A 137,744-nucleotide genomic window follows, 5' to 3' on the forward strand; every position below is an offset into this window, starting at 1 on the left:
TAAATGCATTTCCATCTGATGAGTTTATGTGTAGGCTGCAGAATAGGTGACACTTTCAATATGAAATTAAGCCCATGTGTGATGTTCCACCTACATCTGAATCTCAGCACAACAACACCAAAACATTTCCCTGCAGTCTGTGATAATGATGCGCTCCGACTGGATCTGGAGCTTCAGGCTTTGTTTAAACAAAACTCAGCTGTTGCTTTTACTCCTGTATTTTTATTTATAGATATTCAAACTGCTTGGTTATAATTCTGAGGAAATCACAGCCGACACACAAAAAATCTGAGTCAAACTATCTCGGCAGCGGTCTGTGCAAAGTGTCGTCTGATTGGTCATTGGTTTGTTGCTGTGCCTTATGAGGAAGTGTATGATGGTGTATTAGTGCCGACTTTTAAAACTCCGAAACTTCCAAGATCTTTTCTGAAAATTTCTGAGATAAAACTTAAGATTTCTTAGGGTTTTGGGGGGTTTTTTGGCAATTTTTTTACTTTTGAAGCTCACAAAATTTTGTTTAGTTTCCACAATTAAAAAGCAACTTACAAATAGTGTAGAAAAAATACAGTACAAGCATGAAATCAATTGATCATAAATTTAGGAATACAGTCATGCAGATAAAAATAAAAATAAAAACAAATGAACAACTTAATAAAATAATTAACAAAATCTTACCAAGTATCCTTGGTCTAGTTTCTTGTGCAAATATTTTAGTTCACTTCTAATTAGACAAAACGAGTTTATTTCACAATCTTGTAACTCTGCGCTGTTACCTAGCAACCCCAGCCCAGCCCAGCTTGTTACCTAGCAACCCAGTTCTAGTTCCATTGGCGGATTATTTCACTTGTGACAAGACATTTTTAGAGGTTATAGAACTGAAATAATCTACCAGTTTAACTTGAAATTTTTCACCAATGTTAAATAATTATTTACTCTAAGCAAGCTCTTATATTTTACTCAAAAGTTATTTATAAATTAGTTTTGTCTTAATTCAAGTGAATGACGATATTAGCACAAGAAACTAGTCAAGAAGATTTTGTGCTTTTGCAGTGTAGTATTAAATAATTCCAGGAGGGATTATCAGGGTGGTTAGTCTCAAAATTTCGGGGCTTTTTTGGGCGGAAATTCACTCTTTTTAATTTTTATTTTTATTTTAAAGTGTACTCGGAAACAGCAATGTTGATATTTCACTTCCATTGTGTGGTTGTGAGGAACGTTTATCTGATGCATTTGTTCAGTTCCTTGCTAAATATCTACTATAATAATAAAACTAAAATAGATTTACTAAAGATGGAAATTTGTAATGTCAAAAACCACCAGGAAACCACATCGGCTGTTCGGCTTCGGGTTAAATATGTCCGGGTTTTTATTTTTTAGCATTGCGGTTAATCTCGCTGATTCCTGAAAGATTCTTCTATGAAGAAACGTTTTCAAATCTGAACTTCCCTGCACTCACAGCTGCTTCACACCAAACAAATGTGAGGCTCTTGAGTCAAATCCACTGGGAGGTTTACATGGAAATGCAATCAACGGTGAAGAGGAACAGCTCAGGTTTGTTAATGGGGAGAAACTGTGCAGGACCCCGTTTACTGATAGGCAGAAGCAGATGAACCATAGAGAGAAGTAGCAATCAAGATTTCCAGGAAGTGAAGTTGAAAAGGGGCTTGCATGCTCCCTCGTGTTATGCATTGACTTTAGTTTCATCAACATGTCTCTCAGAAACTAAAAGTGAGAGTTTGTGTCCCTGAGAGTTTGTGTCCCTGTAATTAGGGACACAAACCAGATTACAGAGTTTGTGTCCCTGTAATCTAGTTTTTGAGTTGCTGTTGAGGAAATAGCTTCTTCTTCTCTGGGTGGCTTTTCAGCCCACATCTATATCAGTGTCACTGTGAACTACAGCTATGTTTCCATTTACCTCATTATTGTACAAATGAGATAAAATAAATTCTTGTAAAGCTGCAGTATGTAAACGCTATGAAGAACATGTTATTTTACATATTTGTTAAAATTGTCACCATGCTGTGACAGTTGGCTGTGGGACAGATAATCTGTGAAAAGCTCTTATTTCTGTCTGAAGAAATGCACCAATCAGAGCCAGGAGGAGGGGCTCAGCGCTGTCAAACAAGCTCATGTACTCACTGCAGAGAAACAACTTACCGTTATAGGAAAGCTGTTTGGCTGCCGTCATCAGTGACGATGCTGAGCGTACACTGAGCATTCACAAAATGTGAGGCTACTGCAGTGAAACCACAGGGAGAGGTGATTGACAGCACTAAGACCCGCCTCCCGGCTCTAATTGGTTGTTTCTAGTTTGCATTGGGAGAAGTCTCATGCCATACTGTTACAACACAATGACAGTTTCAAAAAATATGTAAAAACTTTAATTTTATAAAATTAGCTTTAACAGAAATATGGCAATTTTGAAAAAAAAAATTTTTGATAGAGTTTTTGTGATAGAATTAGGTGATTTTTCAGCTGTATCAAAATTTGTGTTAATCACAAAACTGTGATGAAAACACTTTCTTTGTGTCACATGATCAACATCAGGATGGTACTACTGGCAGAAACGACAAAGAAGACGACAGGAAGTAGTTTTATGATGATGGTGCAGGATGTTTTTTTTAACAACTCGTCACATGAATAAACTTATTCAATAATAAACTTATTAATTGTGTCTCCTATTTAATTAAAACACCATAAATGTGAAACTGTGTTTCTTTTTCAATATTAGTAAGTAATCAACAAAGTTTTTGCGCAAATTTATAATGGAAATGCAGCGAATGGCTCCTTCACAAAGTCGTCTGCCAGTTCCTGGTTTTACTTTTTCCAGTCACATAATGTATACAAGACGAACAATGAAATGATAATTACTGGCGTTTACACTACCAGCATTTACACCAGTAATGTAAATGCTGCACAAGATTACTGGAGCTGTAAATAGGATTTACTTATTTAAAGCTTTAAAATGCAGGCAGCATCTATTGGTATCCACTATAATCTCTGAATATATGCTGAGGGTCAGTTATGTGCACACATACTGTAAAAAATCACAGGTTTGTGTTTTAAAAAGAGCGTTGTTCTGAGATAATTGGAAACTTTCGGTCACCGCTGCAGCGTTTTTTCCATACCCACACACCCAGGCTTTAACAGCAGGCTGTCCATAAACTGTGAAACTGGTGATTATGATGATAATACACTTTCCTGGAGACAAGGTCAGAGAGGAAGACGAAGCAAAGGGAGCAGAACAGACATACAGAAGAGACAATCACTGTTTTTAAAAATTAGTATCTGCATTAAAGCTGCAGTAACTTTAACAAAAAATGCTTTTTACTTATTTGTTAAAACTGTCACCATGACATATGAGACAGATAATCTCTCCTCTCTGAGCTACTCTTGCTGTTTGAAGAAATGCACTGAAAACAACCAATCAGAGCCAGGAGGCGGGGCTTAGAGCTGCCAACCACACTCATGTATGTGCAAATGAAGAAAACCAATCATCTGCGGCCATGCTAACTAGACTTAGTATTCATGACAGGCTCTGCTAGCTTCAGTGTAGCAGAGAGCTACGCGGAGGGTGATTGTCAGCGCTAAGACCATCCAAGAACTCAGTCATTAAAAAGTCTACTCAAATACAGAGTAACTGATCAAATTATCAATCATTTAATATTTAAAAAGTACACGATCAGACAGACCAAAACATAAAGGTCAGTGGAAATTTTGGCATTTTAAGGACAAAAATGACAATAATTCATAGAAATAACAAAAATAACAAAATCAGGCAAAAGAAAATGTTTCCAAATCAGTTTCTTTCAATATAAAACTAATAAACTTTTACAAAAACTGTAGCTGTGCATTAGTATCTGGTGAATCTTTGGTTAAAACTTGTTTGTTTTTGATTCAGTAGGTAGAAAATCCAGAAACTCAAATAGGAGTAGAAATACTTTATAATAAAATTACTCAAGTAAAAGTAAAAATTACAGTGCAGTAAAAATACTTTAACAAATATGTAGAAAATTCATTTTAATAAAAGTTACACACTGCAGATTTAAATAATCAACAAATCTCTCCAGGTTTACTGCTAACCCATCTGAGGACGTGGAAAACAAGCCCAGTCTTGAATATGTTGATAACTTTTCTCCATTCACAGCAGAGGCATCAGGATAAATCTTAAAATTATTCTGCATCTATTAGTTTCCCCGCGCCGTTCCTGTCGCTGCGTTTCTGTTTCCCTTCCTCCTCAGATCCTCCTCTTCCTCTGTCTGAGGAAGAACAGGAGATGAATAAAAGTCAGCTCCCTGCTGCAGCTGCCATCTTCACACTTCTAATGAGCGGTGACACACACACACACGCACACACACACACACACACACACACACACACACACACACACACACACACACACTCATTTTGTACTTATCTAAAGTGATTTGTTTTTTCTATGTTTGCTTATTGCAGGTTTCTGCACATGAAAAGTTCAACATGAGTTAATTTTAATATCCAGGAAACAGAATGTTTCATTTTTAACTGAATTAACTGAAAGTCAGTTTTTAAAAACAAATCAGTATAATCAGAAAGGGAAGCTACAATTCAGCTGTAATTGTCTGCAGGGGGGCTCAAAGTGTGGGACGGGGGCCATTTGCGGTCCCTAAGCTAATTGTGTGCGGTCCGAATTCAGTTCAATAACAATACAAATTTGGACTCCAGTTCAAGACTTTTTATCTTTAATTAACATAAACAAGTAAAATATTGTCTTTAACACAACAGATTAACTTTTTACAGAGACTTTTACACCCAAATCTGCTTTTAATTAATTTAAGAAATTTGGCTAAATACACAAGCATGACATAAATCTGGATTTTATTCATCAGAATTGAATAAATTGTGTTCTTTTTTCCCCAATTGATACGTAGAAAATTAGTAACATTATTTTTAATCAGGCAAATCTGCAGAACACTTTTTAAGTTTTGGATCTAGAATAATTTACACATCCTTTTCCAGCAACAACCTTCCTACTTTATTTGTTTAATTAAAGAGTTTTATGTTTGGTTTATTGTTGAGTGGGTAAAATTTTATTTTTTTGGCCCTTGAGTCATTTTGTCTCTATGATTTTGGCCCATCTGACAAAAAGTTTGTACACCCCTGACCTACAGATTAAAGCTCAGGTGGAAAGAGTCGGGAATCAGAAGAAATTGATGCTGCGTGTTTGGATTTGTTCGCGTGTCAGACGAGGGTGCCGTCAAATCGATACAGATGCTTCTTCACTGTCAGCCTGTTGAGACGAAGTGACAAGAGCAAAACACGTTTCACCCCGAGGAATAGAAGAGTTTAATGTAACAAAAAGGATTCAGCCGTACAGTCAAATTAAAGCAAACTCAATAATGTACAATATTCAGCTTTAAATTAAGTTTCAAAGTACACTGTAAAACTTCTGAGTTGGCTCAATAAATCTGAGTATGTTGTAATTACTTAACAACCAAAGCCTTGTTTCTTTTAAACTAGAAACTACTTAAAAAGAAAATATTTGATTGAAACATTTGCTGGCTCCTGGTTTTTATTTGTTTTTTTGCTCAAACTTTGACAGAAAGTTTGTCAAAGTTTGATCCATGTTTTCTGCTTTCCAAAAAAATATGGAAAGCAGTGATAGTTTGTTTACTCTCTTCAGTGAAACATAATTTCATGAAAATGTGTGCAAATGTAAATGCTAAAAACTGGCCAATAATTGCTCTACTGCTCTGAACGTTGCTTCATTCCTGATGAACTGATGTTTTCGCCTTAAGCGTCTTAAAACTAATTATTCGGACGAGTAACTAGTTTTAAGTCGACAACTAAAAAAGCGGTTTAATTAGCTGCTGCTGCTAGAAGCACAATGCATTGTGGGATACCTTGCTGGCCAATCCCTACTGTCGCATGTAAACCAATGTCCTAAACAAAATCAATTATTACAACATATAAAAACAACTGAAGTTACGTTGTGTGATTTAGGTATTGCAAACCTAAAATAACTTGATAACTTTTGTTTGGCTGTCATAAATTAAATAGCTAGCTCAAAATCATGGCTGGTCCGTTGCTGCTTGGAAACCCTGATGGCTTATGGGTAATATTTGGTGTTTTGAAATACAGTAAAGATAACAAGATTGTTTTTTGTTGTGTGGATGAACTTAACAACATAAACTCTTGGTACTTAAACAATTTATCTTCTGAAATATATTTGATATCTTGAACAAATACTTTTGACCTCAATGCTTCACATATTTGTGTAAAGATATTAACTTAAATTTTTATTGTTGATATCACAGAGTCAGTTATGTTAAATTTACTTCACCACAGAATAATTTTTTCATTGTGCACTGAGGGGCAATAAAGGTTATTTCTTTTCTGTTAAATTTTAAAAGTGGTTGAATAGAGATAAAATCGTCTCCTGATGTCTAAATGGTGTTGAAAACTGGCCTGGATTGATGAAACAGGTGAACAAAGCTTGACTTTCTCAACTCCTGTTCAGGATAAAACTGAGCAGCTTGTGTGGAGTAAACAGATCCAATTTTAAATCTGTTTGGTAAATGGGAACGAAGACAGACAGGATGTTTTAAATCTGTCTAAAGCTCCTCATGAAAGCCACTCAGCTGAACTTCAGGGCTCAGTGTTTGATAAGGTAAAGAAAACAAACACCTCTACCCTCTTTGGTCACCTGATACGCTGATGACCTTGTAATTTTAACCAGAACACCATGTAGGCTTACGATGCAGTATTTAATAGGTGCAATTACAAAATTTGCCAGCCAGTCAGACAGGATTGTGTCATGTTTCAATGCTAACTGGGGCAGCTTGATGTGGCGGCTTATTTATATAAAAGAGGATCTGTTGTGGTTTTCCTTCTAGTCCATGACTTTTTTCCATGTCAGAAATAGTTAAATATGTTATTTATCCAACTGACATCCAAAAGAGTGACAATGTTACAACTATAACACCACATTCAATGGATAAAACAATGGGAACCTCAGGAAGAAAAATCTAAAATTAAATATTAGTAAGAGTTCAGGTGATGATTTCCTTTGAAGAAAACGTACACTGTAAAACATCTGAAGGTGGTTTAACTTGAAAAAGAAAGTCCACCTGCGGCCTTGAAAATGCTATTTAAGTCAACAAGGAAATTGTTTTGGTTTTAACTCAGAAATTAAAGTTCATGAAATTGATTTAGCAACAAAAAGTTGTCCAAAATTTTTTTTTTTTAAGTTTATTAATTGAGTTTTAACTTAAATGCTGCAACTTAAACCAAATAATTATTTCACAATATTCAAGAAAATCCACACATTTCTCTATTAATTCCACTCAAAATATCAAGTTAAAATAACTACTTATTTTACTTCTGAATAATTAAAATGTTTGTTCAAATTTCATGAACAAAATTTCTGATCTGATAAATTTTATTAAACATCGCAATGAATTCTGCTCAAAAACATTTAGTGAGATCAGGACATTAAAATGAACGTCTGTCTTAATAAAACACAAGAGTGTGTAGAACAATGTAACACACTCAGGATACAAAACATGTTGCTAAGCATTCTGGGAAATAGTTCCCACTCTTTTCTTTTTCTTCTTTCAGTTTTTTTAAGTGCTAACCTAAAAACTCTTGGAGGTTTGACACATTTAATAAAAAATTAACACCACTTCCTACTGTAAGTTTATCTTTCACACATTTAGGTTCAAAATCTAAAACTTGTTTAATTTATTTGACTTAATGAGTAGAAGACAGTAGACACAACTAAATGCAACTCAAATGTTTTACAGTGCGACTTTTCAGTTTAAGTAACTAATTCCTTAATATTGATGAAAAAGCACTTGTTCCATTGGCAAATAAATTAACTTATAACATGGGAAGATCAACTTGTTATAAGGGAAATAATCTTTTAAATCAGTTTCCTCTTATTTCAAGTTTATTAAAATATTTGCACTGGAAGTTAGAGCAAAAATACTTGGTAAGAGTTTTGTTGTTGGATACATAATAAGTCAAAAAAGATCAAATTTATAATAACCTGACGTACTTTATCCTCACATCACCAGCTCATAAAGTGTCTATACTTATGATTTATGGAAGAAGGATTTCTGCTCACAGTGGAAATCCTGCACAATGTAAAGGTAATCAACGGCTCAGTGAGGTTTTCAAACGCCCTGTGGCTAAGCTCAACGGCAGGTCAATGAATTTTAATAGTTGGAAGAAACTCGGAGTAAAATCACGATCACTGCTGGGGAGCGAGGATAATTTCACGCTGGTACAGCTGCAGGATTTGTGCTCTAAAAATGAAGCACAGGATTGTCAATCTGAAGCCAAAATAAAATAAAAATAAATCACACTACAAGGAGGAGAATAAAGTCAGAAAATTACAAGAATAAAGTAAAATAAAATAAGAATGAAGTTGTGTAATCTCATAATATAAAGAGAATAAAAGAAAAAACGATTAAAATCAAAATATTATGAAAAAAAGTCAAAATACAAGAATAAAGTTGGAATAATATGACAATAAAGTCAAAATTACATGAGAATATTGTTGAAATAATACAAAAATAAAGTAAAAATAAATAAATTTATAATATTAAAAAAATAACGTCAAAAAAGAAGAATAAAATCATAATTATACAAGAATAAAGTCATAATTACATAAGAATAAAGTCAATATTACCAGAATAAAGTTGTAAAATTATTACTTTATACTTGTATTATTTATTCTTGTACGACTTTATTTTCCTGATGACTTTACTCTCCGAATTAATTATTTTTTCTTAGTATGGCCTTAATGCTCCATCATAATCTGGGTCCATCATTTGAAGTTGGAAGGTCTTTCTATCACCACCAGTGTTATTTTACTCTTGGCAATGTGAAAATAACTCAGATTATGTTTTATACACCCTGTAAACCCGTCTGACTCATTCCACCCAATTTATCTCCTCAGTTATAATAAGCTGTTCTGTTCTGATTTACATTCACCACCTGCCTGTGTAACATCCATAAAGTCCTTTTTAAACTGCTGCAGCGTTGATTCGCTGCCAAGACGACTGCATTAACACAAGAGCTGATAATTGGGAGAGTTCAGAAACGCTTCTCTTCACACTCGGGTGTTTTTCCCTTCAACCTGCTAACGCCGGGAGCTTTGACACTTTAAACCGCTGCTCCCTCCCTGACCTGTCAATTAGTCCAGCAGGCTGCTGCGCGGCGTTGTGTTAATCTTTGACCTGCTCTGCTGAACTCGTGGCACCTCTGTTAATCCGAAACCCCCGAAGAAAGACATCAGGGCGCCTTTGTCTGAACGAGCTTATCGCTCTCTGATGAGAGAGCATTAAATGTGTTGTATTATTTCCAGGTGAACCGGAAAAATGCTCTCTAGTTCTTTTTCCTATTTTTAACTATTTTCCTGGAATAAATGTGGCACAAAATATATACACTGCAAAAACATAAAACCTTACCAAGTATTTTTGGTCTAATTTCTATTGTAAATATGGTGTACTTGAAATAAGACAAAACTAACTTACCAGTACATTTCCAGAAAGATAAATTCGTTTATTTTAGGTAAATAATTCCTTAATATTGATCAAAAAGTATTAGTACCGCTGGTGGATTATTTCACAATCGTTACCTAGCAACTCCAGCCAAGCCAGACCGTTACCTAGCAACCGAGTTCTAGTTCTACTGGCAGATTGTTTCACTTAAATCAAAACATTTTTACCATAAAATGAAATAATCTCCTAGTGGAACTTGTACTTTTTCACCAATAATAAGGAATTATTTACTTAAAATGAGCTCCTGAATCTGTCCATGAAGTTACATGTAACTTAGTTCTGTTTTACTTTTGGACTAAAATATTTGTACTAGAAACAAGACCAGGAGTTTCCAAACTTTTTGTTAAATTGGCTAAAATTGCTGAGTCAAAAGGACTCAAAGGTCAAAAATAAAATATTTGTACCAAGTCAATAAGAAGCTAACACACAAATTAAACAAATAAAGTAGATTTATAGGTTATACAAAACATGTTTCTTACAAAGTGATTTGTTGCTGGAAAAAGATCTAAAACTTAAAATGTGTACTGCAGGTTTGCCTTATTAAAATGAGGTTGCTAATTTTCTAGGTATCAATTGAAAGAAAAATAGAACACAATCATCCATCCATCCATCCACCCATCCGTCCATCCATCTTCTTCCGCTTACCCGGAGTCGGGTCGCTGCTACCAGACCCTGGACCACAATCATTCTGATAAATAAAATCAAGATTTAGGTCATTCTTATTTTATTTTGTAAAGTTTATTCAATTTATTATAATCAGATTTGGGTGAAGGAAAGTTTGCTTTCGAGTAAAAATTCTTGAGGAGATTGCAAAAAGCAAATCCTTTGAGCTATAGACAATACTTTACTGTTTTTTCTTAATTTTGTCCTAGTTAAAGATGGAAAGTGTTCATCTGTATTAAATACTTGAACTGGGGGCCAAATTTGTATTTTTCTTGAACTGAAATCAGGGGCCACACTCAATCAGTCGAGGGGCCACAAATGGCCCATGGGCCGCAGTTTGGACACCTCTGAACTAGACCTTAAATACTTGGTAAGATTTTGTGTTTTTGCAGTGTATGCATGTATCTTTTTAATGTATTTGCCTCGAAGCGTCGCCTCTGGTTCATTATATCTATAGTGTTACATTTATTATTTGTCATTCTTTGATATATGAAAGGCTTTGATTCACTCTAATTTATTTTTAAACCTGTGAATAATTGCCCACGCTGTAGATTTTGTTCTCAGGCAGTTTATTGTGACCTGAATGTTGAAGCTGTTTCTCGCTGTGAGCCATTTTCTCACCAAATAAAAGTGAAACTCATTAAACTCCTTTGGCAGTAATTCATCAAAGATGTTTTTAGGCACTTCAGAGACTTTTTTGTGCAACTGGAGCCGTTCGTGATTGGTGGAGATGTTTGTTTCAGATAGTTTCCAGTGTAAATCAAGTGGTTGGTTCCTTAACTTTGGAGCATTTTGTACTTTCTGTGTGTTTTTAAAGTCATGCTTCCCTGACCAGGTTCAGACTATAGATTTTACAAAACATGTTTATTACAAAATCATTCTTAGATAATGAGAATTAAGTCTGCTAAATTCTGCCTATGAGATATTTTTGGGACACTTATCACTTTAAATCGAAATACAAATGCCCTGGAACTCAGCTTTGGTTGCTAGGTAACGGGCTAGGCTCAGCTGGGGTTGCTAAGTAACGGCGCAATCAAGAGGGGCTCACTTTCCAGACCCCAAAAAACACTAACCTTCTATGTTTAAAAAAGGACTTGTGTGTTTTTTAAGCACTTGAGTTGTTTTTGGAAACCATAGAAACCCAAATAAAAATACAAAAAGGTACAAAATGTGAATTTAGCATCTTAGTTCCCCTTTAAGTGATACAATTTAAAAATGATTTGTATCAGATGGATTCATGCACTTTGTTGTATGTTGATTTTGCTTATGTATTAGGTTTATATGGGAAAGTGAGAATAAAACATGACAAAAAGCTTAATTTTTTACAGTCAAGTAGACTGAAAAATAAGATGTTCATATTTTGATGTATTTGCAGAAGTGCACAAACTAAGAAACAAAACAAAGAAACAAGCAAGGCAGCTGAACAGGCATCACTGTAAGAAGCAGAACTTCAATTCATCTGTGTCCTACTTTCAAGGCTCGTCTATTAATCTTCCTGCTGCGAGAGTCTGGCTTTTAAAGAAAAACTGAGAAAGAAACAGAAACAGAGTGACTTGACATCTGTAGCTTGGCTTTTAGAGTAACACAGTATATTTCATAGTTAAAGCCAAGGACATATAAAAGCAAATGACTGTACATGCTGTGCAGTCTGAGGTTATACTTTTTCTTTTGGCTTGGAAGCTGCATGCTGAACATTTGAGTTGAACTGATTTTTTCCTGGAGTTTTTTCCCCAAGTGCCTGCATTGATTTCCTCCCTGCTCCCAAGAACAGGCGCCTCACTTTGAGATGCTAACTGGAACAGTGGAGTGAAAATAAACATGTTTAGGTTCTGAGTTTTCCATTCATTGGTGTGTTCAGTGAACTCTGTATCAGCTGCTAAAGGTTCGATGTGGAAAATGCGTAACCATAACAACCGTGAATCTTTGCACACCACGGTGTGAGGCAGCATATCACTCAATATACTGTTGGGCAACAACTGCATCACTGCAGAGCAGGTAAATAGTTGCTAAACCTAGAGATGTTGTAAGTTTAAAAACGATTTGACTGGAGGAAACCTTAGCACCCATCTAGTTAATTTATCTAAAGGAATAATATTCTGTACACAAATGATGTGATAGAAATGAGTCAGTCTTTCCCTTTCTGTTGTTTGTTTGTGTTTTAAGCCATTGTTTAAATATAGTTTCTAAAAGTCAATCTGAACGGTAAATATTTTCTTTCCATTAAACAATAATTATTCTGCCAAAAATCAAAAGAGTATTTTTGTATATTTCTCACGATTCTGGTTTATTTAGAATTCAAATAAACAACAAACAATAATTAGAAACTAAAAGATGTGGATCCGAACTCATCCAGAACAAAAACCTCAACAGAAGGTCATTCTCTCAGGTTCTTTTTGACTCAACGTTTACATTCGGACCTGAAAATAGATGCAGAGTGATGCACAGTTATATAACAACACATCTTTGAAAAGCAGAAGTGGAGCCTCCTGCACAACTGATACTTGTCTTTCTCCAGCAGCAATTGCACAAAACCAGCTGACCAAACATGCTGGAGCTCAGCTTGGGTTGCTAGGTAATGGGCGAACTCCGCTGGGGTTGCTAGGTAACGCCTGGCGATTTGTGACGTTACATTCCGGAGGTTTTTGAAACGACTCAAAAAACATGAACTTATTGCCAACAAAAATGTCAGAGTGTTTGCTTTTTTTAAGCGCTTGGATTGTTTTTAAAAGTAATTCATATGGAAGTATAAAAACAGGCAAAATATAAATTTTGCAAAATAGGTTCCCGTTAAGTTCACAGAATTTATTTGAACAGCACAAACATGGTGTGTAACCCTCCAGAAAACTGCTTCTAAATCCCCATTACGCCTATTTTCAAAAAGGTTTTAATCGTTCCTACTAACAATCAAGATGCCTTTATCAAAGCCATGCGCTGATAAAGGTTTTACTTCTGTTATTCACTAAAAGGCGTTTGAATCACCCCAAAGTGCACGTTATACTGGGACAGTGCAGTTCTGGTCCCAAATACTCAAGAGATTAAATATGTCCCATCTACAGCGTCCTCATGCACCATTAGCCTGGAGATTGGCTAATGGTGACAAATATATCTCACTGCTTCACCTTGTGCACACTACGGCCCCCGAGGGGAACTGACGTCTGTCAAGTCACATTTTTCTTGCTGCCACAAAGCCGGAGTGGAAGTGGTTGACAAACCTCAGGTGGGTAGGCGGGGGTTTGTTGCAGCTGAAGCGAAGGGGCTTTGAGAAGGAGTTCAGAAAATTGATCGGCCATGTTTCTGTCGGTGCCTCCCTTCAGGCCCATCCGCTAACCTTGCTAATCTCTGACCGTTCACCTGGAGATGTGACAGCACTTTCAAAGCGCTTGTTCACGTTACATGCTGCTCTGCCTCGGAGGCAGCAGGGGGAAAAGTGTATTAGCTTCAACTGCAAAGTCGCACATTGTGTTTTATGTGGAGAAATCTTTTTAAAAAACATCCTGATGGATGAGAGTTGCAAGAAAGCATCCATAATTCATCAGATTAAAAGGTGAGATGCAGGCACACTTAATTCCAACTAACTCATAAAACAAACAAGATTTGTTCTTGAGGGAGATTTTGTGGACAAGAATTTCTTACCATCTAATTACTGTTTGCCTTATCTGACCATTTAAATCACATCCACATTAACATTCATTAAGAAAAAAGCGTCCTTGGACTAAGATTGAACAGATGTGCTTAAGCAGGTCATGTGATGGGAACATATCCTTATGAGGATTAAGAGGGTTAAACATTGAATTAATCAAGATCTACTTGTTCTTTCTTTTTTTTTTGTCCTGTTCTCTCGTTTTGGATTCACTAATGACAGATTAAATCAGAATAAAAGAGCGATTCTGCCCTGCATTTATTCATGCAAACCAGACAGATTCTCCTTGATCTGCTTCTTTTCTGTTTGAACCAAGAGAGCATCAACTTATCAACTATTTAGGGATGAATAACAAGAAGGAAGGTGCTTTCTTCTTTGCTTTTTAATGGCACAAATGTACCTCTGCAGACATTAATTGGCAGCTGTTAATGAGTAAAAATAAAGATATCAGGGAAAGTACATTCTGCTGTGATCTGTGGGTGTTCTGATCATTTTCTGGTCATTTTTGATTGTCTTTGATACACACTAATGTGTAATCACTTTAATTTTATTGTATTGGTTGGTTAAAAAAAAAAGAGTATGTCACTTTGGGATTTGCTTTATTTAAGTTGTAGTTACACCCCCATGCCATGGGGTGGCGCAGTGCTCTGTGAGGCAGTATAGCGAGACGAAAGACCCTCTCTCTCCAATATGGCAAATACATGGAACTTCTCCGGTCGTCTGTCTCATCATTTCCCTGTTTTACAGGTTAGTAATGAATTTAAAAAAAAACACATGACAGGAATTCTAAGTTATAAGAAACGCAGCTAAATGTGGATGTGTAAATAGTTTGGTGAACTCTATACTTTGTCACTTTTCTAACTATGAAAAGACTGAAAATGCTAAAGGACCGCCGCTGGCGCCATTTTGGTTTCGGTTTGTACTTATTTCAAGCTCCTTTTTAGTTAAACTCGGTGTAACTAAAAAGTTAAACGTTTATCCTGATATTGTGTAACAGTGCTAATATGCTGTTGGAAGTGAGAAACACATTTACTGGTTTTAAATGTGTATATTCGAAATGTTAAAAGCCGCAGTTGCACAAACATGAAAGCTAAAAATAACATTGATGGTTATTAGTGCAATGAAGATGTCTGGGACAGACTGTACAAATTAAACATATGTTAGTATTGATGAGCATATTTAAAAGGAAGACATACTTTTAAATCTTCCTTGTTTTAATATAAAAACAAGAATCTTATATTTCAGGTGCATCTGGAAGATAAAGCATAAATAAATATAGGACTTCTTCACTATGGTGGAAAAAAGAACAGGCAGTAACTCAGATGACTCACTATTTCCTCCTGCTTGGAATTGAATGGAAAGTACATCTAAAAAATATGAATATTGAGAAAAAGTTTAATTTCTTTTGTTACCGAAAGTCAATATTATATAGGGTAATTAGCCATAGAGTGAAATATTTCAAGCCTTTGGTTTGTAATTATGGCATACAGATGAAAACCCAAAACTCTGTGTATCAGAAAATGAAGATATTCCGTAATGCCAATGAAAAAAAGTATTTTTTTCATGAAATGTGGTGTGAGGCAGCAGGCAGTAGACCCAGGATGAGATGAATGATGGTAATTTAATGATGAAAAAACACAAGTCACAAGTCCAAAACCAGGCAGCACAGCTGAGGGGAAGGCTAAGGCTCAACACTGGTACCAGAATGGACAGCAAAACCAAAAACCGACAGACTGGAACAAACAATCGACTAGGACCCAACAGAGATGCAGAAACACAGGTGACATTAAATACACAGGAGGTAATCAGGGAACGAGACGCATCTGGGAACAATCAAGGGGAAGACAGGACAACACGGAGACTCATAAGACACAGAAACTCAAAATAAACACAGAAAAACAGAGCACAACAACTTTAATGCATAAATGTTACCTAAAGGGTTACACAAGAAGACTTAGTCCACAATGACATCCTGAAATAAAATGACAAACACTGAAACAAAACACTGAAACAAAATAAACACTGAAACATAATAAACACTGAAACAAAATAAACACTGAAACAAAATAAATACTGAAACAAAATAAATACTGAAACAAAATAAACACTGAAACAAAATAAACACTGAAACAAAATAAACACTGAAACAAAATAAATACTGAAACATTTCCACAAATAGAAGTAAAAACTATTGTGACATTGTGCCTTTAAAAATCTAACAAAAACAAACTGAAAATATAGATTACAACTTTCTTTATTTTAATTGACAGCCATCTTGGTAGGCAGTTGCTATGACAACAGTAAACAAGCCACAACAATACTAGTACAACTATTGCTCATTTACAATTTTTGTGTCTGAAGCCTGATAATAAAACCAAGGCTTAATCAATCCGACCCGACTTTCAATAGTTATAGTTTTTATCTTTTACTTTTTCATGTTGTTGTAAATAAATAACCCCAAAAATCAAAAAATCCCCACATTTTTTCTGAGTTTATCAAAATTTTTCTCAAAATTGTCCAAAAACATTTGGTGACCGCTGTCTCAGCCTTACTTGATGTCAAGTTACAGTGCATGACCGATAGAGAGATTAATAAAAGATCACATTTAACATCATTTATTAGATCAAATATTGTAAAAATTCCTTACAAATATTTCTAAATTAGCACCACAAAATCTGTGATGATTGCAGAAAACCACAAAAACAATCCTGATTAGTGTGAAAAGATGTTCAATATTATGTTATTTTAAGAATTATTAAATGCTGAAACTCCTATTTATTGATATTTTAACAACTGGATTGTTTTTTATCAGTACGATCTGGAGCAACAGGCCCTTTATGAACATTCAGGTTTTTGATCTGGTCTAAATGAAAATGAGTTTGATGCCCTGATATCTGGGATAAAAATCCTGGACTATTTTGAATGTAAACAAGAATAAAGAGTGAGATATTTGGTGGTGGAATGATGTCACACCACCAGCAAAGGAAGACTCTGTGATGTCACTGTCACAGTCTGTGATGTCATCAACTGCAGAATTGTATGCAACACAATTCTGCATACTCTTCATTGCTCGCAATAACACTGACCAGTTCAGACGTTCGCAAAGCTCTTTAGAGAAGTTTATCAATCGACGATTTTAGTGATTGGATTTAGAAGAAAATGTCTCATCATTCACCGACATTCCACAGCGGATCGATGGGATCCCACCGGACAAGGGGAGGCCAGCAAAACCCCCCAGGCAGGTTCCCTCCTGCAGACCCGAATGTCTTACACGGGGAAATCCAGAGACTCAACTACCTCCTGGAAATGGAGAGAGCCGGAAGGTTTGAAGACAACCAGAGACTGGCTCACCTGGAGGCCGAACTGGAAGAGACAAAACTCCAGTTAAAGAAGGAGAAAGATCTCAAAGAAACATTTATCAACCAGGCCAAAGAGGCAAAGAGGGAACTTGAGAGAGCAGAGAAGTTCAGTGACCCAGCAGTCCTTAATGCTGCGGTCACTGCTTCCAAGGTTCACAGTGATGTGAAATATATGAAGACGAAGTCCTTGGAGCAAGACTTTGAGGATTTGAAGGTGGCCAACCTCCTCAGCCAGGAAGCTTTTGTAGCTGAAGTACAGGCTGTGAGAAAGAAAAGTGAGGCGCTCCAAGAACAACTGAACCAACTCCAGACTTCCTTCGAGGAGCTGAAACATGAGAAAGACGCCACCCTAGAAAGAGAGAAGGAGAATCTGCAGCTCATCAACCAGCTGAGAGCTGAGAAGGAGGAGCTCCTCCAAAACATGTCCAGAGAAATCACCATCTGGAAAAAGAGAGAGAAGCAGATGATCCATGATCTGGTTGAGGTTCATGTTTCACACCAGGAGCTAAAACGTAGATGTAAAAGCAAACTTATGGATATTCAGCAACATGTTGAAACATACATGCAGCAGAGAAAGGAGGAGAGAAAAGCTCACCTGCAGAAAACAGAGGAATACAAGGTGATGCTGGACAAACTGAGAGCAGAGAAGGAGGAGCTCCGCCAAAAAATTTCAGGGGAAATTAGAATTCGGCAAAAGATGGAGAAGCAGTTGCTCTATGACATGGATCAGATTCAAATTTACTACAAGGAGCTAAAATGCAGATATAAAACAGACATGATGGATTTACATCAGCAGATTCAAACATACAAGCAGCAGTTAAAAGAGGAGAGAAAAGATCATCTGGAGAAAACAGAGAAGGACAAGGTGCTTCTGGACAAGCTGAGAGCTGAGAATGCCAACCTCCATGGAAACACAACATCAGAGATCAAATCCCTGCAAGACAAGGAAAGGAAAGTCCAGGCTGAGCTGGAGGAGGTTGACTTTTTGTACCTGGAGCTGAACTGTCAGTTTGAAACCAAAGCCACTGCAAGAGATGATTTACTGCAGCCTGACAGTCAGAGAGCAGAGGAAGAAGATTTCCAGAACCAAGTGGACCCGGTTAATGCCTCAAGTCAAGAGGTTTCTTCACAGGAGGGACTCTCAGCAGAACCTTTACCAGGTTGTTCCACAGATCCTGAGACCTCAGAAGAGATCGAGACCAGTAGAGAAACCGTCCTGGAGCATTTGGACCATCCAGACGCTGAAACCATGAAGGACGGTAAAAAGAAGAAATCAAAAATTTCGTTTTGGAAAAAAATACAAAACACTCTGCGATGGAAGAGGCCAAAAAAGAAACATAACAGTGAAGACGATCAAGAACAAGTCTAAAGTTCTTGATTGTGATACTGAGAGAAGGAGAAAGACGTGCAGGAGACGAACCGGGGAATCGAACATGTGGAGGTCATAACCTCTGTGAACGGGGCGCCATGCCGCTCCGTCAAGACCAGATTTAAAAAGGTTTTCCTCGTTGACAAACTAGAACATAGATCCTTCCCAACCCAATTGGAAAAAACGTGGGCAGCACGGTGGTGCAGCGGTTAGCGCTGCGTCTTCACAGAGACCGTCTGTGTGGAGTTTGCATGATCTCCCCGTGTTTGCGTGGGTTTTCTCCGGGTGCTCCGGTTTCCCCCACATCTCCTAAAACATGTCGGTCAGGTCAGTTGGTCGCTGCAAATCGACCCAAAACACTTTAAGAAACTCCAAACCATAAAGTTCAGTTTTATTGTTGAACTGGTCAGATTAACTGGTCAGATTAACTGATCAGATTAACTAGTCAGATTAACTGAATTAGCCGTTCGTTGGCCCTTTTCCCTTCACTGGTTTACAGCAACAACAACACTGGGCTCAATATTTATAGCAACGTATTGATTTAAGAGTTAAAATGTTTTAATTTAATAATAATAATGATTTCTGTTTATTCTCACTGTACTTGTGCTGTTATGGTTTGACCTTTGACCTTTTCTACACACTTTTTATATTAAATTGCACTGAATTGTAGCTCATTAAACTGTTTAAATCTGTATTTTAAAAAGATTATAAAAGGATCATGCAGTGGCTGTTTTAGTGTGACTGTGGCTCAGCGGGTAGAGTGGTCATCTTGTGACCTGAAGGTTGCAAGTTCGATTCCAGCTTCCTCAGCCACATGTTGCGCTGCCCCAGGGCACTTAGTGACAAGTTGCCCCCTGCATGTGTGTGTGAATGTGACTGTAGTGTGAAGCTCTTTGAGTGTCAACATGACCAGCAAGGATCAACACAAGTTCAGTTCATTCTCCTGTTTTTATTTGATAAATCCTGTTTTTGTTTTTATACCAAACATTAAAAAGCTGATTTAACAGGTTTGGATTTCTTCAGGTTCCAGGATGTTAATTGAAGATTAGAGTTTAATCTGTACATAATATTAGATGATGATTGTAATCATAATTTAATAATCTGGACCATAAAGAAGCTCAAACTTGTTTTATCTGGTTTGTTTGTTATAAGAAAAAACAGTTTTATCAAAAATAACAGTTACTGTGTGATTTTTCTGTTAGTCTTTATTTATAAATACAGATTCAAGATAATATAAAAAATTTAACAAAAAAGTGCAATTTAACATGAAAAACTGTAGAAAAGGTAAAAAGAAGAATCAATGAAAGTATGAAAACAGAGAATTTAATCAGAAATCATTTCCATCACAGGAAGAAATGGATTCTTAGATCAATACTTTGTAATAAATATAAAGCTTTTGTGTTGTTGAGTTTATGTGTTGTCTGCTTGTATAAAAGAGAAGGAAAAGGGGCTAAGAAATGTCTAATTCAGTTATTTTTTAACCAGATTTATAGTAAAACTGTAAATGATGTTTTGATTAGGACGTTACTTCTAGGTTTTGTTTGTCAACCTGGTTCAATTCCCAGTCCTGGGGAATCGGCTGCATGTCGTTTCCTTCTCTCTCCTCCCAACTTCCTGTTCAGCCTGTTAAATAACGGCCTAAAAAACTTTATTAGAGCCTAAAAATCTTTTTAAAAAACTGAAAAGATTCATTTCACCTCACAGCTGGACCAAAGGTCAGAATTTATTTCCTCATCTTAAAAAATAACTTTCTTCCTCTCTCTCTCATTTTCTCTCTTTCTTACATAATAAACAGTTTACTTCATATTTACACACACACACACACACACACACACACCCTCCATGGGCTGCCACCTTATCGTGGTGGGGGGGTTTGAGTGTCCCAGTGATCCTAGGAGTCTTGCTGTGGGGGCTTCATGCCTCTGGTTGGGCCCCCCAGTGCAGACGGGTCCAAGGTGAGGAACCAGACCAAGTGCAGCCCAAAGATCCTGATGATGAAAACGACCATTGGAAACAGTGGTTCTGCTGGCCCCTACATGAGGCCCCACCCTGGAGCCAGGCCTGGGGGGGCACGTTGGGGAGCCCCTGGTGGCCGGGCTTTGACCCACAGAGCCAGAAAAGAACCGATGGGTTCTGGCTAGAAAGAGTTGGACTCACTGCAGTGCATGGTTCTGGTTCTGGAGCCAGTCTCCTTGAAAGGGGTTGGATGTTCTCCCACCCTGGAGTTGCCCCTTGTGAGAGGCGCTGGGCAGGAGTGGGCTGACTTGTTGCCCCCCGTCTTGGTGCCTGTATGTTGGGGTGAACAAGAGGAGCCTCTCCCTATACCTATGGGTTTGGGTCGGGTTCTGACTGTTTACCCAGCCTTATTAAGTCCTGGAGGGGGTACTGGAGAATCCCCCTCCTGGGAACTGCCTTGTTATACTGGGGGGGGGGGGGTTTCTCTGCAGGGTCTCTGGGCTCCTTAGAGAAATCCAGGAGTCACTGATGTTGATACATTTATCCAGGGTTTCCCCCAGAGCATTATAACCACCTGACCTCCTACATGGAGGCAGGAGTCCAGATTAAACCTCCTACATGGAGGCAGGAGTCCAGATTAAACCTCCTACATGAAGGCAGGAGTACAGATTAAACCTCCTACATGGAGGCAGGAGTCCAGATTAAACCTCCTACATGGAGGCAGGAGTCCAGATTAAGCCCACCGTGTTGCTCTGCTGTGCAGCTCCATGTGAACTGCAGGTATAACATGTAGTTGTGCTTGAAGAGGAGCGTTGAGTGAGTGTTGAGAAGGATTTCTCTTTGTGAACCAAGAATTATGTGGCATTTCCATCTGAACACGCTGCCCAGTGTGGTTCTGTACTGTAAAACAGGGGTCACCAACACCGGTTGCTTGAGGGGACCTTGTCAGTTGCCCACAGAGCAAGTTCTAAAAATAGCCATTGTCATTAGGGAGCACTGCCAAAGAAATTATTTAATTTAATCTTTTTAACATTGAAGTAACAACATTTGTTTATATTTAGAGTTTGAAAAAAGGAAATGATTAAGACGTTTAAAATAAATAGCTTTTTGTGTAAAACTCTTTCCTACGATTAAAGTTCAGAACTGCGCAGACGCCTGCAGGATTTTATCGGAGGGCAGCAGCGCCTGCAGCACACACTCTGTGAACCTTGAGATCTTCCTTTAAGTAAAAAATTAAAAGAATCATTTCTGGAGTTTTTATTATTTAACCTTCTTTACTATTAACAAAATTGCGGAGAAAAAAAAAATCTTTTGTGCCAAAACATCTTGTAGGTAGCGCACGTCTGAGTCTGTGGGGGTCAAAGGGCACGCCAAAGCTTTAATCTTATTGGTCAGTTTGCTTTTGTTTAGTTGGCGGCTTGGCGCTTTTTCTGATAAAAATGAATGACAGGAGTTTGAACCTCCTGTAGTTCTAAGAGCTATTTGGATCCTGGTGGAGCTTTTTACCGTGTCAGTTCTGGCAGGTCGTCAGTTTACGAGCTTCTTTGATGTTTCCTGAACTGGAGAGCTGATGGGTCACCTGTCGGCTGACATCTGCTGCTCTTCCTCGCGCTAAAACTGCGGGTTAAACAATTTCATCTAGTTGAATTTAATCTAGCCAAAGTAGAGTAGAAATTAATCAAATATTGTTGCTTCACTTTCTGGTCCTCTGGACGTCTGACACCACCTGGACCTGCGATCAGAACTCTCCTCTTTCCATGAACCACACGGGTATTTAGGCTCTTCTTTCATGTCTTTATTATTTAGCATCGGCTGAAAAAATAAAACAATGTCCGCTTTCAGAAGAAGAACCAGACCTTTAATTTTTCAGTCTCCTTGCAGCACAGCGCTGCACTGCTCTGTCATTTGCTGTGACCGGTGATTTATGACAGCAGAGTGAGCTGGGAGCAAACACAAACTGCAAACGTTTAACCTCTGGCTTGTGGTTGCCATGGAAATGCAGGTTGAAAGATGACCTTGAAGTGTTGAGGATTCAACATGATCATCCTGCCCACAAAACCTTTGATTAAATTTAACCACATTATTTTTCGTTTCCTTCCCTCCCATGATGTGGCTAATTAACTGTTAGTTAAGGGTTTTTAAAAAGGAGTTTGTTTTAATTTACTGCATGTGTTGCTCCAGATGTGTTGGAAAGCCCAGTGTTATCTCATGATTTTATTTTCTTTAAAATGTCTGGATAATTCTTACATGAGAACATTTTTAAATAGGGTTTAGCAGGGTTTGGACTTTCAGCCATTATTCATGACAATAATTAACCATAATGTTTATTCTACCACAGTTTCCTTTTAACATTTCTGCTAAAGTATTTAGTACTCATAAAAAATGTTTACACAGTGTAATGAAGTAGACAACATGCAACCATATAGTTTGAGGCTTTTTAGCGACACTAGGCAACTATGGGATGGAAATGCGTAATGCTGGGATTTCTAAGCAATATGATTTACAGATCAGATCTGTACTGTAAATACAGATCAGATCTGTACTGTAAATACAGATCTGTACTGTAGGTATAAAAAAATTGTAAATTCTTTGAACAAAATGATTGCTTAAAATTACAAACTATATGAATAAATATTTACATAAGCAGTACATCCCTATATATTTGTAATAGTGAAATCTTTCTCTGTAAACGTGACCTTTGCTGGTTGTTTATTGATGGAAACCTGATTTTAATTTTACTCACAACATGACTGCAACTTTCATGAAAGACAAATACCAATAAATTGACACAATCAGAGATATTTTGGGATTTAATATAATTCTTTACTCAATACAACTGTGGTGTTTGCATGATTTCCCAGATGAAATGTATCCGAATGTCTCCCTCGTCTTTTTTTTCCTTTTTTCTCTGGGAAAGATTCTCTCTGCTTTTACCCACCTCCTCAGTCAGTCTACTGGGGCATGAAACCCTTAGAAGATCCAAATCAATGCTTGGATGCAATCCATTGTTTTTAGAACTGATGGAATAAATCAAAATAAATTTTATGTAAGGCTTAAAGGGGCCTGTGTTGATTAAAACATTAGATTACTGGCAGCTTACACTTAGTTTAAAATTGTTTTCTTTAAACTGGATTTATGTGGCACATGAACACGAAAGTAAACTATTATGGAGTACAAATTGCTGTTATTTTATATAGATGTAGAGTTCATGAATCCCACAGACTGTGTTGCAGCATGTCAATATGACCACTAGATGGCAGTAGAAGCTAAATATTTTAGCCCCACCATCCAGACAAAACTAATGTTTTAAAACAAAAATACTGTTTCTCACTGTGTTTTTCTCAGCTTTTAACACAGTTTGAAAATATTTATTTCACTTTTTGGTATAAATATTTAACTCAGTCCAGTTTATTTATATAATGTCATTTCACAGCAGATGTCTTGAAACACTTCACTACAAAAAAAAAATAAATTAATTCAATCACACAAACATTCCAATTGATTCTAGTTATCAAACATTGAATGTTTAGTTCAGTTTATTATTTAAATTAGTTGAAAAAGTTTCTGGATGTTAAGTTAATAATAAAACATTTCTTTTCCAGCAGCTATTCTTCATACATTTTTAAAACTAGATGACCAAATGGACTGGAACTCTCCTGGAGTTGCTAGGTAACGGGCAGGACTCCACTTGGTTGCTAGGTAACTGTGCAGTAGTTGTGGAATGTGACTTAACAATCGGGAGATTTTTCAAACTGCTCATTTTCTAGACACCAAACAACATTAATTTATTACCTAAAAACACTTGGGTGTTTTTTTAAAGTGCTTTGACTGTTTTTAGAAGTAGAAGAGACACAAATAGAAATACAAAAAACATGCAAAATGCGTAATAAGTCCTTTTTAAATAAGTCCCCCTTTAGCATTTAGTCCTTAATGTTTATAAATTGATTTATGAATAAATTGATCTTAACTTTGCATTCAGTGGTACAGTTTAATTAATTAATTAAAATTAACTAATTATGATCCAAATTATTGCATGATATTAAACTTTTTACGCTAACATACATAGTGGTGCCACTTCAGGTCAGCTGAAAACTTTCCACACTGCAACAAAGAGCTCTCAATGTCAAACTGCAAATTAGATTTTCATAACAATTTTTTTTAGCTTGCCAAGAAGATTTCAGTCATATGGCGCCCGTGTTGTGACTGCTCCGCTTTCTGAGCTGTTAAACTCTTCTAATAAGGTTTATGTAATTTAGAAAAGCTGACTTGGATTGGATCATTTTGGAGCTTTAATGGATCAGTTAGCATGCAAGGATTTAGCTCCTTAATAATATTCTGCACCAATGCCAACTAAGAGACCTTTTGTAATAAGAAGTCTCATTAGGAAGAGCAATATCTAAGTTTGCTGTTAATTAATTAAAATTTTAAAGGGACGAGGGAAATGCATATGATGTTTGCTTCAACTCTTTGGACGGATAAAGATGATTAAAAGGAAAATTATAGTTTATCTTAAAATCAAGATAAACTAAAGCACACTTAACAACAAACTTTATTTTCTTGTGCTCTTGGATCAGTGCTGGTTTTAGGTTTTATGAGTGATTAACAAACATATTGCATATTCAATTCCAGTAAAGTCAGATTTAGAGCCATGAATATAGATGTTAAACTCCTGCAAATGAGACTATTAGATAAAATAAATGTTTCCAGCAGATGATGGGTTTTAAAGATGACCTACTATTCTTCCTTGAATGAGTTAGGATTTGTCAATGTGCTAAATAAAACATATTTATTAATCATTTTCCACAAAATCATCTAGATAATGACATCTTAGTCTGCTCAGTTCTGCCTATGAGCTTTTTTAGGGTGTCTTGTCTCTTTAAATCCAAATAAGTTACTGCTGGCCACACCCCCAAACTCAATGTTTACACTCACGTGTCAAAATGGCTGCCAACAGATAAACAGTTGTACTACAGTACATCTTTGAAAAGCATTAGCGGCTTTAGCCTTTTGCTCAAGCAACAAGAATGCAGGAAGTGGTCTCTGGATGATAAGTCTGGCTTGGCTGGGGTTGCTAGGTAACAGAGGTGGGCTTGGCTGTGGTTGCTAGGTAACAGTGCAGCGTTTGTCCCTTGTGACTTAACAATCGGGAGGTTTTTGAGCTAAGAAGACAATTATCCTGTTTGCAGAAGGAGTTGGATTATAAAAAATGTGAAAGTATTTAAGTTGATTGGATAATTTAACAATAAAAGTAAAATAAAAGGCAGTTTAGAGGAAAAACTTCACGTCGGACGAGCTCTGTTACGTTAATTCGTTTCATTCAGTTCAGTTTTTCTTTCTACACGTTTGTTCATAATAGTTTTGATAAGAGGAATCGCATGTTTGGATAAGTATTCCCTCTGGCTCTGGATGCTGTGTAGCTTGGAGGATTTCTGCTCTTACAAATTATTTACTTTCAGAGAGGTGTTATGATGTGTAACCATGGCAACATGGTGTCGTTTTACAACCGAGAGCAACTGATTAGCATCCAAAAAAAGCTCAAATATCATCTGAACTATGATTCCAAACCTCAGGGCAGTTGAAAAGGAGCCTTCATGGACGCATTGCCACTTAATTTTTTCCATCTATCATAATCGACTCTCTGCCCGACTTAAATTGGTGCAACAAAAGCAAATGAAGTGGGTTAGCAGTGCTTGTTGTCATCCAGAAGGTGTTATCTAGGCGTTATAATCTCTGCTGCTCGGATATTGAGCTGTTAGCAGGTTTTGACAGTTATGCCACTGGCATACAGCAGGTCTTCAGTCAGAGGCTTTTCATATTTGTTGCGTAACTGACTGCTACAGGAGATCCTTCCTCGGCACAGTATTACTATTTACAGCGACTCTTTGAAGATACTTGGGTTATATGAGTTAATTTTGAGGTTTTATACATTTCTGTAGTAGATTTGTCATCTGGGGTTTTTTTTTTTTTTATTTTTGGCTTGCATATGGAAAAGTAAAAACAAAACAGAGAAATAAATAAACTTAAGCTCGATTGCAACAAAATGTAAAATTCAATGGCTATGAATATTAAAATATGAAATATTTCACTGCTGGGTTTTTACAAGCAGTATTTTATTTTTTTTAACTGGTGTATGGAAAAGTAAAAAAAAAAAGACAGAAAAATAGACAAACTTAAGTTATAAAGTGACACAACAGTGAAGTTCTGGTGCGAATATTAAAATATTTGGCTGCTGGTTGTTTACAGGCCTCTGCAGTTTGTCTTCTGGCTGGTTGTGTGGGGAAATATGAGGTGTTTGGTCACCATTTCTGAGGGGGGCACTAATGATCGACTGGCACGCAAGCCGCTCATTAGCTTCCCAGCGATTTAACAGGTTGCATGCAAGGCCCTGGGATCAGCCCAAAACCACTAAATACTCAAGTCATTTTCATTCTTCCTCTCCCTGCCCTCAGGGAAGTGCGCATGCAGATAATCTCATTAGGGAAACATAATATTTGTAAAAGAGCTTTGGAGCAAAGCCCCACATCTGATTTACCCTCAGATTTTTTAGACGTCTTGCTGATGTGATGTTGGTGTCATAATCTGGTCCCAGTGGAGAAATGTGGACATTTACAGAATTAAACGGGTCCGACACGCACGAATGCGAGGAATGTTTGTGTTCAGATCGGCTTAAATGCCAACAATAAAGAAACAATACGATTAAAAGGGTTACATCTGCAGCTGATAAGCCTGGATTTTGTTAAATTAGTTCATTATGAGAGCAGCAGAGGGCGCTGTTCACCGCTTTCTCACTCTGAGATCGATGTAGCAGCTGCAACGCTTCAGTTCTGCAGAAAATAGAAACAAATTAATCTGAAAACTCATAACAAGCAACCGAATAAACAGCAATTTATTTCTAAATAATGTTCACTTTCTTGACCTTTTTCCTTTTAACATTTATTTGATGACAAGAGTTTCTTTCTTAGTCATTTGTTTGGATTTTATGCAAACACAAATCACTGAGGTTATATTGGCATCATTTATGTTATTTTAAATGGTTCTATTTAAAAAAAAAAAAGATTGCATAATTGGATTCACACACACATATATACATATTTATTTACTTATTTATTATCCTGAAGCAAACTTCTTTTAATTTCAGGCAACATGAAGATTATGAATGTCCTCAAAGGGTTGTGCCAGTTTGTAAAGGTAAATCTATCCATTAACAAACTGTCTAAATATAAATTCCTCTGCATTTGATTTGGCCTTAATATTAAATAATACGTAGTATTTGTTCACATTTATGTAAATTGACCCTATACAAATAGAAACTGATTAGATTTGACAAATTAAATAATAGAAATTGCATCTCTGTGACCCTCCAGAAATGGCAATAGCGGACCAGATTTGGCCTGCGGACCTCCAGTTTGACACGCGTTCCAAAGTTTATATTATTTAATGACTGTATGTCGTGGTTTTATGAAAACAAAGTCAAATTTTTTTGACTTTGGCCCAAAATGTGTTTGACACCCCAAAGAAACTCAAAAACAATTAAACATATTAATAAAATATAGATAAATGTTGTTTTAAAAACATGTTTTGTTTTTTTTGGAGGCTAATATTTTTATCCCGTCTTTAGGAAAGCTACTCTGTGACCTGCAACTCGTGGGAAAAGGAAGTTATATAACATCTGATGAAGGTTTGGATCACTGGAGTAGAAACAATGGCAAGAAAGTAAGGAATTATAATATTATTTTACATGCTGTCTTCTGCAAAAGTATTTAAAATATTGACGTTTTCCCAATTTTTTAAAGGCTACAACTCTATACTAACAGGGTAACACATGACTAAGATTTAGGAATAATAATATCTGAAAGTCTGAAAACTGCAGTGTGATTGCATTTTATATGATTTAATGTTTTTAAATGCATCTTCAGCAGAAGAATTTGTTCAACATAAAATGTTCAACTTCTTATGCTGAAGATTCGGACAGTTTGTGCAAACATACAACAAAGCACCTGTTAGTGAAACATCTGCTCATGGCGTCAGCAAGGAACCAACTAGCGGTACTCAGAATCATCAGACCTTCATATCCTCTGTACCGAATTTATGTCTGAGATTGTTTTCTGTTGTGTTTGGGAGGCTAACTGCAGATTGAGAGTGCAGGTGCAAGTTCAATTCGTACATCAATCCAGTTTCTTTGATACGTGTGTGTGTGTGTGTGTGTGTGTGTGTGTATTAGGGAGAGTTTGTGTGTGGCCTTTGAACTATTTTTCTGGTTTTTAAATGGTTTTATAATTCAAAATGACCCATAGGACAATCCTTTGTACCCTGGTGGTTTTACAGCCCATAAAAACAAAGTTTTACTTTTTCTAATGACGGGGTCAATTTAGGAAAAGTTGGGAAAAGATGTTTAGAGTATTTTTTCTACAGCTAAACATGGTAATGGGTCACTTTTGACCCACAAGACAACACAAGGGTGAAAGTCTACTTTTACAAGCTGGTCTTTTAAAAGAGCCGAACCTTGAATTATAGAGTTAACTGCTGGACTATCTGTATCCTGACTCCTGTTGTGTTAGACACGAACGTAAAACTGTTTGGAAGTGCTGGATATTGATCTGGACACATTCTGGGACTCTGTCCAGGACATTTTTACATGCTGTTAGGGGTTGAGAAGAGACCCAGCCCTTAAAATGGATTGACACTCCAGTAAAAGTAGCTGAAATGTAAACATTAAAACCGTGTTCGTCCCCACAGTGTCGAGTGTAAATCTGATGGATTTCACAGACACATTTGGGTGTTTACTCTGGTGGAAACAATGCAGCTCCTCGGAGGTCACCACATTATGAGAATGAAAACTCCTTTAAGGCCTTTTCTTTTTTCCTCCTCTGTGTTGTTTCACTTTGCTGGCCTGGCCATAATTCAGCTGCGCTAGCCCGATGTGTAAAAGCTCACCCCAAACAAAGCATCAACTAAACGGCCGCCAGCTGCTGCTTCTTTTTTTGGACTGAAGGAACTGAAGGAAGGGAACCATGTTGGAAAATCCCTGCAGATCTGTTTGCATGACTGAACGGTGACAACTTATCAGAAAGGCTCCAGAGCACTCAGCGAGCCCCCTGGGGCTGCAGAGACATGCAGCTTGTGAGGAGGAACCATCGTGTGGTCTCACCTTAAAAGGCATATTCCTGCAGCCAAACACCCACAATGACTGTCCTGCAACCAGAACCTCAGTTTACTGTAAGAAATCCACTTCATAACAACTCCCCCTGCCCCTTTGGGACTCAGTAAAATATTATTATCTCATAAGTGTAACATTGATTTTATTTTGGTGAAGTTTGTCAAAATTGGTTTGTTTATACTTCAAATTCATTTTGCTTAGCCAAAAAGTTTTCTCCTGACGTTCAATGGTCTATAAGTTATGTTATGTGGCTCTTGGCAGTTGGTGGTTACCATAGCAACCAGTAACTGACTTTTTCTGTTGGCATCTGTAACTGCAGCTGCGTCATTTCTCCAGGTATTTACCCAGAATGCCCTGGGCTGTAGTCCACTTCCTGTTTTTGGGACAGTCTCCGCTCTGCTTACCGTTTACAAATATATGCTAACCGCACTAGATATGCTAACGTCAACCGGACTGAGGCGAGTTTTGTAGACGGACCAGAATTTGTTTTTTTGGGCCTCATCAGAGTTCCACTCCTCCCCAAACGAACCGGACTCTCCAGGCAAACGGACTAGAGTTGGACCAAAAGCGGACTAAACGGGACTGGTCTGCCTAAAACCCTCAGTCTTTGCCTTCAACTGAGACCGCTCCAAAATCAAGAAGTGGACCACAGACCAACAGAAAAAGAGGGAGGAGCTGACAGTTACTGGTAGCTATGGTAACCACCAATTTCAGCTGCAGTTACAGACTTTTAATGTGTATTTCTTATAGTATATACGGTTCAGGTCACAGAATCGTTGTGTGTATATGGCCTGCAGGAAAATGTCTTTTATGGTGAGACCACACTGCGTTTACCAACGACAAACAAGAAATCCTACAACTGCTAAAATCTGATGAGGCGACTCCATTTTTGTTTACATCTTGCAAAATGTAAAGAATGGAGGAAGCTGAGCTCCGTATCTCCTTCAGAGGTTTTTGTATTGCTTCCTTCTTGGTGCAGCGCCACCACAGGCGAGGAGGGGAACAGGGTTTTCAAAGGGTTGGGTTTGTGAAAGCAAAACACAACGGCTGAAAATGTAACAAATGTTGCTATTTTTATCACCAATCGAACTGCGTCTACTGGACTATCGCGTGTAAAAACATCCTTAGACTCAGTCCTCCAGATCTCAGTCCATTCACGCTTTGTCAAGTCCATTACACTAAAACATCTGATGCTGACATCTTGGTTCATGCCTTAACAAGTCAGGGCTATTTTGGCTATTTGGTGGTTGTAATATTTTGCCTCGTCAGTGTCTAACTCTTATAGCAACCGATAAAACGGTTGCCAGGAGCTTCCCAGTAAACTCAGTTTACTGTCACAGACCTTAACAGACACCAATAGGAACACTGCTCTGAATGAGCTTTCACAGAGGACTCCAGACTTCAATCTCAAATTGGCGTCGGAGAAGTTGACCCTTCAGGGATGAAGATGGTAAATGATGTCACCAGAATCTATAAGCAGACATCCCCGTCCCATCCCAAGCCCTGACATATACAAGGCATCAAAGGAATTCCCAGGAAGCTGTCAGGAGGAAATAGACCAAAGACCAAAAGTATAAATATCTCCTTTGGATGAACACAACGGACAGTTGCTGGCCTGGCCTGAGCCGGTCAAGGAGCCCAGAAAGACGTTTCTTATTTTGGTCGTTTCATGTGATCGCAGCTTTTGATTTCTGTCCTTTTCAAGCTGCCTTAGAAGGAGAGGTCAGGCGCAGAAGGCATCCTCTGCAAAACGGATTGTTTTTAGCTGAGAGGGATGAAAACTAGACAAATTAAAGACAAATTCATTAATCAGTTCATTAACTAGTTGAATTTATTTCACTTACAAGATATTTTTCCCTTGTTATAAGTGAAAAACTGCCTGCGAAACTTGTTTTTTTATAAATTTTAAGGAATTATTAACTTAAAACAAACTCCTATTTCCATTTTTTTGGTCTAGTTTTTAGTGCAAATATCTTAAAATAAGACAAAATAACTTAAAAGCAACATATAGAGGCTTGTTTTAAGTAAATAGTTCTTTAATATTAACTCTGTTCGAAGATTATTTCTTTTATAGGAAGACATTTTTCCCATGGAGAAATGGCCAATGGAATAAGAACGTTTTCAGCAATATTAAAGAAATATTAACTTAAAACAAGCTAAAAAGTTACTTTTAAGTTAATTGGTTTTATTTCAAGATATTTAAAATACTTGGTAATATTTAGTATTTTTGCAGCGATTACTGTACAAATGGGACATAAATGAAATTATAATCTCATGCATTTACATGTAAATGTTTATTAAAAGCATTGCCTCATTTTTAAAAATAAACTTGAACCTGAGGTTGAAGGCATGGCAGCCGTAGAGCATCAGTTTTAGGTCTGCTGCGGAGACTCTGTTTTATCTTGTCGAGGCGCCGTCGCTCTGTTTAGCTCTCATCCTGCCTCTGGCCTACATTCAGCTCAGACATGAAGCGAGCTCACCATGGTTACCGCCAGGTAAACAGCAGTCAACACAGAGCTGGACCTGCGCTATGCCCTCCGGTCAGACTGAAGGAACTCGCTCATATCTGCTCATTTCATTCAGACCTGAGATTAAAATCTTCCTCCTCTTTCCTGTTGTTGGCGTTTCAACCCTGAAATGCCAGATCAGCGGATTTACAGTTGGTATTTGTTTATTTAAGGATTCTTCCTGGGATCCACACAACAAACATTTCAATTAAATCGCCCTTTTACCGACATTACAAAAAGACATGATACTCCTTAAGATGGAAACAATTTAAATCAACCACTTCAACAGTTATAAATACTGATTTTATTTCCCTTTCAGATCAATAAAGTATTTTAGAATTTGAACATCTTACAAACATTGCAAAAGGATATAACTAAACCAAAGTTGGGTAGTAACTAATTACATTTACTGGAGTGACTTTTTTTGGAAAAAAAAAAACATATTTTTACTACACTGTACTTTTTATTTTTCTTGAGTAATTTTATTATGAAGTATTTCTACTCTTACTTGAGTAAATTTTCTGCATTTTCTACCCACTGAATGAAAAACAAACATGTTTTAACCAAAAATTCACCAGACACAGACACACACCTGCAGGTTTTGTTGATGTTTCTGAAGTTTTTTTATTGAGAGAAACTGATTTGGAAACATTTTCTTTTGCCTGATTTTGTTATTTTTTATTACTTATATAAATTGTTGTCATTTTGGTCCTTAAAATACCAAATTTCCACTTAACTTTATATTTTTGTCTGACGATTAAATGATTGATAATTTGATCAGTTAGTCAGTACTTAAGTAGATTTTTTTTTTTTTTACCAAATACTTTTTATTCTTCTTGAGTAACGTTTTGGATGTCTACTACAGAGCTGTTTTTGTTTGTTGAAAACGTTGGTTCGAAGCAGTGGTAATATAAAAGTGATAATAGAGGTTCATATTAAAAATATGTGTATTGTAGTTGGGTAACAACTGTGAGAAAAGGCTAAGCAGTTTCTGTAAAGTCCAGATTTTGTGAAAAGAAAACATTGACCCAGCGATAATGTTCCCAAGAAACTTCTGCTACTACAGTCCGATTATTATCCTCCAATAAAAGTTGGAACATACGCAGCATACATCAACAAAAATGATATCTTATGAGAAGCTTAAATATTTAAGAATAATATTTACCATACTCCAGATATTTCCCCCTTCAAGGAACCAACTGATTCTGTGTTTTGGGCCAAAATAACGTTTAATTTCCCTTTGGGATCAGTCAATTTGAATGGGGCTGAATTTGCTCCTGGTTCTAGTTCACATGAAAAGAGACAAAACTAAGAGAAGTAACTTTTCAGCAAGATAGGCACTTGTTTTTACTAATTAATTCCTTAATATTGATGAAAAAGTTCTAGTTCCACTGGCAGATTATTTCATTTATTTCCAAATTGTTACCTAGCAACGCCAGCCAAGCCCAATCCGTTGCCTAGCAACCCAGTTCTAGTTCCGCTGGCAGGTTATTTTACTTATGACAAAACATTTTCCCCATGTTCTGCCAATGGAACTAGAACTTTTCCATCAATATTAAGGAATTATTTACTTAAAACAAAAAGAAATCAAGTGTTTTGGGGTAATTTTATTTTTCAGCAGGTGAAGACAAAAGAGCTTCTGTCAAACTCCACATCTCTCTAGTGTCTCCGTCAAGGTTCACCAAGCAGGGAAGCATCTTATTAAAATTTCTCCTGTCGTTCCTCCAAACAAGATGAGTATGGCTGTGAGGAGCTCCTTCATCAGCAGTTTGAAGCACAGACTGAGCATTATGCCGCTCCGCTGGTGGAAAACTTTTCTGGGTCATAGCGGTGTGTTTCTTGGCTCTAGTGGCTTCTGGGCCACCGGTTGTGAATATCTTATAGGAGAACTATTATACAAAATTCACATTTTGGACGTTTCTGTTCTTCCATTTGGGGCTCAACTGAGTTTCTAAAAACAACCCAGGCGCTTAAATAAAACATCCAATCGGCTTTTGGCAACAAGCTAATTTTGTTTTTCCCATTACCTCGCAACCGAAGCTGTGCTCCGGCATGTTTGGTGAGCTGGTTTTACTGCTGTATGCTCTGTACAATGGCTGCTGGAAAAGACAAGAGTTTTGTTGTTGACTTACCGTCCAGAAACCACCTGCTGCATTATTGTTTGTTGTGCAGGAGGCCCAACTTCTGCTCTTCAAAGATGTATTGCTTACCATTACAGCCGTTTTTATGTGTGACTGTAAACGTTGAGTTGTGGGGGCGTGGCCAGGTGCTGCTTCTTTGGATTTAAAGTGACAGAGGCCTTAAACAGCTCATTCTGAAAGGAGCAGAACTGAGCAGACTGAAATCTCATTATCTAAGAATGCAACTGGCCGTCCATGTGTGGCCAAAAGCATAAAATAATCCACCTCTAAACCTGGGTTTTGCTGACTGTGGCAGCACCTTTGAAAACAGATTTTTAAATCGTTTTATTGGATTTTGATCTGTTTATAATTGAACTTCAGCTGAGTGCTGTGCAGTCCTTTAAAAATAAAACAGAACTCACGCTCGTACACATCAATGTTCCAGCGATTTTTATCTCAAGAGATTTTCAACTGAGCTGAGAAACACATTCAAGCTGCACTAACGCAGGATTTGCCAGGAAAACAAGTGGAATATTGTTCTAAACCTGTGGGTGTCACACAATGAGCCGCCTGATTCTCCAGCCCTATTCTGTGTTGTTAACATGGAGGATCAGAGGCAGTCAGAGTCAAGGTTTCTTCAGGTCAAACATCCACTTTGGCCCCCCGTGTAATGAGAAACAGGCCACCGCGACTATTCCTGTCTTCCATCTTTGGTATTTTCTCGCCTCCCCTCTGGCTCCCTGTGAGAGACGAGACAGGAGCGACGCAGCTTAAATGCAGATGACTCGCTATCTCAGTTCTGCAAGAAAAAAGAACAAGCACATCAATCTTACTAATACAAACCTGTCTCACTGCAAAAACACAAAATCTTACCGAGTATTTTTAGTCTCATTTCTAGTGCAAATATTTTAGTTTTGTCTTATAGTGTACAAACTTATGAGTAACTTTCAGCAAACTATAAATTCTTGTTTTAAGTCAACATTGACTCAATATTGATAAAAAAAAGTGTTAGTTCCACTGGCAGATTACTTCACTTATTTGACAATCGTTACCTAGCAACGCCACCCAAGCCCAGCCTTTACCTAGCAACCCAGTTCTAGTTCCACTGGCAGTTTATTTCATTTAGGTCAAGGTTTTTTCTGTTGTTCTAAGTTAAATAATCAATGGAACTAGAACTTTTTAATCAACATTAAGGAATTATTGACTTAAAACAAGACTCTGTATGTTGCTAAAACGTTACTTGTAAGCTAATTTCGTCTTATTTGAAGTGAAGTAAAATGTTTGCACTAGAAACAAGACCAGAAATACTTGGTAAGATTTTGTTTTTGCAGTGCTGCAAAAGGCAGAATGCCAATTGACTGCTCAAACTCTTAACATATGAAAATTATTTGCTTTGGTTTCAGCAGAGCTTTGGTATTTCCTGGTATTTTGGCCTACAAAACCTTTTAATATGTTACGAAACATGCAACGTTGCTGCGGTCCTGCACTTCTTTTTTTAACCAACTAAAATGGGCTTTTGGTTCCACACCTGTCAAAATGGAACGCTGTCATCAAGTCAGTGATGGACCTTTGCAGGTATAAGCATAGTAATTACCCCGCCGGAGAGGGTTCTCATTACCCTCGTTCACAGGCTGTATCCTTCAACTCTTTGGAGTCTTAGCTGGGATTTTCCACTGGTCTGGGATGTCTGCTGTGACACTGTTTCTTGTTTTTTTGTTGTTGCGTGGAGAAACAGTCGTGTCTGATTGAACATCTGGTTTTTGAAGCGCCTTTGAATGCCTCGTCTAGCCCAGTTTGTTTATGAACTTTCTGAGGCCTTCAGAGAGGTTTGCCACACTGTCAGGAGAGAGATTGAAACCAGATAATTATTTGCATGTGAAATTAGCATTTTTATGAAAGCAAATTTGTGTTGTTTTCTCCATAAAGGATGAGACAGTGTCTGTGTTTAAGGGAAGCAAACAACAGGCATAGTAGTTTTGGTTTCATTCATCCTTTAAGCAAAATTTATATTAAATCTTAAACAGTGATGGAAGTTGATTGAAATTTTGAGTCGAGTTAATGGCAGATTTTCTAATTAATTGATTGATTCATCCCATTTTGTTCAAAAACCATACATCTACAAACATTTTGTTGCTAAATTGTTAAATAAACAGACATTTGAGCTCAAGTACAGAGACATTTATTGTTTTTAATCTGTTATTTAGGTTGTTCAACTGTCAGATGCTAACTCCTTTTAGCACAACTTAAACACAGCAATCATCTTTTCAGCGTCCAACTTGATCGTTTCTGAAGCAGAAATTAACTCCCAGTGGACCAAGAGAACCTTTTCTGATTCTGCTTGTGGGTCAGATTTACGGGCCTACCAGAAACACTCAACAAAGGTTCCGGCTCAGTATGTTTTTTTTCAATATATAAACAAACGACTAAAATAATTGCAATTCATATCTGTTAAAAAAACGTATGCATTAAAGTTTATGCAATTAATTAATCAAAATTAACCCGTTGAGGCCCCAGCTCTAATCTTAAACCTTTGCAATCAGGTTTTGGTACCAAAGCTTTTTGGGTTTTGGGGGTTGTGAAAATGAACAAGGTTGCTGGTTCATACAAAAATAAAATAAAATAACTAGAATAAAGTCAAAGTTATGAGAATAAAGTTGAATTAAACAAGATTGAAATAATATTACAAAGAAAACACGTATGACTGTTTTTCTTTGTAATAATCTGTTATTTTATAATGTAACATAACAATATATTATAATATTACAAGAATAAAGGCGAAACAATACGAGAACAGTCGTAGTATTAGGAAAATGAGGTCGAAATAATGAGAAAATGAAGTTAAAATAAAACAAAAACAGTCGTATTATGAGAGTAAAGTCAAATAATATCAGAATAAAGTCATATTTTGACAATGAAGCCATTAGACTTTATTTGGAGAATCAAGTCATAATATTATGAAAATAAAGTGGTAATATTATGACTTTATTCTTGAATACTACAACCTTATTTTCATATTATTTTGACTTTATTCCCGTAATTTTATTTTAGCATGTACTCTAGTAACCCATCGTATTGCAGCAACATACCGCTGAGCTAATGCTTATTTTTTAACCTGCATAAATACAAGCGGAGCTCCGTGGTTCAAACGCGGAGGTTAAACCGCGGTGTGTGTTATGAGTGTTTTATAGCCTCTGTTCTTTACGGCTGATGGATCACGTGTCCCTTCCTCCTCACATGAAACAGCTGATTTATGTCCGGTTCTGGACACTTGTGGCTGGAATCCAAGGAATGTCAGACGCTCCCCTCCACTGTGCGCCTGTCCCACGCTAACACGCGGAGCAGGCGCCTCGCCGGGCCCATGAAGGCCCACGGAGGCTCCCACAGCAGGGCAAGGAGGCAGAATGTCAGGAATGTGAGAGGCAGCACAATAAATACGCTCTGTGGCTCCATCCCGCAGCTTGAGGCTTATTGGTTTCCTGCTGGGATTGTTTGTAAGTTTTGCAGCCTTTCTGCGTCCCTCTATGGTTCTAATGGACCAAAAAGAAAGTTTATGTTTTTTTTTTTATTAAAGCTGCAGCATGTAGCTTTTATAAAAAATTATTTTTTAACATATTTGTTAAAACTGTCACCATGTTGTGACAGTTTAAGACAGATAATCTGTGAAAAGATAAATCTCCTTTCTGAGCCATCTAAAGAAATGCACCAAAAACAACCAATAAGAGCCAGGAGGCGGGGCTTAATGCTGTCAATCAAACTGATGTACTAAATATATTTTAAAAAGAGTAAATTTACACAAAAACCCTGAAATTTTGATAAATCACTTTAGTTTTATAGAAAGATTTTGAAATTTCTGAGTTACAAAATTTAAAAATGTTTGACTCTTCAAATTTTTATATTTTTTCTAGAAAATTTCTGATAATCTCAAGGTTTGCCTTTTCTTCTTGCATATTTTTGACCTTTCAATGTCAGAAATGTTTCTGAGATCTCAATATTTCTCCATCTAACTCGCTGTCATACATTCACTGCAAAATAAAGACACGTAATAGGAAAAATTAATTTATTTGTGTTACAATGTCAAAAACACAAATATGCATAGTGTTATGTGAAATAGTAAATTGGAACCATGTGAAGAACAACAAAAAGTGCATTATTATATAAACTGAAAATGTTCTCCGTTAATCTGGAGATCAAGAGGACATGAAAACGTTCAGCTGAAAATCAAAGGCACGACGGAGGTGAAACACAAAGCACATGCATCCTGAACATGCTGCCGGGATGGAAACAAAACGAACATAAAGACTCCATAGAAGCTAGAATACTTAGAAGTTTTGACAATAAAAACATAAGCAGCTTTGTTTACTGTAGCTGATTTTCATCTCAATGATATATCCAGACACCATTTTGATTACTCAGAAGTCTTAATTTTGAGATTCCCTTCTTCTCCGTCGCGGCGCAGCTTAAGGCCGGCTCTTCGCTGCGGGTTTATCCATGATGTTGAGCACGTCGTCCAGGATGGACGGGCCCAGGTCCAACTCCAGGGAGAGCAGCGACCCCGTGATCTGGCTGAGGGAATCCTGCGAGCCGCTTTTCTCCTTGGAAAGCTCAAACTCAAAATCGCTAATGCGTCCCTCCTCCACGCCGCTGTCCCTGTCCACCCTGTCCTTGCTGCACTTGGACAGCTCCTGCTTGAAGCCCACAGTAATGTCATTGTTAAAGTATCCGTTTCCATTGAAGACGTCGTTGTTCTGGAAGTCCATCTTGTTGTCGAAGCTGTCGTAGCTGTCGCTGCTAGTGTTGCTGTTTAAACTACCATTAACTTTGCGCAAGCTATCGTCGCTGATAAAATACGGCGACGGCTTCTCAAAACTGCCCTCGCTCTTGTTTAACTTGTTAGCCTTAGCAACCGCCTTCAAGGTTGACTTGTTTGCACCTTCCAGCAGGTCCAAGAGGACGTCAGGTTTCGACTGGAGATTGGCAAACGGCGACGAAGGCTCGCTGTCGAAGACGTCCATGGACCTCAGCAGGGCGTCCATCTGGAGCATCTCTAGCTCATCGGGGTTTTTGGCTTTCAGAGGCGGCGACAGACTCATAAAGTCCTCCAGCGGATCTGCTGGCACTGGGAAGACGGTGGAGGAGATCAGCGGGAGGGTGAGCGCTTGGCTGCCCCCGACGGTTGGGAGAGAGATTGCATTCTTGAGGACCGGTGAGGGAGTTTCGGCGAGGGAGGCGTCGCTTGTGCTGTGCGCTCGCAGATACTCACTTTGGTTGCCATAGTGAGCGTGGACGTCCTTTTTCCCAGGCAGAAGCTCATACTTCCCCTGGAGGAAGGACATGTCTCCAAAGGCGTCTCGTTCTCCGCCTTTGCCGATGTGGATGGTGTGGCGGAAGTCGCCAAGCGGAGGGCTGATCATGTCAGGAGACAAAATGTCTCTCAGCCGACATTTTTTACCCTTCTTGCTGCTGATGGGTTTCAGGTAAATGGGAGCTTTGGCTGGCATGGCTGTTTGTTGGGGATTGCGTCGGATGTTTAGGATGAAAATGCTCTGTAGGTTTGAACGTTACGGTTCCCCTGCGGAGGGGCTTCAGTTACATTCTCAGAAACACTCGCCGCATGCAGGAGTCCAGGAATAATGGTGGCATCGATCTGGAAACGGCTCTCCTGTCGGCGGTGGTTTTCAGATAGGGGACACTTTCTGAAATCAGAAAAAGCAGAGACAAAAACGTGAGTTTTTAAAAGTTTACAGGGAAATCTGGGTTAAACTTTCACGACATTGTCATAAAACATGATGTAACACCATGACAGTCTTCATAAAAATAATTATTTTAATGGAACTTTGGATTAAAAGTCCCATTATTCACCAAATAATGACTAATATTGACTTTATTAGCGTCATAATATGTCAACTTTATTGTCAGATTATTCTGACTTTGTTCTCATAATATGAATATTTTTGTAATATTTCAACTTTATTCTCATACAATTTAATTCCTGTAATAAAGTTGTGAATCTGATCAAATATTATAACATTTTATTGTTGTAATATTATGACTTTATTCTCATTAATACAACTTTATTCTTATGATATGATTTTATTTTCAAAATATAACTTTACTGTCAATATTTCCCTTTTATTTTCATACAGTTTTACTGTAATATTATAACCGTTTTCTTAAAATTGTGACTTCCTTATTATTTTTGTTTTTATTCTCATACAACTTTATTCTTGTAATTTTTTTTACTTTATTCTCATAGTTAATTTTTATTTTTATTTTTGTAATACTCTGTTGCTCTTTTCATTCCCCTTTTAAACAATTACATATAAAATGCATTGATCAGATTGGGGATGTTAAAGTATCAGGAAGATGCTGCTGCAGTTTTAGCTACTGTTTTGCCTCAGTATGATGGATTTATTAGTAAGAATCATTACCACACGTCCCAAAAATAAACTTTCAGCATCCTTAAAGAGTGAGGAAAAACTAATCTTGTCTTGCATTTGAGAGCAAAGGAGGATCAGGCCTAAATCTGCAGACTTTGCTGCTGCATTCACACGTCTTCTGGTCTGCGCCAGCTCTGGATGTGCTAATGTGGAACAGCTGGGCTGCAGATTGGGAGCGAGCGGCGGCAGAGAGGGGGATCAGAGCAGGGCAGCCAGTTTCTGGAGCGAGCTACTGCTCCAGCATGATAGAAAGAGCTGCACCAGAGGAGGGCAAAGAGGGGAGGACTGGGGTTTACGGGGCTGTACGGGGATTGTGTGAGAGATAAGACTGAAGAATTACAGAGCAAAGGCATCTTAGGAGGGAACAGGATGCAGAATGTGAACTGGTTTTTCTTTGAGGAGCAAATCTGTTGTAACCATGAGATCAAAAGTAGGTAGAAAACAAGAAAATGTACTCAAGTGAGAGTAACACTACTTCAGCATATTTTTATTCAAGTAAAAGTCAAAGGTATAATGGCGGCATCGATCTGGAAACGGTCTTGGGCAGCTACCGGTGTAGCTGCCCAAGCAAGAGTAAAAGAGTCTACTCAAGTACTTAGTGACTGATCAAATTAATCATTTAATATTTAAAAAATACACTATTTATATGAATTATTATCATTCTGGTCCTTAAAATACCAAAATGTTCACTTAACTTTATATTTTTTCCATCTCCACTGCAAAGACATAAAATTTTACCAAATATTTTTTATCTAGTTTCTAATGCAAATATCTTATCATACTTGAAATAAGACAAAAAAAAACTTGAATGTAACTTCTCAGAAAGAACCAGGAGCTTGTTTTAAGTAAATAATTTCTTATTATTGGTGGAAAAGTATTAGGTTCATTGGCAGATAAACTAACCTATAACATGGGAAAAATGCATTTTTATAAGTGAAATAAACTGCCAGTGGAACTAGAACTGGGTTGCTAGGTAACGCCTGGGCTTGGCTGGCGTTGCTAGGTAACGATTCTGAAGTAAGTTAAATAATCTGCCAGTCAAACTAGTACTTTTTCAACAATTTTAAGGAATAATTTACTTAAAACAAGCCTCCATATATTACTAAAAAGTTTCTTTTAGCTTAATACAGTTGAAATAAGAGAAAACCAAGATATTTTCACTAGAAACTAGGCTAAATATACTTTGTAAGATTTGTGTTTTTGCAGTGCAGATGGACCAAAATATAAAGTTGAGTGAAAATGTTGGTACTTTAAAGATCAACATGACAATAATTAATTTAAGTTACAAAAAATAACAAAACCAGGCAAAGGTAATTGTTTGTAAATCAGTTTCTTTCAATGTAAAATGTATGAAACTTGAACAAAAACTGCAGGTGTGTCTCTGTGTCTGGTGAATTTCTGGTTAAAACATGTTTGTTTTTCACTCAGTGGGTAGAAAATCCAGAAATTTTACTCAAGTAAGAGTAGAAATACTTCATAATAAAATTACTGAAGTAAAAGTAAAAAGTAAAGCATAGTAAAAAATACTCCTACTTAAGTAAATGTATCTATTTACTACCCAGCTGCATAGGATCACCAGCTGGTTACAGAAATAGAGAATTTGGTAAAATTGATTGATTTTCCATTTTAAGTTTAGAAACTAATGGAATAGAAGAACAGTCAGTAAAACAGCTTGTGGCTGAAGGGAGGTGACAGCCTGTGAGTAAGAGGAGCACTTTCCCATTTATAGGCATATTTAATTAGCAGAGAGTGCCTGGCCAGACTGGTCCACACCTTACATTTCACTCAGGAAAACATCCACATTCCTGCAGCAGCCGACCGAACCGCCACTCCGTTCTTATCTGAGTCACTTAACAAGTTTGTGTTTGTTCAGGAGGCCCACTAAGGGACACACACACACACACACACGGGCGTTTGAATCCAAACGGCCTCCGCTCTCGTCACAACTCCTCCGTTATTTGAAAATGAGGTTTACGAGGCGAAATCTCAGTTTATCACTCGATGAGCTCATTGGTGTTAAATATATCTCTGACAGCCAGCAGGTTGTGTGCGAGTGTGTTGGATGGGAACTTAACTTAAGGGTTGGTGAGAGCGTTTGTGAGAGGTGGCGGTGAAAGGTGTGACACATGTGAGGCAGAAAGTGGGATGAGGTAGAAGTTAGTAGAAGGAAATACAGCAAAAACTGTACTTTGTTTTTAAGTTCAACATTTTATTTAGAAACAACATGAAGATGTGAATCATCTATTCATATCTTGTAAAACAATATTTTACAATTCTCTTTCCAGTGGACTGTATGAATCCTGACGTGTACTGAGAAGTGATCTGCGCCATCTTGGTAGGCAAGTGCATGCGGTTTGAGACCTACAAAAAAATATATCTTGACCAATGTGTGAGAGAAAGATACATGAACAAAATGGCTGCTGTCGGGATCGACCCGTATGAGACGGAGAAGGAAAATATGTCAGACGATGGCAGACAATCTGTCTCCGATCTCCTACTATGAAATAGTTAACTACTTAGTGAACAGGAAGTGTACGTACAAAATGGACAACTGTAATGTTTGTAAAGGACGTACAAACTCTTTGTGTGAATAACAAGACTGGGAGAGTAAGTAAATGTAGTAACAAACACATGGGCTACATGTACGTCTTAGCTAGCAGGTAAAAGCTACAACAGTCTGGCTAATTTTGCTAGTTTGGCATTAAGCATTACAGTAAATCGGTCATATTTATCTCAGTATTACACAGAGGTGGGTTAGACTATTCAAAACTTGTAATTGAGTAATTGTTGTAACATATTTGTTTATGTTATAGAAACGAAGCGAGAGCTAGCTCTAAGCTTGTAGCTTGTTCATTGTTGTCATAGCAACTGCCTGCCAAGATGGCTGCCAGTTACAAAGTTCATAGACATGTAACGTCTAATGAGAGCTATGAATACCCTGTCATGTGCTTAGTCAATATCCATTACATTTTATTCTTTTTGTTTTATTTTGTTTTTGCTTAGAACAGTTGAAAGAAAAACAATGAAACAACACTTCAATACAATAAAACAGATAATCTTAACAGAAGAGAGAAGGTAACAGTTTCAGATAACATTCCTCAGATCTGTCCTGTGTCACTCTCAATGCAAATGTCAGTTCTTCCATTCAAAGAACGTTCATGTAGTGCAGGTATTTCATCATTCATTTCCGAGTAATTGCTTTTTTACCGGCAGTTAGCATTGTATTAAAGATTTATATCTTATAAAGCCCATTTACACAGCTTGGTCATTTGCCCTGAAACATAGCTTAAAAGTTTGAGTCAGTATTTATAATTTTGCAACTAGTCTTGTAGTTCAAAGAAAGCGTAATCCAATATGGATGCTCTAAGATTTCCACTTGCCGTCTATGAGAAGGCAGCTGATACAGTGAAAGCCTGAAGGACTGACCTTCGCGTCAGGCTTCACGCTGGAGGGTCAGCTGGGCTTAAACGGCAAGAATGAATGGAATTCAAGGGGACAGCAGAAAAACATGAGAGATATTATAATTAGGTGTCAGTCTTCAATGCCTTAGCTTTAATGAAACCTTAATCTGTTTCATTAAAGCTGGTCTCAAAGTTTCCTATCTCACCACGTGAATTAGGTTGGTTTAAGTGTAAAGCAGTGTTTTAGGTATTTCCTTGCTTCAGTCCAGCTGATTTCAGTTGATGACTGGTTAACAGGCGTTCGTTGAACTGCAGTCAGTTTGTTGAACTGCAGTCAGTTGAATCAGGCACATTAAAGCAGGGAAACCTCTAAAACCTGTAGGACAGTGAGCCTGGAGGACCAGGGTTGGGAAACACTGGTGTAAAGTCATGAAGCGGATTTTATAAGACATTCATTTTGTTATATCTTTATGGTTTGATTATTACTTTATTCTTATATTTAAGAATCATTTGACCATTTGAGGATAAACGAGTCCCCCCACTATTTAGTCAAATTATTGTTTATTGAATTAAACAGAAAATAGGTCATGCTGCAGACAGTTGGAGCCGCTCTAAGCCTTCTTGGTGAACAGATTTTCAGCAGCACACACAGTGCATAGCATATCATGGGAATACATTATGTTGTCATTGTGTCTTTTCTGCAAGATTTAATGAGCATGGCCATCGCCGTCGTAGAAATTTTAATTTCTCCCATTGAAATTTGGGACAAACTCAATGGTTAAATTTCAACCAAACCTTTTTGCTGTTTTAGCATTGCAATCTGCCAGTTTTTATAGTGAACTAACATTAACATTCGCACTGGAGGATGCGATTTCTAGTGAGCTATATAGTGTCATACTAGCGCGTAGCGCATGACGCATGTCACAGCCAAACGTTAGCGATTGGCTAAAACTTCAAACAGCAATACAGTTGAAAAGGGGCTGATTTTTTTTTTACCAAGCTAGTATTCAGTTAGCATTTTTATAAATCACATAGCAATCTTGCCAATACAATATGTTCAAAAATAGTTTGTCAGCCTGGCATAACTGGGGATGAAAATGCATATTCATAACTATCAGATTGATAAAAATGTGACGCTGGAGACTTCTATGCTGAATAACCAACAAAGTTAATTGAGGTTGCTGACTGAGTGATTCCATGAGTCACTGTAAATAGTTGAACAGGTGTATTCTAGCAAAACAAGCCCTAGATTCACACCATGCTTTTGGAACGACTCCAAAACTTAAACCAACTCGGCACGTGCTGCGAAGTACAATCTAAGTGGTGTCGCCACCACAGATTGCAGCCCTGGGTTTCATTTACACCTCCTGGGAAGATGGAAAGCTGATGGCAGCTTCCTCTTAGAAATGCTTCCCCAAGCAGTCATGCAGTCATAACGGGAGTGGTGCAGGAAGAAAACACTGTGTCATTGGGTCAGCAAAGTATCTGTCTGGACATGCAGGGATCTGGAGCCACTCCAGCCTCTTTAAAACTGGAAGGCGAGGCAATGCATGCGAGGTGATGAAGCTTTGAGTGTGGAGGCTGATAAATATAGAGCTGGTATCGGGTAATTAAGCTTATGGCTCGTGATCTGCCCGGGTATTTCTGGACACCTTAAAGGCGCTTGTGATATCAGCGGCTCGGTATTATTCTGAGATGCAGCGTAATCTTACTGTAGTCTTAATAAACACTCCAATTTGCTGATGCTTTACAGTCTGCAAGCAGCTGCTACCTTCTTTTTAAAAATAGATACAGATCACTTCCCAAAATATCCATCGAAGGATGACCAGAGTGACCTTTCACACAAAAAAGAAATCACCATACTTTAATCTACATGTTGCCTTTTTTTGGGACCATTTGGAAGTAAAAAGAGTCCAGCGCCTCCCATTCTCTCTATAAAACAACTTTGATGCTACCAAGTCCTCCTCTTGATGTCAAACTATGACCTTGACTTGGGTCACGCCTTTGCATATCAGAAAGACCCTCTCTTTGGGGTTGTTATAAAAAGCACATGCCACAGAGGGTAATGGCAGCCTTACAAAATACAAAATGCAATGAGCTGTTTCCTCAATTATAGGCAAAGGCCTTGCTTTCAAAGAGTCCAGTGGCTTGAATGAATAGCAGGGTGGAGTATTTGTTCTGTGTTTCTTTCTCACTCCCCTCGTGCCACCCACATGCATGGCCAGCACAGGCCAGAGTTTTGCTTGGCAGATGCAAGCAGGGGAACTGAATCAAAGCGTTTGAAACATGAAGAGAATGTCAACATGTGCCGGCAAAAATCAACACTCTTCTTCTTGTGTATCGCTAAAGGCCTCTTCAAAATCCGCGACTTGGTAGAAATAAAAAAGCAAGAGCAGCCCTGCAGAACAAACAAGCTGTCTTTACAAGCATGAAGCCAGAATATGAATGTCTCCTGGAAAACAGGGATACTAGAAAAATTGCTGTTCCTTGTGAAACAGCCATGAGAATGCTAATCTGCTGAAAGAAGCTGCTGAACTGAGCTGAAAACAGCTGAAGGGAGACAAACTGAGGACAGCTGACTAGACGGACAGAGCTGAAAATATTTTATATGGAGCCCAATGGAGGAAGAGGTGACATGCCTGCACTCCGGAAGTGCTTGAAAGTAGACCATAAAACCTACAGCACTGATTCTTATATTTACTCAAAGCAGAAAGCTGTGGCTACATTTTGATGCATAAATTATTTCTGTAGAGAGAATTATGTACGAACAGCAGCATTCTGTTAGTGAAAAATAATTAAAAGCTGAAAAGCGTAAGTTGCGCTCTGCCAGTTGAAGAATTCCGCCATTGGATTTCAATGTCAAACTGAAAACTGCGAAAAATTTGCATAAAACTTAAATTGTGAGTTTAAAAAAACCGTAAGAGATATCAAAAAGCTGAATAACATAAAGATAGCTTTACATCTTGTGACTCGTTTAAAAGTTGAATGGAGTTTTTAGATTGAAGTTTTCAGAAGTAGGAGAGTGTTAAAGATCAGAAAATTTTAGCTGAATTTTGTGGAATTCTGAATGTTTTATATGGAGCCCAATGGAGCAATGTGTGACATGCCTGAACTCCAGAAGTGCTTGAAAGAAAACCGTAAAATCTACAGCAATGATGCTCATATTTTGTCAAAGCAGATAGCAATGGTTACATTTTGATGTATAAATTATTTCTGTAGAGTCAGATATGTACGAACAGCAGCATTTTGTTTGTGAAACATTAAAAAGCATCAGTGCCCACTGTCAGTCTAAGAATTCTGCCCTTGGGTTACACTGTAAAAAAAAAATAAAAAAACTGCATAAAATATAAACCATGAGTTTAGAAAAACTCAAATCAAAAAGCTGAATAATATAAAAATAGCGTCTTGTGATTGGTTTAAAAGTTGAGTTAAGTTTCTAGACTGAAGTAGGCAGAATTAACAGGCTGATGAAGATAAAGTTTTTGCTGAATTTCAGTGGAGCCAAAATCTGCATAAAAATTTTAATATTATAAAAAGTATGAAAGCTGAAAATACGAAAAGATACAGCAGCATTCTCCTGAAGAAGCTGAATGTTTTGATACATGATTTATTGAATGTGCAGAACTAGTATGAAAGATGTAGTAAAAAAGAAAAACACAATCTGAAGAATCTGATGCGGTTTTACTTTAAGATTACATAAACGAAAGCAAAGCAGAGATTTTTATACATGCTTGGTCATAGTTTTATGGTTCAAACATTTTCTCAGAGGAACCCTCACAGACATGCATGTCAGCAGCAAATCTCCAGCAGCATCTCTCCGATCATGTTAGCATCGCAGCGTGGGGTCAAACATCTCTCCCTTACCTCGGCTGGATCTGAATCCCGGTCCGGTATCCCTCTGATTCTCAGGACGAAGTGTGTATCTGTGTGTGTGTGTGTGCCGCAGTGCTGCTCCTGCGGCGCGCTGACACTGTCCTGCCTTCTGTGTCCACCTCCGGGCGCTGCACTCCGGATGACTGGGACGTCTGCTGGACAGCTGTTTGGGAATTGCTCTCCCACTCCTTTTTCCTTCTGCAGTCTCCTCCTCCACCTCGCTTCACTCCCCCCACTGGCTCCCTCCTCCTCTCCCTTCTTGTCTGTTTCTCTTCCTTCTCGGTCGTCTCTCTCCTGCAGCACCTGTGCACGTCTGTCCACTCTCTTGCAGAGCTTGTTTTTTTAATTATTATTATTTTAGCCGTTCATCAGCTTTGCTTCTGCAAAATAAATATGTGTTATTGGTTGTTCTCTGACTCTGTCCTTGTTTAACTTCTCACATCTGATAAGATCCAATCTGGGACTCACCCTGTCTGTCTTTGGCGCCTGTCCTGATTTTTCTCATCTCTGTAAACACACATACTCATTATTTTCCCAAACTCTAATTTTGCAAACTCACTTCATGATGAGATCTGATTTTTTTTTCTCTCCTAAAAGCTGCAGCACAGCGAGGCGTCATCGACTGAACAGACTAATTGTTGCAGAATACTGCAGCACTGCAGCACGTGTAGGAAGAGCAGATGGCCAGCTACTGCTTGCTCTCACTCTGCCTCCCTGCAACGATTTCTAAATGAGACACAAGGTGGTGAGTGGGAAAGAAAGGCTTCAAAAATAACACAACTAACAACAAGAACACCAAGCAGAGGCAAATCCACTTTTTTTTCATCCTGAAAATTCCCATCACCGTGGCAACCACTCTGCATCAGGGGTGATGGGAAACAATTTTTTTCCTGCTCGAAGGGCAAAAGGAGAGGTGTGAGACTCGGCTTGTTCAGTCTTCTTTACATGCTGGGGGAAGGGTGCCACAAAATCAATCACTCCACATCGTCACCTTACTAAAATAAATTCTTCTTTGACAAAGGTGATTTTGGCAAAAGAAAGTGACAGGCCGTTATTTTAGGAAGGTGACTGTATTTTTCCTGCTGTCAGTCTAAGTTCTGACTGAAGGTGGATTCACACCAACCCTGCCTGGTCCACTTTAATCGAACTCCAGTCTGTTTGCCTAGAAAGTCCAGTTCTTTTGAGGAGGTGTGAATAAGTAATCAAACTCTGATATGGACCAAAAACAGGAAACTTTGGTCTGCCTACAAACCTCGGTCTTGATTCGGTTGAAGTGAACCCTGGTGCATTTTGAATGCATATGCAAAGGGCAAGCGGACCTGAAACTGCTCCAAACAGAGGAAGTGGACAGCAGCACAAAGCATGTTGGGTAAATACAACCAAAACAAATGCTAGCTAGCGCTAGCTGGAGAAATCAAAGACAAAGGAGAAATCCTACAATGGCTAAAATCTGACACCACTCCATTTTTGTTTACATTAAAGAAGAAGTTATGCTCGGTGTCTTCTTTAGAGGGTTTTGTGTCGTTTCCTTCAGTGGTTCTTGGTGTAGCACCCCCCTCAGGCGAAGAGGGGAACAGGTTTTTCAATAGTTTGGTTTGTTTGACACAGTGAAATTGTATTTGAACCGAGTCTGTTAAGTTATAGACAGCATACTGCGCGTGTTTTGGACGTAAGGTAATGGGAGGCCAAGCTAGAACTGTAGTTTTTCATTCTGTTGTGAGAAGAGGATGTTGTTAACTATGTTTATGGCGACCATTAAAGTGTGGATGCTAACATCAGTAGTGATTATTGAGTCAACAGAGTCCAGTAGACTATTCGGTGTGAAAACAGCCTAAAACGTTTCATTCATTGTTCAGAATGATGATATGGAGAAGTTGGCAGGGGGACTTCTTTACTTCATTCATTTCCCGCCTTACTTGAATGGCCTGTTTTCTTGTTTTTCATTTTGGAGATTTTTTTTCCCCTTCACTGAATAAATATACTTAAATAAAAGAATAATATTTTTAATGAAATGATTTATTAAAACATAATTTTTCACATCTTTTAACAGGTAAACCAACATGGGTGGAGGTCATGTTATTTCTGACACGATCAGATCAGAGTAAGTCTTGTGCTGAACTGCATCCTGGCCTGTGTCTGTTTGTCGCGAATGCATACTCTGTTTAACGTACACCAGCGTTATTTACCACCAGTTAAAGAGCAGTTGTGAATGGGCTGCTTTGGTGTTGTCAGATTGCCCCGGGGTGATGTCATCGCGGGACCCATGTCGCCGCCACATGATCATTAGGGAGGACGCGGAGCACTGTCCTTTCATTTACTGTAGGAAGCGCACTAAACCGTGGAAACTCCAGGATGGCGGAGGCTCTAATAAGCAATGTCGCCTGGAAGATTAATCACTGGGAGATTTTGTTCCTTGGTAAGACAGCGACACACTCATCCTTACTTTAGAAAGTTACTACAACTATTTATTTGTTGCTTCTAAACAATTTATGCTTGTCTACTTCCAGGGTTTGCCCTCAGTCTAGCCAATAAAACTAATTTAAAGCCTCAAGTGTTACATGACCTTTTGAACAAAGACAACATGGTTCATAAACATTGTCATTTGTCATTTTTAAAGAACAGCCATTTTGTTTCTATTTTGGGGTCTTAAAATAATCAGAAAACACACATTTTGTAAAAAGAGAATGGAGAACAGTTTGTTCATATTTGTTTACAGGTGATTTATTATGTTCATTATATTATTTTTGCACAAAATTGTTTTAGTCTGCTCAGAGCTGTTTTAGGGTCTCTTGCCATTGGTTGAATTGGCCACGCCCCCAATTCAACAATTACACTCTCACATGAAAACGGCTGCAAACAGACGAGCAATTAGACAACCGTACATCTTTGAAAAGCATTAGTAGAGCAGAAAGTTTTGTCTTTGTGCAATGCATGCAGAGATAAAACCAACTGACCACAGATGCTGGAACTCTGCTTGGATTGCTCAATAATGGGGCTGAGCTTGGCTGGCGTTGCTAGGCAACGGTGCAGCGACTTAGCAATGGGGAAATTTTTAAATGGCTAGTTTTCCAAACACCAAAAAACACTAACTTATTACCAAAACACAGCTGTTTTTAAGTGCTTTAGCTGTTTTTAGAGGCAGTCAAAACCCAAATGGAAGTACAAAAACATGCAAAAAGTGACTTGCATAATATGTCCCTCTTAAAATGATGTAAACACACATGTTGTTTCCAATCTAACAGTAAAAAAAGGAAATAAAAATTACTGCTGGTACTTTTAGTGCCATTATAATGTGGAAATTAAAAACTACTAAAACTGCAAAGCCCTCTGCTAGTTTACCAGAAATGTAGAGTTGGGCTCAATCAGCATAACTGTGGAAATGCAATTATGTTACATAGCAAATTATGCTTTTTTTTTTTTTTACCATAATTTTAAATGTAGAAATTGTGCCACTTCCTGAAAGATGTGGGTGGTCCACAGCAGTTGGATCCTGGACGAATACAGGGATACTTGATGCAAGATGGCAACAGCAACGGAAGCCTAGAAGCAAAAATAATAATTTATAATTAAGTTAAAGTAAATGTGCTTTTCGACTCTTGCTTTGTGGTCTTTAGGTATTTAGAGAAACTCATTTTACTTGGCAGGATACACAGAATCAGAACGTTTGTGCAACTTGCTGCAACATTTCACAACTTGTTCTTCAACAGTTTCCTCCAGAGAATCCAGGATGGAGCAGCAGAATGGAAACTACATTTCTCTTTTATGCTCAACAGGAGGGCCCTTAGTTTTCCTTCAAACCTCCATTTGCATCTTAACTCACCGTTGTACTATGGCTCCTCTGTATTAGTAAGTTGCCAGGATGGATATTTGGTTTACAGCATTCAGGTTCAGTCAGAAGTTTACATACACTGATAATGGATATTAATTTTTGGCCTTGAATGATTTATTCTAATAATTTTGTCAAGTTGGGAATACTGTAGATCGGTGGTGTCAAATTAATTAATCTCCATTTTGGACCGTAAGAAAACAAATGTCTTCATTTGCTAAAATATGAATAAATAGCTTTTCCTGCCTTTGATGACTACTTCTTAAAGTTAAATAATATTAAAGATAATTTCCCTTGCATGTAATTTGGCAATATGTAGATAAAAAGTGCTTTAATTTGATTGATGTATATATTTAAGAAAACAAGTGTTATCCTGAATGTTAGCATATAGCGGGCCGGAGTTTGAAATATTCTGTATAATATAGAACTTTAGCTAAATTTAAAACAAAGATGTGGTGCAGAAGTTTCATATTCTTACATCTTAGACCTGCATAGGTAAAAATAAAGTTAGATACAGATTCTAAAATCTGCATTAACCCCTACTTAAATTTAGCTAAATCATCCTAGCATGACACAATTTCACTTTATACTTTTTCTAACCAACAACAAGCTTCTGGGGTAATTCTGGTGGGATATTAAAACACTTTTCTTGCAGATTTGACTTTATTTTAGTGACCTGGCTTGTAAAGGTTTCCAGAGTTCAGGTATTTGTGTAAATCGGGTAATGTTAACATAATTTATCCAGATCTGGTATTGAACACCCAGTTTTATCCAAGATTCAGTCTTTCACTTGTTGATTTGAGGTGAGACTGAACGTTTGGCATTTCACACGTTTTTCTTGCCATTTGCGGCCGAGCTGCTCCATGTTTGTCTGAGCACAGAACTTTTCCACAGAAGCCATTTTGTTTATTCATGTGGGCAACCAAGCTTGAAGGTGGAGCAATGACGTCTTCCTTGAATGATTCACACTCTGATCATTTTAAAGTGACTTGTTTCCCTGCAGTTTCCAGTTCTGAACATCCTCTATGTTCATCTTCCTTAAGTGGTGAGACATCAGAAAAACTCGGCTGAAACCTGCAGTTGTTTCCAGAGAGCGACAGGAAAATTTCCCAACTTGCTTCAGTCTAATTGTTCTGAGTGTCGGTCAGTCTAATCGGTTTGGAAGATTGCAAAGAAGCAAAAAACATCGACTCAGTTTATTGTTATAGAAAATCAAAAGAAATTCACCAATTCTTATATTACTGCATGTAAATAGTAACCTCTATTTAATTTTGTTTCAAATTAAGAAAATCAACAATAAACGTAACGTTGTGCACATTTAATATGAGGTGCAAATATTGTTCACTGCAAAAACACAAAATCATGGTAAGTATTTCTGTCTAGTTTCTGGTCCAAATGTCTTATTACGGTTGAACTGAGGCAAAACTAACTTACAAGTAACTTTTCAGCAAATTATAGGAGCTCATTTTAAGTCAATAAATCCAGACAGTGGAAATAAGACTAGGTTGCTAGGCGATGGGCTGAGCTTGGCTGGTGTTGCTAGGTAACGGAGTTGGGCCCATTTATAGTGAAATGAGTAAAAAAATCCGCCACTCCAACTAGAACGTTTTATGAATATTAAAGAATAATTGACTTAAAACAAACAAATATATCTTATTGAAAGTGTTTTGTAAGTTATTTCAAGTATATTATATAATATTTGCACTATAAACCAGACAGAAATACTTGGTTTGATGTTGGGTTTTTTCAGTGTAATCTGGAAAAACTAGTCCATTTCTTTTTGCTTTAATTGTAAATAAATACCAAAAGTCATATTTACCCACTCTGGATTATAACTCCTGTATTCGTTGTGCAATTCTTTTTTTACTGTGAGCAGTGGAAGAAGTTAATCATTTTTTAAAATTAAATCCAATATTTTTCAAATAAAAGCTCCCTGTCCTGTTTTAACCTCAGTTTTTCTCTTTTAGGTCCAAACGGTTCCACTGATGTCACCGTTCCCAAACGGAGACGCTATGAACTGGTCGCCTGTCAGGTAAACAAGCCTCTCCTTGTCCGGTGAAGTGAACACATGAAACAGAGACCAGCCTCCAAAAACAAGGCACTTCTTGTCATTTTCTCCACTTTTACTCATGTTTTTACTCACAAGCTTCACGGTGGCTTCCTCATAACTCACAGGTTTAGCTCCAGTTGTGTCGACACAGTGCTTTACCCGTGTTCACACCCATTATTGAGTAAGCTGCATCCTTATCGCTCTGCCTTTGTGAGAACTGGGAAAGCGAGATGAAGAACATGGTTAAAACCAAAAAAACACAAAACAGAAAAACTAAAAGCTCTCTATTCAAAACGTAACATGGACTGCAGATCTTTTATCCATTTTCTTTGCTTTAAAATGAGCAATAGAGCTTCTCTCTCACTGTCTGACGTTAATTCAGACTAAACATTTCCCGCCTTAGGACTTTCAACATTATTTTTATTTTTATTTGGGAAACATTTCACATTTTAGACAAGACTGCTAAGAAACTTTAAGTCGGCTGTAGTTGTCATGCCACGCCACGGGATGGCGCTGTGATTTTGACATATAGTTATAATGTGCATGTTCTTTTGGCCTTACTAGTCTCCTTTTTGTAAATAACCTTGCAGCTGTGCAGTTTGTGTTGTCTATGCTTTTACACCTGTGTAGTACTTCAAACTTCTACTTCAAACTTCTTGAAAAGTTTTAATTGGATTCAAAAAGTGTCGGCATGAGGGGACATTTACACGAAACCGCTGGCTGGAAACTCACGGTATTTCCAGAAGTTGATTAGGGAAAAGTTTCACACTTAGACAAGACGGCCAGCTGTAGTTGTCATGCCGGGCCGCTAGATGGCGCTGATTTTTGTATGTTGCTGAAACACACAGGTGCTTTTGACACTCAGCTTCCACCTCATTTAAAAAACGGTCACTAGCTGCGTTTCCATTGACCATAAAGTTGCACAATTTGACTTGATCTTGGCTCAGACACCACTGCATTCAGTCGGTTTAATTGTCATTTGTTAGCATTTCTTAATCCGTTAAAGCAGTGGTTCCCAAAGTGTGGGGCGCGCCCCCTAGGGGGTCGCAGAGCCATTGCAGCGGGGCGCAGGAAGCAGTATGGGGTGAATGAAAAAGTGTTTCACTGTAAAGATGGTGTGTAGTTTGTTTTGTTGCAACCTGAAGTGTGAAATAAACTTCAGTGGAGTTTGAAAATGAACTTTATGTCTGGTTGAACGATGTGTGTGCCCAGTTGATTTTCTTTTCTTTTTGGGGGGGGATTTTATTGTAATCCATAAGGGAACTTCTTTGGGAACCACTGCTTTAAAGGACGGTGTCATCAGTTAAACATTTTGATCAGTTCTCAGAAAAGTTTTTCTTTCTGAGCTGCCTCTTACTTTTTCCCCTTCTGGCTCCTTAAACTTGTTTAGTTTCATTTTGACAGTAAAGGTTTCACAGCGCTCGCCGTCCGGGGGGCACAGGCCGACCGTCTGCCTGCGGGGGGAAGAGCAGGATGGGATTGTGGGTAGTCTAAACACCGTCTTGCTCTGTGGCTGTATCTCAGAATGCTTTTCTGTGTGAGCGTGGGCGACGGGCCGCCCTGAATTACAGCAGACCACACGCACCATGAGGTAGCGCTGGGCTTCTGTGCCTTATTTAGCAAATGAACAAAGTTTGGTCAAGGTGAAGGCTGGAATTTGGGAGGATGGGATGGCGAGAGGCCAAGAGTCATGATGTTGCCTCCATTGTGCTCCTCTGGCTTTTTATGTCTCATTAACAGAGTTGTGTAGAAACTACTTATAAAAAAAATAGGAATATTTTACTACTTTGTACTCTTAACTTTTACTTAAGTAATGTTATTATACAGTATTTCTACTCTTACTTGAGTAAAAATTCTGGATTTTCTACCTACTGAATGAAAAATAAACATGTTTAACCATAAATTACACACCTGTAGTTTTTGTTAAAGTTTCATCAGTTTTTTTATTGAAAGAAACTGATTTAGAATAAATGTCTTTTGCCTGATTATTTAATTATGAATTGTAATTGTAATTGTAACCAAAATTTCCACTTCATTTTATATTTTGGTCTGTGTGATTATATAATTTTTAAATTTGATCAACTATCAGTACATAAGTAGACTTTTTCCAAACACAGTTTTACTCTTACTTGAGTAATTTCTTGGATGGCTACTTTGTACTTGAGTAAAAATAAGTTGAAGTAGTTCGACTTTAACTTGAGCACAATTTCTGTGTACTCTGCCCACCTCTGATTTTAGCTAATGTTTTCTATTGTCAGAATATTTTACTTCTTTGTGATCATTTTTAAATACCTGTACTGGGGGCCCAGATTTATATCCTTCTTGAGCTGACGTCAGGGGCCACACACAATCTGTCCAGAGGCCACTAAAGGCCCCCAGGGCCACATTTTGGACACCCCTGCCCTAATGCATACCCACTATTTGCACCAGAACAAGATTTTGGTATCATAGGAGTGTAATGTTACCAGTTCCCTGCAAGAACATAAAATCTTACTGAGTAATTTTGGTTTAGTTTCTACTGCGAATATCTTCATACACTTAAAATAAGACTAAACTAATTTACAAGTAACTTTTAATAAATATAGAGGGTTGCTTTAAGTAAATAATTCCTTAATATTGATGGAAAAAGTTCTAGTTCCACTTATTTCACAATCAACCAGCATTATGTCGTTACCTAGCAACCCCTGTCGAGCCCAGCCCTGTTACCTAGCAACCCAGTTCTACTTCCATTGGCAGATTATTTAATTTATAGCAAGACATTTTCTCCATGTTATCAGTTAATTTATCTGCCAATGGAACTAATTCTTTTTCAGCAACATTAAAGATTTGTTTACTCTAAAAAGCCTCTACATCTGGCTGAAACGTTACTTTTAAGTTGGTTTGTCTTATTTCAAGTGTGCTAAGATATTCGGACCAAAATTACTTGGTAAGATTTTGTGTTGTTGCTGTGTATCATCTAATTCAGAGATCACGTCACTGAATGAAAGCAGAGTATCGTTTGTCATGCCGGTGCAGATCTTCAGATCATTTGAGATGTCCTGTTTGCTGCTCTTTGATTTATCTTCTGCCCTCTGGCAGAGTCTGTACTTTGTTACAAAGGGGCTTCAATCTCTAGAAACTCGTTCCAACATGCTGGAATTCAGAGAATGTACACAGCGGCCGTTATGTAATTCTCACTGTAAGGTTTAATGCGAATAAAATGATGTTTGGATGGTGTTATTGAGCAACAGCTGAATATTTACCAGTCACAAGGGAAATGAAGACATTATTCCGCATTTCTGAGATATAAAGTAAATAGCTGCCCTCTTAATGATACATCAGCATTGCATGACAAGTTTGCGAGGAGAGTGACCTTAACTTGTTCTTACCTCCAATCTGATCAAATGACTGCTTCCTGTTGTTCTCCGTGCCGTCCACTGGGAACCAAAGTGTCGCTCCTGTTTGGTTTACAAGAGTCTTCTTATCTGCTTGCTCAGTAAATAACATTCCAGAGAGTCTTTATTTTCGCTGACGCACTGTTTTAAATGCTTTCAGGAGAAAAAGCGTGACGTCTGCATGAGGCCATGAGGTTATGCTTCTGATTTTATTTGCTGTTGCTAATTCTGGCAGTAATAATAATCAATTGTGGTCTCTGAGTGGTATTAGGAGTTTGTGTGTGTTTGTCAATACCAGAACTAAAAAAATGGCAACAAAATTTTTTTATTAAAACTTCTTCCTAGCGAGGGAAGTAGGCCAGTTATTCCTGCTCGACTTTAACAACCTTAACATGTAGATGTGATGAGGAATTTGGTGACAAAATAAATAGGCGACCTAAACTCCAACTGTGACAGATCATCAATAGAGCAGATGTTTAAGTTAGCTAATCAGCCACTGCTGTTAGCTTAGCTAATAGCAGGTAAAAGCAATTTCTTAATGGTCACAAAATAAACACCAAGCCTTAAAACACAAAGTTGTAGCTGACTGAATTTTCTGTTCTTTGTGTGTGAAATGTTTCCGTGTTTTTCAGTGTTGAATCCTGAAATATTTTGTGACGTTGTGGTGAGTTGCTATGGCAACGAGTCTGCGTGTAGTGAAGCGCTGAGAGAGTGAGAAAAAAAGTGGTTTTGACTTATTCTTTAGGTTATTCTGCGTTATTCTTCCGTTTGCTCGGCTCACTAAATTAATAATATCTCCATGTCCAGGTTTCATTTTGTGAACGGGATTGTTCTACCGCGGCAGCGCGGTTTCGGACAGGAAAGGAATCGTCTTTCTGCCCTCCAGCATTGTGCGCATGCGCGAAACTTAGACCGTTGTGGATGTGAACAATAACATGCCAATCAGAGGTAGGAGGCAGGTATTTTCTTGTAATGGTAAGTTGTTTCTCTGCCATTAGCATGTTTATCAGCATGTTCACTAGGATGATTGACAGCGCTAAGCCCCGCCTCCTGGCTCTGATTGGTCGTTTTTGGCGCATTTCTTCATACGGCAGTAGCAGCTCAGGGAGGAAGTGGAGAAGCACTTTTCACAGATTATATGTCTCATAACTCATACTGTTCGCCTTGTGAATGCTAGTTTGGCTGGTTAGCATTCACCTGTCTAGTGAATGCTAGTTCACCAGGCTAGTTGTGAACTAGCACAACAAGTTCATAACTGGCCTGTGAACTTGACTGTGAATTTGTCTTTTGTTGCATTTACAAGGCTAACTAGCTTTGTGATTGCTAGTTAGCCTTCACAAGGCTAGCTGTGAATTCCAATTAGCCTAGCATTCATAAGGCAAGTTAGCATGACCATCATTGATGATGGATTAACAGTGTTCCTGTGACAGTAAGTTGTTTCTCCACCATTAGCACATTTAGCAGCGTGTTCACGAGAATGGTTGACAGCGCTAAGCCCCTCCTCCTGGCTCTGATTGGTTGTTTTTGGTGGGGAACAGTGCATTTCTTCAGATGGCAATAGTAGCTCATAGATTATCTGTTTTATCACGATTAAACTGTCGTAGTTTTAACAAAAAAAAACAATATTTTTATAACATTTTTATTACGTCTTCATAACTTGCTTTAGATTTCAACGTCTGACCTTGGAAGGTCAAATTAAGCAAGGTCCAATACAAATGAAAACATGCCAGGGATTATCAGGATCTGTAGTGAGAAACTATTCTTGTTTCTGTAAGTGTTACATGTCAACTGTTTAAATATTAAATATCAGTTTACAGTATACTCTGCCAACTGTACAAATGTATAAGTTCATGTTTTTATGGGTTTTTAAGTTGCGTTGTAACCAAATATATTCAACCCCTTCATTCCACCTGCTAACGAACCCTGCTAGTCAGTAACGGATCAGCAGAGCCACAGAAAGTCTTCCCTTCTCACAGTAGCTGGGTCACCTAGAAATTGAGGGCCGTCGGAAACCACATCTGGAAATCCTGATTCCCACGCAGAGCAGATCAAAAGAGATCATCAAAGTGATCTACGCCTCTCCCATGTGGTAAGTGCTTGACATGGTTGGGGGTGAGGACATTAGCTCGGGTCTTGTCCCCGCTGTCGTCCTCCCAGACTTGTGGCTAAATCATGCAGACAGGCATATCTGACCTGCTCCATCTGGGCCTGCTTATCCTTTTACCTGGTGGACCGAGACGAGCCGTCAGCCACAGCAGACAGACTAGACTCTGGTATGACGAGGAGGATGGATGGCTGGAAGTGTCATGAAGTGGTGTTGTGGTGACGGTGAGGCAAACGCAGTAGAACCCAGATGAGGTGAGGTGAGGAGTTTAATGGAACCGAAAAAACAGAAAACACAGTCCACAGACCTGGCAGCACTGCTGAGCGGAAGGCAGAAGCTCACTACAGGTAGCAACAGGTTTTACGAGGACTAGACGTACCTAGACATAAACGGACGAAGCAAGACGTACACTGACTGACACTGACGTAGGACCCGACGAAGACAGACACACACAGGTGACACTAAATACACAAGAGGTAATCAGGGAACGAGACACACCTGGGAACTAATCACGGGGAGACAGGACAACACAGAGACTCAGACACACAAGAAAACTAGAAATAAATACACAGGAAAACACAGAACACAACAGTACCCCCCCCTTAACGGGCGGCTCCCAGACGCCCAAAACGGGAAACCCAACGAGGGTGGGCGGAGGGGAGCTGGATGGGGGTCCAGAGTCCATAAACAACAAAAACTAACCCAACCGGGTGGGCGGAGGCACACAAGGCCAAGAGTCCAAAACAAACAAAACAAACCCAACTGGGTGGGGAAGGCGGGAACCACAGAGGAGGTCCGGCGGCCGTCCGCGGCGCAGGAGGCGGGAACCACGGAGGAGATCCGGCGGCCCTCCGCGGCGCCGGAGGCGGGAACCACGGAGGAGGTCTGGCGGCCCTCCGCGGCGCAGGAGGCGGGAACCACGGAGGCTGTCCGGCGGCCGTCCGCGGCGCCGGAGGCGGGAACCACGGAGGCTGTCCGGCGGCCGTCATGGCGAGGAGTCTCTAGGACCGCCGGCGCGGCGGCGAGAGCACAAGGAGTCTCTGGGGCCAGGCGGCGTGACGAGGAGCACAAGGAGTCTCGGGGGAAGCACAAGGAGTCTCGGGGGAAGCACTAGGAGTCTCGGGGGAAGCACTAGGAGTCTCGGGGGAAGCACTAGGAGTCTCGGGGGAAGCACTAGGAGTCTCGGGGGAAGCACTAGGAGTCTCGGGGGAAGCACTAGGAGTCTCGGGGGAAGCACTAGGAGTCTCGGGGGAAGCACTAGGAGTCTCGGGGAAGCACTAGGAGTCTCGGGAAGCACTAGGAGTCTCGGGGAAGCACTAGGAGTCTCGGGAAGCACTAGGAGTCTCGGGAAGCACTAGGAGTCTCGGGAAGCACTAGGAGTCTCGGGAAGCACTAGGAGTCTCGGGAAGCACTAGGAGTCTCGGGGGAAGCACTAGGAGTCTCGGGGGAAGCACTAGGAGTCTCGGGGGAAGCACTAGGAGTCTCGGGGGAAGCACTAGGAGTCTCGGGGGAAGCACTAGGAGTCTCGGGGGAAGCACTAGGAGTCTCGGGGGAAGCACGAGGAGTCTCGGGGGAAGCACTAGGAGTCTCGGGGGAAGCACTAGGAGTCTCGGGAAGCACTAGGAGTCTCGGGGAAGCACTAGGAGTCTCGGGAAGCACTAGGAGTCTCGGGGAAGCACTAGGAGTCTCGGGAAGCACTAGGAGTCTCGGGAAGCACTAGGAGTCTCGGGAAAGCACTAGGAGTCTCGGGGAAAGCACTAGGAGTCTCGGGGAAAGCACTATGAGTCTCGGGGAAAGCACTAGGAGTCTCGGGAAGCACTAGGAGTCTCGGGGAAGCACTAGGAGTCTCGGGGAAGCACTAGGAGTCTCGGGAAGCACTAGGAGTCTCGGGAAGCACTAGGAGTCTCGGGAAGCACTAGGAGTCTCGGGAAAGCACTTCTGTAGCGCCCGGCTGGAGCGGCGGCAGGAAGCAGGCTCGGGTGCGCCGCTGGAGCGCGGCAGGAACGGGAGGCTGGGTGCGCCGGCTGGAGCGGGCGGCAGGAACGGAGCTCAGTGCGCGCCGGCTGGAGCGGGCGGCAGGAACGGAGCAGACTCGGGTGCGCCGGCTGGAGCGGCGGCAGGAACGGGCTCGGGTGCGCCGGCTGGAGCGGCGGCAGGAACGGGCTCGGGTGGCGGAAGTGTTGCTTGCGGCTCCGGCCGCGGAAGCGCTGCTGGCGGCTCCGGCCGCGGAAGCGCTGCTGGCGGCTCCGGCCGCGGAAGCGCTGCTGGCGGCTCCGGCCGCGGAAGCGCTGCTGGCGGCTGCCTGCTGGCGGCTCCGGCCGCGGAAGCGCTGCTGGCGGCTCCGCGGAAGCGCTGCTGGCGGCTCCGGTCCGGCCGCGGAAGCGCTGCTGGCGGCTCCGGTCCGGCCGCGGAAGCGCTGCTGGCGGCTCCGGCTGCGGAGGGTCTGCTGCTGGCTCTTCAGGCGACGGAACGGGGGTGGTGGATCGGGAGGACAGAGTCTTGGGTCTGGGAGGCAGCGGTTCTCCAGCCATGACAGCATACGCTGCCTCACGCTCCCACTCTGCCTCCCTCTGCAATGCCACCAGCTCAGGAAGCGGAAAACGTGGAACCCAGAAGTCCAGCAGCAGACCCAAACGGATGGCGAATCCAAGCCGTCTTGTAGCAGCGTACGGCTTGGACATGGCAGCCTCATACTCGCGTATGGTCTCCGTTAATTCTTTTATTTCCTCTGGGTCCATGATGGTAATTGCGTGCCTCACCGTTCAGCTTGGTCGGATCCTTCTGTCATGAAGCGGTGTTGTGGTGGTGGTGAGGCAAACGCAGTAGAACCCAGATGAGGTGAGGTGAGGAGTTTAATGGAACCGAAAAAACAGAAAACACAGTCCACAGACCTGGCAGCACTGCTGAGCGGAAGGCAGAAGCTCACTACAGGTAGCAACAGGTTTTACGAGGACTAGACGTACCTAGACATAAACGGACGAAGCAAGACGTACACTGACTGACACTGACGGGGACCCGAAAGACAGACACACACAGGTGACACTAAATACACAAGAGGTAATCAGGGAACGAGACACACCTGGGAACTAATCACGGGGAGACAGGACAACACAGAGACTCAGACACACAAGAAAACTAGAAATAAATACACAGGAAAACACAGAACACAACAGGAAGAACTTCCCGTTTTCTAGGAAATGCGTCAGGGTTGACATAATGATCAGTTCAGGTCATGTTGCAGTCTGAAAATTGGTTATTGCTGCTTTACACAGCAATAAAAAGAAATTAAGTAGGGCTGGAACGATTAATCGAATTTACCGTGATTAATTGATTATTTAATTAATCGGCAACTCATTTAATAACCAATTAATTGTTAACTGTGTTATACAGATTTTAAAAAAGGTCACTTGGTGTAAAAAAAGCATATTCAGAGCAGTAATTAAGCCAAAACTGTACAGAAAATATAAACATTTTGCAATTAAGATAAAAACACTTTTGTCAGTTTTAGCCAAAACTATTCAAGTTAAGTTGTCTCCAATAAACCTGCTAACTGAACCTAAAATATTTATGTAAGTAAGCATTCCCTAAAATGGCATAAAAAAATATTTTAGTCAATAAACATTGTCTAAATTTTTAGACGATTCCCTTTATTAATTGCTTATTTAAAAAGGAATTATTTATTTATCTGTATCTTGTATGTATTCCCAATGTATAAAAAAAGAGTAGGGCTGAAATGACTAATCGTGATTAATTGATTATTTGAATAATCGTCGACTAGTTTAACAATTGATTATTTGTTAAGTGGACTATACAGATTCGAAAAGGCCATTTGGTGACACAAAATCATACGCAGAGCAGTAATTAAGCCGAAAATGGACAAAATATACGTATAAATTTCACATTTAACATTAAATTGCTTTTATCTGCAAATATTTTTAGCTAAAATTCCTGAGCATAGTTTTAGCTTCACTTAGTTGAGATTTACTAAAGGAATGCTATGTTATTGCATTTTAGTCAATAACAGTGTCTATTTTCTTATTTTAAAACAAGAATTAAATTATTTGCATCTTTTAATGTATTTTTAATGTATAAAAATGGCTTAGATGTCAAACTGAAACAATTAATTGGATTAATTGATTATTAAAATAATAGTCAACTATTTTTGCAACTGATTAATCATTAAGTATCCAGACTCAAAAAAACTATACATTAACAGCTCTGTATATAAAAAAGGCTTAAGTGGTTCAATTAAAACTCTGTAGAATGTGCCACTTTTATCCGATTAATCATCAGAATAATCGATTAATCGGTTACTAAAATAATCGTTAGTGGCAGTTCCTTCCATCCCGTTGAAGTGAAAATGAAAAGAGAGGATCAGAGAACGGCGACAGCAACCAGTTGAGCTGCAGCAGAGCTCGAGGTCTGATATGGTTTCCAGCAGACATTCCTTCACGGTGAGAGTGTGCGTTTGTGTTTCACCAGGTGCCTGGAATGCTTCTGGACAAACAGACAATAATTCACTCAAACAGCCTTTTGTGTTTCTCGCCGCTGCACATTTAAGTCGGCGAGGAAGACAAACGTTGGACTCTTTGGGCAACAATGGAAATCTCAGTACGGCTGCAGAAACAGTCGGCCATTACATTGTTGGGGATTTATGTTCCCCAGCGGAGCAGCTCACCCGAACGTTCAGATACCAGAGCAAACAGGAATGTTCAGCATTTCGCTCCAATATTCATCAGTCACTGCGTTTGACTTAATCAGTTCAACATAATTCAGTGATCAACAGCAATAATGTGCCAGGAATGTCGGTGTTACCGTTAACTGATGGCGTGACTGACGGCACCGCGGCTTGTGTTTATTCTCATAGCCATAAATAGTCCTTCACTTTCACCTCACTGGATGTAAAAGAAAATAACTGAAGCTACTTTCAGGAATATTTAGATAATTAAAGCTACATTTTTCCACCCTGGGATATTTCACAGCAGTGGAGATAAGCATCGGTACATCCACAGTGTTACATTACAGAATGGGGACTGCAGGGATACAATGTTGGATGAAAACATTTTCAACGACGACATTCAGTTCATGATAAATTAATAAGATAGGTATCAAGACAACAGGCAGAGGGGTTTAAATTGTTTGTTTTTTCATAATCCAGTGTTTGGTCCAGAAGATCTCAATGACAGCAAGCTGCTCAGAATAAACCCACATCACCACTACTACACCACCGTGCCTGACAGGAGGCTGGAGGCATTCGGGCTGGTTTAGCCAATATATGTACAATCATCTGGATGGATGGATGAGGGATGGATGGATGGATGTTTAATTAACAAATAGATGGATATTTCAGGTTTTATACTTAATCCATCATTAAGATAAAAAACTGACAACCTTTCAAAATAAAAGCCTTAGTCTTTAAACGATTGTTGCTTAAACAGGTTCCATGTTGCTGATAAATAAAAAAAAACATTCATGGAAAAAGGGATTCTGTCGACCTTTCAAAATAAAACTCTTCAAAACAAAAAATCCATAATTTTTTAAAGACAGTCAGAAGCTTCTTCAGATTTGCTGCAATACAAACTGCTGCAGGAGATCTTTCCTGCCAACAGCCTTCACGATCTACAGTAACTCTTTGAAGAATTTGAATTAATGAGTTACAACAACATTTAATTTTTCTTTGTGATTAATAAAGCATTTTTGAATCTGAATTTGAAAACCAGCTGATCAAATGTGCTGGAGTTCCGCAGGTGTTGCTAGGTAACGGCTTAGTTCTGCTGGGGTTGCCAGGGCAATGCCTGCTCATTTATGATGTTACGTCTTAAAGGTTTTTGAAACGGCTCATTTTCCAGACACCAAAAAACAATAACTTATCCCCATAACCCAGCTGAGTGTTTGTTTTGTTTTTAAGTTTTTAGAACCAAGTGAGACCCAAATGTAGGTACAAAAACGTGTCAGTTGTTGCTCAAGTTTATACATCTAAGACAGCTGGCTTTGCTTTGTTGCTCCATTATGTTGTGAGATACTTGTCATCTCCCAAAGGCGGCCGTATGAGAAAAAGAAGAGAAGCTAGAATTAGAGAGTGGCTACACAGAGGAGCACAGAAATAGCTGAGGGCGTGTAGGCCCAACTCCGACCACTGGCATGTACGAGGAAGCAGCCTCCATTCCACAGACTAGCAGATGGTTTAGAGACGCTACATCCCACATGCGAGCGCCGGCCGGCCTTCCCCACCCTCGGCTATTCTGGGCCTCTCTGCCACTGTGGTGGCTTTCACTCAGCAACCGCACGAATAAAGCCTGAGCAGGAAAAGCATGAGAACAGGAAGGTCTGGCGTGGAGCGGAGGAGACGTTTGTTCTGCACCGCTTCATCTTTGTTGTTGTTGGTTTTACTTTTAATTGTGACGTGTGAAAACCACTTCAGAGGAGTCATGCTTCGTTCCACTGCAAAAACACAAAACCTTACCAAGTTTATTTGGTCCAGTGCAAATATGTTAGTACACTTGAAATAAAGAAAAGTAACTTTTCAGCTTGTTTTTAGTCAATAATTCCTTAATATTGATGAAAAAATACAGTTTCCACTGGCAGATTATTTCTATTTATAAAAAGAAATTTTGCCACATTAGAAGGGAAATAATCTGCCAACAAAACTATATTTTAAATCGATATTAAGGAATTACTGTCTTAAAACAATATTTTGCTGAAATGTAAGTTAGTTTTATTTTATTTTAAGTGAATATCTTAATATTTGCTCTAGAAACTGGACTAAAAATCCTTGGTAAGATTTTGTGTTTTTGCAGTGTGAAGCAGAAACTGAAGTTTATTTAATGGGTTTCTGTGTTTGAGGAAACTTCAGTTAAAATGTTTAAATGAAGTTATTCAGTTTCCTTTTAATGAGGCCAAATACTCAGTTATATATAAACTCAATTCTTTATGATTATAGTCGCAGTTTACTACAAACCACAATACAGTTCTTTGTGTCAGTCCTAAAACTTTGGTCTGTTTTGATTTCAGACGTTGAGTTAATATTTTATAGCGTATGTAAATATCTGGTTTTTAATATATTTTCTACAACGGCCCAAACTTTAATGTCTCCAGCATTTGAATGTAGAAGAATCCAAAGTTTCATTAGAGTTTAAAATGGGATAAATAGGGAGAAAATTTTGATCAGAACCAAACGGCCCTGCAGCCTTTCAGCCTGTTTCTCTGCACCTGCATCCACTGTTTCATTTAAAAATCTCACCTAAGAAACTTTGCATTTCCATTTGAATACCAAATCCCAAATCCGGGTCGAGACGCAGCTGCGCCCAAATCCAGCTGCTTTCATGTGTTTCCTCATAACGATTCAAATGATGAAAGTTTAGAATACAGTGGATGCTGTGAATTCTTGTTTTCCTGCTTATTATTACATTAAAATGAAAGTAAAATGTACTTTGTGTTGTGTTTTAAACTTTCAAGTTGAAGGAGATTGTAATTTTTCTATAAAAATCTCGGCCTTTTGCATCAGCTGTGGTGGATCAAATTAGTCTTGGATTGTGGTCAGAGTCATTTCAGGAACAAAATGGCCGCCAGGCTGAACTTTGGACCGAGTCATTCTGTTGGTGTTGGACTACAGATTAAAAATACCAAATGCCAAAACGTTTACATCAGAATTCATCCAATGGGAGAACATATTGATTCACTGTCCATTGAAGAAAAAAATGTTTTACTTCATTTAAAAATCTAAAACTTAAAGATAGCAACACAACAAAAAAAGAGTGATTTTTGTTATTTTTTAAGATTTTGTAACATTTGTGGCTTTAAACAAGTTTTGTTTAGCTGGACTAAATGCTAAGAAGTCTAAAAATAGGTTTCAAACCTAAAAATAGTGCATAATTTTCAACATTCTTATTAATTAGATTTATTTTTTTAAAGATCTTGTAACTTTTGTGACTTTACTGGTTTTGTTTAGCTATTTTAAAACCTTAAAATAGTAGATAATACTGGAAAAAATACAGTTTTCAAGGATTTTGTAACCTTTAAATTGGTTGTATTTGCTGGACTAAAAGTGAAAAATCTAAAATAGGTTCAGATTGAGTGACAAGTTTCTACTTTAAGACTAACTAAAATTTCACAAGAAACAAGTTACACGGAACAGCTTTAGATGGACACTTAAAGACTCCTGCTGACGTTAAAATCATGCAGGTGTGTGTTTTTTCAGACATGACTCAGGCTGTTGTTTTATCGCGCTCACAGGTGCATGCTGGGTAATATTGTCTGCATAACGTGCAGACTGTGTTTATCTTAATCTTTTTATTCCAGGCTGAACCGCAGAGATGTTGCGTCTCATTCAGTCCAGACTGCTGATGAAACTCATTTCCACCAAAGTAAAGACTCAGCACCGGAGGAGCAACATGTCTGCCTCTAAAGCGTCATAATCCCAACACTCACGCTGACGGCGCCACCTGCTGGACAACAGCTGCACGACAACAGAAAGGAATCCAGGCGGTTCCGTCTTTTTAATGGCTGTATGTGGAAAACCTTGGAGAATGTAAATGTAAATCGTTTATTGTTTAGACAAAATGTTTTGTTGATAGCTTTAAGGATCTCTAAGAGCGGATGAGTGCAGGAAGTTTTTTTGTTTACTATTGAACTCGGGGTGAAGTACAGAAGGGCAGATCAAGGCCGGGGATCTGTTGATGTTACATCTGAAAGGGTTTTTCCAACAACTAAAGTATCATTTTAGCTGAAAAAAAAATCACATCCGGATGTGGCTCAAGGTTCAGTAAATACACGTTCGTGTGGAACTTTTCTGACTTTGTGATGTTTTAAAGACAGAAGAGGAAGGAAGAGATTAAACCCAGAGCGGTTCTCTGATGCATACAAGTCCTGAACATCAGAGGAGAACCCAAAGGTTTGACTCAAGTAAGAAAAGCACCAATTCCACTTCTTTTTACTCAAGTAAAAGTAAAAAGTAGCTGTCTACTAAAAAGGTAAAAAAGTGACTCAAGTACAGAATGAAACACTAGAAAATTCCTGAAGAAATTTAACTGGGGCCTCCCAAAGTGTGCCCATCGGTTTGGACCCAGCGTTCTGATGCTAAAAATTAGCATCAATGCTAAGCTTAGCTAAATAGTAGTCATTAGCTTGTGGAAAGTCACAAGTGTGTTAAGTAAGCTGGACGTGCACCATTGTTAAAATGAGTCTATAAGCTGAAATTAGCATAAATGCTAATGTAAGCCTAAGTACTTTCAGTAGCATGTGGGGTATCATTAGCATGTTGTCTATACTTGACTTACTCCATTCAGTATACTAAACATGGCTAATAAGTCAGAAAAATAGCTAACAGCTTATGTAAGCTAAAAGGCTAATGCTAATTGCCAATTATTATGTTCATCAGATGGACCAAAATATAAAGTTGTGGTATTTTATAGACAAAAAAAATCTGAACTTTGGGAAAATCCAGATTGCTGCTGCTTGGGTTCTCACTAAAACCAGGGAGCTAGAGCACATCACCCAGTTCTAAAGTCCTTCCACTGAGAGAATAAACTTCATCATACTGCTGTTAGTTTATAAATCACTGAACAGCTTAAAGATCTGCTGTTGAATGAAACTTACAGACCTCTTAGGTTTTCTGGTTCTGGTTCTGCTCTACATCCCCAGAACCAGAACTAAACATGTGGTGCATAGCAGCATTCAGCTACTATCCACCACAATCTTAAACAAAACTTCCAGAAAAGAGCCAAACACCAAGTTCCTTTAAATCTAGTCTAAAAGCCCTTTAGAGTTGCTTTTGCAACACAATAAATGAAACATGGATCAATAATCTGATGGGCAAAATGTAACGTTGATTTAGAATTCTTGTGTTTTTCTGACACTTTGAAATTCCTTGTTGCAAATAAAGTTAATTGATTGATATTCTGCTTGTATCTTATGCAGATTTTAGTTTTCTTCCAGCTGATCTGTGACTGAAATTGATGCTCTGTTTCATGAGGATGTGACGGCTGCTATTGCTATTGTTGCTGTTGCTGCTGCTATTGCTGTTGCTGCTGCTATTGCTGCTGCTATTGCTGTTGCTGCTGCTGTTGCTGCTATTGCTATTGTTGCTGTTGCTGCTGCTGTTGCTGCTGCTGTTGCTGCTGCTATTGCTGAGGGAAGCCTGTCGACAGTATCGGCTCATCTTTGACCCCAGAGGAGCGAGGTCGTGCTGCCTTATCAGCATATCTGCAGGGCCAGCCCCAGCTTTGCCTTTATTTGTGGTGTTTTGTGTGCTGCCATGCCTCTGGGTTTCAGGTGGGCTTTTTGTTCCCGAATGCAGGCTGTGGGCATGAAGAACAATGCTGCGTTCAGAGAGCGAGGCAGAAACCGCACGTAGCAGTCCCAGCATCATTATGTAAGGAAACTCCCGACACCTCCCTGCCTTCATTCTTCTGTCTGCAGCTAAAAATGTAGTTCGTTTACATCTGTCAAAATAAATAAACACAGTTAAAAATACCTGTTTGAAATACGGTAACTGTTGGGTGTTTGAATTTCTCCCACACGTACATACGAGATAAAAATAGCAGAAGGAAAAAAGACAAAACTGTTGAATAAACATGTTGATTTTCATGGCAATAAAGTCAAACAAACTGAGTAAAGAAAGGTTCAACAGCTAACCCATAAAAAACCTGATCTTCATTTATTTAATTAATTCATTTATCTATTTATTTTATTTGTCAATTTTTAATTTAGTTATCTATTTAATTATTTATTTTTCCTTAACATCCTAGGTATTTCTGTTTCCTCTCTTTTTTAGATTTATTGAGTTGTATTTATTAATTACTATATTATTCAGTTATTTGACTTGCCTCCCAGAGTTGCTCTTTATTTAAAACTTTGTTGCACTTTTGGAAACTGCAGCTCAGAGGAGGAGCTTCATCGTCGAAGGCGGGGCTAGGTCCACTCAGGCGTTTTGCACAGCTGATTGGTTGCCATGGAGATTAAAGGATTTCTTAAACATGCATGGAAAGAATCAAAGCAACACTCCAGGTTTGGTTTTGATGTGGGAAATATATTATAACATGATGTGAAGCTCAAAATAGTAAATTTTGTCACATTTTTTTTAATTTTCTTTTTTTTCCCTTTTCCCCCCTAAATCACATCAACTCTCTGAACCTTCCTCCACATCAGATTGGACTTAAATCAGCCGGAGCAAGGTCGGCTCGGTGCTCTGGCTACAGGTCCAAGGTTGCTGCGATAATGAATGTGTAGCAACATTTCAGGCCACAGTGCATATTAAACCAGAACTCAGTGCAGAAACGTGTTCAAAGGAAAGACTTACTGACGAGGTGAGTCACTGTTTCAGCTTCATACTGCAGAGTTAAACTAAACTGGATCATAAAAGCAGATATGTGTATATTTAGACTTAAGTTTAAATCCAAGGGAGAAAGGGAGAGGTTCAAATATAAAGTTAAAGGTTTTTCTCTGTTGATCGACTTCGTGCTGTTGCTGTTGTGATGAACTTTGATCATCTGGTTTCTGATTAAACATGAATGGCTGCAATGTAAGGAAAGATAAAACAAAAAAAACAGGTTTAGTGGTTGATAGAAATCACAGGACAAATAATCTGACATGGGGACAAAAAGTCCAGAAAAGTGGAAGTAAAATAAAACCATCGATTAAAAGGTTCTCCGTTTTTCTCCAGGTGAAAATTAACGTTTCTGGTGCCATTGTAAAAGTTAGACCTGGTTTTTTAAAAGACCTCAAATTTAACCTTGTAGAAATTCAGTTTTTTACATTTAAACTCCTTAGTTTAATTATTCAGCTCCTATAAACCTTTTAATTAATTTAAATTTTACTTTTGGCTATTTATCAGTTTAAAAAAATAATTTTACTTTTGATCTAATTAAATAATTCAGTTTATTATTTTGTTTTCTTATGTTTTATATTATTAGATTATTTTTTAGTTTAACTTGAATTAATTCTTACATTTTTATTTTATTTAGCTAAATGTGTAAGCAAAGTGAAAGAGTTTCTGCAGTTTCTATGTGTTAAAATTCAGGTTTCTTACATAATAGTAATACTTTGGAGGTACCTGTTGTTGTGAAATTCCCGTTTCTCGTGAATAATAATTTATTTAAATATATCATGGGAAAACAAAGCCACATTACCTAAAAAGACTAACATTTAAACGTGTATTTTGCTTATTAATTTTTGTCAAATATGTTTATTTTGTTGGTACTAGACACCAGTTAGTCGATTAATTAGTCTATTGTTTTATTTTATTTCTACTTAAACTAATTTGTTCAATTTTATTTCATTTTTGTAATTAATCCATTCAGTTTTGATTTTTTTATATATTTTTTTTATCTGTATCTTGTGTCTATTGTACCTTAAATTAATTATTTTTCTTTCATTTTTCTTTTATTAATTTATTTTTTTCATATCATTTTACTAAACAAAAATTGTATTTATTCACTCACTTTCTTTAATTTTTTTTATTTCAGTGAAGCATTTTTTTATTAGCTTATTTTATTGTATTATTTATATTTATTCAATTTTAATTATTTAAAATTATTCATTTAATCTTATTATTATTTTAGTTCATTATATTTTTAACTTTAATTAATTGATCATATTATTTTCTTTTATTTAGTGTTCACCTGGAACCTTCTATTGTGACGCATAATTCCACACGGAAGGTTTTGATCGTTGCACCCGCGAGCTGTCAAGTCAACAGAGCTTGACAGCTCCCATCGTACCAGTAAGGTAAGACGTGTCATGATGGAAACTTTCAGTTTTTGTAGTAAAACTCCCAGTTGCTGAGTGAAGACGTTGTTGTTGGCTCTAACTGGAAGGAAACCAGCATAAACTGGTTGTGTTAAGCTAAATGCCGCGTTTCAGTGCTAGCTTTGACTTTGGCATCGCTAATTAACGCACCTAGTTTGTTTTGACGCTGTTAAGACTAGATGGAGTAAACTTGTGAAGCTTAAAGCAAAGTTCAGACGCCGCTTGAAATATTTATTTGAATATTTCGCAGCTCTCGTGTCAACGGAGGATAACACCCACTGGTTCATGATTAACATCTTGATCCAATTATCTCTGCTAACTGGCCAGACACAACAACAACACTCAGCAAACTGGGGACTACAGAGATTATTCAGCATGGTGTCGCGTTATTTTTAGACAAAGATGTCTAAATTCATTAGAATTTAAAGTTTATTGTGAATCTTGAGAATGTGTTCCTGCATTATTATTATGTCATCGCTATTATATTACATGAAAACGGTCTCAAAACAACAGTATTATCATTTATCGCACTTATCATCCAGTTTAATTTCTTTATCATGACAGGTCTAGTTTTAGGTAGGCTTTTGCTAAACCTGGTATAAGTAGAGCTCTCATCATGACCAATGTTGCTGGACAATAAATTGTCCAAGACGTTTTTGTGATATTGTGACATTCCTAGCAGCACCGTTTTGTCTGATTTTCGTAACAAGTTGTGTGTTTCTCTGCAGGATGGCTCAGACAGACAGCAAGGTTCTGGTTTTGGGAGCGCTGGCCGGAGTGGCCGGCATCAGCCTGGCCGTGGTGTGTTACCACGGCTTAAGATCCAAGCGCAGAGTCTCCTGGCCGGGCTTCTACCAGAACCGCACCAACGACCCGGGATCCGGCCTGCTGCTGGTGGACGGCCCTGTTCTGCCCAGGGGTCAGGCCGAGGTGCTGGAGCGCCTGGAGGCCCTGATCCAGTGTGTGTCTGAGCTGAAGGAAGAGATGAAGGCACTGAAGACCGCGCTGCCCGCCCTGCCGGACCAAGTCAGGGAGGAGCTGAAGGGCCACAGCGAGGCGCGGCGAGTCAGCGCCCAGCACAGGACGGCGGTGATGAGGAGGAAAAGAGCAGCGGGCGCCGCCAGCAGCCCAGGCGGACAGAGCTCAGAGGACGCAGAGAGCGAGGGAGGGTGAGTCTGTCAGGGCTAAAATGATCCAAATACTAAAACATCTCTGCATGCAGTCTTCCCCAAAATGTCCTAAAACTAAAGACCTGGAATATCTGAAAATCAACTAAAAGTAAGTCCAGATATAGAAGAAGTAAAAGAAACTATAAATGAGAATAAGTAGCAATATAAGGAGCTTCTACATTGTAAAAACACAAAATATTTTTGTAATTTTTTTGTCTAGTTTGTTGTGCAAATCTCTTATTACACTTGAAATAAGAGAAAACTAACTTACAGGCAACTTTTCAGCAAACTATAGCAGCTTGTTGTTGAGTCAATTAATCCTAAATATTAATTTAAAAAGTTTTAGTTCTACTGGCAGATTGACTTTCAACAGGTCCTGAGCCGTTACCTAACAACACCAGCCAAGACCAGCCCGTCGCCTAGCAACCCAGTTCTAGTTCCACTGGCAGATTATTTCACCTGCAACATTGGGAAACATTTGTTGTTATAAGTGAAATGATCTGCCAGTGAAATCAAAACTTCTCAGTGAAACGCTGGTAAAACGTCGTCAAAGGGTTAAAAGAGGAGCCATGTTGTTATGACTTCCTGAAGGCTTCCAGAGTTTCAGAAAGGACAGGAGTTTTTAAAGAGACAGAAGCCCAATTTCGAGGTGTCAAATTACAAGTGAAATTTCTTTCATGTCATATTTGACAAATACAGCAACTGAAGTTAACATTGTTACTTCATTTCACTATTAAATAGCAACATGTGCCTGGAAAACACTGACTGCTGCTGTTTTAATGTTGCTGAAGAAACGTAACTCATTGAAAAAAATAACTATTTTTATTATACATACTTTGACATAATAACAATAACCTGCACTTTACCATGTTTTAAATTATTCAAATAATACCTTAGATAAACAAAAATCCAAAACCTATCTAACATTGTCCCATTTTTATAAAGTTGGAACAAAACAAAGAAAAAACCAATTACACCTGGTTATTCAGTAGTTTATAGACCCATTTTAAAACCAGTGGTGCTTTTCTGACTTTATCAGTTGCTAACATCTTTGTGTCACTTTTTCTCAACATTATATTGAGGTTTACACACATTTATTGTGGCTTGAGTTTACTGTCAGTGCATTTTATTTATTGTTAGTTTTCTCAGTTCCAAGTTATTTCAGTGACCATTAGCAGTTTTCTCCATGTGTATGAATCTGAATATAACTCCCATCTTAACTTTGTTAAAATAAATTATCAGTACTTTGGTCACTTAATTACAGCAAACTCCAGAACTTAAAACATAAACAATGAGACTAGCTAACTCGTCGTGTCTAATTATAGAGGAAATTACACCTTCTGGTGGTTATTTCCCCTTTTAAATTCAGTTTAGAGGTGAATGGATTTTCTTCCCCACCTGTGGAACCAGTTTGATCGTTTTCTGTTTCAAATTACCCTTTGTCACATTAGCCTGAGGTGCTGGATGGAAATGGCAGAATAATCAAGCAGCTTCTTCAGCCTTGAACCCACGCCGGCCTCCAGGAGGGTAAACAGCAGATGGGTTTCTTTTTTCCCCTTTAAAAGGTTCGACTTGTGAAAACAAACACCAGCAGCAAAATGACAGAGATTAATCCAAGGTCTGGAGGCAGGATTGGACTTTCTCTTGTGCTTGACTTGATTCATTTATCACAAACTGCACGACTGAGAAAATACATCAAAAACACAGTTTTTCTCATAAACGGGGACATCTCTGCTTTGATGAAAACAGAAATTTGTTAATTATCTAAAGGATTTCTTGCAGCCTGACGTCATGCACTGAAGGCAAAGAGCTGCTTTTTATATTAATCCCATAAAATTTTATTTAATCTTCATGGTTTAGATATTTTCCAGCAGCGGGGATTCTGGACGGTTCCTTCTGTCTTTTTCTTGTCAGAAATTTTTCCATTTCTAGTTTAAAGAGAAAAGCAATTTTATAAATTTGACTGGCAACCAACCAGAAAACTGAGAGTGGGAAATAAGGTTTCCACCTCTGTGGAACACAAGTGGCTCCCAGGCCTCACTTTGGACACCCCTAACTTTCATCACTACCTCAGTAAATGTTGCGTAACCCGACTGGGCATCGTCCCCAGCCTGCAGGCTCATTTAGTTTCAGGTCATGCATGTTTGTTGGAGGTGGGATCCAGACGGCTGATTGGTGGATAACAGCTACACGTCACACGGCGGCACGTTTTCCATAACATTTCAGAAACATTTCAGCTTGGCCGGCTTGCTATGTTACAACCAGCCGTGCCATTGGCTGGCAGAGCAGATGCGATGCGGTCCGCTGGTGTTTGCTTACAGCCGGCAGCCACATCAGATGCTCTTAATTACAGCTCAGGTTTAAAAGAAATCACCAAACACACACACCTCTCATAATTAAAGAACCCTCCCTGTAGCTCTGTTGTTTCTACAGGCAGTGTAGGTGTGTGTGTGCGTGCATGGGCGTGTGTGTGTGTGTGTGTGCTTGGGTGTGTGTGTGTGTGTGTGTGTGCGGTGATGAAAGTTCAGCACCCTAGAGAGTGTGTTCTGTTCGCCTGCCAGAGTGAACCAACTTCTCTAATCCTCTGCATGCTCTGGGTCTGCTTACACTGCAAAAACACAAAACATAACCAAGCATTTCTGGTTCTCATGAAAATATCTCAGTTCACTTTAAATAAGACAAAACTAACCTTCAAGTAACTTCTCAGCAACAAATATGAGCTTGTTTTAAGTAAATAATTCCTTAAAGTTGATTTAAAATGTTCTAGTTCCACTGGCAGATTATTTCACGTATAACATGGGAAAATATCTTGAAATAATCTGTGTAACTAGTACTTTTTAATCAATCAATCAATCAATCATTCCTATTTTAGTACACTAAAAAGGGTTCTTATTTTAAGTGTACTAAAATATTTGCACTAGAAACTAGAGTAAAATTGGTTGGTAATGTTTTGTGTTTTTGCAGTGCAGCTGGCTGGGAAGTGAAATATCTCAACACTGTATCTAAAGTTGTCATAATAATAACTTCTGTTGGAAGATAAATTGATCCAGAAGTTATTGTGATAAACGATATTATTGTTGTTTTAAGTACTTTAATGGTAATGGTATAATAATGCAAGAACACATTTTCATGGATCAATAAACTTTGGGTTTGAGTCTGGAAGATATCCAAAATAAATAAACAAAAATAACATGAATTATAAAATATCTGTAAACAAAATTGTCCTTCAAAAAATGTCCTGTTGAGACCAAAGCAGCAGATTGAAGACTTTAATCATCCAGTTTTAGCAGAGAGGAGAGGAGAAAAACAATTAATGATGCAAATATAATTGATTGAACTCATTTTAATTTATCATGTGATTAATTGAGTTATTGCTTATTGACAGTTTTTTAAAATTGTTATCACAACATTATTCCACCCCTACTATGATTTTACTTAATTTCCCTTTAGGATCAATAAAGTATTTCTGAATTTTAATCCAAAGAAAAAAGATATTAACACGTTTTGATTGTTTTTTCAGTGAGTTTATTTCACTTGTAACAAAACACGTTTCCTGTGTTATAAGTGAAAGAATCTGCCATTGGAACTAGACCTGAGTTGCTAGGCGACAGGCGACTGGCTGGCGTTGCTAGGTAACGATTGTGAAATAATTTGCCAGTGGAACTTTTTCATTAATATTAAGGAATCATTTACTTAAAACAAGTTCATATTTCTTGCTGAAAAGTTACTCATAAGTTAGTTTTGTCTTATTTAAAGTGTGCTAAGACGTTTGCGCTAGAAAATAGACAAAAATTATTGTTAAGATATTGTGTTTTTGCAGTGAGGTCATCACTTTTAAAGCACATTATTACCCCCCAGTTAAACCTACCGTTAGAGTCGAAGTTTACAGTGAAGAAAAAAGTTTTTTCATTTGAATTGTTTGGAAATCTTCTCCATCATGGCAGCAGATTGCCAACAGGGGGCGCCAGTGAAATAGAAACAGAAGCATATTGTGTCGTTGCTGAAAATGATGGATGTGTGTGAAAGCATGACTTTATTACACTGGAAGTGATCAATTATGCAAGCCTAATGGTTTTGTTGCCTTTTTTCTTCGTCTCTTTAGACAAATAATAATAACATTTTATTATTATTCCAGTTTGTCCTTCATGTTTGCAGAGGTCGTTCACCTGTGACCAGTGAGACAGTATAAGCCTATCCGCAGGGTCGCGATGCACATCAGTTCTGCAGAAGTAGTAGCTGTTTATGTCACAGAGACTTGCTCTCTGTTCGAAAGGAGATACATCAATCACGCCGCCTGTGAGCCAAGATGTCAGCGCCCTCATCTGAAGACGTCTTGTAGGAACTTGTAATTCGTTAAACAGTTCCCACTGAGTTTATTTGGATCACAACGCCGTAGCTCAAGGACATTACCACCTCTCCTTTTTTTATCTCTTCCAAAAAAATAACATTTCTGACACTGGATAGTTGTTGATTTAAGCAGATGTGAGGCAGAGTTTTGTTTGTGCGCGGGGCAAGCCTGTTCAGAAAGGTTAAGACGGAGCAAAAAGGCGCTCATTGTCTGCTTTGTGATTAAAAGCTTTAGTCGAGCTTCCACATGACGTCATTCAGGCTTTGCTCCACACCTGTCAGTTCGTGAGACGTTCACGTCCGTATCGTCGGATTAATTGGAGGCACTCAGCCAAACAAACACATTTATTCACCTTGGCTTTTCCAGGGGGCTCTGTTTACGTTGTGAACAGAGGAATAACACGTTTGAAGAATCTGACCACCCACGACTGTTTTTAATTGATTACTCAAAGTTCAATTAGGCCTGGACAATATGGCTTTTCATACCAGAGCCAATTTCCAAATGTCATTAATTTTTTTTAAATTTTAGTTTTTTGTAAAAGTGGCCTTTATTCTAGTCATCTCTCTCATCAGTTGTAGGACAAAGTATTCGGGTAAGTCTAAAAGAATTAGACTAGTCATAAAATTATGAGAAAAAATTTTTTTTTGATGAGAAAAGAGCTTCCATAAAGTTATCAAAATATGTCGTGACCAGCTCAGTCTGTGTGGGTCTTTCTTTGAAGCAGATGCAGTTTCAAAGATCATTTCAAAGTCTTTCTACTGACAGTAATAATTTGATGATGTATTAAAAGATAAAAAGGGGATCTATTATGCAAAATTCACCTTTTGCATAATTTTTATGCTTCCCTTTGGTCCTCAACTTAAAAGCAGCCCAAGTGCTTAAAAAACATCCAGACAATTTCTGGCAATAAATGAATGTCTTTTGGTGTCTGGAAAATAAGCTGTTTCAAAAACCTCCTGTTTATTGAGTCACACTGCGCCGTTACCTAGCAACCCCAATGAAGCCCACCCTGTTACCTGGTAACCCAAGCTGAGCTGGATGCATGTATGCACTGTACAATGGCTGCTGGAAAGGACAAGTGTTTTGTTCTTGACTTTCCATCCAGAAACAACTCGCTGCATTAGTGTTGGTTGTGCAGGAGGCTCCACTTCAAACTTTCTATCTAACAAACTTTTTTATTTTTATTAAAAAAAAGGTTTGTTTGAGCCAAAAACAATTTGAAAATTAGATGCCTTTCTTTTAATACAGCAAACGTGCAAAATCCTTTAAACGTTTTGGATCTACAATGAATATAATCCCTTTCCAACAACAAGAAAAATAAATATATGTATTAATATCGAGCGACTTTATCTGCTTCATTTTACTTTGTTTTTTTTTCTTGGCCTGTGAAAACTTGACTCTACAGTTTGGCCCACGTGACAAAAAGTTTAACAGACTCTCATTCTGCAGGTGAACGTCAAGAGAAACTGACACTTTCAGTATATCTTTCATGGAACGTTATTGGCAAAGGTATTTTTTATATGAGATTATGTAAACTGAGTTTCCACTCCGTTTTTCCCCCCTCGGCTATTTCTGGAACAAAGTTTCACCGCATCCACGCAGAGATGCTATTTATAGCCGTATAGTAGTGATGAAACCGGCAGCAATAAAACAAACACTACTTCCTTCATTACCGCCTTGTAATGTCATCTCCTGGTTGTGACAAACAGGTGACAGTTTTCTTTATTCACCTGCTGAGGTGAACAAAACTTTCTGTTTCATACAACATGTCATCAACTCGTTTGTACTCATTAAACGAGTGGCCTGAACTTTTGGATAGAAAATCCTTGATAAATTAATCTTTTCAAGTTGAATCAATGTGAAAAAGTTAAGTATTAGATTGGCCAACAAGTTGTGACACAATGCATTGTTCCACAGCTGATTAAACCATTTTTTTCATATTGTCACAGAAATGTGTTTTGAGATGTTTAAGGTAGACCCCAAAGCTTCATCAAACTTTTTGTCATGTGTCTAAATTGTCGAGTCAAAATTATTTACAGGCTAAAAAGAAAAAAGAACTAAGATCAAGGAAATATTTTCTTTTTATTGGGAAAGGATTTTATTCATCGTAGATCCTAAACATTAAAATGATTTTAAATGTTTTGTGTATTTAAAAATGCATCTAATTGAATAAATTTATGCATTTGTTAAAACGGCTTTAAAACATTTCTTAGATGTTAAGTTTTTAAGAAACTTTGAATAATTAGTTAAGAGTACTGCACTAATTTACTTTTTGTTTGTATGCTTCCTTGTGAAATTAACTGAATTGAAATTAAATTATTTTCAGTTATAGGAACAAGATTTTAGTCACTTTCTTTCTAAATGCTGGCTTCATCTGGCCAAGTTTAATACGTTTTAATAAAAGCTGATTTGAGTGAAGCAAAGTTGGATTTTCAGTAAATTCTCAATATTACGACAACTGGACAACAAGGTCAGGAAAACGTTTTGATTTAAAATAAGCAGTGAGGGAAAGGGCAGTTGGCCAGTTATGCTAGCTTGACTTTGACAAACGTAACATGTAGATGTGCTGTGGAATTTGGTGTTTCGGTTCATTTATAAAAGGCGACCCGCACACCAACTCTAGATGTTTAAATGAGCTAATCAACCGCCGCTGTGTTAGATCAGCTAACAGCAACGATCAACATCAAGCCTAAAAACATAAAACTGTAACGGACTGAATGTTCTGTTCTTCTGTTGGAAAGGTTTGCACGTTTTTTTGGTGGTGAATCCTGACACTCTAGTGGAGCTGTTATCAGCCTGTTGCTATGGCAACCAGTCTGTGCGTAGCGTAGCCAGCACAGAGAGAGGGAGAGAAAAAAGAAAAAGTTTTGAGTTGTTTTTTTTTTACGGTTTTTCTGCGTTGTTTCTCCCTTTGCTGTGGCGAACTGAACTAAATTAACAGGTACATCTAAAGGCGTTATTTTGTTAACAGAGTTGTTCCACCACAGCAGCGCGGCTACGGATGGATGAAAGAATCGGCTTTTACAGCCGTGAAATTTCCAGATGTAAACAATAACATGCAACGTGTCAAGTTTAAAGAATAATTCTTAGGGTGTTTAATTACAACATAGTCAAATTTATTAGCTTATCCTCACAAGTTAATAGTACTCAGTTAACTTATGCTAAAAATTATGAGGCAACAGGTTTGAATATATTTTTTAAGTAAAGACTTTTACAGTCGTTAAGTTTTATGTAATTTTATGTCATTAAAAATGAAATTAAGTTGTGTAAACTTAATAAGTACGGCTTGCACATACTAAAAAATTTTCTAGGCACCAAGTTTGTGTGAGCTTTTTAAGTAAATTCCACTCATTATGTTTTACAGTGTAGGGGTAAACTCTACATTAAAATCCCTGTTAAGCTTTCAGGAAGGGATGGGGGCTAAATAACTGGACTCTCTCCAGTCAGTCAGGCTTTGTTTAAAGGCAGCCTCTCATTGATCCTGTCAACAGACGATAAATAAGTTGGACGGCGTGTTTCCAGGTCCAGAGATGTTGGGATGGTAACTCTTGTTTGTTTTGAACAGGGTAACCACAGAGACTGGCACCGCTAAGCTCTTTTCAGACATCCTTTCTTGGGGTCTTCAAACCGAGTGGCTGATTCCCAGCACCGGTAGAAAATTAAAGTGCAGCTCTTCTAATCCTTGACTTTTTACAAAAGGCGAAGTGTTGCAAGGTGGCATTCAGTCGCGGCATTTTGAATGTCTGTTTGCATCTGAATACGGAGCAACAAAACGGGATGAAAAGAGTTTTAGTCCAGAACTGAAAACCTGAAAAGGGCTTGGCAATAAATCAGTAACAATATATATCGGGATAGATACGTGTTCAATATCAATAGAAAATAATAAAGTCTGAACCGTAAATGATCCGCGCAATCTTTGCTACTCAAATTTGTAGCTGACAGTCATCTTGGTTGGTGTCTGTAAATAAACGTTATGGCAGTTGCTATGGCAACGGTAAACAAGCCACGAGCTCAGAACTAGCTCTCGCCTCATTCCTAACTAACTTATAAACAGTATAACTACATTACAATTATTACAACGAGTACTCTACCCACCTCTGTGTAATACTAAGATGAATATCAGTGACATTTACTGCCGTACCTACTGCCTTAGGAGACAGAAGGATAAGACAAACCTGTGGCCTTGTTGGTTTATGAAAACCTACACTGGAAAAACAAACTATTTTGATGTAGTTTCTAGAGTAAATATCTTCGTTTTGTCTTATTTCGAGTTTAAAAGGAACTTTTTAGTGCGGTATAGAGGCTTGTTTTAAGTAAATAATTAATCCCTTTAGATTATTTAACTTATAGCAAGAAATTTTCCCCATGTTTTAAATGAAATAACTAGTACGTTTTCATCAGTATTTATGAATTATTTACCTAAAACAAGCCTCTATATCTTGCTATAAAGTTATTTTAAATTAGTTTGTCTTATTTCTAGTCTGCAAAGATATTTGCACTTGAAACTAGACCAAAAGTTCTTGGTAAGATTTTGTGTTTTTGCATTTGATGAGGCAACATCATTTCAGATTTTTGTAAAACTGTTGTGAGCAAATTATCTGTAGATATTTGACTACACAGAGGAAAACAGTGTTTTACATGGTGATGATACGCCTGGTCAGCGATAAAATTCCTATTTAGCAATATTTTGACATCTTCTACCAGAGACGGTCACTTCCAAGATCTCTGCAAAGAAAATAACAGCTCCAAAACAAGCTAACGCACATTACATAAACATGGTGATACAAAAACATCCTTAGTGTCTTTTCTCTTTCAACATATGAGATTCATGAGCCGTGCAATGGCGTGACAGGAATGCACTGATCGCTCAGTCCTGTTCTGCGTGTCTCTCCAGCTCCACTAAGTAAATAATTGGAGGGTGGCAAAGCCGACTGCTGAATGAAGAAACGGTACAAAACATGAATGAATCGGGGAATGAATGAGTGAACGACGCAACTCGGAATAAGATCAGCCACATCTGTTGCAGCTCCTTGTGATTTTGTGCGACTAGACTAAAAAGAAAAAAGCGACCACAAGAATGAGGGTAAACACGAAAGCACGCCCATTTAGATGTCTTTTAAGCTGAGGGGTGTTGGCCAACGAATAATTTGAGTTTTGGGTTTTAGGGTTTATTTGGGGAGTTAATACAAAGAGGAAGGCTGTTAAAAGGATTTAACGCTTTATCCTAAAATTATAAAATGAAAACAGACGGAGATTAAAGTTTCTGATGGCGTTAAGTCTGGATGCTCTTCCAGAAATGCAGAAATGCTGCGTGTGAGGGAGGGTAGGCCAGTAATTAGCTGCTGTTTCATCTGCTGAGTCTGAAAAAGAATGTGTGGCCTTTTACAAATATCTAACTTTGAATTAAATGACACAACTTCAGGTCCCTGACACTTCCCACAGCATTTCATCATCTCCCTATAAATAAACAATTATAAGATAAAAGTGACACGTGATCTGTGGCACGTTCACCTGTAAACCTATCTTAACCTGTCTTTACTATCACTGTTACGGATGTATTTTTAAAAAATAAATTAATTTAAAATAAACAAACAAGCGTTTAACCTGGCGGGGGGTCAACTAAGGTCTGGCAGCCCGCCAGGCTTACGATACACTGGGGGAAACCCTGAATGTTAGTAACTTTAGAACCTGCTGAACCAGATTATTTTATTCTGCTCTGATTTGTAAATCCTCCAATTTAAACTGGATGGACTTTCTATTTTATCATTGGATTATTTAGACGTTGAACTCTGAGGCGATTCCGGATGTATTTCCTGCTTGGCATTGTGCTAACACACCTCAGAGCTCCACAACGGCAAACTGCCAAAGTGCCTTCGTTTATGAGGCGGCCCGCTTTTCTCATCGTTAATAAAAGTTTTAATCAGGTATATTTGGCTGTGACTTTCCATCTTTAATCCAATAGAAGCGTTTCCATTGTGGCTCTGTTGTTGTTTAATAAACAAACAGGATTTCTTGATCCCAGAACACAGGCATGTCCCGATTCGTATTGAATAAGATGAATAAAATCTCCGCAGTGCATTACAGTCAGAGTGTGTGTTATTGGGTGGAGTTAGCATGCGGCGTTTGGCATGAAACACCTGTCGGACCTACGTTGTTCCTGTCTGTGACCCGCTCTGACACATCCCCTCTAAACCGTGCCTCACGGCCCCAAATATTCTCTAACCACTATTGACGCACATGCAGCTTCTGCCAACACTTAATAGACGCTTTTCATGGTATCTGCAACTTTGATTCTTGCTTTTAACTTTATTACACCTATATTTCTACCTCTGGCTTTCAAGTGTTAGCTTTGGGTGTTGGTGCAAGCTTGCGCCTCTGATTGAAAAGCCTCCATAAAATGTGTAATGCGAGCGTTGCGTGCCGTACCCTGCTGAACAAGTTCCCCCATGTTCCTGGAAACTTTACAGACGTCAACCACTAAAAATTATAAACAATTAAGTTCCCCCACTTATGTAAACATACCAGGTGCCATTTTTGTGTGCAAACAAGACATGAAGATTGTTCTGGTATAATCACCACCTGGTAGCATGTGGTTGATTAGAAATGTTCGTTATGACAAGATTGTTCTGAATGTTGATTAGTGAGAAGAAAAAGCTCACGAGCAAAAAGGTGGAAACTTTCAGCCTGTTTGTTGCTTTGCCAAATTTAGCATCCTGCTAGTAAAAGCTGTTTGTATTAAATCAGAGTTTCTCAAACGTTTTCACTAACGGATCACATAACGTTAAATTGCCCCACAATAACACAACATCTTAATATACACAACCGAAAATGTAATTAGTCTCTTAACTCATTAATTTTGGCGTTCTTTGTTTGGTAAATGTGAATGGCTACAACAAAACCATTGAGTTATTTACAGATTCCTAAAGTGTGGATTAAGCTTTCCAATGACATTTTAATTGTCATGTGTTTTATAAGTTGTTCTTTACCGTGTGTGTGTGTGTGTGTGTACTTTTGTGTGTGGAAACAAAGGAAACAAAAATCCTCTTCTGCACCATTAAGTACAAAAATTATCCACTCATTTCTATCATTTGTATTTAATTAATTTAATTATTTTTAAATAATCAAAAATAATAGCCGTTGAGGTTGATTACAGAGTTATAAGTGAGCAAAGTCGTAAAAAAACAAACAGTTCTAACCAACTTGAGTTCTACCGGTCAGAAAAATTGAACCGTTCGTGAACGACATGAATGACTCAGCTTCCTCCGATCATATAACTAATCCTGGAGTTGTTTTCTTTACAACGGTATCTTCACCTCTTCTTTTGAGCGACCAGGTTTTAATCCACTTATTCGTTATTATTTTTAAACGGAATCCTTTGGTAAGCTAACTGTAGCGTCGCACTTTTAGCTGACGTCACGGCAAATAAACGGTCGTTTACATGCAGTACCATTCTGACCACTAGGGGCCGACCGGGTACTGTACATCCTGCTTTACTGCTTTTTTTATTCTCAATATAAAAGATTTTGAGTCAATTCTTTGAAGCTTCTCCAGAACATTTTTATTTTTAACATTTCTTTTGTTCATTTCATTGTAAGATATGTAGAACAAAAAGCATGCACTTTGTGTTCACTTAACACCTTCTGACCCAGTTCAGTCCCATTGACTCCCAAAATAACCACATACAGCTTCAAAGTAGAAGACAAACTTGTTTTAGGGGTGATGGCCCTCCTAATATTACCAATTATCAATAAGGAAATGGTTCAATTACCTTTCACAATGCCAAAAATAATAACAATGCATAAAAATCAATGTTATTAATTTTCAGCCTTGGCTAAAACACCCACATAATTTTCATAATAGTTTTATAAAGTGTATAATTTTGGGACATTTAAAGCTTAGAACACATTTATCATCTACAATAGCTACAAATTGCAGCTTTCAGTCAATAAAACCTGTTATTACATTGATTGATTGTGATTACAGGTACATGACTGCGCTGACAGACTCCGAGGATGAAGAGCAAAGCGATGAAGAGCAAACTCAAGACAAGCTCTCCGTCCTCCTCAACAGAATCGACCGCTTGCGTCAGGGCGGCGAGTCGGACAAAAGGGAAAGTCTGAGCGTCCTTCTGGAGCAGAGAGACGAGGTGAGTTTACTTTCTCTGCAGGTGAGGCAGAAAACATGGCGGCGTCTCATAATGCGATTCACTTCTGCAGTTTGGGCAGAAGTCAGAGTTTCTGTGGCGGCTAACCCGAGCGTACTGCGACGTTCACGACATTACCGTCACTCTGGAGGAGAAGAAGACTCATGCAGAAAACGGTAACCTACAAACATCGCTGCACAATTTTACTAAAAGACTCACTTTGAACGTTTAACATATTTAACAGTTATTACATCTAAAATGTTAATCAGCAGTTCAGCAGCTTATCTGAAGGTTTTATAAAGATTAATTTGGACTTTAGCTGAATTTCCAATCCGGTCCTAACCAAACTGAACAGATTCCTGATTCTGAACAGATTCTTTACTTTAAGTATTTCTTTACACTGAACAGATTCTTTAGTCTGAATAGATTCCTGAGTCTGAACAGATTCTTTACTGTAAATTGAATCTTTACTCTGAACATTCTTTGAACAAATGTTTGGTTCTAAAAAGATTCCTGTGTTTAAATAACTTGTTTCTGAACAGATTCCTTTCTGAAAATAGTCTTTACTCTGAGCAGAGTCCTCAATCTGAACAGATTCCGTTTTGAACAGATTCTTTACTCAGTGATCCTTATTGTCATTTAACTTCTATTTTCCACGGCTGAGCTGAAAAGTCTGAAAATATTCTTTTTCAATTCAAGAAAAATTTGGAAATTATTTAAATTAACTTTGGCAAAAAAAATCCAGAATTTCTTCCATTTTCTCAAAAGGAAAAATTTAACAAATCCTGCATGTTATATCTTTGATTTGCCTCATCACAACTTTTATAATTGTAACACTTTACTTTTTGACTGAATGGATACTCATTTATCTATTTTATGGTATTTTTTGAGGCTAGAAACTTAAAACTGAGATTGATTCTCTAAATCTGGTAAAAATGCTGAACAAAGTATTAAAATACTTTTAAATGTGTGTGAAATTAAGAATTTTAAACTGTGCATTGATTACTCTTAGGCTTCACTTTTCCACATTTTGTTCTGCATCATCAGCAAAAACCAGTGTATATGTCTAATTTATGGCATAATTATATATAAGTCGAAGGAAAATGATGCATAGTTTTTATTTTCCATTGGACCATTTTTGCAAATTGAATCTGAGTTTTTTCCAGAGTTCATAACGAAACCAAACATTTTCCAGTGACTTTTCCTTTTCCTACAAACAGCAGCGTTTGTTTTCCTTTTTTCTTTTCAGAGACTATTTTTTACAAGTTTTCTCTGGTCCAACCTGTTCCTCTGAACTTTAATCCTTCCTCCTCACCGCGCCGCTCATCAGTCAGCAGAAACCTGCCGCTATTTTAGGAACATTTTGACGTAATTAGAGCTGATAAGACATTTTCCATGGAGCAGTGACAGATTTAAAACTCCTCCTGGATGTCGTTTCATCATCCAACTTTTGTTTTCATCGCTTTTATCTAAAGCCAAATCTTTTGATTCTTTTGGTCAACAAAGCATTTTATTTCACCAAATATTCTTCATTTTTTTCTATCAAAAAGAGAAATGTATCAAAAAATAAAATAATTTATGCATGTAGGCATATTTATAAACATTTTTACTGATGCATCCACATTGTAACCTTTAGAAATAAATGTTGAATTTGGGTTTAAATGGAAGTTAGTATCTGTTTACTTCTTGGTTTTAGGGAAAGCGGTTGGTGAAGAGGCCATTAAAGTGAATCCCAAATGTGCTGAAAGTCATCAGTGGTAAGTTTTTACATCTTTTTCCCATTTTTCATCTTTTTATTCTGGTGTTGAATCTTTTAGAGTCAAACTCAGCACAAGATGTTCCTCTGAGTTTGTGAAGCAGAAACTTTAAATACGGTTCAGCGAATCCTCATTTTTCCAAAAAGAACCTGTGAAAGGCGAAATCCGCGAAGTAGTAACCTTTATTTTTTTTACAATTATTATACAATAAAATACTCCAAAGTACATTGAAACCAAAGAATGAAACCTTTTTACAGGCCCAAACATTTGTTTAACAAATAAAAGTACTGTAAAATAATAATTTTAATCATCAATACGAACTGAAGGCAGATCCTGACTCTGCTCTGTTGCGTTTTTGTCTTCTAAAGCCTGCGGTTTCTTCGAAAGAAGAACACAGTTATCGGTGGTTGTTGTCGCTCTTTTTTCTTCTGGGCAAAATAATTCTTATAAACCGACATGCCGCCATCGATTATGTTAAATTTGGCAAGCTGTTTTACGTACGTGTACATATTAAACCGCAACGTTATTGACACACAGGTAGAGAAGAAGTGGAGAGACTGTTTAGCCAATCAGAATGCAGAACACGATGCACGACGTGAAGCGCGAAAGAGCGAGGGTTCACTGTACATCACAAAGATATTGTGGTTTACAAAACACAACAAAACAAGAGATTACCCAGTAAACATGAACAGGTAACAAGTTAAAAGCTGTTTGGTCTTCTAGCTTTTCTTTCAACCAACTAGTGAAGAAATAAGTAAATAAAGAAACATGAACGATCCAGTCAAGCATATTTGTGAAATAATGTCAACAAACTTCCCAAACATCAATCTGATGGAATCACATCCAGTTTCAGGAATGTAAACAGAGTCAGGATTAACCCTGCTGACATACTGACAGTTATACTGGAAGAACTGGTGTGATTAATGTCTGATATCACAGTTGTACTTCTTCATTCACCGTTTGCAGCTGCACAGGTGAACTGCTTTGGGACACGAGGGAGAAAATCTCAATTTTATCCAGAAACATTCGTAAATCTGCAGACGTTGCATGTTAGTCAGTTTAACAGTGACTAAATATTTTGCTATGTGCTTGTTGAAAAAAAAAGTCTTCTCTCCTTTTAATTAGGTCTGGAAGGTTAGAATCTGTTTGTGTTTCACATCTCAAAAATCTGCTCATGTCAAAACTTGACTGCTGATGAAGAACCTGCCTGAAATGTGTCCCGTTACATAAACTGAATAAAAACACTGAAGTTAAATCAGACCAAACTTGTTTTAGTGTCTGAGACTTTGTTTTACAATTTAAGCGTTTTTGTTAGAATTACTTGTTTTTTTTCCTTCTGTATCTGATTAGATGTCATTATTATTTATTTTTCCTTTTTTTGTAATTTACTATATATGTATTTCCTGTATTTTTATTGTTTTTTATTTATATATTATTTTATTTTGTACTTTTTTCCATGGAGGTTCCCTCTGTTCCCTTTTATCTTTCCCATGAACTTTATTTTTAGTCAATAATTCATTGATATTGATGAAAAAGAACTAGTTCCATTGTCAGATTATTTTACTTATTACATGGGAAAATGTTCTTTTATGTGTAAAATAATCTGCCAGTGTCACTTCTGACTTCAAACAAAGCTCTATTTATCTTGCAGAAAAATAATTGAAAGTTAGTTTTGTCTTATTTCAAGAACCACTGAATGAGACATTAAAGTTTCTGAAGACCCAGATCATCTTCCTTCTTCACAAAATATAAACAAAAATGGAGTAGAGTCAGATTTTAGATTTGTAGGATTTCTCCCACTAGCGTTAAACTTTCTCTCTCTCTCTCGATTTGGTTCTATTTACCCAGAATGCCCTGCGCTGTTGTTCACTTCCTGTTTTTGGAGCGGTCTCCAGTCCGCTTGGCGTTCACATATTCACTCAAACTGCACCGCAGTTCACTTCATATGAATAGATTCAGAGGTTTGTAGGTGGACCAGGTTTAGCTGTTTTGGGGTTGTATTGCGTATTCACACCTCCAGAAAAACAAACCAGACTTTCTAGACAAATGAACTGGACGTCAATTAAGGTGGACTCAACAGGAATGTGGCATTTCCTTGTTGACGCAGGCCTGAAATGGTTAAAAACTTTCCCGCTCTAGAGAAAACATTCTAAAGCAACGCCTTAAGTCAAAGAGAAAATTACGCCGAGTGTTGCTGCTTCTAAATGCTGTTCCTCAAGCCTTAAAGGCATCAGTGTACTTTGTGTTTCCAACGAATGCTTTGTTACATAGAAGATCCTCCTTTGTACTATTACTGTTCATAATAATAGCAGCACAATTTGCTTGTTTACATAACATGAATTCTTCCTCATTCTGAGTGTCATAAATTCTTGAAACACATTTTCCTTTGCAGGTGAGTTCATGAAGGTTTGTTTGGTTTTTGCAGACGTTTCCTCGTCTGGAAGACTGAAGCCTCGTTCTCTCAGTAGACTAGTTAACGACTGGCCTCGGCTCGCGATGTCAACCGAAACACAAAGCCTCGTTTGTTTAGCTAATAAAGATAAACGGCTTAATTGGTAATCTAATTTTTGCTAATGGGATTAGTGAGATTCTGAAATGAAGCAGTAAAAGAGTCGGACTTGAATGAGCAGGTCAAATTAGGTAGAGCTGCTCTGAGAGCGGAGGAGGGTGGGACTGGTGGAGCGCTGCCAGCTGTTGAAAGGAAGTTTATGTTGCAGGTAACTGTTTACTTAGAGCACAGATGCCGTGAGAAAACTTGTCACTGTTTTTTTCTTTTTCTGTGAATGCTGCTCATCTTGTCACACTTTGGCAGCTGCTGTTTAGATGCAGCGCAGCTCACTTCCTGCTCCACCACTGAAACTATTTACCAAGCTGGTTTTTTTATCCTCTTTGCCCAAAAGCACGATCAGGCATTAATGTTCCCTTGAACAGGAGGACTATGGTCTGTACCAGGGGTCCCCAAAGTGGGTCCTGGAGGGCCGGCATCCTGCAGGTTTTACTTCTCTCCCTGGTGGCACCAACAACCTTTTCAGCATGTCAGTGTTGTTTTTAGACCTCCTAATGAGCCATCATTTGATTCAGGTGCGTTAAACCAGGAAGAGAACTAAAACATGCAGGATGCCGGCCCTCCAGGTTCGACTTTGGAGACCCCTGGTCTATACAAAACATGTTCATCTCATTTATTGAAGAAAATCATTCTTGGATAATCAGATTTTAGTTTGTTCAGTTTCAGAATGAGCAGTTTTAGGTACTCTCTCACTTTAAATCCAAATAATTTGCTGCTGGCCACACACCCCCAACTAGAAATGGCTGCAAACAGATGCGCTATAATACAATCGTACATCTTTGAAAAGCATTAGTATATCCTCCTGCACAACTAAAACAATGCAGCAAGTGGTTTCTGGATGGTAAGTCAACATCTAAGCGCTTGTATTTTCCAGCAGCCATTGTACAGCTGTAAAACCGAATGTGCTAGCTAGAGCTTAGCTTGGGTTGCTAGGTAACAGACTAGGCTTCATTTGGGTTGCTACACTACAAAAACTCAAAACCTTACCTATATTTTTGGTCTAGTTTCTAGTGTAAATATCTCAATACACTTGAAATAAGGCAAAATTGACTTACAGTAACATTTCGGCAAAAGATAGGAGCTTGATTTTGGTTACTTAGTCCTTAATATTGATGAAAATGTACTAGTTCCACTGGCAGATTATTACTACATAGTACTTTTTTAAAATCAATATTAAGGAAGAGTTGACTCCTATAGCTTGTTGAAAAGATACTAGCAAGTTAGTTTTGTTTAATAACAAGTGGACTAAGATATTTTACTAAAACTAAACCAAAAATACTGGGCAAAATTTTGCTTATGCAGTGTAGATAACAGGCCAGGCTTTGCTGAGGTTGCTAGGTTACGGGTGGAACTCTGCTGGGGTTGCTAAGTTACGGCCAGTGCCTGCTGATTTGTGATGTTACATTCCAAAGGTTTTCGAAACTGCTAATTTTCCAGACACCAAAACATTTATTATTAATTTATTTCCAAAAGCAGCTGGTTGTTTGTTGTTGTTTTTTACGTTTTGTTGGGGGTTTTTTCCAAGTGCTCAGGTTGCTTTTAGAAGCAGTAGAAACCCAAAACGGGCAAAACGAGAATTTTTGCATAATGCACGCCCTTTAGACTCTGCATTTCCACGCAGTTAAAATGAAACACCTCTCGACGATTGGGAGGATGTTAATCTGTTCTGTAAAGTCAGTCACAAAAATGACGTTTAGATGTTAATGAATGCACACAGACGGAGTGAGTGACAGCTTAATAGGCTGGGTGAGGAAGGCTAGCTGAACAAACCTGCTTTGATGATCCGGGAGTAGCAGCAGCTATGAAAGGTGCTGCTGTTCTGGCTCTGCACCGCTCCGGCGTCTCATCTTGCCGATGAAGCTCAGATGTTCTTTAAAAAAAACAAAAAAAAACAGAGAGACTTGTGAGCTCTTTTGTTGGTGCTTTAATGGAAGAAACGGGTTTAGCATGATGAGTGGGTCATATCAGGTTTTGCTCTTTATTGGTCTGCACCTCTTCACACTCGCTTTTATTCGCACTGCAAAAACACAAAATACTACCAAGTATTTTTGGTCTAGTTTCTACTGAAGACAAAAGTAACCTACAAGTAACTTTTCTGCAAAATATTGAACCAATAATTCCTAAATTTTGATGAAAATGTTCTAGTTCCACTGGCAGATTATTTCACTTATAGCACTGGAAATGATCTACCACTGGAATTAGAACTTTTTAACAATATTAAGAAATTATTTATGTAAAACAAGCTCTTTAATCTAACTTGAAAGTTAGTTTTGTCTTATTTCAATTATATTAAAGTATTTGCATTGGAAACTAAACCAAAAATAGTAAGACTTTGTGATTTTTCAGTGCGCTAGAAACATTTTAGTGGATGCTTTCCTCATATTTATAGCCAAACTTTGCAGAATTACCTGTTTCTTGCTTGCACAATTGTAGCAAACTAGTAATGTATGCAATAAAATGGATATTTTGCTTCATTTCGCAGTTTTTCATTCATTTTGGTGCAAAAACTTGTAGATTTCGCTCCCAGCGATCCTCTGAGACGGTAGAGAAAACAGTATCACTTTGTTTTTGTCCTGAGCTAAGTGTGTCAGTGAACTGTACACATTGCACCCCGTCTTGAAACATTTGGCAGTTCCTCGCCCTGTTTCTGTACAAGTTTTAGCCTGGAGTCCCATCTGGCAACTCTCTGCGTTTGGCTGTTCGTGTTTGGATCTGAAGGCTGAAATCTATCTGCTGTTTCCGCCAAGCACCTGTCTCTTTGGGCTCTTTGTTTTTGCCCAGTGGACTAGGGGATTTCTTAGTGATCTTACTGGAACATGTGCACCAACTTTACGCAATGAAGCGCTCTTTCCTCGCCTCATCTTCCCCTGTCATTTATTGCGACTTCTCTCCTCCCCTTTTGATACTTTCCTTTTCTTATTAGCCAGGATAATGTTTCAGCTCTCGGTTTAATGGAGCAGGTTAGCTCCAGCAGTTGGGGCCCTGAGGCCAGACACGCCTCTACATCCTATCTCTTCCTCTTCTCTGCTCTGTGCCTCTGAAATAAAGTAGCATTGCATAAGAGCAGTCCTTTTAACAATCAAGTATTCATGTTAAACACGTGGCTCAGCTGCTTCTGCATGCACTGTAAAACATTTGAAGGTGGTTTAACTTGAAAATGAAAGTCCACCTGCTGCCTTAAAAATGCAGTTTAAGTCAACAAGAAAATTGTTTTAACTCAGAAATGAGGACAGAACAAACAACCATGCACACTTAGAGAGACCAATTAACCTGACAGTCATGTTTTTGGACTGTGGGAGGAACCCGGAGAACCCGGAGAGAACCCACCATGCACAGGGAGAACATGCAAACTCCATGCAGAAAGACCCCGGGCCGGGAATCGAACCCAGGACCTTCTTGCTGCAAGGCAACAACTCTACCTCTGAGGGACTTTCAAAGATGGAAAACAGAAAAAGAGTTAAATTAACACATGGATGCGAAGGATAAGCCAACCGCTGTGGCTTTCAGCAGATCTTTAATCAGAGGTGATGGATCTGTTCAAAGCCTTTGCATCCAGCTGCCTGTTTTCATTGGACCTGCTGGTGACAGATAGCATCTCTGCTGAAACCCATCCAGCGCAGCGCCAGCCAGTGGCTGTGTGGGCTCGTCCCCCGCTGCCTTCGCTAAATAAACACAAAGCTCTTTAGTCACAGTAGCCCACAGTTCCTCGTCTGGTGTTTGCCTTTCAGGGTAATTTGCGGCAGTATTTGTCTCATCAGTGTTGATTTTCCATTAATGATTGTTTCTCAGGTGTTTAATTCTTCCATGGTGGTTCCCCCTCACTTCACTTGAACATGTTGTTTTTTAATTTTTATCTGTCTGTTTGGGGTTTAAATTCTTGTGCCATCGTGTTTTCTAGCAGAGCAGGAGAAGCTTTTATGTTTTACTGAAACAAAATGTTTCAGTAAAACATAAAATCTTCAATGTTTGCAACCTTTTGGCTCACAGTATGGAAGAAAGAGTTTAATTAGAGTCTGACGTTTTTAGGCAATGAATTTTTATCCTTGGCATTCTGATTTTACTTTAAGTTCAGTAGCAAAAAATTCACCTTATAAAAATTTACCTTCAGAAATTTGCCTTCAAAAATAAATTTAACACTTTATTTAGCATGAGACGCTGCTTACACAAAAACTGATTTCTGAGTTTTCTTTGGTCTTCACAGGTACGCCATCATGTGTGGAATCATGGCAGAATACGACTCGATACAAAACAAGATAAAGAACGGTTACATCTTTAAGGTGAGCTACACAGATCTAAAACTATTCCAGCATTTTCACATTTGAAAGCAAATTTCTGAAGGTGTTGAGTTTCTCTAGATCTTGCTGGGAAATTAGTCGTTTAATCCTGGAAAGGATATTCTGGTGATAGAAGGCCAACTTTATAACCGCCATTATGTGGCCCTGGAGGTTCAGGTTTCACTCATCCGCTTACATAACCAGAGCATGGAACAACGGCACGTAGCATTTTATCTCCTCTCTGCAGTTTTCCCAAACACTGTGAACCTTCAGAGCTTTGACAGGTGAATGAGAGAGAGGAAAAAAAGAGAGAAAGGGAAAGAGAGAGCTGAAGAGGGCAGAAATGAAAAGAAGGGGAGAGTCTGTGACAGCGGAGGGAGTGTGTGTAAAATACTTGTGGGTTGGTGAAGCAGGACAGATCAGGTTGGGACAGAAGGCGGTGAAAACAGCAGCTGTACCATGAATCAGCGTTAAAATCTCTCTCCTAGTCGTACCATGAATCAGCGTTAAATCCTTTTGTTTCTCTCCTTCTGTCCCAGGATCACCTGGATAAAGCCATCGAGTTGAAGCCGCAAGACCCTCTATCCTACTACCTGCTGGGCCGCTGGTGTTACGCTGTACGTGACCTTTACCTTGTCTCTGACCTCAGAGTGTATGGCAAGCCGTTAGTATCAATAATGAGACGTTCTGAGAGTTTGAACGCAGAAAATGTAAAAATGTTACACAACAAACACAACAAAAAAATACAATTAAAATAAATATCTAAAAAATTTGCACTTCTGTTAAATCCCAATTAAGTAATCAGATCTTAAAACATTAGCTACTTAGTGAGGGTCACATTTAGAGCATAAGTGAACTAGCACAGATGCTAACATTTTAACACAGAGCATAGATTTACAATTTTAACATTTGTTTATGATTGCTGAATGTGAATGCTGCGAATTTGATTTAATGGTTTCAACAGTTATCAATTATAAGATCTTAACTTGCTTAATATTTAAAATGAAGATTTAAAGGAGCTGGCAAGTTTACTTTGTAAACGTTTGAAGCTCTGCTTCATAATTCGATGATTATTACCATGGTTACGATGTGAGGCTAGGAGTTTAGTCTTTGTGTTTGAGCTTGATTTTTTTCATGAATACATCTCGGTAAGTTACAGATTGTACTAAATCTGTAGACACGTTGCATATTATTGTTTATATCTGGAAATTATTAGCTAAATTAAACATCTTCTCTACTGATGATCTGTCAGAGTTGGTGTTTAGATCGCCTCTTTTTATTTTTTAACTGAACCGAAACACTTAATTCCACAGTACATCTGGATGTCAAAGTTGTCATAGTCAAGCTAGCATAGCTAGCCTACTTCCTTCTCATTTGATATTTTTCCTGACCTTGTTATCTAGTTGTTATAGTTTTGATAATTAGTACCAATTCACGGTGTCCCTTTTCCTTTATATATCAGGTGAACATTTAAGATTTTGGCATTATGTTGACAACTTGACAGCTAAACCTAATGCTAGTCATAACTGGAAAGCAGCTTTTTTGGCGTGACATTGTATTGCAGCGTTTCTATACCGAAACGCTGTCAGTAGATACTGAGCTTTTCCATTTTGTGAATGTTGAGTTTATAATAAAAACCAGTTTAGAACAAGCCGTTAATGTAGGTCTAATTATTGATAGTGACGGCTTGCCGTAGTGCAGACAACATGTGGAGTTCTGTGTGTTTTTTTTCTGCCTGTGTGATTCTGGCAGGCCGCTCTCTGGGAGGTTAACAGCAGCCATTGTTAGCTTTAAATCAGATAGCAGCAGAGTCAGAGCTCCATCCTGTTTCTGTTCGGTTCGTGTTCTTTCCGTTCTGGCGTTTGTTTTTGATTCAGATAACGGCTGTTTTTATGGCCGTCGCGCTATGTCTTTACTCACTGAGTCATCGCTGCTATATTTGGACGTTGGATCTGATTAGGGGTTTTATTGGTACATTTTCAGATTTTGTTTTCATGCAATGTGTTAATTTGCTGTTAAAAAATAAAAACAAAAATTTCGAACTAAATTTTAATTGTAATATAAAAAAAAAAATTGGTAGATTTCAATGTTAGAAATGACTTTCATTCCTGGTAAAGGACTGAAAAAATAAATTAACCTTATTCTTGTCGTAAAAACACTGGTGTCATTTGTGAAAAATATAAACATTTTTATAATGCTGGTTTAGAAAAACAGACAAGCACTATCCGTGCTTTTATTTTGAAATCCTAAAAAAAAACTTGATATTCAAACTGCACAGTTTTGTAATAAAGTGAAATCCAACGTTTAATTAAATTTGGAAAACATTATTTACAGTGGAAACCATATATTTTTACACACCTACTAAATTGTTAAATCAGGTTAAAATTGTTTTAGGTGAGTTAGAATATCCCAAATTATTTCTATTTTCATGTTAAAAATTGAATTTATCAGTGCATGGAAGCTTTTAATTATTCATCCAAGACTTCCTGTTTGGGTCTGAATATGATCCGATGCAGACGCTCTTTTCTCTGAGCCACTCTGCAGAACGGGAAAGACAAGAAAACATGATGATTGAGTTTAATCCAACTTTTTGAGGGTTTTTGTAAAATATTCTAACTTTAGCTTTGAAAGCTAAAACGATGACTTGAAAACCAGCCAATCCAGGAACACCGTTCCACTTTCCTGGGCTCTGATTGGCTGAATGGCGCCGATAAGAAATTATGGGAATTTTAGTGATTTTAATGAAATTGTTGCTAAAGGCTATAAATTCCTCTGTATCTTTCTTTTATTGTTGTTATTTTTTGTCTGGTATTTTCCTGTTTTAAGGTCAGTTGTTTGGTTGTTTTCCAGGTTGCTCAGTTGTCGTGGATTGAGAGGAAAGTTGCTGCAACACTATTTGGAGAACCTCCAAGCGCCACAATCGAAGACGCACTGAAGAATTTTCTGAAGGTACGCCGTTTTAAAAACAACCGGGTTTTTATCCATGTTTTTATTTTGACATCCTGGAAAATTTTATTTTGGTGTTTTTAAGGTTTGGAAAGTTCTTTATTTCTGTGAAAAGTCCTTGAAAGTCATTAATAGACAATAAGTAGCAATAAAATCTAACATTTGATTCAAAGCTTAAATGTTGACACCAGATATTTAAAGATTAGAAAAATAATTTTTTTCTCACTGTTTGAAATTAAATCAGATAAAAGTTTTATTGTTTTATATTAGGGAGAATATCTAAAATTATTTCTTTCTTCAAATAAAGTTTATAAAGATTCTACTTTGTGCTCTACATTTAATTTGAGCAGAAAGTTTTTTACTTTAACACAATTTATTTGAATTGTTTGAATTATTATTATAATAACTCTGTGACTTAATGATCTGTGGAAATGAAATAAAAATTAACTAACATTTTATATGCTAAACTTTATTAAAACTGGTGGATTTCTTTACTCTTGAATCCATCAGTGTGCAAGAAAATTGAAATAAAAACGTAAAATTTAGTTCTATTTTAGATTACTTTATCTCAAAACATTATTAATAACCATATTAAATAAAATAATGTAAAAGTGAATTGGAACAGTCTGTTTTAGTTTATTTGTATTGTTTTTATCTCCAAAGTGATGCTGGAAAAGTTTGGAAACTTACCTTGAAAATGTTTAAAAATGCTTGAATTTTATGTGAAAATGTTTACAAACCCAGATGAGAGAAGTTTAACAATAAATAATACAAGAGAGTCTATTTGAGGGTCTAAATACTAATTCACCTTTTGTTGGTGCAAATTCCTTAAAGTAGAGCTAAATATTACATTTGATTTGCAGGGAACTGCTTGAAACCCGTTATTGATATAGGATTGGATATTGATATTGATATCAATATTTTTAACTAAACGACCTTTTGGATTGACCTTTGCTGTCTTGATGTCAAAAGAAAATGTGGGTTAATCATAATTACTTGAAATGATTTAAGAAATACTCTTAAATAACAGAGAAAGTTGAGTTTTTATTTAGTTTTGTTAGTTTTTGCTCTCACAATCAACCAGAATCGAGTTTATTTTGTGGCGCAGAAGAAATTTCCCCTCCAGGTTAGCTCCTGCGCTCCTTTTTTTTATTTTTATTTTTTAATCTGTGTGTTTTCAGAGCAGTCTAATCTGCGTTCCCACATTTCAACTGTTTATACAGCAGAGAAAATACTTTTGCTCCTGGCCAATATTCCTCTGCGTGTCTCTTCTCATTAGCTTGGCTTTAAACGAGTCGTGCTGCGACTCGCCGGCGAAAACCTTGGAGCATGTCTGCTGCCGAGCAGCTGGAGGAAAAAAAACCCAGCGCCAATTCAGACTCCCCCATAAATCAGCCATGTTCATAGAAGGTGGAGTAAAGGTGGAGTGGGTTACCATGGTTACCACAATTGCACCTGAATTATAGTATTCTTTTGACGTAAAAAAAAAAAAACAATAAACACGAATCTTGTTTCTTACCGGTTACCCCTGTTATATCTGTCTGCTGCATCCTAAATGCACAAAGCATCGTTACAGCAGATCCTTCCTCCGAACATCTCTAGTCCATCAACCTTAAAACTGCACAAACTGGAATTAAGAAAATAAATTTGATTAATGGAACCACACCAATTTCGAAAACAATTATTTCTGATTTTTAATAAAAGGTTTGTAAGTTATTGTAAGGAGTCTGTTGTCTTTTTACTGTACAACGTTGAACTTTTTTTTATGATTATTTCATCCCACACTGCAAAAACATAAAATCTGACAAAGTATGTTTGGTCTAATTTCTTGACCAAATATCGTAGTAAACTAGAAATTAGAGAAAATAACTTAAACACAACTTTTTAATAAAATATATGAGCTAGTTTTAAGTCAATATTTCATTAGTATTGATAAAAAAGTACTAGTTCCTTTGGCAGATTATTTCACACTCGTTACCTAGCAACGGCAGCCAAGCCAGCCTGTTACCTAGCAACCAAGCTTTAATTCCACTGGTAGTTTATTTCACTTATAACAAAACATTTTCCCCATATTATTTATTAATTTATCTGCCAGTAGAAGCAGAACTTTTTCATCAACATTAAGGAATTATTTACTTAAAAAAAGCTCTTATATCTTTTCTGAAAAGTTACTTTTAAGTTATTTTTTTAATCACTTTTTGACCTTTTTTGTGCCTCAGTGCTGCTGTTATAGTTTCCACTCTGTGGAGCAATGAGGAATATTTCTTTTCTTCTGAACTCTGTTGGATAATCTGTTTCTTGCTGAGGTAAATCCGGCGTTGCAGCTCAGAAATGAACCAGTTTTCTATTTTTTCTATCAACGCAGGTTGAAGAGATTCATCCTGCGTACTCGAAGCTAAACTATGTGTTCCTTGCGAAGGTCAGTGATGGTTCCTGATGATCCTGTTGGCTGTAAACTGGGATTTATCTTAACTTTACTGCTTTTTGTGGCAGTGTTATAAAGCTTTGGGGCAGAGCGAGAAGGCCAGGAAGATGTGTGAGGCTGCATCTTCCATGAACACCGTCTCCAAAGAGGTTCACTTCACTTTAGTTTCATTCTGAACCAAAAACGTTTCCGTTTTAATTTGATTTTGTGCAATAAAACAATAGAATGTGGTGCAAAGCTGTGAAATACAAAGAACTTCCATCTAGACATGACGTTTTTGCTCACTCCTCAATCACAGACAGATTGAAGGAACTGCATCTGTGAAAATAAATCATTTAGGTCTAGACTTTGACTAGGCCATCCAGGCTTTCCTCCTGGATTATCCTCCATTTATCTTTTCTATAAATTCACCACAGAGCAGTAATTAATCCAAAAATTGCATTTAAGATAAAAAGATTCGTCTGTAAATACGTTTCACCCAGAACTCAAGTTTTAGTTCTGTAAAAAAATCCTTTGCTGTTCAATTATTAATTAGTTTATCCAAAAATATTCAGTATTTATTTCCAATATTGTATAAAACAGAGTTATTTGAGAAGCCAACAGAATGTGCCTATTGTTATCAGATTAATTGATTGTCAGAATAATCGATAGATAAATCAGAACGTAAAATAATTGTTAGTTGCAGCTTTAGTGCGGATTTAGTTTTATAGTTTCGTCTTTATGATTCACTTTTCTTAATCCAATCTAAATTGAGAGTAAATTTTTTTTTTCTGTGTGTGTCTTATTTTGTTTCTTGTTCTATCAAATAACAGCCAAAACTAAATTTGTAGATTTATTTCAGAAAGATTAAAGATTAAAGTGCTCAGGGTTTTTTGGTGACATTTATCCTTCTTACCAGTTGGTGGCGCTAATGGTCTATTATGATGATTGAACACGAAGAAGAAGAGGAACTATTCACTAAGACTAGCTGCATTTCCATTGACCAAAAAGATGCAGAATTTGACATTTTTAAAATAAATTTGCTTAATGAAAATACAGCAATTAAAAAAAAAAAAACTAATTTGTTTGATAAAAAGTTTTGGATCTTGGATGAGGTGGTTTTTTTAGCTGCATGTAATTTGGTTTATTTTACAAAACTGCAATGGAAACACTTTTTTCACATCACAAGAGTCTCATAATCAACAACTGGTTGTTACTACTGCCAGAAACGACAAAAATAGACAACAGGAAGTAGTTGAGGATGATGCTGCTGTTTTTAATGACTTGTCATCTTAGCAAATTTAATCTTTGTGATTTTTATTATGTTTCTTATTTATTGGAAAAAACCACAACAGACATAAGCAGAAAATGTACAAAGTTTTACACACATTTCTACTTTCACTTTACAATAATGCACCACTCCCAATAAAAACCAGAGGAGACAGAATGGAAGAAAGTATAAAGAGACAGTTTGCTTCAGTTAGTGGCTGAAAAGTTCAAAATGAACCAACAATGACGAATGACTTCAAAATATTTTCCTTTATTCAGGATGAAGAAGCACAAAAGGAGCTGGATTTACTCTACCCTTCAGTCAGAGTGTGAAAACGCTAAGGAACCATTCTGAAGTTATTTATATCTATATATCTATATAAAATATATAAAATATTCTGGGGGAAACGGTGGAGGTAAATATCTGTTTGATTCACTCTGTGAGTGTAACAATATATATTTTTAGTTTTCTTATTTTAACGGTTAATTCTCTTTTCTAATCATGAAAAAGTTCTTATCGATCAATTCTTTTCCTACATGTTATAATCTGAGTTTATTCATTTACATGCTGTGATTATGTATGTGATCTATCTTTTATTTTTTGTACGTTCTCCAGACTTTATACACATGGTGATGCATTAGCGCCGTTACACTGCAAAAACAATCTTACCAAGTATTTCTGGTCTAGTTTCTGGTGCAAATATCTTAGTTCACTTTAAATAAGACAAAACAAACTAACAAGTAACTTTTCAGCAAAATGAATAAACTTGTTTTAGCTCCTATATCCATATTTATAACATGGGAAAAATGCTTTATTATAAGTGAAATAATCTGTCAGTGGAACAGAACTGGGTTGCTAGGCGACGGGCTGGGCGTGGCTGCCGTTGCTAGGTAACGATTGTGAAAGAAGTGAAATAATCTGCCAGTGGAACTAGAACTTTTTCATCAATATTGAGGAATTATTGACGGAAAACAAAGTCCTATATCTCACTGAAAGGTTACTTGTTGGTTAGTTTTGTCTCATTTTAAGTGAACTAAGATATTTACACTAAAACTAGACAAAATACCTGGTATTAAATGTTGTGCTTTTGCAGTGCGAGGCTCTGCTGCGAAAGATCATTTCATGAATTCATCTTCATTTCCACCTGCGCTAAGAAACGGGTCATATTTCAAATTAAAACTTTTACCTGGAAACAAAACTGAACCTGAAAGATCCTTCTTCACTGTAAAAAGTCATTCGTAGCAGAATCTCAGCAGTTTTCCCAACAGCTTTCATTTTGTTGCACCAGATGAATCATTCAACTCTGCTTCTCACTTTGGAAAACTCACTGTAGCGTTACCAAACATTTTCTGATGGTTTTATTCAGAAGCAGTGAATGTTCTGCTGGATTGTGTGAGGGATTAGGCAGTGGGATTAGATTATCACACTAAATCAGGTATTCATTTAAAGATCAGAAGATTATTTGAAACAACAGTAGAGATGGTGGAACAGCTGAAATTGACTTTCTTTTAAGAGATGGAAAAGTTTGACAGTGTACATAAAACCACCATTATGGATGGAAATATAGAGATTCAGAAAACTCAAAAAGTGTTGGATTAATTTCAGACATTTTCTAGGAAAAATGTGGAAACTTTTTCCAAAGAAAACAATTTCCAAAAGTCAAAAATTTGCTAGAAAAATATGTGAAATTTTGATATTAATTTGAGATATTTTCAAGAAAAATATTGGACATTTTTCATTTCCAAAAGCTGAAAATTTGCAAGAAAAAAAACTTTAAACTTTTTAGATTTTCTTGAAAAAAACTTGGAAATTTCTAATTTTCAGACACCGAATGTTTTTGGAAAAAAATCTGAAAAACTTTGTGGGTTTCAAAGGTCAAAAATCTGCTCTAAACATCTCAGAAAGTTTAAATTTAGAAATGTCGGATCTCCAGAAGTTGAACATTTTATTGAAAATAAACAGAAATTCTGAGATAAAACTTGGAAGTTTCAAAAGTCTGAAATTTCCAGTTTTATCTCACCTGAAACTTTCGTTCTGAATCCGCACACCTGAGTTCACATGACTAACGTGAACTCTCCCATGTTCTCCAGCCGCTCAGAAACTGAAATGACTTCATGTTTGTGAGGGAGGCGGCGAGCGGCGGGAAAAATCCCCCAGGATCTGTGAGAAAATACATCTGTGAATCATCCGAACCCTCATTTACATATTTTCTCTTGAAGCAAAAGTAGACGTTTACGGAAAGTGATTAGGGAAACTGAAAAAAAGAAAACATTGACTTTATTCTCAGAATTCTGACTTTAATCTTCTGAAATTAAAGTCAGAATTCTAAAAGAATTCTGAGAGAAAAATCTGAATTTTGAGATTTAAACAATTCACAAAATAAAGTCAAAAGTTTGATTTAAAAAAGTAACCAAATTCTATAAATATTCAGAATTCTTAGAAAAAAATAAAAATTTTGAAAAAAAATTTAAAATAATTTTTTCGAGGCCCTAAACCTCTTCTGTGGAAGTCAGACTTTCTTCTTTTTACTGGGTTTTTTTGTAAATGTTTTATGTGAAGATGATTTTCTTTACACTACATTTTATGTATGAAGTTGAAATGATGCTGGTTGAAGGTCAGATAAACTGAAGTTTACAGGTAATGTAAAAAATATGTAACAAAAACATGAATATCAGGGTTTCTTTGTTGTGATAAAGAAAAGTAGTTGTATCTGTTGGTGTTTTGTTGTTTTTATTAATCTGAATGTGTTTGAGAGACCATTACTGTTTGATTGGTCATTCCTGGAAACTTTCTTTAGGTTAAACCTCAGACTGATTTTAATCCTGACATTTTGGCATCCCTCATTCATGACACAGATTATTATTATGAATCCTTTTGGTATTGAATTATGCAACTTCAGTGTAACTTGTGTTTATTTTAAGGCTTTTTATCCAGAGATGCCAGCATGTACGGAGAGCTTTGGGTCAAATGTGGGACACAAATCAGGACCATCGTAGATAAAATACGAAACAAAAAAAGGAAGAGCAAAAAAACTCAAAGTTTTACTTTATTCAGAGTAAAAGTCCAAATTTTGCCAGATGCAAAATCTCAAATTTTGAAATTAAACTCAGACATTTTCTAGAAAAAATATGGAGATTTCAGTTTGATAAGTCAAAAATGTGTCATAAGACTTTTTGAGCTGAGAAATTTCTGTAACTGTTGATGGAAATTTGCTCCTCTTTTTCTCGCTACAATGACCCAAGAGCGCCGTCATTCAAACATTCACATCCTTTTAAAGCTTCTTTTCTTTACATGCATCTTTGTGCTCTTTTTACCAGTTGAATGTACGTGAATGATTTAAATACTTTCTGGCTGAGATGAAGCTCAATGATTACTGGAATGTCATAGTAAATCTATAAATTTCTGATTGGAGGAATCGTTTTCCCACCTTGTTTGTTTTTTTCTGTTTTATTGCTGTTTATTAAAAAACCGTAACAAGTTTTGTAATATCCAGCATATAATTAAAGCGCACAGTAAAAATGTTTCATATTAAACCAAGTTGATCTTCATCCAAAGTCATCATGGAGTAACAAGTATGGTCGTGTCGTGCAGAATTCGCCTCTCTGAACATTGTGTGCCGGGGCAGCGGGGGGTTTGCTGCTGCGTTAGATTTGGGTCGGCCTCCCGCTGGTCTAGTCATGTTTCATCTGTTTTTCTCTAAAGAGGTGCTTCCCAAATCAGTGCAGGTGTTTGTTTAAATGGAAACTTCACCTTTCCTGCTGGTTTTATAAGCCTCCTGTAATCAAGCGCTTCGGTCGAGACAGCTGTGGTGTCTGCACATGCAGGGCCAGATGTTGCAAACGGGTTCAGGAGCTGCACCATTAAACATTTGGGTCTGGTTTTTTTCTCTGCTGCAGCACCAAATTTTCATCCAGCGGCCATAGTTGATTGATTGTTTGAGGTGCGTTTGTCACTCACCTGTTTCTGTCACAATTCACACTGGCTACCTGCAGAAATGCACATTATTATTCTTTTTGTCATATTTTGTGCGAATGCATTGTAACACTGTAAAACAATAAATTTGCTGACTCAACTGGACTCATTTAAAGGTGCAGCGTTATGTAAAATCCACTTTTTTAGCTCCACGATGCTAAAAAGGGAAACCAACATGAAGTATTTGAGTCTTACTAACAAAATTAATACAATTTTGAGAGTAAAGTTATAAAATTACAAGAATAGTTGTAATAATATGACTATACTTTTATTATTTTCAGGGTCTATGGTGCATTTATATATTTGACCCTATTGATTGAGGATGTAAACAATCGATTCACTTAACATTAATAGTTTATGTTAAAATTAGTTCCAATCAATGATTAAAGTCCGTTTAGACCTTGTTTTAGTGTTGCGGTTTGGCCGCCATCCAGCAGAGGGCGCCGCTGGTCATCATGAAGCGAAGAAAAACGAAGATGGCGGTGGCGCCCAAGCAGAACAGTTAAGAGAAATCAAACAGCCCAGTGTGGGGCACAACATGCGCTTTATGCGGTTCTGTTTAGAAACAATAAATCCTCAAAAAGCTCCTTAAGTTTCACCTTTATATCGCTTTATTCAGACGAGCTGCATGACGGAGTAGCGTTAGCATGCTATGGAAAGACGGTCTGCTCTCTTGACAAAAGAGAAAACTCGGACTTTTAAGAAAATGTCCACTTATTAATTGACCGTTAGTCGGTCGATAAGATCAGTCCATTTTTTATTAACTGACATCACTAATTATGTCTAATTATTATGTCCCTATGTGATTCAGAGAAAGTCCACATTGCAGTTTGTATAATCACCCCACCTTGAGAAAATAGTGCAAATAAAATAAAATATGACGGTAATCCTCAGAACGAGTGAATTCACGCTTTGAATTTAAAGTTAACCGCTCTGCTCAGCTTCGGACTATTTCTGGCTACACCTGCTGTTTGTTCAGGACTCACTTCAAATAATCCCAGTATCAGCCATGCTGTGACATTTCTCAGCCTCCATCAGCCGCTGTCTGAATAACTTGAATACCCTCCATCATTTATAAGCTGCACATCCACACATTCATTCCTGAGCTGAGCTCTGCTGAAGTTACACAACTTGCATGTGTTTTATCTCCAGCCAATGCAAGATGCAAGCGTATCAGAGTCTCTTGTTAATCTGGCTAATGCAGACCTGACAGGTTTAAGCTGTGATGACATAGGATGTGTCTAACAACCAATTCATGCAATATGTCAGGTTGCTTTGCAATGTAGCAGAACAAAACAGCTCTTTCATGACTGGTGTCCAAATGCTTTGCACAGTAAAATTTTCTCTGTAATCTTTATTGTGCCTGGTGCAGCTAAAGCCCTCAACCTACTGCTAGCATCAACATGCTAGTGACTCAATATGCTAATGATAGCCCTCATGCTAACAGACTTGCACATAAGATAAGATTTTAGCTCATTTATTGTTATGTTGTTGACACTACACATGCTACTGACAGCATTTAAGCTAACCATAGCATTTTGGCTAATTGTAGCTTATCCACTAATGTTAGCATACAGAATGGAGTGAGTCCATGTTTTCACTATTAAGATTCTGAAAAGTACATTTTTATTCAGCTCTTTTTACTTTGTATTAAACATTACAGTTGATCAATAAATTGAATTTAGTAATAAATCAATACATCACATGATAAATTAAAAATTAAAACGAACTCAATAACTTCGATTTGCATGATTTATGATTTTCCTATTTTCCCTCCTATCAGAAAACTGGATTAAAAAAGTTTTGAGTCTGTTGCTTTGGTGTCAACTAAACCTTTTTTTATTTAGTTTACAGCGACTTCAGAATTAATTTTATTTGATATTTATGTTTTATTTATTTTTGATATTTAAAATGTCTTCCGGTTTCAAGGTTAAATGTTAATTAGAATGTAAAGTTTATTGATCTGTTAGAAAATAGTTACAGTTTCAAGAAAAACAGTTGCAAAACAAAATATTTCTCATTAAAAGTTATACTGCAGCTTTAATAGAAACTCTAAACAGCAGAATTTTGTCAAACTTTTGCGCACATTTGCAATAGAAATTCAGCTCATGACCTTAGAAACACTAAATACAAACAAAGTGCAAGAAAGTCAAAGGTGTGGGAATACTTTAGCATCCAGAGTAAAAAGCTTCCATGTGCAAATGTTTCAGCTCAGCATTTTCTAATTTATTGCAATTTGACTAAAGAAAACGATGTTTTCACTCCCATTCATAAAGGTTATGCTTGGAGCGCTGCCACACATTACTCCAGGGGCTGTTTAGTCCTGGGAATTACTTTTGGATTTGTAAAAATGGGAACAAAGAGAGAGAGAGGGAAAGAGAAAGCTGCTCGGTATCAGCAGCCATCTACTGTCTGATTCTGTCACGCTCTGGTTAGTCGGCAGCTACGTGCCTCACTTTGAACGAGTACAGGATGTTCTAGCAGGCTGAGATAAAAAACAAAACCAAAAAAGGCAGAACAGGCAGAAACATCTTAGAAACGTTTTCCTTTCTGTTCCCGCCTGCAGTTCTTGGAAAGCATCGAACGCGACAGTTTTGTATCTAAATGTAGGTTTTTTCCATGTGGCTTGATGAAAACTCAAATGGAAACAAGCTGAATGGATTTATTTGGATTAAAAGTAGTAGACAGAACTGACCTACACTGCAAAAACACAAATCTTACTAAATATCTTTGTTGAGTTTCTAGAGCAAATATCTTAGTACAATTTAAAAAAGATTAAATTAACTTGCAAGTAACTTTTCAGCAAGAAATGGATGCTTGTTTTAAATAAATAATTCTATAATATTGATGGAAAAAATATTTCTGTTGGCAGATTATTTTACTTATAACACGGGAAAAATGTCTTAGTAAAATAATCATAAAGTCATTTTTCATCAATATTAAAGAATTATTTACTTAAAATAAGCTTCTGAGTCGTTCAGTATAGTTATCTTTCGAGTTACAAGTTGGTAAAATTAAATAACACGTTTCAAAAACCTTCAGAAGGTAAAGTTACAAATCAGGAAGCGCTGAGCCGTTGCCTAGCAACCACAGCAGAGCCCAGCCCATTACCTAGCAACCCAAACTGAGTTCCAGGACATTTGGCCGGCTGGTCTGACTCTTTTTGAATAAAAGCACAATTTCTGTATGGCGACATCTTTAAAAAACTCTAAAATGGTTTTATCTGAGGCTCACAAATGGCAACGTGTTAGCAGAGCTTTAGCTTAGCTTTACTTGTACCTTTGGTTTCTGATGAACTTTAAACAGAAAACATTTAAACTTGTTAACAAGCTAATTGTATCCCCAATATTTTATTTATGTGCAGCATGGGTCCAGAAAAAAGCAGCTTAGCAAACTGGCTGTGGATAAAATCATTTTATTTGGTTTTCTCTACACCTGTAAATATTTACATTTTGCAGTTACATTGAATTTACATGAATTTGACTGGCTTCTGCAGGAACCCGTAGATCTCTGTGTCAGCCTCTAAAGTGTAAATTACACTTTAGAGTAATTTACGCTTAATGTGTAAATTACATAATTTACACATTAAGCAAAACACAGTAAGACAACAGAGAATAAACCTTCATAGAGGCAAATAAGGTGGAGAACAAAGACATTCTTCATGTACGTTTGCACAGAATCAGATTCCTGTGCAAACGTACATGAAATGCCCAAAATGAGCCGAACTTTAGCAGGGAGGTGAAACATTTTCTATCATACAGTTTCTGCAGTTTAATGCCCTCCACGGCAAGAAACCCCAAAATCTCACAAAGTATTTCTGGTCTAGTTTCTAGTGCAAATATTTTAGTTCACTTGAAATAAAGCAAAACTAACTTACAAGTAACTTTTCAGAAAGAAATAAGAGCTTGTTTTGAGTCAATAATTCCTTGATATTGATTTTAAAAAGTACTTGTTTCTGCTGACAGATAATTTCACTTCACAGTCGTTACCTAGCAACACTAGCCAAGCCAAGCTCGTTGCCTAGCAACCCAGTTCTAGTTCCACTGGCAGATTATTACACTTATAATGTTTTGTCAAGTGAAATAGTTAAAGAATTATTGGCTTAAAACATTCTCCTGTAGTTTTGTTTTGTCTGATTTCAAGTTTTTTTACACTAGAAACTAGACCAAAAATACTTGGTAAGACTTTGTGTTTTTGCAGTGTAATAATGAGATCTTGTCTCCATATGCTGCTACACACTGTCAGCCAGCTGGCTGAAAGAAACATACTTCACATTTCACTCTAATCCCTCTCCTGCTTTATAGCAGCAGAAAGATTGATTGTTGTTTTTCTTTTTTAAACAAAATTAATCTCAACATTTCTGCTGTAAAAACCATAAAACATTTAGTATTTGTCGAGGTTGTGAGTAGGTGAGAATTTATAATCCTGCACTGCAAAAACAAAAAATATTACCAAGGGTTTTTTTTTAGCTAGTTTTAGAATAAGAAGTTTTATTTAAATAGCGCTTTTTCAGCAACAAGGCAGTTCCAAGTGCTTTCAAGTGAAAATATTTTAAAAGTAACTTAAAAGTAACTTTTCAGCAAGATCTAAGAGCTTGTCTTAAGTAAATAAATCCTAAATTTTGGTGAAAAACTAAAGGTTCCACATATTTCATAATCAACTCACTCTGTGCCGTTACCTAGCAACGCCAGCCACCTCAGCCGTCGCCTAGCAACCCAGCTCTAGTTCCACTGGCAGTTTATTTCACTTATAACATGGTAAAAATGTTTTGGTATAAGTGAAATAATCTGCCAATAAAATTAGTAATTTTTCTTCAATATTAGGAAATTATTAACTTTAAACAAACTCCTCTAAATCTTGCTAAAAATTTATTTTTAAGTTACTTTTGCCCCCTTTTTTTCAGTGTGCTAATATATTTACATCAGAAACTTACCAAAAACCCTTGGTGGTATCTTCTGTTTTTGCAGTGCGTGTCTGTAACGTCCTTTACATTTTCCTGACTGACTGAGTATCCAGCTAAGTTACACTGCTTTAATATCCGTTTACATGTGAAACTCACCGTCTCTTTACAACAAAATCTGTAAAAGTGAAAGAATATATTAGATTAAATAGTATTTTCGTCTTTCTCTTCCTGAGTAATACACCGGCATATATATTAATTTACACGTTGCTACTGAACATTTAGTGCTAGCAGAGCTGAAGCTAGGAGTTTATGTAGCTGCAGCTTGTTTCTGTCGTCATGAGGATCCGAAACACAGTTTGTTCATCACAGTTATCAAGATACACGATTAGAAACATTTGGATCGTTAATGAAGCAGATAAAGTGTCTTTTTTCCAGGTAGCAAAGCAACAATAAAAGTGTGCAGTTTTTTTCCACCTGGCAGGGATAAATTATGCAGCAGCTTAGTCTTGTTTAGGATCAGAGCTTCACTGTTAGCGTTTTGTTTTTCCAGACTGTTTTCTGGTTCTGATTGCAGATCGCTGCGGCTGACTAATGTTGAGAACAGATGTGCCATCGCTTTCTGTCTGCAGAAACACCCAGAGCGAAATTCAGATGCAGACGCATTTATCAGCACCTCTGGTTGAAGAGTCTTAAAGTAAAACTGTTATTGCAGCCGCTAAAAGATTTAGAAAAATCCCTCCTTTACTTGACTACAGCTCTCCCACATCAACCAAATCAGCTTTTTAATAAAATCAAAACAATCAGTAAATGAAGGTGTTTTTTAAGTTTACGTATTTTTTAGGTGGATTAGTGTTTGTAAAGCCTGGGCTGCAATTAATGATTATTTTAGTAAGTGATTAATCGATTATTCTGATGATTAATCGATTAATTAGATAAAAAAGTATTGGCATATTTTTCATTTAATTTTAGAAAAACATTAATAATGGACATAATCAAATAATTAAATTCAACATTTTATTCCTTTACTATCTGACCAAAGTGAAGCTAAAACAGAAAAATATGTTTTTTTTTTCTAAAATGCCAAATGTAAGCACCATTGTTAAGTGCAGAGGAGGAACTGTCATGCTGTGGGCCTCTTTTCCTTTCAAACACCCTGGACACCTTGTTAAGAGTTCATGCAGGATTTCCACAACGTCAGGGGATTTTAAATAAAAAGAATCGGACGATGATCTGTTGAGAAAAACAGGTAAAAGTCTGGATTTTTCTACACTTTCAAGTCCGATGGTGTTAATATTTCAAATATTTTGAGGCTGTTTACATATATTTACCAGAGGTGTCAATAAATATGTCTGCTTCCATATATCTACTGCTTATTTAGGCACAAACCCAATTTCTGCTCTCACTGATTCTTCATTTTCTGAGTCCTCAGACCAGGAGCTGCAACCGCTCAGAACTGCCAAAAACGAAAAATCATTTAGAGTCGCAAATGAAAAAAACAACAATTAAGAAATTTAGACAAATATCTACTGTAGGAAACTTATCCTCAGTTTAAATAACCACTAATTTATTTATATTTTTATAATTTAAAATGAAGCTGATGGATATACTTTTTTATACGATGGAAAATGCCATTAAATTTTTAAAAACAGACCTAATCTGGAAATTTTAGTGTCGTTCTGTTTGAAATCCAGAAGCTAACATCCATACACTGCAAAAACACACAATGTTACAACGAGTTTTGGTCTAATTTCCAGAACAGATATCTTAAAAGTGAAAAAATCTGCCAGTAATTTTAATTTAAAGCAAACTTTTATATTTTACTGAAAAGTTACTCTGAAGTTGGTTTTGTTTTATTTCAAGCGTACTAAAATATTTGCACTTAAAAGGAGACAAACACTCTTGGTAAGATTTTGTGTTCTTGCAGTGTAGCTTCTAGCTATGGCTACTATAGCTAGCTAAGCTATAGCTAGCTTCAGCTCATTTCTTTTCTCCATTTTTGCAGGAATAAAATGGAAATCTATTAAAAATTCAGCATTTGTTTTTGTATTTATGCTAAAACGATTGTTTTTAATTTTTGGCTAAAGTTTTCAGGTCCGATGACTCATTTGCTGTGGCCTTTAATCTTTAATCTTTTGCCTGTAATTCTGCTGATTGTTCGTTTGCGACTGCCTGAGCGACACCAGCGTCCAGCAGAGTCATGTCTTCCCGCAGAGACACGGCGATGGCGTAGTCGTGCGGTTTCAGAGTCAGGCCGTACTTGTAGTCCAGGGTTAGCGTCTTCGCCGGGTTGGCGGCGATGCGGCACTGGTGCGCCAGCAGCGCCGTGAACAGGAACAGCTGCATCTTGGACAGCTGCTCGCCGATGCACCGCCGCCGGCCCAACGAGAAGATGAGCACGTTGGCGGCCAGGTCTTTGTTCAGCGCCCCCTGGGGGTCCAGGAAGCGCTCGGGGTCAAAGGTCCCCGGGTTGGACCACGTGGCCGGGTCGTGGTTGATGGACCACTGGTTTATGAAGATGACGGTGTTCTTTGGAATGGTGTAGCCCATGATGGAGGTGTCTGTGATGGTCGAGTGGGGGATGGTGAGCGGGATGAAGCTGGTGAAGCGCATCACCTCGTAGAGGAAGGCCATGACGTACGGCAGCTCGGCCTGGTCCTCCATGGACGGCAGACGACTCCGGTCCACAACTCTGTCCACCTCCAGCTGAAGACGCGTTTGGATCTCAGGATACCTGAAGGAGAGACATCAGCATGTAACTTTTACAAAAAAATATATGCTTTTTACATATTTGTTAGCACTGCACCGCTCCAGACTAAAAACAACCAATCAGAGCCAGGAGGCGGGGCTTAGAGCTGTCAATCATCCAATGCTACTTAGCATTCACAAGTTAGCATTCATAAGACTAACAAGCCTTGTGAATGCTAGTTACCATTCACATTGCTAACTACTGTTAGTTAGCCTTGAAATAGTATGAAACAGTATGTTCCAAGGAATGCATCGTTGGAAATGTTGGAGGAATGCACCACTCTTGTCCAAAAACAACCAATCAGAGCCAGGAGGCGGGGCTTGGTGCTGTCAGTCAAACTTATAAATGCGCTGCTAAACCTTCTAATGATGGAGAAACAAATTACCATCATAGGGAAACTGTTTACCTGCTTTCTTTGGCTAATTAGCGTGCTATGACATGAGGAAGAAGCTGTGGTAGCAGTAAAGGAGTGAGGTGATTGACAGCGCTAAGACCCGCCTCCTTTCTCTGATTCGTTGTTTCTAGTTAGAAAACAATTGAAGCTCCTCTGCCTCCTCCCATTTCTCTCATATCAAATATGTGATAAATATTTTTTATAAAAGTTTCATACTGCAGCTTTAACCTGTTTTTCTAAAAACCGATGACATAAAGGGGCCAGCAGTCACTGCAAACAGCTGACTGTTCACTTCCACCAGTGTTCAGTTTCACTCCTTACATAACACATGCAACAACACTTCTTTTAACATGGAGCTGGGAGCAGTGTGAGCTAATCAGCTGCTGTTCCCCTCAAAGTGAAAACAAAAAGACTGAAAAATAAAAAGATGAGGAGAAGTCTCTTAAAATGTGGCTAAAGTTTATAAAATCAGGCCTGACTTGACCTGCACTGACCTTCATCTAAAACACCTGGAATTAAACTTCCTTAGTTTTGCACCAAGTGGCGCAAAAAGTGAGTATGCACTAAATGTGACGCATAGGGGCGCTGCGCTACAGGGGGCGCCAGAAAAAAAAAGGCGATTTGATTCGTGCTGAGGGTAAATATAGAGAGACAGAAAAGAAAAAACAGAGGAGGAAACAGGGAGAGAGATGTCATTGGGATGAAAATAGACAGTAATTAATTTCAGTCTATCAAGAGGAAGCTTGTAAATATTCAGAATAGTTTAAGTTTGACAGGATCGTTATAGTTACAGGTTTATGGTGCTAAAATGTGTCACACACCTCAGAGAAGGAAATAACTCTGAGGTGTTAAATATATGATTAAATCAACAAACAGAGTCGGACTTTTTAGTGTTTTTTAAATTCGGACTAAATATCTTTAAGATGCCGAGTTTAAAACACCTAAAAACTTAAAATCAGGGCTTGACAAAAGGATAAACTTTCAGATTTATTCTTCTTTATTTATTTTTTAAACACCTGTTTCCTAAGTCATGGAAATTGAAGCAGGTTTGTTCTGACATTTAAACAAAACAGAAACTTTTTATCAGATAATCCTTAATGTTCATGTTTCACAAGAATCTAGAAAATCAGATTCTTGAAATAAAAACTGGTTTTAAAGCCAATCTGGACTTCCAGATTTGTTTGTTTCAGCTAAACTATCCAGTATATGAAGGTTTCTTACTTGACCAGTATGAGGATGATCCACTGTAAAGCCGTGGACAGCGTGTCCTGGCTGGCTCCAAAAATGTCCCCTATGGTGGGAGTCACGAAGTCCGTCCCAGCGGAGAGTCCAGCGGACTCCGTGTTTCGTTCCAGGGCCACGATGAAAGCGTCCGTCATGTCCCGGATGGCGCTCGACTCGATGGACTTCCTGTGCTCCATGACTTTATCCCGGATGAACTCCCCAAAGTCCCGGTTGAGGTTCTTGAAGTCCTCGAAGATGGTTTTGATTGGGTTGGGGAAGTACTGGAGCCACGGCATCACGTCCACGATGCTCCCGGCTCCCACGGTCTTGGTGAACTTGTCGTTCCTGCCCACCACCTCCCGGAACTCCGCATCCTCGTAGGTGTACCTCCTCCCGAAGCAGACGGCGCTCATCACGTTGGCCGTGGACACCACCAGGTCGGTGCCGGGCTGGAAGTACCGCTCCGCCCGCGTCTTCTCCACGAACCGCTGCAGAAGCTCCCTGAACTCGGCCAGGACGTGCTGCTCGAAGGTCCGCTTGGTCTGCGGGTTCCCGGTGGAGAACATGCGGACGGTGGACTGCGCCACTTTGCGGTGCGTCTTCCACCAGTCCGTGACGGTACCGAACGCCATGCTCCGGCCGTCGGAGATGAACCGGAAGGAGGCGAAGTCCGGCCTCCCGGCGAAGTCCAAACCCTGCTTGATGAGCGCCGGTCGGATGGCGTCGCCGTTCAGAACCACCACGGTTCGGCTGCCCAGCTGCATCTGGAACACGTTGCCGTACTTCCTCGCCATGCGGGTGCAGTACAGGTGCGGCGTGTTGCCGAGTTGCGCGGCGTTCCCGATAACGGGCCAGGCGAAGGGCCCCGGCAGGCCCGGAGCGGCCCCGCGGCGCCGGAGCCACAGCCTCACGGAGAGCAGCAGAACCAGGCAGGCCGCCAGCAGCGCGCCGGGAGTGAAACAGTTAACTGTGGGGAAACTCTGCAGAGACTCTTCCATCACGACGAAGAATATTATCATTACTATTATTAATAATAATAAGAAGAAGAATAAGAATAAGAAGGAGAAGAATAAGAATAATAATAGATTTTATGGAGGTAATTCAGGTCGTTTTTATCTTTTGGTGAATTACCTTAAAAGCAACAAAAATCTGATGATTCCTCCACATTTCAGCTGCGGAGGTTTTGCTGCCGCAGACTTCCCGCTGCGTGTTTTCTGTCCGCAGAGCGCCGCAGCGGGTCTTTTATCTGCGGGCGGCTGCAGCATCACGGCCCGTCGGCGGCTCCGGTGCAGTGGGCAGGTTTGATGTGAAGGGGGTGGGGGGGCCACCGTCCTCCGCTTCTCCTCCCACCATCACCTCCTCCAGCGAAACCTGTCAGCATCATCATCATCATCATCATCATCATCATCATCATTAATGGTTGTTGTTGATGAATGTTGCATTTATTTCTTATTATAAACCTTTTGCAGAACAGAATCTGACTGAATATTCAAAGCAAAGCAGAAAAATTTAACCACTAAAAAGATTTACAGACTTTAAAACATTTAGTCACAGCATTTAGTGTTTTATTATGTAAAAGTAACACATTTAGATTAATTAAGTCAGTCATAAATGGATTATTTATTTATTTTTTAAAAGTATTTTTATTATTATCAAGTTGGACGAAAAGTTTAGCATCAGTGTTACAAATAATATAAGAGATCAATTTTAATATTGCAGAATTTATTGTTTTTTTTTCTTAGAATAATGCATTTAAATGAATTAAAATAAATCACGACTAGAGCATTATTATTATTATTATTATTGTTATTATTATTATTATTATTATTATTATTATTATTATTATTATTATTATTATTATTATTATTATCCTGATGACGTATTTTCAGCATGATAAATTATAGAACTTGAACAAAATCAGATTTTATTTTTTTATTTTGTCACATGTCATGTTGCTGGTTTTATTTAATTACTAGTTTGTTTAAGAGAAATCATAACCCTGTGACTCTGCAGCCGGAAGGGAAACGTGAAGCCGACATCCTGCAGGTTCAGCAGAGTTCATTCTGTCTCATCTCGGTCCGAACAGAAACATTTTAAATGCTACGTTTTTACTTCTCATTTCAAATTAAAAGCTCTTCAGATGCGCAGCGAGGCATTAAAACATCAACAAACTGAAAATGTTTACGTCCTTGACTCTAAACGTCAGCTTCAGTCTGGATTGTTTCGGTTTTAAAATCCACATTTCGGCAAGGAAACTTTATTTATACAGCACCTTTCAGTGAAAGACAATTCAAAGTGTTTGTACTAGAAAGTTAAAAACAACATACGAGAAGAAGATAGTAATTAAAAAAAACTAAGATTTAAGTCTGGGTGACAAATAAGGAAGCCGTGAGATCCAAAAAGGATTTAGCAGCGTTAGTAAATTTGAGACAGAGCTGGTTCTTAAATCCTTTCATACCTCCGGATTAAATCCCCGCCAGGCTGCGTTTTCCTGCGGAGCCGCAAGGAGGAGGCGAACCCGCAGATTTCCTCATCAACATGCGGTACCGGGCGGGAACGTTACAGTAACCCCGATCCAACTGGAGGATTAATAAACAAAACATGAAATGTGTGTTTTATCCTCAAACATTTGATTCAGATAACAGATCAAATTTACAGCAGTAGATTAAATTAAAACCTGCTGCTAATCACAGAAATCTACTCTGAAAGTGTTTTTATTATTATTATTATTATTATTATTATTATTATTATTATTATTATTATTATTATTATTATTATTATTATTATTATTATTTGACTTCATCTTGATCCTCTGAATGTTTTTCTGCAGGAATGATGTTTATTTCTGCTCTGGTTGGATGTTTTCTGCTTCAGCACCGCGGACAGCGGCTCAGACCGACTCAACATGTTTGACCCTCAGAAAAAACTTTCTTTTTCACCAATCCTAATTTTAAAAAACTCAATGAAACGAGCATAAAGCCGCATTAACATAAAAGAGCATAAATATAGAGATTTATCCCGTCGTTACGGTCGTAATATCTTTTTTTCAAACTATATTCTACTAGGAGATTTTAAAAAATATATTTTTGAATGAACATAAGACAAACTTTTTACTCTTATTAACATTAATCTTTTTAATTTCCCCAATAGGCGAACATTAACTCTATGAAGACAGTCTTGAATTTATTGATCTAATTAAATAAAAATGTTTTTTTTAAAGTTACTATAACATAAATAAGTTTTTTTTTAATCCACGGCGGTGAGTGAAAAGGACGACGGGAGAAATTTGGCCTTTTGTCTATTTTTGTTTTTAGCTAATCAACACTAAGCGACACATTTTAGGCTTTTTATTTTTATTTTTAAAATATATTTAATACAAAATGAACTCACTGCGTAAAGACCCTCAGGCTCGACGTCACTCTGATGACGTCACTCCGACCCATCACAGTTTCCGCTGTTGATCCGTGGCTTGGAGACAAACCCGTGGAAATGGTTCCCGACTCTCCACGCGTGGAAATATTTAACATTTAATCTCCTGCTGGGCGAATCATTGTGGGAGAAAAGTGAGGCGGGGATCGTCATACTTCTGTTTACCGTTTTATTTCTCACCTAATAAACCAGACAAACATTTTCAGGCGTTTCATGTTAAACATAAATATTATTTATTTCAGCAGCTCAAGTCAAAATGTCATAGAATCACGGAGCAGCTTACAGTCATCAGCATGTAGAAAACAGGAAAATAAATGTATTTTTAATGAAGAAATGTTCTGTTAGTTGGCACTCTGCACAAGGAAAGTTTAGTGGAAGGAGAATCTCTGAAGAAAACCAATTGAAAGGTTTGGGAAACAGTAAATGTTTGGTTGAGGTTCAGTTTGATGTTTCCATATTTAGGAAGAATCATAGAAATAAATGTTTGCGTATTTAATCTGTTAAATTAAGGACTTTCCCTTTTTCAATTGGCTGTCATCGTCAAAATATGTTTTTATTATTTTTGATTAAAAAGTTAAATGTTGCCAGCGGGACTCAAAAAGCAATAAAACATTTCATTTCACTTCATATTTCCTGATTTCTTGGAATATATCAAATTTACACTCCATTAAGGACTTCAAATATATGGATTTTAGAAAAAAATAACTTCCTTAACTTTCATCTTTTTCTTTAACTTTTAGGATTGGCGACCCCACGGGGTGGTCAACGGGGGGCCATGGCCCCATCTTGAAAAACAGACAGATAGATAATACTGTATTGATGGCCAAAGGGGAATTTTTTCACACAATAAAAATCAAAATAAAAAAACAATAAAAAGTCATCTTCTTCAATAAAGACATAAATGAGTTAATTAATTTGCAAAAATAAAAATATTTATTTATATATTTATTGGTTTATTTATTTTATTACCTTAAAATAAATGTCCCTTTTATTGCAGTTGCATAATCTTGCAATTATTTCATTCATTTATTTATGCTTTGTTCATGTCTGTGGTGGGAAATTATTTTCACTTCTGACAGTTTCTGCTCATTAAATCAGTTAAACACAATAATATTCAGCCATATTCCAATACATAAAACACATGAAATAGATCAATTCCACACTGACTGGTATTTCGCGTCTGTACATTTATAAAGTTTTCAAAGGGGATTCACCAATAACAATATGTAAGGTAAGGTCATTTAAGCTCATTTCAGCAACAAAGCAATTCAAAGTGCTTTATATGAATTAAAAAGAATTAACATGAAAACAGGAAAAAATCATATAAATAAATAAACCATTGCGCCCCCTTTTGATGGCGCCCATTTTCGGGAGGTCTCAAATCCTGGCATTACCATCAATTAGTTATTGCTGCAGTTCCCCTCCTGCACTAATCGCTACGTAAACTCTGCGTGGCTCTTGAAAAGCGCCCCAAATCCGCTCATTTGCCGGTGTTCGGAGGCAGAGCGGTTCGGTAATCCTGTCCGGGTTCGCAGCGCAGTGACCTCCAGCTGCAGCGGACGCCGTGACCCCGCCGGGCTCCCTCCCTCCCTCTCTCTCTCCCTCCCGCCGTGACTCATCGCGTGTGAGCGATGGAGGAGCGCAGGAAGGCGTGTTGCAACCGACAGCTTGCAGTCACGCTAATAAAAGAAAAAAAGAAAAGAAACAGCGCAGAGTTGGACTGCGGAAATTCCAGCCTGATGTGATTTCATCATTTCTCTCATTCACTGCATATTTTCACTATCAGGAAGTGACATCATCTGCAAACATTAGGCTGATTTATGAATGTTATTAGCGAAATGTTTCACAGGACGACATTATTTTAGTGAAACCTGAGGTAATAATCTGTGGTTGCGAAGCTGTCACGCACACTACTTCCGCTTAAAAACACGCAAAACCCGCTTGAACCATGGCGGTGGTTTCTGAAAGCTTTAACACCAGAGAAAGGTTCAAGTCCAAGTGTTTCCTGGCATTTTCTCACTAAAACCAGAGAACAGCTGATCCAACTTAAACATGTTGTCTTAATTTATCAAAAGGAATCAAATGAAGTTTATCCAAGTTAATTAAATTGTCAAAATAATGTAAGTTGGATCACCTGTTCTCTTCAAGTGTTTTCTCCTTCTTAATGATGAATAATCTTTAAATGAATTAATCTTTTATTGCAGTTGAATAATCCTGTAATTATGTAAGTCCTGTTTATCTCTGCTCCTCTTTAAAATGGCAGCAGCAGGAAGTTATTTACACTTCTGACTGTTTCTGCTCATTAAATCAGTCATAAACAATAATACGCAGCTTAATGTTTTCAAGCCTTTATTTCTGTGAATTATGAGTTTTCTGCTTACAACCAACAAAAACACAACATTTAATACTAAATACTACATGTAATCAATAAAAAGTTACAAAAGTTTAATAATGTGATTATAGTAAGGTATATAAGGTATATAAGGTATACCTTATAAGGTAGTAAGGTATATAATTTTAAAATTACAAAAACTTAAAAAAAACCCAACCAAACAAAAAAAAAACTGTACACTTTTTTTTTAATGAACTACCTTTCTATTATTCAGAGTGTAAAAAACTGATGGTTCTCCTGTACATCAAATCCATTTGATCCTGGGAAGGATTCACCAGAGTGAAAAAACAACACAAATCATCTAATATCTTTAATCTAACTATAACTGTACTGTTATTAGAGTGCTGCTCAAAATGTTATTAGCTTTTGTGGCTAACTGTATTTAGCATGGCAGCAGTTTAGCTAACCTTCAGCTGAAGCAATTAAAATGTCTGTGATACAGGGCTGTCATTAATCGACCATTTAAATAACTCAACTAGTTTGCTGAAATCTAATTATTCATCGCCAGCAGAAATTAATCTGAAACCGTGCAAAACATATAAACATTTTGCATTTAAGAAGAAAGAAATAAGCTTTTCCTGTAAATCTGTTCCACCAAGCAGCTGCAGCCAAGCCCCGTCTCTGCTGGAAAAGGCAAATGTTTTGCTGTTAACTTACCCTGAAATCACTTGCTGTATTCTTGTTGGTTGTGTAGAAGGCTCCACTTCTGCTTTTCAAAGATGTCCAGTTGCATAATCTGTTTGCAGCCATTTTCAGGTGTGAACACTCCTGTGTTTAATGCAGCATGTTACTCCTAATTTTGCTTGTTTGTTGTTTGTTTTAATATTTTTTAAATCTTTTTGTGAACTTAAATCCCAGATTCAACTGTTACGCCAACATTTCCAGGTTGAGGGACAATAAATTATATTTCTATCGATGCTTCTCTCTCTTTGCTGCCATAATCAGGGGAACTTTTGGTTTAAGAGTCGTCTGGTTATTTTTATTTCTTGTTGTGTTCTGTTGGGTTTCTCCCGGCTGCTGTCCGTCAATGCATTGGATCCTCGTTCCTCCCAGCTGCAGCTGCTGGTAATCAGCCACCTGTTCCACATCCCTCCCAGTACAAACTGGGTTTCCATCGTTCATTTCCAGGTTCTTCTGCTCCGCGTCCGACTCCATTTGTTGCATTTCTCCCCTCGACTTACTTTGGCTGCTGCTGTTTCCAACTTTATAAGTTTTGCTTTCATAAATAAATAAGAAAACCTTTTACATTTTCATAAACTGATTTTGTAAAGTTTTCAAGGTACATTTTCAAACTTTTCCAGCACCAAACTGGTCATACAAACAGTACAAGTGAATTAAAGACAGTTTCAACTCACTTTTATATGGTATAATTTTTTACTGTTATAAATAATGACTTGTGATTCTACAGCAGGGATAACATTAGCAAAAATTTATGTCTATAAACATAACTGGTTTGAGAACAAAACAATAGTTTGAGCCAAGAAAAATTGCCCGATTTCTATAAGAGAAAAGATAAAACTTATTGACCTAAAGATCAATAAGTCCTGAGAAATTAGAAATAATAAATATTGATTACACTGAAACAATCCAAACCAATTCATTTAAGGTGAACAACTTTATCAAATTAAATGCTTAAACACAATTTACAAAGAACATTACAAAAAAATTTCCAAAAAATGTTTCAAAGTTTTCTGGAATTCATCAAACATAAATAATTTGGGTAATTCTCACTGACATAAAAAAGAAAAGTTTCACCAAATTTAATTCAGACAGTGAAGAAAAATTGGGTCTGTGTCTTTTTATTAGGGCTGAAATGATTAGTCAGATTTATTGATTATTGAAATAATCAACTAATTTAGTAACTGATTGTTAACTGGAGTAAACAGACTAAAACACTTTTGGTTCAATTCTACGTTTGGGCACCATTTAGTACCCAATTATAAATCGCTCAATTCAAAAATAGTCAACAGATGTATTTCTACTATTACATTGAAAAGGCTTCAATTAAAAATCAGGAGAAAATGCTTAATTTTTTTAATCCAATTAATTATCAGAAGAATTGATAGAATATTTGATAACTAATATAGTTGGAACGCTGCAAAAATACAAAATCTTATCAAGTATTTCTGGTCCAGTTTGTACTGAAAATATCCAAGAACACTTGAAATAAGAAAAACAAACTTACAAGTAGCTTTTCATCAAGAAATAGGAGCAATAATTCCATTGAAAAAATGTTAATTCACAATTAACTGGCCCTACGCCGTTACCTAGCAACGCCAGCCAAGCACAGCCCATTGCCTAGCAACCTAGTTCTAGTTCCACTGGCAGATTATTTTACTTACAAGACATTTTTCCCATGTTAAAACTGAAATAACTAGTGGAACTAGTACTTTGTCATCAATGTTAAGGAATTATTAAACGAGCTCTTATATCTTACCGAAAGGTTATAAGTTAATTTTGTCTTATTTTAAGCATATGAAGATATTTGCACTAGAAACTAGACCAAAGATCCTTGGCGTAAACCCCAATTAGGTTTATAAAAATGTCTGGTTTCAACTGTAAACATTTTCCAAATTTAGGCTTTTTGATCAAACGTTGGATTGAACTTTATTTTAAAACTGTGCAGTTTGAATATTAAGCTCTTTCAAACCTTGAAATTTATGTGTGTGTATTTCAAACACACACAAATCCTGTTAGACGAAGAGACGAGCAGAAACACACACACACACACACACACACACACACACACATGGTCTGTACAGCCCTGTCATGTTGATTACCATCCAGTAGAGATGAATCAACCTGCCGCCGTGTGATTGGCCCAACTACCACCAAACTAAACCGGTTATTGGCGACGAGTCAGAGAGTTGAGCGGCGGGGCAAAACCTTCACTTTGGTCCGACTGCGAGAGCGCCTCATTACGACTGGATGACCCCGGCGACTTCAAATGTCCAACTGTCCCACAACAACCCCCTCCTCCCCAAAAATCGTTCCTTAAATCCCGTTGTTCTGTGAGGTTTTCCATCCAAGTTCATGAGAACGATGCTAATGAGAGCTAATGATCCTCAAACATCGAGGTATCTCCGCGTTTTTTGTTTTTTCCTCGTCTCAATAAGTGTGACGGAGGCGCTTGCCAAAGCGTAGTCAGCAGCCCGTGAAGGCGTCTCCCCTCCGTTCTCACACTAAAAGGGCATTTTGCCCTTAAATCCTGAATCGGCGAGCTTGTCAGAGACCCGCTCCGGGTCGGTCGGGTCCGTCTGAACTGCTGGTGCTGCTTTGAGAAGAATAGGGAGGCTTTTGACGAGTTCTGCTGCATGACTGCGCTTTTCAAATCCAGGCTAACAGAAAACAACCATGAACTCTCCGTTGGCTTTTTTCCTGAGAGGAATCCAATGGGACATATGGCCAGAACACTGTAAAAATATAACAATCCAACCAAGTATTTTTGGTCTGGTGTTCATCACTGACTCAAATAAAAAGTCTCCATCAACTGGATGGATCAAATTTGTGTTATTCATGAATTGCAGTCGGGATGGATCACACAGTCAGACCATGGTACACAAATGGCCCCTGGACCGCACTTTGAACCCCCATTATTATAAGTGAAATAATCTGCCAGGGGAACAGGAACTTTTTCATCAATATTTAGGAATTATTTACTTTAAATCTTGCTGAAAAGTTTATTCTGAGTTAGTTTTGTCTTATTTTAAGTATGCCATATTCGCACTAAAAACTAGATAAAAATACTCTAAAATTTTGTGTTTTTGCAGTGAATAATTTTAAATCAAGGTAGACGGTTTTGTTTCTGAGTACTAAGATGACTTGAAAGTATATTTTCAGTTTGTGACGACACATTACTGCACAGATGGAGGTTTTTACTGTTTTATAAACTGAATTTTTCAGAGAAAGCTGCCACTCCGTCCTCCTGACGAGCCCTAATTTCACCCAGACTCTCCTGTTTCAACCCAAACCGGGTCGCTCTTTTAAAGTCACTGAAGCTTAGAAGTCCCCCCTTCGTGTTTATCTCTTCCCCTCTGAGAGACGTCAAAGGTGAAGAAGCACTCAAAGGCAGGATAAGCCTGTTCTCAGACCCCCTCCTGAGGCCTGTCTGTGCTGTTTGCACAAGAGATTAACGACGACAAACCGTCATGGCCGACTGGCTGAGGCCTGTAGAGTTGGAAGTCACGCAAAGTGCCGCCTTTTGTCCCACGTAAACCTTAGGATGCAATTAGTATGGACAGGAAATTATTAGGATGTCTTTAAAATGGCTTAATTTATTATCTTACCCCAGAATAAAATGTGTTATTTAAGTGTGTTTTCCAGGATGCTTGGAACAGATTATTTAAACACAATGAATAAAAACATCCATCATTTTTTCTCACTGAAGTTAAATCAGACCAAACTTTAAGTTAGATTAGATAAAATTACCCAAATGATTTCTCATTGTTTAAAGAGACAGTAAACATTCAGTGAGAAATTCTGATTTTAAGACTTTAACAAGTTAATAAATAAATGAATAAATAAAATTATTTCTTTATTGTGGCTTTTAGCAAATAGAAATAAATTTGGTAATTCAAACTGACCTAAAACAAGAAGTTTAGTCTAATTTAACTTCAGAACATGAGGAAAAAATATTTCTGTCTTTTTATTATATGTATGGCTGAAATGATTAATCAGATTAATCGATTATTGCAATAATCATCAACTAATTTAGTAATCAATTCATCGTTAACTTTTATACACAAACAAAAAAAATTGTATTGGCTGAACAAAAAACATCCTAGGAGGAAGTAATTAAGCTAAAACCGCACAAAAAATAAACACATTTTTACAATTATGTATCTTTTTATTCAATGCAAGCCTGAAACAATTTATCAGAATTAATCGATTATTGAAATAATCAACTGATTTAGTAATTGATTAATCATTAACTGGAGCACACAGACTCAAAAAAACTATTTGCTGAAATAATATTGTCAGAGATGTAATCAAGTTAAAACTGCACAAAAAATAAACACATTTTTGTATTTATATGTGTTTTTATTCAATGTATGTAATTTTTTGCTTTCCAGGCCCGACTGTGAAACTTTATGGCGTCTCTCTTTCCTCATTTGATTCAAACAGGAGTTCATGTGCGAGTTTGCAGAAACAAGCTAAAAGAAACTAAAAAAGGTTTTCTTCCAACGTGGGAAGTTTTATGTCTGAATCTATCAATATAATTTTCAGGTTGTAGTCACAATATTTTTCTAATTATCTAGCAGCAGGACAGTAAATTGGAGACACAAACGTTTGGCTGGAGTTCTGCAAGTTGTAGGTTTTGTTCTCAATGAAGCCAATTGGAGGCATAAAAATAGAAAATGTTTGGCGTGGTAAAGTAAATCAGGTCCAAGGGCATCGTGTTCCAGCGGGTCTTGGAATAGGAAGTCCCAGGGGCCGTGGACTGTAAGTCTGTGGCTCATTGTTTCATGAGGTTGAGGTATTTCCTCTGGGCGTGTGGCTGCTGCTGATACAGCAGTCACAGTTTGTCACATGGGAAATATGAAGCCAGATTACATCATGTTGTAAAGTACCTTACTTCACTCCAATGGCTTGTAAAAGCATCTCCTGTCATGACCTCTAAATGTTTCCCCATCACAAATGTTAATGTTTTACAGTGTACATTGGTTCTGTTTTTAGTTGAGAAAAAAAGGAAGGATAAAAGTATCTAAAAAGTATACAAACAAATGTTAAAATACACTTTTTGTAGCTTAAAAGAAACAATAGTTGATCTATCACACCACCTTGAACTTTATAACTGACAGCCATCTTAGCAGACGGTTGCTATGGAGTTACTATGACAACAAACAAGTCAAAAGCTCAGAATTAGCTCTCGTCTCATTTTTATCTAACCTATAAATAATATAAATGCCTCACAACTATCACAATGTTTGAGTTCTCAACCTACCTCTGTGTAATACTAACATGAATACCACTGATGTTACTGTAGTGCTTACTGCCGAGCTAGCAGTTAGCTCTGCTAATGTAGCTTTTATCTGCTAGCCAAGACAGACATGTAGCCTACGTGTTACTGCATGCACTGTGCCAGTCACCAGAACCTTGTTATTCACATGAAGAGTTCATAAGTTACAAATCCGTTTAACATTGATTTTATATGTCCGTGGATTTCAAGCCAGATCCTCCATTTTATACGCACTCTGTGTTAGCTAGGTATTTAACTATATCGTAGCAGCGGCAGCTCGTCCACGTCATCTGACATATTTTCCATCCCCGTCTCACATGTGTTGATCCCGATTGCCGTCATTTTGTTCATGTATTTTTCTCCGTGGTCAAGAGTTTCTTGATATTTTGCCTCTGTTGGTCTTGAAGCCGTGGGTCCGCGATGCTTTGCGCATGTTTACCTACTAAGCTGGCGATTTTCACTTCCGGTTCAGACTTGAGGGAACCATGAATAAGAAATGTTTTCCATCCATCCATAGTCCATCAGTGGTGGGCACATGTACGCTAATGCGTTAATAGTGGAGCTAATATTCTGAAACCGTTTAGCACCCTTAGCTTCCCATAAATAAATTTACACAGGAAAAATTCTAAAGCACTAATTTACTTGGCTATTTTATAAACTTTAAGTTGGATAACGGTAAACATTTGTGTCACTGACTGTTAATTCTTCAAGTTGTTAGATGTTTATGATCATGCTCTTATTTTGAAGTGAATGAAGACTAGGGCTGTATAATTTTATTGGTTCTACAATATTTATTGATTTTTTTCTTTAGGGTTAGCATAGCTGATGTTTTTATTAGTGGTGTCCATCACCTCTAATATACGTTTTGTGTAATTTCACAGAACAAATCCAAATCTTCTCCAATATTGACAAATTTGCTCATCATGCTCATATAAATACTCACATGAGATGTAAAGGATATTTTTTAATTGTTTGTAAGCATTTTAATGATTTGATACCAGAAAATGATGTTGGAATTTTGTTGTTGGCATAAATTTTCTTCACTGTGCATTGAGAGCTTTTGTCATATAGAGAAAAGTCCTTTGTTTTCTTAAATCTCTTTAATGTTATTAGGACATGAGTAATTTACAACATGAGAAACAGAAAAGCAAAAGAAAAAAGTGAAGCCATTAAGACTGCGACTGAAATCATATTAAAGTCACCAACCTGTCCTGGAAGGAAAACAAAACTTCTTCCTCTCCACCCACGTCTCCATCCGAAAGAAAAACATAAAACCCCCTGACAGAAATAAAATCCGGTCCCAGAGGATTTGATTTTATAGCGAGGAGGAAAAACCCCGTCAACCTTATTATTGGCACTAAAAACAAAGAACATGCTCTGCTTTTATTCTCCGTTCTGAGCCAAAGTCAACGTCAGTTACATATAACTGAATAAAAACTAAACATTTTTCCATATATATATATATATATATATATGTTCAATAGTTATCTAAGTTGGTCATCAGAGTCTGGATTACAGACCTGCATTTCTGATTCCTTTCCTTAAATAAAAAAAATACAAATCTAGACTTTCATACATCCATCTATTGTCTGTTTATCCAACTGCATCACTGCAGAAATAAAATCTAAGTTGTCAAATTAGTGTTCTTTTATTTTATATTTTTTGGTCCTTTCTTTATTTTTTCTTCTTTTTCCTTATATTTCTTCCCATTCTTATAGCTTAAATTACCGAGGTGTGTTTTTAATTTAGCTTAATCTTAAATGTAGAGTTATAATTTCAGGTGGAATAACAATACACCATCTTTTTAAGTCTCAAAAGTAAAATCTAGAAAGCCATTTTGAATTTTTGTCACTTCCATCAATATTTTCTAATGTGATAATTTAAAATGCACGTAAAAAACAAAAAGAACAGGTCCAAGGAGAGAAACCTGAGGAACGCCTAAACACTAACCTATCACACAGGTTGTTTCTGACAACTATTTTAATCCAAACAAAGTAGCTAACTGTCAAATTTACTATATTTGATGCAACTCTGAATTATTTTACCATGAGGTTTTTGATACAACATTATAACTGTTTGTAAAACAATTATTTTTAACATATAGTATATAAATAGTGAAGTATATTCCTTGTTTTTAATGAAGAACATGAAATTATCTTTCTTTCTGAAGCTTGTGTCCACTCTGTCGGAAAGTATATCCTTTGTAGACAAATTTTTCGAGTAATTTTTGGGGCTCCAGTTCAAGCTGAGGCGGCGACAACAAATCTCTCAACCATAACGTTCTCATGATGTTGCCACAACAGAACCCCTAACCTGCTGCAGATTGATGTCACACACAAACGAGGGGCGGGAGGTTCTGTTGCTCTACAATGTCAGGAACGCTAACTAGAAGTTTTTATTAACAGAAGAAAGAAATGAAGATAGTTTTCGATGATTTCTACCACAGATCTCCTTTTCAGCGTCTAGCGATGATGTTCTATTAATTCCTCACTGATCTGCAGTGCTGAAAGCAGAACATGAGTGGTTTGGCAGCTTGCCTCGTTGCATTGTGTCAGCGAGGTTTTGGCAGTTCTAGTCGTCAACGTTTATGTTTTTACGACAAGGTACACGTGTGAATCTCGCGTACGTTTCAAAAATAAGAAGTGAAAACCCCTAAAGGAGCCTGAGGCGCCGGTCAGACGGTGTGACTGAGGTCAGACGTATGCGGACGCCGCGGATCCAACGGCCGACATGCTCTAATAACTCAGACTGGACTCCAATTAAACTCAATGCTCTCATCTGCACAGACACAACCAGCCTGTTTGCTTTCACACAATGTTTATTTCTCTGAATGGTTTATGGTTCTTAATGATGTGATAAACAGTCAGACTTTAAAATTTGTTGGGCACAAACACCACAGTGTCTTCACAGGTCTGCCAGAGTCCCTCCGTTGGTTCCCTGTAGCTCAGACAACAGACTTTAAACTGGACTTTTTTAGTCCAGTTTAAAAAGTCTGTTTTTAAGTCTTCTAAAAACAGACTTAACACTTAGAAACAGAAACACCCAGACAACTTTTGGCAATAAGTTAATGTTTATGGTGTCTGCCAGTTTTACCGCTGCATTTGCTGTATAGTGGCTGCTAGAAAATACAAGTGTTTGTTGTTGACTTAACATCCAGAAACCACTTGCTGAATTCCTGTTGGTTGTGCAGGAGCCACCACTTTTGCTTTTCAAAGATGTACATCTGTATAATTTTGCCTCTGTTTTAAGCTATTATCACATGTGAGTGTAAACATTGAGTTAGGTCAGCGTAGCCAACAGCAGATTATCTGGATTTAATCTGCTGAAACAGCTCATAGGCCGAACTGATCAGACTAAAATCTCATTATCTAGGAAGAATTTTGTGCAAAAAATGTAACGAACATCTTTTGTAAAGACCATTAAAATACTTGTATTAGTTTATAAATCTCTGAGCGGTTTAGCACTAAAACACATTAAAGCTCTGCTTATTGTACCAATCTTCCAAAACCTCTGGTTCTGCTCTGCATCCCCAGAACCAGAACCAAACATGGAGAAACAACATTCAGCTTCTATGCACCACAAATCTGGAACAAACTTCCGGAAAACTGCAGAACAGCCGAAATAGTTTCTTTAAATCTAGACTAAAACCCCACCCGTTCAGAGTTGTAATCAACATGTCTGATGGATATTTGCAGGATGATTTTTAAATAAATTACATTTTTATTGGTTGTTCCATAATATGTTACTGTATGACGTTTTTATGGTATAAACATCAACACACATAGAAATGTGTGTTAGAGGCACAGAACAGCCTCTTGTCATCAGAGTAAAAGCATCTGACCAAACGTGCTGGACCTCTGCTTTGGTTGCTAAGTGACAGATGGAACTCTGCTGAGGTTGCTAGGCAACGGGCAGGACTTCACTGAGGGAGATTTTTCAAACACCAAAAAACATTAACTTATCTCGCAAAAGAACAGCTGGGTGTTTTTTAGACACTTGGCCTTTTTTTAGAAGCAGTAACAACAAAAATAGAAGAACAATATGTCGCCTTTGAACTGTGTGTTTTTGTACCTGGTGCATGTTAAAGGGTTTGTTGTTGACTTAATGTCTAGAAACCATTTGCTGAATTTCTGTTGGTTGTGCAGGAGCCACCACTTCTGCTTTTCAAAGATGTACATCTGTATAATTGTGCATCTGTTAAAAGTTAAAATGTGTTTGTTTTTCATTTTCATAACTGGTTATTCAGTAAAAAAAACCAGAGTTGGTTACTAGTTACTATCAAGCTTTGAAGAGTACCTTCAGTTTTCCAGTTTGGATTCAGTTGTTCTTTTCATAAATTCAGATCTGATTTATGAATGGTAAGTGAGAACAGTCTCTTTCATTCATGAGGTCGTCTCTTCTTTCTCGGCGTACAAGTCGTCTCTTCATGGTAGTTTACATTCCTGTCTGAAGCCAGGTAATAGTGTTTGTGTCGGGCCGAACAGAAGAACCCAAACAGGATCAACAGGCCTGCAGCGGCTGAAGCACGCAACACTCCAGAGATCATCCTGCAGCTCCAAATGCACTCAAAAAAACAATTTTACACATACACATTCCTGTTTAAATAGTGAATTTAAATTAATTCAGGCTGAATTTCTTTGCTTCTGTGAGGCGTGAAGCTACTTCTGCTCCCAGAAAGGTTTGTGTGAGACAGAGGGAAGCGTTGGGTGGTAAGATGAGCTGTGGAGGATTTATTGTTACAGCGCAACCATCACGTGTCGAGGTTCTGCCCCGACAACTCTGTGCCGCTCCGACTTCTCACGAAAAGATCGAGAGAGGGAGGGGAGGATTTGCAGAGAGGATGTCTCCAAATGAAGAAACCTTCAGGAGCCGCTTCAAAAATCAGATAAGAGAGGATGAGCAGATAAACATTTTGTTATCTAGATACACCCATCATTAGATATGTTTCAGTGAGTTACTCTCAGGCGTGGGAAGAGTATACCCAATAATTGTGCTACAGTAAGAGTACTTCAACACATTGTTACTCAAATAAAGGTAGAAAGTACTTGGTAAAATGGATACTCAGTAATTGAGTAACTATGAATTAAGAGAGAATTTATTTAAAAAATTAAAGGTCATGACAAATATTAAAGTAGCATTATGCGTTTTCTTGCCATTTTATAGCACAATCAAGTAACTATTTTACCTTCAGTTATAAAAATGTAGATATCAAGTAAGAGTTAAAAGAAACTTTCCTTCCTCAATAAACGCCTTAAAATTGGGCCTCTGTTTCTTTAAGAAGCTCCTGCTCTTTCTGAAGCTCTGCCTTCAGGACGTCTTCACAGATACTGAGCTCCACCAGGTGTTTGCCAATTGCTGCTGGCTAGTTTGAAGGAGTCGAGAGGGGGAGGAGCTGCGTCTCAAAGGCGGGGCTACGTCCACCCAGGCGTTTTGCACAGCTGAATGGTTGCTATGGTGATTAAAGGATTTTCCCAAACATGTTTGAAATAATCAAAGCAACACTCCTGGTATGTTTTGATGAGGAGAAAACATTATAATATGATGTAAAGCTGAAAAACGTGTTTTTTTGACTTGTGTATGGAAAAGTTACAAATGGCTGAAAAGATTTTATTATTTTTAATTGACCCAAACATCAACCATTTAATATTTAAAATCTGTGTTTGGGAAACTTTGTTTGAAACAAGATAATTTAGTAAGTTACTCAGTCAACAAAGGATCCAAAGATTTTACTTCAATAAGAGTAGTGACACTTCATAATGAAATTACTCAAGTCAAAATATAAAGGATAAAGGTTTATTTTTCTAAAAAGTTACTAAGATAAATGTAACTAGCTATTACCCAATGCTGTTTGTTTTATTCTGTCATGCAGCATAGTGTGACATAAACACATCTTAAATGTAATCAGCTCCTAATTGTTTATTGTGAGCTTATAACTACATCAAAGATCAGCTGACTAAATTATTATTATTAATACAACTAAAGTGGTGAAAATTATTGTTTTTTCTTCTGTTTTACAGTTATGTGCGCATTTATGATGGTTTATCCCAAAATCATAGTTAAAAAAACCAACATGTGGAAAAGAACATGACGCAGAAATACTTTTTTGAAGCTCAGAGTCTAGACATATAATTAAAACCTCACGTGAAGCTACAGTGAGGTCTGTAATTTTAATGTGAGTAATATATTTATATGTGGTGAGACTGAAAACATGAAGTTAAACCAAAGCATAACTAAGATTTTACCTTCTTTGATATGATGTGCTCCACTGACAGACTTGTTTCAAGACTATATTTATAACTTTCAACCTGATCTGCACCAGCACCCCTGCTGACTCCACTAGGGACGGACGGAACTTTCAACCATTGTTTACTTTCAGCAGAATCTGGAATCGATCATACAATTGCACAATTTGACATTTTGAGAATAAATTCTCTCAATAGAAACAACAATTTGAAAAAACTTCTTAATAAAAAGTTTTAGTGCTGGTATAAGGGATTTTTTTTGGCCACATCAAAATTTATTTATTTCATAAAACTGCAATGGAAACACTATTTTCGCATCACCAAAGTCATATAATGAACAACAGGAAGTTAGTACTAGGAGAAACGACAAAGAAGATGACGACAGGAAGTAGTTAGAGAATAATCGTGTGGAATGTTTTTAAAACACTTATGTGAACAAACTTATTTACATGTGATTTTAATTGTGTTTCTTATTTAATGGAAACACCGGAAAACAAAGTTCCCACTAGTCTGAACTGTAAGTGATCTGCGCCATCTTGGTAGGCAAGTGCAGAGCAATGCACAGCGGATTCATGGCTTCGAGACCAATGAAAATAAAATGTATGGAAACTCTTGACCAATCTACGAGAAAAAGATACATCAACAAAATGGCAGCTGTCTGCATCGACCCGAATGAGACGGAGAAGGAAAATACGTCAGCTGATGCTGCCTCCAATCTCCTACTACGACATGGTTAACTAGCTAGTGAACATGAAGAGTGTGTACAGCATGGATGCATACAATCAATGTTTAAACTGATTTATAAACAACGTATAAACTCTGTGAATAACAAGGTTCTGGTGACTGGCAGAGTAAGTACACGTAATAACAAACACGCAGGCTACATGTCTGTCTTAGCTAGCAGATAACAGCTACATCAGTTAAGCTAAGCTTCATCAACAAGTACTACAGTAAATATCACTGATATTTATCTTACTATTACACAGAGGAGGGTAGAGTACCGTATTTTCCGCACTGTAAGGCGCACCTTCAATGAATGGAATATTTTAAAACTTTTTTCATATATAAGGCGCACCGCACTAGAAGGTGCATAGAATAGACGCTACAGTAGAGGCTGGGGTTACGTTATGCATCCATAAGACGCTAAAGGGAATGTCAACAAAACAGTCAGACAGGTCAAACTTTATTACCGTAATAAATTACAAACCAGCGTTCTGACAACTCGCTGCTGCTTTATTCCCATGTTCTACTGCGTGACTCATCGCCTTGAGTTTAAACTCTGCGTCATAAGCGCGTCTCTTACAAGGAACCATTTTGGGGTCTTTACACAAACACACAAATGTAGATGAAACGGCACACTTCGTGCAGTCATATATCCCAGCATGCACCGCGCACTTCTTCTTCTACAGAGGAAAATTAAGTCGGCGGCTACTTACCATAGTTGTGAGACCAGTTGTGGCTCAATATTGGTCCATATATAAGACACACCGGATTATAAGGCGCACTGTCGGCTTTTGAGAAAATTGAAGGTTCTTAGATGTGCCTTATAGGGCGGAAAATATGGTACTCAAAAATTGTAATCGAGTAAAAATTGTAATGTTATTAGATAAAAACGAGGCAAGAGCTTTGGCCTTTTTATTGTTGCCATAGCAATTCCATAGCAGAAGTTTGGTGCACATCTGTAACGGAAATGCAGCTGCTATTGGCTGCAAGAACCCAGAAGGTTTCTTCAGAAATCCTCTGGCTTCTCTTGAAATTGTCCTTTTCAGATCTGAATGTGAGTAACTACTTTAATTAGGCCGATTTGAACGACCAGTGCCACCGCTGTCCATTGTGCTGGCCGACTCCCTCTGGAACTACCCTGTGCTAAATCTAATACTTTCCACAGAAGTCAGTGACTCACTTCTGTTTGCGAATGTTTTCTGGTTGCTAATTATTTGTACGTATTGTTTCCATTTTGCTTAAAGCCGCAGCTTCCCAGTAGCAATATTTTATAGGTCTGATCCACCCTGGGAAATTTGGCAGCGCAGCTCAAGTGGACCCTGCTGCAAGAATTAAATTATTTGTATCTCTTGGCGTCCCACCCATTTCACAATGATTGTCTACCTGTTTGGTGCTACGTTATTCGACTATAGGTTTATTTTTAACACTGGTGCATGGCTGCCATTGTGTCTGCGCTCTTGGCTCCGTGCCTCTGGTGTTTGGTTAGAGTCGGGGGGAAAAACCAGGTTAGAGGTACATTTCACAACAATGTGGTGCCATTTTGTCTGATGTTTTTTTGTTTTTTAAATCAAACCATTTACCAGTTTCCTGGGTTTTGATTTATCTGTTGATTTGGAAAAACAAAACCGTTTATCAATCTCACATTCCAAGCTATAAAAGTCTGAAGCTTTCTGTGTACATTTGAACCTGAACAGTTTTGACCTAAAACGTCTCGCAAAGACTGAAAACCCAATAGAAAACAGTAGATATGTTGAAAAGAAAACTGTTCTCACTTTTAATGTATTTAGTACAGTTACATCGACATTTTATAGGTAGAAAGGTATAAAAATAACTTTTCATTATTAAATTTATACAATTATTTTCAGTTGTGAATTAACCTATCAGAGGCTTACAAAGCCATGACATGATCATCTTCTGGGCTTTTTCAAGGTTTTCCCAGATAATCCTGTGTAAATATTATTCTAAGAAAATATCTCTCTCAATGTTCTGGTATAATTTTGATTATCTTACCAAACTTAAAAGTTTCAGCCTTATTTATGGCAGTAATTAAGGATTATTTTATTACTCAATTAATGTAATGATTATTCTGCTGATTAATTGTTTAATTGTATTATTCTACAGATTTTCCATTTATTCATGTGAGCTTTTTATGCAATATTAGAAAGATGCAAATAAACAATTCAATCCCCCTTTAAAAACAATTATAAACATGTTATAACATATTATTCCTTCAGTGAATGAAGATAAAACATATTTGCAGAACCAGGTTTTGTTATCTTAATTTGTTCATTTAGTTTTAAATACTTCTTATACTTTTTATGATAATTGTATTGTAGTTTACTTATTTTGTATTTACTTTTTGCATATTATATTTATTGACAAAATGTGTGCAGTTAAGTTATTTTAACCTCATTTATATATCCTTTACTTTGCATTTAGGTATTAAATACAAAATAATACCTAAATGCAAAATTTCGATTTTTTCCATACAGTTTTGCTGCTCTGAATTTTTTTTCCCACCACATGGACATTTTTTGAGTCTGCATACCCCAATTAATCCACTGCTAAGTTAGTTGATGATTAATTTAATATTCAATTATTCACGATTATTTGTTCAAGTCCTATTTTGATTTTCTGTCAGAAGGAATCAGGATAAAGATTACGTGTTGTTTTGTACAGTGTATGTAGCTCCGGCTGAGGACCACATCAACACGGTGAATGTTTTGAAATGATTTATCGTGACCTGGCACTAACAGAGGCTTCTGGTAGCTACCAGTAGCAGCTATTGAGAACATGTTGTTTTTCTGAAGAACATTAGACTCACTACCATCTCAGCAGGAATGGGAGCGTAGTTTGCTCATCGCAGCACAACCCCTGCAGCTGATGTTACACATTAACACGACATTACTCACATTACTCACCGTTCCTCGGTCATGGAAAACGGTACCAAGATCTGAAACTGTTTAAATTTTTTTTTTTTATCTTTCTTTGGAACACAACTCATCCGCCCACACATTACACATCTTTTCCAACAACACAGCTAATGCTGACACGAGTGAAAATGAAAGGCTGCAAGTCAGATATTTATGTCAACATGGAGAACAAATGGAAGTCATCTCACACATTTAGGTGAAAATCTGAAAACAAAACTAGTTATTGATGATCAAAAATCTGTATTTACCTAAAGTTTTCAACAGATAGGTTGTAAAAACTCCAGTTCTGGAGCATTTGGAGCTTAAATCTAAACAAGCAGAGATGTTTGGATTTAATGACAAACTGCTAAATTTAAACCAGCGCACGGCGGCCATTTTAGTTTTGACCAACAAGAGATGACATCCCTTTGTGATCGGCTGATTTAGATAATTAATATGTACAATTTAATTACCACCAATAGCTGTTTACCAACTGCAAATCAACTATAGATGAAAAAGTGTTTTAATGACATAATAAAGTGACAGTGCTAGCTGCTCACAAGTGTTGCTCACTATGGAGATATTATTGATTCACCTGCCTTTTCAATTTGATATTTAATCGAAAAAATTAATTGCAAAGCATTGATGAATCAATATTTTTACGTAAACCAATTGCCGAGAGGAAACTTGTCAAGCTAGACCCAGATAGCTTAGTGCTAGCGTGTGCTAACTACCTCACAGTGCGTAACCAGAAACAAAAACCCTACCTTTAATCCAACGCTGCCTTCTTAATGAATCCTCTGCATTATTTCAACTATCGTTTAAGTTTTTCCACACTTCGCTTCTGCGCTGAACAATATTGAACGAAGCTCCGACCTTATGCGCTCTTCAGATGTCGCCATTCTGTTTGTGCTTGTTTATCCGGGCATCCGGGCATCAGTGATGTCATTTGCGATGAGCGCCAGAACAGTAAGTATGGAAAGCCACAGGTGCCATAATTTAGTTGTTTTAAAAGTCCCAAATGTCATATTTATTAGTGGTGGAGGCTTGATTAAAATTTTTAATCGACTAAGCCATTTCAGACTTTTATCAACAGGGCAAAAAAATGTTTTACTCAACAAATTTTTATTTCCCTTCAGCATTGAAATAGGGCAGCGCTTCTCAATTCCAGTCCTCAGGCCCCCCTGCTCTGCATGTTTTAGATGTGCCTCTATTCCAGAACAGCTGATTCAAATGATTGCATGACCATCAAGTGCTGCAGAAGCCTGTTAATCATCTACAGATTCCAGCCAGGTGTGTAGCAGAAGGGAAACACCTAAAACATGCAGGGCGGGCATGTTTTAGGTGTTAAAAAATACAATTAGCTGCTTCAAAATCAGTATAATTAATTAATCAAAATTAACAAGTTGAAATCCTGGCCCTAATATTTAAGTATGTGAATTTTTTTGCATCAAAATAAGCTAAATAAATTTGTTACATTATTTAATTTTTCTGTAATTATTTCTTATATATGTTAGCTTTTCAATTAACTTCCAACGCAGTTCCATTAAACTGTAGATCATGCAAAGACATTTAATTTTCTTTGCAAATAGATATGTCTCAACAGACCCAAAATGTGACTGGATGATTTAATCTATTATTTTTTTACTTCCACATGAACTTTAAAGTCCAAGACAAAATGGGCATTTCAGGACTTCCATACATCACATCCACAATTTATGACAAGTTAACATGATCTGATCAGTTTAAAAATATTGTTGTAGATAATTTCACAGGACAGTGATGATCTCAGTTGAATGAGAATAAACAAGCAGGAATGACGCATAAAATCCATATGAAGTCA

At 37.8% G+C, this 137,744-nt stretch overlaps 3 protein-coding genes and 2 long non-coding RNA genes across 9 annotated transcripts; 2 read left to right on the forward strand and 3 right to left on the reverse strand.

Annotated features, from left to right (window-relative positions):
• Positions 1-38,362: 38,362 nt before the first annotated feature.
• On the reverse strand, positions 38,363-48,297 carry cdc42ep3 (CDC42 effector protein (Rho GTPase binding) 3). Its single transcript, XM_044135949.1, has 2 exons — positions 48,022-48,297; positions 38,363-40,012 (listed from the first exon to the last, which is right to left on the reverse strand). Exon 2 carries the CDS (start codon positions 39,815-39,817, stop codon positions 38,777-38,779), a length of 1,041 nt encoding a protein of 346 aa, XP_043991884.1. The 5' UTR covers positions 39,818-40,012; positions 48,022-48,297; the 3' UTR covers positions 38,363-38,776.
• LOC122842248 lies at positions 39,988-70,292 on the forward strand. Its single transcript, XR_006372529.1, has 10 exons — positions 39,988-40,041; positions 48,628-48,775; positions 50,081-50,131; positions 50,263-50,446; positions 51,738-51,876; positions 53,824-53,888; positions 67,683-67,911; positions 68,195-68,285; positions 69,679-69,753; positions 70,260-70,292. It is a non-coding gene; the product is annotated as an uncharacterized LOC122842248 (long non-coding RNA).
• Positions 51,006-57,407, reverse strand: LOC122842249. The gene is made up of 3 exons (XR_006372530.1): positions 57,275-57,407; positions 54,000-54,123; positions 51,006-51,570 (listed from the first exon to the last, which is right to left on the reverse strand). It is a non-coding gene; the product is annotated as an uncharacterized LOC122842249 (long non-coding RNA).
• A 237-nt stretch (positions 70,293-70,529) lies between the features above and the next one.
• Positions 70,530-105,077, forward strand: LOC122842250 (regulator of microtubule dynamics protein 2). Of its 2 annotated transcripts, XM_044135951.1 has the most exons (12): positions 70,530-70,687; positions 71,995-72,107; positions 72,857-73,297; positions 85,629-85,791; positions 85,862-85,964; positions 87,485-87,545; positions 94,313-94,388; positions 94,925-95,002; positions 97,236-97,334; positions 99,697-99,750; positions 99,825-99,905; positions 101,284-105,077. In XM_044135951.1, exons 3-12 carry the CDS (start codon positions 72,858-72,860, stop codon positions 101,335-101,337), a joined length of 1,209 nt encoding a protein of 402 aa, XP_043991886.1. In that variant the 5' UTR covers positions 70,530-70,687; positions 71,995-72,107; position 72,857; the 3' UTR covers positions 101,338-105,077. The 2 variants fall into 2 exon arrangements, with proteins under 2 accessions (XP_043991886.1, XP_043991887.1); XM_044135952.1 differs by lacking the exons at positions 99,697-99,750; positions 99,825-99,905; positions 101,284-105,077 and adding an exon at positions 98,611-99,219.
• A 3,299-nt stretch (positions 105,078-108,376) lies between these two features.
• On the reverse strand, positions 108,377-117,791 carry LOC122842251 (cytochrome P450 1B1). 4 transcript variants are annotated; one of them, XM_044135955.1, is made up of 5 exons: positions 117,635-117,791; positions 116,703-116,823; positions 115,376-115,615; positions 114,242-115,224; positions 108,377-112,611 (listed from the first exon to the last, which is right to left on the reverse strand). In XM_044135955.1, the coding sequence occupies exons 3-5, from the start codon at positions 115,409-115,411 to the stop codon at positions 112,005-112,007; spliced, it is 1,626 nt and encodes a 541-aa protein (XP_043991890.1). In that variant the 5' UTR covers positions 115,412-115,615; positions 116,703-116,823; positions 117,635-117,791; the 3' UTR covers positions 108,377-112,004. The 4 variants fall into 4 exon arrangements, with proteins under 4 accessions (XP_043991890.1, XP_043991891.1, XP_043991888.1 ...); XM_044135956.1 differs by having other exon boundaries at positions 114,242-115,235; XM_044135953.1 differs by having other exon boundaries at positions 114,242-115,265.
• Positions 117,792-137,744: the final 19,953 nt, after the last annotated feature.

Source organism: Gambusia affinis, linkage group LG13 (genome assembly GCF_019740435.1).
Source record: "Gambusia affinis linkage group LG13, SWU_Gaff_1.0, whole genome shotgun sequence".
NCBI classification, from domain to species: Eukaryota; Metazoa; Chordata; class Actinopteri; order Cyprinodontiformes; family Poeciliidae; genus Gambusia; species Gambusia affinis.

Bases quoted from the DNA above. Each gene is read 5' to 3' on its own strand.
- LOC122842251 (XM_044135954.1), bottom strand. From the start codon at position 115,263: ATGATAATATTCTTCGTCGTGATGGAAGAGTCTCTGCAGAGTTTCCCC. The intron at 112,612-114,241 runs GTAAGAAACCTT...TCTCTCCTTCAG, and splicing joins ATCATCCTCATACTGGTCAA to GTATCCTGAGATCCAAACGC.
- LOC122842250 (XM_044135951.1), top strand. From the start codon at position 72,858: ATGGCTCAGACAGACAGCAAGGTTCTGGTTTTGGGAGCGCTGGCCGGA. The intron at 73,298-85,628 runs GTGAGTCTGTCA...TTGTGATTACAG, and splicing joins GACGCAGAGAGCGAGGGAGG to GTACATGACTGCGCTGACAG. The intron at 99,906-101,283 runs GTTCACTTCACT...TCCTTTATTCAG, and splicing joins TGAACACCGTCTCCAAAGAG to GATGAAGAAGCACAAAAGGA.
- cdc42ep3 (XM_044135949.1), bottom strand. From the start codon at position 39,817: ATGCCAGCCAAAGCTCCCATTTACCTGAAACCCATCAGCAGCAAGAAG.